This window comes from Leptosomus discolor, chromosome 2 (genome assembly GCF_034619465.1).
Source record: "Leptosomus discolor isolate bLepDis1 chromosome 2, bLepDis1.hap2, whole genome shotgun sequence".
Taxonomy (NCBI): Eukaryota; Metazoa; Chordata; class Aves; order Leptosomiformes; family Leptosomidae; genus Leptosomus; species Leptosomus discolor.
Window position 1 is genome coordinate 97,916,434 of NC_141392.1, and position 123,055 is coordinate 98,039,488.

The 123,055-nt window shown below is 37.8% G+C and overlaps 1 protein-coding gene across 1 annotated transcript; it reads left to right on the plus strand.

Moving 5' to 3' along the window:
* Window positions 1-476: 476 nt before the first annotated feature.
* Window positions 477-120,550, plus strand: EYS (EGF-like photoreceptor maintenance factor). Its single transcript, XM_086460467.1, has 9 exons — window positions 477-539; window positions 4,026-4,246; window positions 73,042-73,073; window positions 75,467-75,649; window positions 79,557-79,723; window positions 79,910-80,054; window positions 86,489-86,590; window positions 107,053-107,214; window positions 119,352-120,550. Exons 1-9 carry the CDS (start codon window positions 477-479, stop codon window positions 120,548-120,550), a joined length of 2,274 nt encoding a protein of 757 aa, XP_086316593.1.
* Window positions 120,551-123,055: the final 2,505 nt, after the last annotated feature.

Below are 123,055 nucleotides of genomic sequence, written 5' to 3' on the forward strand. Positions count from 1 at the left end.
CATTTCTGTTTCTCCTGTAGGGCAGGAAAAGAAAATTTCCACCTAGGGAGTTCAGCATCATTCAACATTGATGTTACTTGGCCAACAATCGTCTATACTAGGGAGACCGTATGTCAGCTACAGTTAGCACTTTCAATTTATCAATACCCACTTATGCATGTAAAGATCTCTTTTTTCTTTGTCTCTGTATACATTTCAAACACTAGAGTCAAGAACAGTAGGAAAGCAATTAAAGAGGGACATTAGTAGAAGAAACTTACGTCTTTTGTCTCCTGGGTAGTCCAAGTAGCCATGAAACTGGAATTATTAGTATCCGAAGACTGTCATTCTTTACAGAGGCAGAAACATCTTTTTCACCTTTCCTTTGCGAGGTTTGAATACTCTGCTGTCAACAGTGCAAAGAGTAATGAGATCTTCTGTTTCCTTCCAGCTATCTCTTGCCTGTGAGCAGTCCTGAAGGTTACTGTATGATTGAAATGGCTGCAGATGGAAATCCTCCTGTACAACACAGACTTTCTCTCTCATCTCAAGCATCTCAGGTGAGTTTGCAGAACATCAAAAAATATCTAGTTGCTTTCAACATTTCATCAGCATATGCACTTTAGTTATTCCCAAAGAAGAATAGGCATTCTAACTTTTTCTAAACAAGGAAATGTAATTCCTCCTCAGATTTCATTATATGTACTTAATTTCTCTTTAATACGTCTTTTCACATCAAGCATCCATAGTATTTCCATTAATTTCTTCAGTTTACCTAACTCTGAAACTTCTATTCCAACTGCCTAAAGTCCATGAAAAGGACACTGATACTGCAATAGGAAAAATAATATATTAGCAATGTCATTTAACTAGGCCATGGTGTTATTAGAAAAAATTCAGATATTGTTAAGTGGTAATTCTTGTTACTTTTTATTTCCAAGCCACACAGTTTAGTGGAGGGCAGTTATGAATCATAAGTGACTTAACCTGGTGTCAGTATTGTTGCTAGGACTTCATTTCTAAATAGTGTTGTAAAAATTACTGTCTCCATTTTGAAACTGGTATCAGAAGACTCATTCTACAAAGGCAACAGGCCAGCTTTCCCAAATCTTTTCTATTATTCTTTGTCTCCATATTTTCGCGTTTCTTTGTTATTCATTCTCTCATCACAAGATTATTTCTGCATGATACATTTTAAATGTTTTTAGACTTGGGAATTTGAACTGTGATTGACAGCTCACTTTTGTTTACTAGAAGGCAGGACAGTTAGCTGAACAGATGCTAAGCATGATGTGCATCTCACAGTATGCACTGACAGTTAGTAATAGAATTTCTACCCTATTTCTTCCCTGAGTCAGTATGTAGGTGTCTGTTCAGTCTGATATAAAGAATAAACTTGTATTAGAGATTGCTATTAGCCCAGTCAGTTGTCTGTTCATAGCTCCCAGACGATCAACCTGATGTTCCGCTGCAGAAGGTTCCTTTGTTTCTCCCTTTATGTTTCAGGTTCATAACTCTGGCAGAATGTAAAACTGACACTATTGGTAGCTTCTGCATAGAGAATTCTGGGGAAAGAACTTACCCATGAGTACCTAATTACATAGAGAAGCCAGCAATATCTTACTCATAGAAAAACTTACAGGTAGCCACCTTTGATGTCTTGCACGAAGATCATACATCAGAATATTCCTGCCCCTAATCAGAAAAATCCTTTGGTTCCTAAGAAAGTCCACAACTCTTCTCTGTTTGTTTTTTTTTTGTGGGGGCCCAGAGTTAAGTTTCAGTTCATATCACAAATGCATTTTTGAAGTGAATGTTCTGGTCATCCCCACTTACCACACTTTTGTTCACGTTGTAAAGCAATCCTGGAGTGTGCCAGCTAAATTGTTTTAGAATAAAACATGCTCTCTATGAGTGAACTTCATGTGCTGTAACCACTAATGGGTATTTCATGGCACCAAATTAATCCAGAATAACCCTTTGCATGCTAGGTAATATGAATGCTGTATCTTCATCACTATTATAATTTACTGATCTGTTCCTAATCTCCCAGAGCCCCTATCTTCTTTACAAAGTACACAAGCAAAGAAAGAAAGGAAAAAAGAAATTTCTTATCTCTAGGAGGACTAATTAATTTCTTCCCACTACCACTCAGGCTCTAAGTGAAGAAGGACATTTTCAAATTAGTATTTGAAAAGTTAAGCATGAATATTACAGAATTTAACATAATGTTAATATAATGTTATAGTACGCCTGTTATGTTATTAACAAGACTTACAAGAATTCTTCCCGTATGCATCCTTAAAATATATTCTGGTTAAGCCAGTTAAATTCAGAGCAGCACCTTTACAGAAAGAAATGTGTATTATGGTGTACTAGCATGAGTTTGAACATCTAACATATTACGATAAAATCCAACGATGAGAGAAACTGAACAGAGCCTACCAAAGTTGTTCTGTGGTACCTTGGTTCTACCCCCAAGGTCAGTACTTCTGTAAAATAAGCCAAACAATAAAAAGATTGTGTTGCAAGAGGAGCGTTGAAACCACTTTTCTTAATCATAGCCACTTTACATTCCGGTCTAATACTTTGCTTAATTCTTGTAACAGGTTCACAAGCAGTGAGAAAATGTCTGTCTGCAAACAGTACTTTCAAATCTTGCCTGTGACTATGCTGGTTTATAGCTTTGTTTGAAAGGGGATAAAGTCAAGTAATATGAAATTAATTTAACAAGTGCTGAGCTGATGTCTTTGAATTCCTTCCACAATGAAAAATCTGATTTAATTTTATCCGTGTTCTAAAATAAGTAGGGTTTTTTTTCTTTCCCTTCTAAAAGAAAGACATTGTAAGTAGAGGAATGTCTGGTGGTATTCATGCTCATTGTATCTCCAAATTTCGCTTTAAATTGTCAGCAACATAGCTTCAGAACTGATAAAAACAATACAGGAAACAAACAGCAAAGCAAAATCATACAGATATGTGAATTCCAGATAAATCAATCTGATGTTTTCCTTCTGTTTCTAGTTCTTTACAGTTGATGTCTGAATATGATAGTGAAGGGCCCCTTCACCATAAATTATCTCCTCACGTTTTACATGTGCTGTGATATATTTTTCATTCCATTGTTTAATTGCTACTTGACGAATTGGATAGGTCTCACTCTCTTTCTCGATTGATGGTATTGTAAAAATAGACACATCATAATGTGATATACTTACGGAAAAATTATGATTTTTTCAATTCTTCATAACAGGCACTTAGCAAAGGAACTTAGGAATGGTGGAATCCCATGTCGCAGTACCAGAAAGTCAGGCATCATCTTTAGGAGTGGAACAGATGATGCTAAATAAGTCATAGATCATTTATATGTGATGGTCAAGGGTTTCACTCATAGGTCAGGTAGCACAGGAAATACTATACTGAGCACTAATATAATTTGTTCAGTCCCTGTATGAAATAGTTGTGGATGTTTCTTTGGCACCTTTATAAGGATGTTCTAGGCATTTGTGGCTCTAGAATTTACTACCTAAAACTTTCTCTTTTGCCCTAGGCTTCAGTATAACGATCTGTTTTCTGTCATTCATCCAAAAAAAGTAAAATCTTTTTTCTGTATTCCATTTATTTTGGAGTCCTATAGGTCCCAGATCCTAAAGAAAAAAATCATCTTCAAGTCTACAACTTCTTCTGTGTTCCTGCACCAACTCTCAACCATGAATGTAAAACTCGTTGAATAGAATGAGGGAAGCAATCAAAAAACCTTAACATGTTCATTGCGGTGAAGGCTGGGAATCCAGTTGGTGTTTCATGGGATGTATGTTGTCTTACACATTTGAAGATGTGCAAACACCTTAAACCACTTTCATTGTATAGATTAATTTAAAAAAAAAAAAAAAAAAAAAGAAAATAATCCCTTCAGCAAGTGTCATAGTTTTTGGGCAGCTACAAGTAATGGTTATTTCCTTCATCTCTTATTATTATTCATTCATTGCTTACAGTAATATCACAAATCACATTCTGTTCTGATGATTCTCTTCTTGTTTCTGCAGATCACCTTTGGATCGATCTTCCTTGGAAATGTTCCTGTTCATGAAGCAGTTCATCGATGTGCTGGACAGATACATGGCTATAGAGGATGCATTAGGGATTTTCAAGTTAACAACAAAGAGTTGTTCATCATAGACGAGGCACTTGGAGGGAGGAATGTTGAGAACTGCAATGTTCCAATATGTGATTATCATCCATGTCGCAATGGTGGGACCTGCACTAGGTAAGAGTTACTTTTTAAATCATCCATTTATACTCTGTGGCTGGTAGGTTCTGTGTAATGAAGTAGTTACCCATCTTTTGTCCTGGTAATATTAAATAGAAAATGCGACACCTTCATGCCTAACCAGAAAGGATTTTATATGTTATTTGCTTACATGAAAAGTGATGTAAAATGTAATTACATTGCCCACAAGCATACATATTGGGCAGAATTCCTTTGCGATTAACTAGATCAGTTCCACTGCAAGGCTTGATGACTAAATCAGACTCTTTGTATGTACATACATTGTTTAGTCACATAGTTTGGACAGAAACACATAAGATCTCATTCTTCGCACTAACAACTCTGTATCTTACTGGGCCCTGTACCCTCCTCACACATCTTCATGGTGTCCTTCTGGGAACACAGCACAGGCCTTCATTTTCATGCTATGAAAATACTAGCAAGTAAGTGAGCATCTTCAGCATGCGTGAAGAAGTATTGTCAAAAAACTTTTGAAAGTTACAGTGCATCATGCTGAAAGAGAAAATGGGGTCCAGAAGAGACATAACCTAAAAGCACAGAGGATGATAGTTCAATTGAACGATGGTTCAATTGGAGCACAGCAACTTTTTAAGCCATAGTAACTTGACCATTGTCTAAGGCACTCAGCATTTAGGAACCACATTTCTGTTTAAAATTGATAGAATTTGTGAAGTAGCTGCTACATCTAGTTTAAAATTTGTACTTCATCTTCAAGGCAAATGCTGAACAGAACAGAGCTTAAAGTTCTTTTAAACCTCTGGACCACTGTGTGTTTCTTAGACTGAGAACTTGAATCAAAGTTTTGAGGTGCTGTTGACTTGTGTGTCTTGATTGATGTGAGCCTACAAAGAACACCAAACAGGTTTTTGATCTTCAAGTCTTGTTTGACTAGAGCACAAATGAAAGCAAGTCATCTTTATGAAAACATACACAATTTGCCTACCAAACTGGTGAAACTGAGTGTGTACTTGGGAGTAGCGAATCTATTTTTCCTCTGTTATTTTTCCTCTGGCTATGTCTCTGTCATTCTACTGATTGGCCTGTCATCTACTATTATGGAATATTGTTTCATTTAATGCTTGGGTCCTGAATAATTCATGACCATTGGATTTGTTCCCTGCCTTTCTGCTTTCCAACTTCTGTGGCCTCAGCCCTTTTCAGAAACACTTTTGTTCTGAAATGGGTCACTGCTCTTCTGTCCAGAGGAGTCATGGAAGGCTGTGCATGTGCAAACCAGGGATAAGCAGCTCTATAGAAGCATGATTTTAATGATTTTCTACAGCAGCCAACTGATTTTCAGGGATCACCTCCTCCAAACCCAAGAATGATTCATTCCAATTATCAGGAAATCAAGTGGCAGGAAACCTGCATGGATGAACAAGATGCTTCTGATAAAACTCAAACATCAAAAGGAAGCATACAAGAGGTAGAAGCATGGCCAGGTGACCTGGGATGAATACAGAGAAAATATTCAGTTATGAGGTTAGAAAACTCAAAGTCCATCTGGAGATCAATCTGTCAGGGGACATGCAGGGCAAAACCAAATGCTTCTGCAAGTATTCCAACAGCAAAAGGAAGACTTGGGAAAATGTGAGCTTGCTGCTGAATGGGGCAGGTTCTGGTGACAAAGGATCCAGAAAAGACTGAAATCCTCAGTGCCACCTTTGCCTTAGTCTTTATTGATGTGACTTGCCTTCAGGTATCCTATTCCTCTCAGACTGTAGAAGAAAAAGTCCGGAGCAAGGAAGACTTACACTTGATGGAGGAGAATCAGGTTAAAGAACATTTAAACCAACTGGGCATGTTTAAGTCCATGGGACCTGATGGGATTCACACACAAGTGCTGATGGAGATATCTGGTGTCATAGCAAGGTCAACCCTAGTAATCTCTGAAAGATCAAGGTGACTGGAAGAGGTTCCTGAGGAGTAGAAAACTACCTTCAGGAAGGGAAGAAGGAGGATCTGAGGAACTATAGGATGCTTCGCCTCACCTTGGTATGTGGGAAATTGACAGAGCAAATTGTCCTCGAAACTGTTTCCAAACACATGAACAACAAGAAAGTGGTTGGGAGTGGTCATCATGGATTTATGAAGGGGAAGTTGTGCTTAATCAATTTGATAACCTTCCACAATGAGATGGCTGGCTTGATTGGTGAGGGGAGAGCACTGGATTTTGATAAGTCAACTTAAGTAACACTTCTGCACTGCCTCCCATAAAATATTTAGTGACAAACTAATTAAGTACTGGCTAGGTAAGTGCACAGCAAGGTGAACTGAAAACTGGCTGAAGGGCAAGCTCAAAGAGCACAAAGGATTAGCGACCTAAATTCCAGCTGGAGACCAGTCACTAGCAGAGTACCCAAGTCTCAATATTGGATCCAATGCTGTTTGTCTTTGAGCTGTAAGATGGGACATAGTGAACCCCAGAAACAAGGGTTAAATACAAAGAAAGGAGGAGTGATTGGTGCACCAGATGGGTCCACTGCCTTTCAGAGGGACCTCAACAGGCTGGAGAAATGCGCCAACCGGCATCTTATATTGTTCAACAACGGGAAATGCAAAGTCTTGCACTTGTGGTGGAGTAACACCAGGCACCAGTATAGACTGGGGACTGACTGGCTGTAAAGCAGATTTGCAGACAAGCACTTGTCAGTTCCAGTGGACGACTAGTTGACCATGAGTCAGCAATGAACCTTAGTGACAAGGAAAGACAACAGCATCCTGTGCTGCATTAGAAAGAGAGAGTGGGTCACAGGAGGTCATTCTTTCCCTCTTTTCTCACCTGATTTGCTGATTTTCATACATATGTACATACATTCTTCACTCAGCTCACAAACTGTCCATACTCAGCAAGCTTCACCTTGATAGGAAAATCTAGATGCCATATTTCACATCCAAGTTTTGCAGCTCTGATTTAATACTGTTCAGTTGGCAGAATAGAATTCGCTTTCTCAGAGACTGATCATTCTTCTTATCTGTCAACACTGCCAACAAAAACTATCACAACAGATTATGTCTCAGGATTTGGAGATGTCACTTGGATAGGTAGTGGTCTTTAGAGGAGCAATTCCTGAATCCTAAATTCCTAAAGCTTCATTGTGTCCACAGTGTGTACAACATTCTCTTTCCTGGAGAGTTAAACATATATGTGAGAACAGATTGCTGCATCACTGTATAACATGTAATCAATCAAATCACTTCTGCTTTGCTGAGAAGTGTGACGGATCTAAAATATTCATTTCTTGAGAAGTTGTCTACCTATCTGCATCAATTTCTTTGTAGAAGATGCAAAGAGAATGGCAGGTTGGGATGTAAATTTGCCTGTGCTAATGGCAATTTTTCAGGACTACTGGCAGGCATTTTACCCAGACTCTGCCTGACAGAATGCCAGGGTCAGAAATCCCCTTGAGGAATGCTTCAGTTTGCTGTATACTGGTTCCGTTTTCCACATATTTGAGCAGATTGAGGAGATATGGGGAAACGGTGACTTGTATACCTCCTGATCAGCCTTGGCAGATCTCGCTCCACAACCTCTTTCATCTGGACCTGGACACTCTACCAAGTTTGTTCCTCTGCATCTGTTGTCTTAAGACCTGAGTCCAGTGCTTCAGTGGGTGAAGCATTTTCTGAAAGGAATGATAAGAGATTCTGAGCTATAGACTTTTCCTGTACTTCTTTCCAGGCAGTGTCTGCTAATATTAGGGATCTATTTAGCAAATACCCATACTGGTTCAAACTCTATTCAGGAAATGGACCAGTTTTAAGTGTGTTGGGCTTCTCATAAACTTGTTCCTTCAGTGCTTTGGTTACAAACCTCTGTTAGTACCTCTTGTAGCTGGAATATATGAGTTTCTCCGCTTGCTCCACTTTAATTTACTGGTAGCTTTATCCTAGCAACTATTTGATTAATTGCTTGGTCATCAATCTGTCATACCAACTTGGTTCACACCATATCATGTGTAGAGAAGGAGAATTGAAAAGCCAGAGGTGAACATTTTGTGTATAGTTTATTGGGAAAATTTTCCAAGCTTCAGTTTCAGTGTTCAAGTGCTGCATGTGGACTATGCAACTGTGTTATCTTCAGATAATGAGTTTATATTCATAGGACTGCAGCCAATAAGAGCCATAAGTAATCTATAGTGTTAAAAATATTCCCATCTACACCATTAATTGTCCATTTGCATATTTATTACTGTAAACAACTTAGCTGCATTTAAAAAAAAAATCAGATGAATCAAGCAACAATTTGATCATTCATATAAAACTATTATTGACTTCTTTAAAATTTTTGCCGGTTGTTTCAATTACACTGTTCAGCAGAAAAAAAAAAAAAAAATCATCGCATGTTATTCTTCAGGTGCTTGGCAACTAATTAGAGTTTTTGCTTCTGAAAGACCGTGAAGTATTAAATAACAAATATCTCAGCCATATTTTATAATGAGTACTGGAGCTTGTCAACACATACTGCTGGGCATAGACAGGTGTGTTTCATAAAACACATTTTATACAGTCATTCTCAAAACAAAGTTGCTTGCCTTTTCTCATCATCAGAGTACAAAAATACTATTGTAGTGTTCATCCTATTAATTACAATAATTATGCAGACGAAATTTGTTTGACAGAGAAAAAATGGGGATTTTTCTATTTTTGGTAGCAAGAGACAGGGATTAGTATGAGCCTAGTTTCCAGATACAAAATTTCAGGATTCAGCAGGGGCCAGCAGGTTCCTGTGGTCCAGTTATTGGTTGCATCAGATGTTCCCAAGGGCACATCCCTGGAGACAGTGATAGGCTGAGGCTGGGCTGAGATAGTGGTCCACTGGTGGGGGAACAGGATCAAGCCCAGTGAGGCGAACCAGGGACAGACATAGCCCTGAGACGGCCAGGCAGGACCATGTTGATGGGGACGGGCTGCACCATGACCCTGCACAACCACCATTTTGTTATCAAACTACTGAATGTACCATACTGTGGAATTGGAAATCTCTAGTTATCTTCATTCTTTTTAAGTTAAGGTCTGCTCCACTTTCATTTAAAAAAAAAAGTGTTATCTAGGTTCCATTTATATTTTGACTACAACATCTGCCTGTGTATAGGTGTCATGGTTTAACTCCAGCCAGCAACTAGGCACCACACAGCTACTCGCTCATTCCAGGCCAGTTAGGATCACGGAGAAAATTGGAAGGGCAAAAGTGCAAAAACTCATGAGTTGAGACAAAGACAGTTTAATAGGTAAAGCAAAGGCCACATGCACAAGCAAAGCAAAACAAGGAACTCGTTAAGCACTTCCCATCAGCAGACAGGTGTTCAGCCATCTCCAGTAAAACAGGGCTCCATCACACGTAATGGTGACTTGGGAAGACAAATGCCATAACTCCAAATGTGTCCCCCCCTTCCTTCTTCTTCCCCCAGCTGTATATGCTGAGCATGATGTCATATGACATGGGAGAGCCCTTCCGTCAGTTGGGGTCAGCTATCCTGACTGTGTCCCCTCCCAACTTCCTGCGCACCCCCAGCCTCCTCACTGTGGGGTGGTGTGAGAAAAAGCCTTGACTCTGTGTAAGCACTGCTCAGCAGTAACTAAAGTATCCCTGTGTTATATCAACACTGTTTTCAGCACAAATCCAAAATACAGCCCCATATCAGATACTGTGAAGAAAATTAACTCTATCCCAGCCAAACCCAGCACAAGAGGAGAACAGGCATTATGTTTCCAGAGTATTTAAACATATGTTGTACCAGAGGAGCGGTTCAGTACAAATCCAAATTTCTAATTCTTTAAATAGCCATTATTTTATTAGTTTTTAAAAACAAATTACTGTCTGTCCTATGTAAATGCTCGATTGTTTTTAGAAGTAATTTGCAAGTTCATTAGCTCTTTTACTGCATTTTAAAACCATGCTGATGTAGAATTTCAGAGACTGGTTAATTTCAGAGGAAAAAAGATGACAACTATTCAGTAAATTTAGGGTTTGAGTGTCATATACTTGCATGAATAATTTTGTGAATTCAAAGCTCATTCAAAGTATGTGTTTGAAAAGGGCATTGAAAGATTAACCTGAGGAGCTCTTAATATTCTGTGTGCCCCCCTGATCATATGAGCCAGATGTTGTAAACCAAGTTTAGTGTTACTTAAGAAGACACATCTGTGTATGGGAAATCAACTCGTAAAATTACTCCACCAATGATTTGACAATTATGTCAGACACTACACTAGTAGTAGTTGATTAATACATTTGTTTTAAATTGTGTAAAGACTCAAGAAAATGTAAACATAGACAAGCTTAGCTTTTATAGTGCAGAGTACAATCTCAAAGTTAATTGCTCCCACAAACAATCATGTTTGCAGTGTCTCAAACTATTCTCACAGTGATTATTCTTACCGTTGTTGTTCCCCGTGTAATGGTGCAGCAGATGTGTTTGTTAATGTTAATCAATTAACCAAGACTGTAAAATCAAACTCAATTAGCAATAAATTTCAATAGAGAGACACTTACCTTCAGATTTCAACCACCATGAATGCTGTAATCACCAAAATACACAAGGAATGTAATATTTCAATTTTCATCCCTTGATAATGTAAGAAGTATCTTCCTAGATATGTACATCTCATTTGGACAGTACCTTTTTAATCATAAACAGGAAAAATCGTATTTTTAAATCATATTTCAGGAGCTAACAATTTTCTGCATGCTGGGGCATCATGCAATTTTTTCTTAAGTCTTAAAGAACTCATCACCAAACAAAAAATTCCATCCAAACTGTTTCCTAAAGTCCACCTGGTAGGGTTTTGAATGCCTTTTTTTTAGTTATGAGTTCTAAGTTAGCTTTCTTGCGAGTTAAAGAACATTTTAAAGGAGCTTGGTTAAGTGATAGAATTGCATGTGTTGCAGATACTGAGGAGACCAGGTGAAATGACAAGAAATTTTGTAGTCCCTTTTCAGTATATATCTTCAATGTTAATTAAAATTAAAATATGAACATGGTTGTTTTTAGGGAAAAAAAAAAAAAAAAAAAGAGCTCAAATTGTAGACTTTGGAGACATTAAAATGCTCTTTTCAGCTTTTTTCTACATCTCATTTTCCATTTCAAAGGGTAGTCATGGTTAAACTTTCCCAGATCACATGTAAGAAATACTTTTTGTGCTTCCTTGTGCCCATAAGCCAAAAATGCATGTCATGTCAGGTTTTGGCTGAATGTATCTATCTAAGGATAGGCTTTCATGCCCTTATTGATGCTTTTCTCACATTTCTAGAGCGGAGCTGCGGTTTGCTTCCAGCTCACAAAAATCTGATCTGTGTGTTTCTTGAACTAACGATAAACTTGTTACATGAGAATGAGTAAATGCCCATTTTCAAACCAAGGAGTACTAAAGCACCTCCCAAAACTAGTAACATCATTGCAGGCCAAATTTTTAGGATTGTTCATGGATTTCCTACCATTCAGATGTAGGTGTTTCTGGGTAAGCAAAAGCTAGTCAGAAGTAGCAGAATTGATCATACATCAAGGAGCTTCTATTAGATTTGTTTTATAGACTGAGACTCACGCCAACATATTATCTATAATATCAGTTTGTTGGGTTTATTACAAATCTAAATCCTAGTTAACTTCATCAAGATCCCTATTAAGTCCAGAACTAATTCTTCAAGTTCCACTGTATTCAAGTCTTGCAGAAATACGAACCAAACTAAATGGATTAAGTTTCATTTTAGTTTATTTACAAAGGAAAAAGATTTCCAGATCGTATTTGTGTATTCTCACACCTTTTGAGAATTTGCTCCATATGCATTTAGGTGATATCAATTTGTATGAAGAAGATAACCTGTTTCCTTTTAAATGGCTGGGGTTTGGTCAGATCTGTCAATATTAAAGATGGTTACATGTTTTACAACTCCAGAAACTGATGGTATTATTATTATGATTCATGCTTACACACATTATTATTTAAGAAGACTAGTGTGTAGGCTTGGATTTTTTGGATCCTGTACTTTTAATGAGATTAGGTAGCTAGTATGGCTGGAGTTTGGTACTTATGAAAGAGACTCACATTTGGAAATCCATTGTTTTTTCCAATGCTTCAAAGTCAGCTTTGGTGAAGAAAATAATTCATTTAAATTTATTTCCAAACTTTTCTTTTTCTGGCAGAGAGATTATTCATTGTTTCATGATCTTAAGAAAAAATAATGCCATTCTTACTAAAAAAAATCTTTCACATCTTTGAGGAGTATGAAATATGGTACCATTGAGCTTCATGGAATGACCAAAATCCTGTTGTACATGCATTTGTTACATCATGATTTCACAGAAAATTCAAGTAAGCAAAAGAGAAAATTTAATCTCAAATTTTCCTAACACTAGCTATTAACAGATAGAGAATTCATTTACCCAGTTTGATCTTTCTGATAAAAGGAATTGGATTCGGCTTCAGCCCCATATGAAAACTCTGCATACTTCTTTTCTGAATTAAATCTGCATTTCTCCTACCTTAGTTTTCCTTAAAGCAGAAACAGAAAACAAAAATTTTAACCCCAGCTTCTTGCCCTTGAAGTTTAGATAGTAAACTGCTCTATTCCATAGTTGTATTAGGATATCTATTTCAAGACTGAATCACTTAAACTAGATGTGTCTCACTCAGCATCAGAAATAGATTCCCATTTTATCATACTTTATTACTTGAGCATTATAATCCTCAGATTATAGTAGTATGGAGAAGAGATTTGACAAAGAAATCAAAGCTGTGTTCCATGAAGCTGGCAGTGTTAAGAGTTGATATTTTAGATTTTTGACAAAACATCTGTAAATCCCCAGGAAATTGTGCAACGGCAACTTATGAGGAGATCGCAAAATACAAACGCATTAATAGCGTTGGATATACTGTACTAGACAGCTGTTCTTTTTAGTTAAGCATTTAAAATATGCAACTTCTTTACTAATGAATAAATTGTGGTACACTCCAGAATTTGTTTCCTTCAGAACACCATTTTATCACAGAACTATTGTTGAAATAAGAAATTCTGGCAATTGAAAAATAATCCAAGCAAACAGGTTAGAAGAAGTGATGTTCAAACAGTAAACCTTTGTCTGTTTTTAATTTAGGCAGTATAGTGGTGGTTGTATTAAAAATATCTATGGAAAAATCGATTTTTTACGTTCTTAGAGCCTCAGATGTAATATTTGATTAGTGTGAAAAGTAACATGCTGAAAACAGAGCATGCTGGAAAATCAAGGATCCAAATGTAAATAGGACTTCAGATTCCTGACTGTTTAAATAACATGCAAGCTGTGCACAAAATTTGTTAAACGTTATGTTTATACATCATCTCAATTCAATTCTACTTAAATCAGAGAAGCTGCCATGGCTAAATTTTGCTGTGGGTATTGAACCACTAATAAGCGCTATTCTAACTCCAGTCATCTTAGAATGTTTTGACTCAATTCCCAGAAATGCTATGTAACATTATTTTTGAGAATTACAGCACAACCAAATCAGCATTTGTGATAGCTTTGATTCCAGAATGGGTATCTTATTTGGAGTAGCTTTAAAAAAAAATCTCAGCAAAATGAAGAGAATACTATCTTTATTCAAGGTCAGTGAGATATTTAAGTGTCTATAGAAACACTCAAAATACTGTTCATAAATATATGTCCAACTGGAGAAGTAGTGCACAGATTCTTAATGAGAATTTCATTCCTCTATAAATCCAGACAAACAGTATAATTACTACTATTTGTTATAAGTTGTACCATATGTAGCAGGTGTACGAAAAATTATAAATTTGTCATATTCTTTGTACTAATGTTTTTCCAAAATTCCACAAAGGTAATCATTTCAGTGAAACGTGCAATTTTTCTGTAAGGATCCATTATATGCCCTAGCTGTTTACTGTAAGTTATCACAATAAAATTACAAGACAGGTGCTGCAGAAGATAAATAATGCACTATCTATAATATATAGAATCATAGAATCATAGAATCATAGAATCATAGAATCATAGAATCATAAAATCATAGAATCATAGAACAGTTTCAGTTGGAAGAGACTTTCAAGATCATAGAGTCCAACCTCTGCCCTACCTCTACCAACACCACTAAACCATGTCCCTAAGTACGACATCTACTGTCTCTTAAACACCTCCAGGGATGGTGACTCCACCACCTCCCTGGGCAGGCTGTTCCTATGCTTGAAAACACTTTCAGTAAAGAAATCCTCCCTAATATCCAGCCTGAACCTCCCCTGGTGCAGCTGAAGGCCATTTCCCCTTGTTCTATCCCTTGTTACTAGGGAGAACAGACCGACCCCCACCTCGCTACAACTTCCTTTCAGGTAGTTGTAGAGAGTGATAAGGTCTCCCCTCAGCCTTCTCTTCTCCAGGCTGAACAGCCCCAGATCCCTCAGCCGTTCCTCATACGAGACATGCTCCAAATCCTTCACTAGCTTGGCAGCCCGCCTCTATACCCTCTCCAGCACCTCAATGTCCTTCTTGTAGAGAGGGGCCCAAAACTGCACACAGTACTCAAGGTGTGGCCTCACCAAAGCTGAGTACAGGGGAATGATCACCTCCCTGCTCCTGCTGACAACACTATTCCTGATACAGGCCATATGTTAGAACATTTATTCCTTTTAGTTAACCTAATATGTGCACCTACCTCCTAGTGATGCGTTCCTACACTTCAAGCAATGAAAATTACATAAGGGAGAAAAAAATATGAAACTTCAATCCTGACTAGCATGGTTGACTGGAGATTGAGTGGATGAGAACATAATTGTTCTGAATTCCTGTTTTGAGGATCTTATCATTGAAAAGAAGAGTGAAGTTTGTCTGAGGTCACATAACAGAACAGATTTGATTATGGTTTGGGGAAACCTTCACCTTTAGTATCTTGTTGAATTTGAGAACATGCTTAATATTCAAACAGAATTTGGGAAGTCTGGAGATGAGATATCATCTTGATACAGAAGGTTAACCTGTCACTAAAATTTGCTTTTGTTACTCTGTCTGTTTCCCAGTAACAGCATTTATTTACGTTTGCTTTTTAGAAAGATAGGAAAAGGGAATTTTTTTACCAGTAACCCTTGTTTTTTGATTTAGTAAAACCAGCCAATTTTGTGATCATGTGTGCAAATAAATGCAGAGTGGTACCTACATAGTTGTGGGAATTTCATGCTGTGTGTGCATGCATATAATGGATTTAGATCGGGCTTCTTTTAGCTAGTCAAAAGGTAGTTTTAGGGAGGAGAAAGACAGAATGTCACACCTGTACCCAGATTATCCTTAGGTGTCTAGCTGACTATTCAAGGGCAAAGGCAACCTCATTAGTCCTTCGCTTTTTTCTCACTGCCCGTTGTCATGGATCAATACTTGCAGTGCTTGTACCGTCTTACCCACAACGGGCTCCGGTTATCTCACATTAAATATCAGTCTCATATGTTGTAAAGGATGGAATATTTTTTTTACTAGGGAAGACTTATTGAAGTTGTGTATTACTCTTAAGGGGAGTATAGGAGATCAATATGTTATTCATAAAGAATCCAGAGATTTAAGAATTATCTGGTGTCCTGGTAGAGAATTAGTGCATCCTTCTTCAAAAAAACACTGTCTTGGACAAAAATATGTATGAAGAAACAGCTCTTGAAGACTGGTTCTCTGTAACCTGTAATAACTTAGGAGATATGAAGATAAAAGGACCCTGGAACCACAGAAATCCATTTGTCCTTCGCCAGGACCCTCTTCAGGTTACCTCAAATCATAGTAGAAGAGGTCAGCATTGGCATCTTCCATAATCTGTGGAGGCATCTAGCATTGCTGTAGACTAGTTGTGGAACCATAAAAATCATTTCACAGCAGCACCTTGAAAGCTGATGTCATCATTTTCAGTAATAGTTAACTATTGTCTATCTTATTTATCTATTATTCAGTATCAATACTGTTCAGTTACCTACCTAGAATATCGTTATTCTAAATAAAAAGTCCTGCATAGCTTTAGAAGGCTTAATGTTTTCTTTAGAGACATACTACTTTTTTTAGTAATTGCATTTCTATTATTACAAGATTTATTAGTCACACCCAGTTAACGTGCACTCTTTATGTGCTTGTAAGAGTACAGCTAGTATTCCTTCTTCTCTGCTTTAAAATCTGATAGTGCTTAGGAGTTGTAAGTTAGAGGATCAAGGGAGTCACATCATGATTTGGGTAACTCCAGAAGACATGAAAATTCAGTTAAGGGGTGCTGTGCTCTCTTGTACTAAGTCACCTTCACAATGCACCCATCAATTTAGCCTTATTACATGCTTTGGAAAATTCATCTGATTTGGAGGTCAGCATGTGCACTAGATTTCTTCTGACGTTGCCCCAGTAAAGAGTTTTACAAATGGCTATAAATACATTTCATTGCTCTGAAGAGAAGCTACCTAGAAGACTGACCATGCTGGTTCATCTTATCTTCTGATGTGGTTGTAACATTTGAAGTGGGCCATATGAAATAGCCATATGAGTTTTTGGACATCCTACTCATTTCTGTACCTGGACCATTTCAAAATATATATAAACATATAAAGTACTTCAACAGGTATTTTACTTTGGTGTGTACACAAAAGAATACAGAAGTGTTAGCAGTTTTTCACATTCATGTCTGAGTCCAGTGGGAGAGAGCACCTCAGGAGTCCCCCAGGGTGAAATGTCCCAGACAGAAAACAGTTACTCAGCATCAGGAGTGTTGTTTTAAACAGTTATTGAAACTGCCTGTTATAAGGGCTCCTCTGTATAGCACTGTTATTTACAGCAGAGATCTCTCTCTACATTCCCCCTGTAAATTTTCTCAAGATCACAGAGGGTTATGTAAACCTTCAATTCCAGAAGCTTTCTGTCTGTCTCTAAACAGCCTTTGAAGCTGCTAATAGGCTGTGAAGTTTCATAACTAGTTACCATGTCATCGTCTTTGCTGCAACCATCAAGAATTAGTGAAGTGTGAGTTAAATATCTGTGTGGGAACACAAATACAAACATAAGTGTAAGTGTATGCACTCAAACAATTTAATTATATGGTGACTGTAGTTGTGCTGTTTGTATTGTTCCTTCATAATTGTCTTCTTTTCATTATACTATGGAGTTTTATAATATATTATTGGTAAGGCTGCTAAGGGAAATTGGATTTATCTTGTATCTTACTGCAGTTGTAAAGATGAGGACACTGAAAAAATAGGTAAAATCCCCAACAGACATGCAAACTGGAGTACATTGGGAGTGAATACTATTAATGAAATGTAAATGAACAGCATTTGCTCAAGATGCATGACTGCTGTCCTGTAAATAATTTTTTTTTTTCTATTTTTCTTGATGACAGTCTTAGCCATGCAACTATTTACAGCTTTAATTTAATTTATTTTGTTCAGAATTATTTGGATCAGAGGTCTGGAAAAGCCAAAGAAAAGTCACTGTAAAATAAACAGAAATACGCTAGAAAATGGTATGACATCAGTAACAGAGAAGTTCAACTTAAAAATTTTTCTTAGCAACAAGGGGTTTGCCTTGTTAACAGCATATTGAACACAACTCTCCAAGTGAAACATGAAGACTGCTACTATTTGTAGACTGAAGAATATTCAGAAATTATTCTTTTTTGTAGTGGGATACAATATGATAGGATAACATCACTATATTTCAGTTGTCAGACTCACCCAATTATTCATCCACTTTTCCGTTCTGTAAACCATTTTCAGAAACAGTGTAGTGTATTTCTAGGCTGGAAACCAAGCATGCTGGTTCATTAACCCAGATTTAAACTCTTTCCTGGAAACCTTCAGAGATTAATTATGGACTTCACATCTTACCAAAATATTCAAAGATTGATTTAAATCCCAAAATTCCAGCTAAGCTTGTTTTCATCACATTATCATTTTATATAACCCAGATTTTTTTCTTGGCATTCATTAGTATTCATGATATTGTTACATGGATCAGAGTCACTACCTAGATAAATGTACCAATGTAATGGAGAGAATAAACTGCTTAGAAAAATCTAGGGTAAATTGGACCGAAAACCATTTGGAGTTAAGAACCATTAACAAATACATTGTGTATTGTAAAGGTAGCTAGCTTTTTCGACCTTTTTTTAGCTTTCCCCCAAGCAGATTTCATGGAGAAGTTAAGGTGAAAGTTTGCCAAAGGTTTGGAATCTTCCCCTTCTGATCTCCCAGACACAGAGTCCATAAGGTGCTTTTACTCCAAATTATATGATAGCTTTATAGCTGATAACTTGATGAAATTTCTCTTCCCTTAGCTCATGTCTGACACAAACCTATTCTCCTTTTATCCAAAAGACAGATTGCTACAAAAATCTTCCTGGTCACTGGCACCAAACCTATCACTAGCAGAAGGTCTAAATGCCACTCCCCAGACTGGAGACTACATAGAAACAGAGTTACGAACTATTTCCTCTTCCTGGTGTTTTCTCTTGGTTTCTGATTCTGGCAGCATGATTCTTATACCCTCACCTTCTCCAGGGTGAAATTTACCTACTTAAGATTCACTTAAACAGTGGAAACAGAGTTGAAGTTGGACACAGGCTTTGCACTGCTGCTTGGAAAACAGCTCCTTGATTTGTCACTGTTGCAGCGACGGTGGAGCAAGAACGCAATGTATGAATGTGCATCTGGTTTCACATGAAGTTAAATGTAGCCATTAACATTTTAACAACTGATGCAGTTTTTGAGTATCCTTACTATTTTTCCTGCTTTGAAAAACAGTGAGGTAGACAAACTGTATTTCACTCTTGGCAGGTACCTACCAAAATTCTTTGAGTGGACAAACATGTTTTTAACATTGAAAACTAGCTTTAGTTTTTATGCTTAAACTGCAATGAAAAACACAAAGCAATCAGGAGTTTATTTTGTTTGCTTTACAAGTGCTGAAAGTCAGCATCCAGATTTATAATGTGATGTTATGCCAGCTCAAGATTCAAGGCTAAATTATAAAGTCGGTTTTCAGCTTCAGCAAATGCTCTTTGGGTCCTGCTGTGTTTCGCTTAATAGCAAGGACAAGTGGATTCCATCTGTAGGAGAGCATGTTTTGCATATGAACTACTGCAAGGAAAGAGCCAATATTGAGATGGAGCAGGATTCAATATCAGGATACTGCCTTTATTTATGGACAGTTGCTTGTTTGTTTTCAAGCAGGTCTTTAAAGCTAAGTTGATGATTTAGGAGCAGATGTGGGGTTATAATACTTAGTTTTAAAATGAGATCATGTTTGTCCTGTACTTTGCTGGTAAAATGCTCTGATTTAATATGAACAAGACGGGATTTGTGGGTATGAACTAATCTCGCTGGGTGCAGAACGTGTACAAAATGGTGATTGAAATGAACAACTCTCTTTCTGCCTAGAACTAATGTAGGTAAAACCTCAGATTTGATCCATTTTTTAATGGATAAATATTTGTCTGGTAGCAAGATGAGTTGTGCATTATTATATAAGTGTATGCATAGATAAATTGGTATGTATGAATACGTAGTGATTTTATCAATATGTTTTTGTTGGTATTTTGGGGTGGGATTTTTTCAGCATGAATTGGGCACTTCCTAACTTCTAGATGTTTAAATTTGCAACCATTTTCTGCAGGCTAGTCTTGATAATAACGCTTTTTTAGTAACTTTTTCAATATATTCAATATTTCTCAAGTCCTTGACAGAGATAGCTTATGTATTCTATAATCTTCACTAAGCTAGGGACATGTACAATTAATTTCCTTAGATAAGAACACTGCAACCTTAGCCACAAACCCAAAAGAATACCCAGAGCATCCTGAGTTCACCTATCACAGATTACTCCAATTTACAAAAATAAAATAGGAGACAGAATGAGGAAGTTTGTTTTTATACCAATTTTTATCTTTTTACTTTATAGACTTTTAGTTATACCCTGTCCAAAAGCCGGTGTATGCAAAACAGCCCTTTTCTCAAAAAAAAAAAAAAAGAAAAAAAAAAAGAAAATAAAAAAACCCCAAACATAACTGAGGTAAAGAAGAATGCTTGATTTGTACAATTTATTAAAAAAATAGAGATCATAATTTAAGTAAATGAGTGTTTAAAAAACACCTTTTCTTTATCAGGAAAACCCTGGGATCCTTAGTTGGGAAAACCCCTTGTGATCCATATTTTGTTCTACTGTATCTGAAAGAAACACTGTTCTGTGTGTCTGGGCTGGTTTTAGTCTTCTGCTAGGTTCTGAAATGGAAGAGCTGTGGGTTACTCCCACCTACAGTTGGAATGTCACCCACTCCCAGCTAGGGATGAACCTTGCACTAAAGCCCCTCTGGACAAAATACAGTAGATCTTAGAGGTGAGCTGAAGAAGGACTTTGCAGAGTTGGTAGTAATTGGGTTTTGCCAGCTTTTTGTGACATTTAAATAAAACTGGGGCTACAGAGAAAGTAAATCCCCCAGTAGCATATTCAAGCAATTTTCTTCTTATAAAAGCTTCCTTTCTGCCTTCCAATAGCTTGGCAGAAATGTTGCAGAGTTTAAATTTCATAGAGGAGAAAAAAACCTCAGCTTCTGACAATCCTTATGTCAGCTGACATTTGAAACACTGAGATTTACCAGAAAGAAAAAAAAAAAAAAGATGATTGTACTGTGTTGGGGCCTATTAGTCATTGTGGTTTTGTGTATTGCAACTATTTTAAGATGCTTAAAATGTTCCTGGTCCCGTATAACCTCAATCCTTCCTCCCCACTGCATTTTTATCTCTGCAGGTTGCTTTTCTTTAAAGCAAAATTAAAAAAAAAAAAAAAAAAAAAAGCAAACTCTAAATTAAGACACTAATAATACTAATTAGGAGAACACTAATAATAATGTCCAGTAGTGGTGTAGTATTTTCTATGACTTCTCCCACCTTTTTTGCCCTGTGTTTTATTGTGGTATCTTTTTTCAATAAGGAAAATTCAGGGTTGCTTACTTTTAATAATTGTTCTGTGGTGCTTAACCTAGTAAACATTGGCATGAAAAATTCTAGGTTTTCGCTACTACTTCATTATGTGAGGGGTTTTTTTCTATGGTCTTCCTGATTTCATTTCCCTTTCTATGCTACATCGAAAAAGAGTGCTCTATGTGGGCCGATCAAGCTACTTCACTCTCAAAAGGATTTCTTATATAAGTAGCTCCAGTGAGATTCAGCAAACGATATATTTTAGTAGATATGTTGTGTTCATGAAGGTATCCTTGTGCAGTGAAGTGTGTAAGCACATAGGCAAGAGCCTGCATGGCACTGCTACCTTATTTTAATTCACAGTACAGAAAACATGGGGTTTTATCCTGCATTTATAATATAGGAATTAAGCTTGAGTCTTTGGGTTTTTTCATTTTTGAAAGCGGAATGAGCATAAGAAAAAACACAGGAACATATTATGCTATTAAAGAAATAAAATCAACATATTCCATCCACCCATTAGAAATGCCTTTTGTTTGAGCTAACTTACGCCTGTAACCAGATTTTCTTCAAAACACTTACCTTTCTTCAAACAGGAATTACGCACTGACATCTGAGTCACAGAGGCAGACATGCATATTCTTTCAGGCAGCATCTCCAATTATCTTTCTTGCCAGCAGATGTTAGGAGCATATTCCTCTCTGCCCAAATATTGTAATCATTAATAATTAGTAATTGTACAATTCAATGTTTACATGTAAATAAGTTTCATCCTCTGATGCAGGAGTTGGAGCTAGCACTGCCAGCAGAAAAAGAAAGAAAATGGAGCTTGGTTCTCATTTTACATCTGAGATTACACCATTTTAGAGTGCTGAGATTCCCTTGCCTTATGTGGAGTTACTCTGATTTATACCAGTGAAGTGAAAATCTAATCAAGCCCACAGCTGGATACATTCAACAACTTTTTGTTCACCCAGGATAACTCTGGATTGTATTGATCTGCATTATAGAACTGAACAGAAAACAACAGGAGGGAAATCTGAGAAACAGTGTCTCATTTAGAACCTAATAAAAGTTCTTTAAGGTGCTTGTTTCAGTGCTGTACTCAGCTGGATCATCCTTGGAAATCAATGAAGGGTCTGCAGTCAGAAGCATGCATAAAAATGTCTTTAACTTATTAAGCGGTTTCTATGGATAGAAGGTAACCACCTACCACCAAAAACACTGCAGTCTTGTTGATTAAAAATTTTTCCAACTTTGTCTTTATTATTCTTTTAAGAGAAGTGTAGCCAGAGAGAAGGGGAGAGACAGGGTGGTATAACGAGAGATGGAGCAATAAACAGAGCAATAAAGTGCTATTTGAGTCATTTCAGACTACTAGATGAATGGCTCTGTAGGAGAGAAATTGCTGTGGTGTCACTAGCTTGCTGCTACCAGCATGTGTCACTATGGATGTCAGTGTAAAGTGAAACTGTGGAAAAGAGAAATCCACCTGCCTCTCACTTCTGGGACAAAGAAAAGGGCAAAATCTGTTCTACCTCTAGCAATAGCAGTCGTAGATAAGTGTATGTGTTGCTGAGAAGTCTGCGAATTTGTCCTTTGAAAAAAAAAGTCTTTTCATCTCGAAATGACATTGCAACCCTTACCACAGAGTGACTAACTGATCCACATAGGCCTGATGAATAGTAGCAGCCATAGACTGTAAGCTCCAAACTAACATAAAGTCAATTCTGCTACATTTGTCTTTCAATATTTTAGGCATTAATTTGTATTTAATGTTGCTGAAATACAATGACTTGATGTGTACCTTAGAGCCTGTTAGCTGAATGCATACTAGCTTATGATTAAGCAGTACAGCATTTTTGTACTCCATCTTAAAAATGACATCTGAATAAGTGCAGAGCATACAGAGAGGGCAATTGCAAATAAACACTTTCAGATTTCCCTATTTCAGAATGAATCTGTCAAGAAGTATAAACCTGGCCTGTTTTGTCAACACTGATTTAGTAGAAAAGGATGACTAAATCAATAATGTGTCCCAGAGCCACATCAATAGGAACAAGAATCTAACATCTCAAGGATATGTTACAGCCAGGAAACTTACTCGATTCAATTATTTATAATGATAGTGTGCCAATAATCCTTACTGTTGCGTGAACTATTAACATTTTCCCTCACCACTATCATCCTGCTTTCTGGAAGGAGTTAATTATTACAAAACTGTCAGCCATTACAGAGATCTTGAGCACAGAAAGATGATATAATGATATCGCATAACATTGCTGAAGTGTTATGACACTCTTCCAAGAACAATTTTCCAATTAATGTTTTGAACTCTAGGAAGTTCCCTTCCAGCTGTCCTTGCTTGGGTATAGAAACACATATTAACAAACGAACTTGTTTGGTTTCACTTAGTTTTACTCTAAGGAGGAGGCAGTGAGGGCTTTTTCTTTCCTCTATGAACATATTAGCCTTTCCTACAAGCAGTCACCATAGTTACTGGTAAATAACATTGTGTTTGCCTTATTCTCTCTGTTATGACGATAATTCTTTCCCAAGAAAAAAGGAAAGTGGGCTGGGTTTTTTTCAGAGAACAGAAATCTTATGTAATAACCAATTAGTTCTGTCTGAAAAGTGGGAGTCTAATTCAGGCCTCTCCTTTATTCTACAGAGAATATGACTATGAACCTTTGCATCTGGTTTTAGCCAAATGAATGCTTCAAAGATTTTGTCCCATTAAGTGCTTTCATCTGTGTTTGATACAGCTGGAAACAAATCTGTCACAGTGCAATATGGATAATTATTTCGATGTCCACATTTGCAATTTTTTTTGTCTACACATATTTTCTCAATTTAGACAAACTTTAGGTTGTCTCAGTAATTCAGATTATTTGCTTTTAAGCACTTCCTAGCTCCAAAAGGTGTGTAAAATTAGCTGGTACTTTCATTTTGGCATTTGAGTTTCTTAAATACGTAAGCACAACAGTCTGTGCGTATTCAGAATTATGTAGTATAAAAAGCTAGAAGCAGCTTCTACTGACAGTTCTTTTCCTATCTTAAAATTTTTACAGGTATTTGTCACAGGGAAAAACTGATTAATTCATGTGATTTAAATCTGGATCAAAGTCATTTATAGATTTATTAATGATGTGACGATACGGAAACTAATCATTCGGGATCAGTATCAGCAGTGCCACAGATATAATACAGTATTAGACACTGCAGAATGTTAATAAACATCTACAAATTTCTAAGCGCTTTCTGTAACTAATCTACACGTACACACAGGGTGTGCACACCCAGCCCCTCACAGGCAGTGTGGATTTTGAAAAACACACAGACCCTCCTGTGGAGATGTGGGTGTTCCAGCTGAGCATCCATGCCTGCCGCTGCTGACACCTACTGAGGCACCAGCACAGGCAGGCACCCCACTCAGCCCCATGTGCACCCTGAGTATGGGTCCTCCCGTGCCACCCCCACACTGTGGGTCCTCGGCTGAGGGCAGGCTGCTTCCGCGCCCCACAGAAAGCTGCTAGGCCTCATTCAGGCAGAGCTAGGGGTACCACCAGGTGATGTCTGGTGGTGCCCAAGCAGGGTCACTGCTCATGACCCCAACCCTCCCAGCATCTTTCACAAACTTCTGTGCTGACTCTTTGTCCTGGTTTGGGCTAAATCAGAACTAATTCTGTTTTAGTGCTTTTAAATTTTCAGTTAAGTCTCCTCTAACTAACGGCATTTTCTGAAAGAGCAGCCTGTTTTTCCAGACAGTGACTGCTCCTAGCAGTGATAAGGCCTGATGTTTATAGTTCGTACCAAGGAATGGTGAGCAGAGAGGCCCTTGCTTATACTTGTTCTTATGGCGACCAAGGTCACTGCTAAATCTTGTACTGCGTGTTGGGGTGCCAGGAGTGAAAAGGGTCGCACCTACAGGGAGGAGCAAACTGGACAGGTGACCCAAACCTGACCAACAGAGTATTCCATCCCATAGACGTCATATTCAGTATAAAGCTGAGAGATCACGAGGGTCTCACTCTCTTCTTCGTCTCCTCTTCATCTCTTCCTTTCTTCTTCAATGGCTGACATCTGAGGAGGACTGATCCGTGCATCCCTGAATCCAGTGCCTGAGTCCAGCTCCTGTATCCCATCCCTGTCTGCTGCCAAGTCCAGCCTGGGACTGCCCCAGTGCCAGCCCTGCAGTGTGGTGGTGACGTATTGTCATCAGGGTGGGAGGAGTTGGGTTCGGTATTGGTTTTGTATCTATTTGTACATATTGTATATATTTCTTCTTTTTTCCTTATTCTTATTATTATCTTTTCTTTTATTGTTATTGTTCCATTAAAGCTGTTTTAGTTTTCTTTTCCAAACCGTAAAGTCTCTCTCTCTTGTTCTCTCTCCTTTTCCCTTTTGGGAGGGGAGAGGGGTTAGTAGAGAGCGTCTGTCATTCGTTAGTGGCTGGCCCAGCCTCAAACCATGACACTCTTTTGCATCAGAAGTCTCTTTGTAATTCCCTGGTTGCTGCTTCATTTGGCTGATGGTGTTGTGGAGTTCATCCTTAGCATTATGAGTTTGTGACAAACGCTTGGGTGGTTTTGAGTGTCCCATCACACATACTGTTACACATTCATGTCCCCATGTTATCAGCTGTTGTTTTCAATGATGTTTTGTTGAATGTGGGACGGGTAGGCACACTCCCACTCAATAAGACTAGAGTTTAGCAATTTTGAACATACTATCAAGTAAATTATCTGCTGAGGTCCAGGTATTTTATTTTTATTTTACATTATGGGAGCATCATCCTTTTTTTCTTCCTGAGAAAGAATTAGAATAGAACAGACATTTCAGTTGGAAGGGACCTACATCGAACATCTAGATTAACTGCTTGACCAATTCGGGGATGACCAAATGTTAAAGCGTGTTATTAAGGGCATTGTCCAAACGCCTCTCAAACGCTGAAAGGCTTGAGACATCAATTACCTTTCTAGGAAGCCTGTTCCAGTGTCTGACCACCCTCTTAGTAAAGTAACACTTCCTAATGTCCAGTTTAAACCTCCCCTGGTGCAGCTTTGAACCATTCCTATATGTCCTATCACCAGATACCAGGGAGAAGAGATCTGCACCTCCCTTTCCATTTCTTCTCCTTAGGAAGCTGTAGAGAGCAAGAAGATCACCTCTCAGCCTCCTTTTCTCCAAACTAGACAAGCCCAAAGCCCTTAGCCACTCCTCATAGGACATTCCCTCCAGCCCTGTCACCAACTTTGTTGCCCTCCTCCGGACATATTCAAGGACCTTCACATCCTTCTTAAATTGTGGGGCCCAGAACTGCACACAATACTCAAGGTGAGGCCACGCCAACGCTGAATACAACTGGATAATCACCCCTTCTGACTGGCTGGTCATACTGTGTTTGATGCACCCCGGGATGCGGTTTGCCCTGTTGGTTGCCAGGGCACACTGCTGACTCGCATTGTTGTGACCAGCTGTCGACCAACACCTGCAGATCCCTTTCTGCAGGGCTGTTCTCCAGCCACTCCTCTCCTGATTTATACTTATGCCCAGCGTTGCTCCATCCCAGGTGCAGAATCCGGCATTTTGACTTGTTAAATTTCATCCTATTAACCATAGCTCAATGCTCCAGTATATCTAGATCCCTCTGTAAGGCCTCCTGTCCTTCAAGAACATCACCTCCCATTTTAGTATCATCAGCAAAATTGCTAATGGTGCATTTAACTCCTGCATCCAGATCATTGATACATATATTGAACAGAGCTGGCTCTAAAATTGAATCCTGAGGAACACCACTGGTGACTGGTTACCAGCCAGGATGCTGTAAGGGACAGCATCAAAAGCCTCACTAAAATCCAGGAAACTGCATCCACTGCCTTCCCTATTTGACCGTCAAGGATATGGGGATAATTAGCTTGGTTTATCTGTCTAACTTTCAGAACACTCAAGTTAAAAGAGAGAATTCCCACCCTTTTGGATGATGTAGTGAATAGTAGTGTAGTCTTAGCAGCTAATATGCACCACACAAAACGTTGGAAGCAAGGCATTTTGATAACATTCGATTCAATTTTGAAGCATCTTGATGATTGGAGAATTATTGAAAAACAAAACCAAAAAAGAATTGCACTTTAAAATCAATAGAGGAACTGCAAGAATTGTTTATAGTGCATAAAAACGAGTATGTACAGTGCAGAGTTTGATACACAAGTCTGATCATCAGAGTCCATTGTTTAAAAATAACTTTGAAGGAGATTTTCAAAAGAGAATTCTGTAGCATCACATATAGCATAACAATCCAAGAAGTTATAACAAGAAGGACCATCTGTAACCCAAACTCTAGGCAAATACACTTGCATCAACTTTATTTGGCTATTTGAGGTAGCCTGTCATCTTTGTTTTCCAAATTAGACACACCCACGGAGACCAAAAAAGAAAGGTGTCACATAAACTTGCCCTTGTCCAGTATAAATTTCCAGTTCCAGATGAACTCATTCAGAGCTCTGACAGATAAAGCCGGCAGTGCCTGTTCAAGCTGTCTGCTCCACTTTTGTGTTGAATGAAGGCGTGTATGCCTGCATCTTATCACTGAGTTTGGCATTTTAGTGTAGGCCAGGTGAATTTATATTAAGGTACTGAGCTGTGAATTGGAACAACTGAACTGCGGTTACACACTCAGTCCTACTGATTGTCCTGTGATGGTGCTGCCTCCAACAGGGGATGACACGGACAACTGAGGGGTTGGGGCTCTTAGCCAGTTTGATTGCTTATGAAGTACATGAAAGACAGAGATTAGAGAATCCTATATGTAGAACAGTAATTTACCTCCCCCTCTTTTGTTCCTAGGTTTGCTGGGGCTTTGTACCAGTTTGTTTGGGTTTTTTAAAGATCATTAGTTGGGGTAACCCAGACTTTATTCCTTTTATAACCTGAATAACTGAAGTACTTTACCATATTTGTAAGTCCATGGAAACCATGGATTTAATGGCAAGTGGATCATTGTGAGTGTCTAGCTTGAGATACTCCATATTATTGACAACAGTTTCATCACAATCCATTGATATCCCTGTTACTTTTGCTTTAGCTGTAACATATCCCTTAAAATACATTCAGTCCTTCTTACGGTTCCAACGTAATTTGTGCTTTCTGCTACTTTAGCAGCAAAAATTATTTACTGGTACTATTTGCAGTCAATGGGACTCATTAATGTACGTCTATCTTTCCTGACATAAAGCAGTGCTGTTCTTCACTCAAGGCAGATGGTGTAGTCAAGGGTTTAGCCTTATGATGATACATCACATCTAATTCTTCTTTCAAAATTTCTACAGCAAATACAATTCAGCATTGTATTTGAAAGCTGAGGTTTTGTTCTCTACTAAAAAAGATAGATTCTGCCTTGTATTTCCTCCTTTCTGACAACCATTTTTAATCATTTTCCGTGTAGAATGTGAAGAAGGGTGTTGTGTGGGCATAGTCAGGTATTGTTGCATATAATGTGGAATATGGAGAGTAGCTGATTTGAAATTAAATACTGTTTTAATCTACGTCATGACTTTGATGTCACATTCAGACTTTCAGTACAGTGAAAATTCTTATCTGAAGGCCAAAAGAGTATTCAATTTCAGATTTAATTTATTTGCTTACATATAAAAACTGTATACAAATATTTTTGTTCTTCTGTATATTAATAAAAATATCTGGGCATATAATTCTAATTAAGTACCAGTTCATATATGCATGTCTACTAAAAGCTTAGGAAGATTTGGTGAAGAGATGTCAAATCAGGCAAGATGTTTACTTAGTGAGTTTAGTGATTTTATTATCAGGAATATTTTAAGAGTTTGAAAATATTGGCTGGTTTTTTTAGAATTTAGATTTACATACCAGTAAAGATTAACTTGGATTCAGTTAATGTTTGGTTACTTAAAGCTGTAACACTTAATCTCTCCATTAATTGTATTTTATTATTTGTTGGTGATATTTTATAAAGAGACTTACTAAGTACATTAGTAAGAAGTTAGTGTATCACAGATTAAACATTTGGACAAGATTATAGAGCTACCTTTTCTCTTGGAAGTTCAAAAAAAACCATGTAGGACAATTCTATAAACAATAGGAAACATGTCTTTTCTACATATTTGACTGAAGAAAATTTCTCTTTTTGTCCTGAAGAATCAGTGTCAGAACCACATTGACAGTGTTGTGTTTGATAGTTACAGACTCTTAATTTTCTGGCTCATAAACTGAAATTAATGAGTGTTCTATCTCATAAGTATAGGAGACCACTGGATTTCAGAGGTCAGTGTGTAACTGGAGAGGATAATTGTTTTCTTAATTACGTTGAAGTCCTTTCTTCTACTGTCTTTGTATGTTATAAAACATTCTGAAGAATTTCTGTTCTTTTCCTTGAAAGTGTTAAATTGTCATGCTGAACTGCCAGTGCTAAAAGTTTGGCAAATTGGTGGCCCAACAAAGTGCTCACAATTACATTTTCTTAACATGTTGTAGTCATTCCTCTGTCTTCAATGATAAGCCTTACTGTTTCGTTAAGGCAGACCTGAATTTACCTTCATGGATTTCACATTTTGCACTTGTTTTTCGGCTTGATAATGGTTACATTTCTCCATAACTGGACACTTCTATGTAACCTCTCATAAGCTGGAAGAATTTAGTGCTGCATTCCTGACCATCACTTAATATTTATACCTTAATGGAATATATTTAGTTATGAAATCAATGAAAGTTTGGGTAATTAATTTTTTTTTCATTAGTACATGCTGGCATTCCGTTAGAGGTTTCTTCCCTTTCATCAAAATCCAAGCTAATTATCACACAGGTTTTCTGACTTATTTTCAGATGGTTTTGATCCAAGTACACATGTACAGTGCCTCTGTATATCTGGCATATTTCAGAAAATCATTTTCTGAATGTGGACTCTTAACTGTTAAAAGTCTGCATGCAAATGGAAAAGTAGAGCCTGGAAATACTATTCTTAATTCGCACTCAGTATTCTTGGAAGCTATGGATACAACAGATATAAAGCTAAATAATTGCTGCCATTGTTGTGAATCATAAGAATTTTAATTTTTTTTACATAGTCAAAAAGGATTCATGGCACTGCATCTGATATGCATCTATAAATATGTAGAACAAGGTCAAACTTCAGCTTCTGTCCCAAAAAGAAAATTAATAAAATAAAAATTAAGTTGGGCGGTCAAGTTTTAACTGGCATGTCTGAGTTTATAAGAAGAAGTGCCATACCCTGTCTGTAGAAGCAGCAATATGGTAAGAATAGTAATTTCTTGGCAGTTGCAGCTATGCAGCAAATGACTTCCTGAGCTCCTTGTGGAGAATATTTTTCCTTAAAGAAGCCCAGAGGGAAAGACATATCATATAGCAGAAACGCGTCAAGGAGGAATTATCTGGAAACTATTAGAAAGACTGCGCTGCAGTGTTGGAAGAAGAGCAAAGTTAGAGAATTAATATTTTTTCAAGCATGATGCACAGCTAAAAGGGCTGAAAATGCCTTTAAAAACTTAGAATCTAATTAGTGAGAGGTAAGATAGACATGGGTTGTTGTCATATCCATTTGCATAAAAATAATTGGAACCGAGTGTTACAAGCTGCAACATTTAAAAGAGTGCAGTGCTACCATATCGGGTATGAATCAGAGTCTCTGAGGCTGACGGGAGAAGGTGCTGAAATATGACAAGCCAGCATAATAGATAAGAAGCAAAGGTTAGAGTCAAATTCTGGTTAATTAGTGCAAAATATAGAGTGAAACCCTTGAGAAACTGAGAGGAGATTTTGTTTCTCTCACAATTTAGAAACAGTTTGTATATAGTTCTTAAGGCTAGACAAGGCATTAAGACTGGGAAACATCCATACCATTTGCTCTTATCTTGTGTTTACCAACTTTGGTAAGAACGGTTTCAAAATTTAGAATTGACAAATGAAATGTTGCAAGGAAAGAAGCCACTAATATACATATCTCACCAGTCAAGGTCAGTGGTCAGTTCAAGCAAAATCTTTCAGTTGGTCAGTCTGTGAAGTGACTAGGCCAAGTAAAATCAAAATGTTCCTTTATCTTGGCTGAAATTAACCAAAGATTAACCTGAGGCTGCAAATGTAACTGTTTTATTATGTAAGTACCAGTTTATCAGTCTTTTCGTGCTGTAACTGCCTTCTGGAGACTATTTTTTCTTCATAGCAGCTTGCTTGAAATGACTGTTGGAAGTACTAACAAACCATAGGAAAAAGAGAATTTTTAGTAGAAATTAGTGTTACTAATTCACAGCCTTCCAAAGTCCCAGATTAGTGTGTTGTAGGAGAGAAGCAGGAATAGAGTCTGAGATCGTCTGGAGAGAATTGTATAGTATAGCCTTATTATTCTCCTTGAAAGACCTGGAGCCTGTGGAAAAAATTCCACATCATTATTTGCACAACTGAGATTTGTGCCACTTTACCTTGCATTCTGTTTGCTAATTACAGATGAGAAGTGCCAGTTTTGAAGGAGTATTTGATGGTGAGAAGAAGAAACTAGTAATCTGTATTCCACTTGAGAAACCCGAACTGGGGGTTGTAATTTTTGACGGTCCTTGGTGAAGAAAAGTAGCACTTTTTGTAAATGGCTAATTCCTCTTGAAGGTATAAGTCTTTTGGCAAGTTGGGAATCAACTAATAACAGAAAGTTAGTGCTTGACTCTCAGCCCTGCAGACTGAAGTTTTTTACACTCTACTGATCGTTGCTTATTTATTTTTCCTTAGATTTCACGGGCTTTATTATCATAGAGTAGGGCTTAGCCAGATACAGTGAAAATCAGATTAGAAACAGTTCACTTCATCTGATTCAGTTTTCATTAAAATCCTTTAAATAATACATTAGTACACATTACTTCTGACATACCCAAAGGTATGACACTGATCCCGTTCTGACCTGCTCAACTTATCTGCACACTTAGTAATTCCAAGTCATGCGTTCACTTTAGCTCAATGTAAATTGGACTTCTCTTGCAACAATTGTAAATGTTCTTAATGCTTTCTTGAGTTTGTATGAAGCCTGCATGCTACTAACGTTGCTCTAAATGGTTTCTGCCTCAAGGATGATTATAAAATCATTCCTAACATCTTCCTTTCAATTTATATTGTATATCAGAAAAACTTATTTTCTTCAATGCAGATTTATATACTTATCTTCTGAGGAAGCTTCTGAAATATAGGCAAAAATTTGACATAGCATTTTAAAGCTGCACATATAAATGTGTTTACCTGAGCAGACCTCATGGTTTGCAATACTATATCAGTAAAGGATCTCCACAAGGTCCATCTGATCTAAAAGCGGGAGCAGAGGAACAAATAAATAATTGCCTTTCAGAAAGAAAGGTCATAGACTAGCAAGAGGTGCAAATACTCTGTAGGCCTACTGTAATTTGCAGTGAAACTGTCAGAACTGTTAAGCTGTGTGATGCTGGTTCGGTGCTCAGATAGGAAACCTCTGCAGAAAACCCAGGTGGCAAAGAAGCATCATTGTTGGTTTAGCAAGGGACATTCATCCTTTTAAATCGGTTCTGGTTAAATGTCTTAGTCTGATATTAAGGAAGACAGCGATTCTCTCTCAGACGAGACCTTAGGCTTACTTGCTTTCAACTGTTAAAGGTTTTCTTATACTTCAAAGTTATGTATGGCAGATTTACACAGGAGTAACCTACTGACTGGAAAATAAGATGGATTCTTGCAGTTCTGCCTGCACACCCAAATAAATGAACATTTCCTGCCCAGATGTTCAGTTCTCATTAAGCCACTATTGTTTTCCTCCCTAAAGAAGGTTGCACTTAAGTGATACAGAACGGGATCCTTTAAGTATATTTTTCAAATGGATTTATTAACTTCAGAAACTGTGGTTTGGTGTGCTGTAGCTTAAGCCACAATGAGCTTCACACATTAGTAAGGCATTCAGTCACTTTCTTATACAGAATACAATCAGAATACAATTTATCACCAAAGTTATAACCCTACCTTGATTAAAAAGTGAACAGTTTTTTAGTAAATTAAACATATTAATTAAAATAATTTAATGGGTCGTTTGAGAGGTGTCATTGGTTGTATTGGAACATTTTTTCCAATTACAGTTAAACCTCTTAAAAAAAAAAAAAACAAACCCAAACTCAATCTTCTCTATTGACTGTGTTTGAACAGTTATTTCTCTTTAGAGGTGATAGTAAAACCTTTTTATTTAAAATTCTTTGTAACTAGGATTCTATTCCTTTTAACAGCAGCAGAAGAAAATATTCTTTTACAAAAGTGCACAAAGAATTTCTTTACCGTCATCTGCCATGTTTAGTGATGCTGAAGTCATGGCAGCCTTTGACAGAAACGGTAATCTTCATCTCTCCAGAAGACAGCATAACCTCGTCCAAATGGGCATAACCATTCCAAAACAGGAAAACTTCCCATGGAACTCTCTGTAAAAAAATTTTTAGTTTTCAGCCCTCACTGAAAAAACAGATTTCCAGAATGAAAATTTAAACAATGCTGGTTTGTATTGCACAAAATTAAGGAAAATTAATCTTAATTAAATGCCAGTTAAAAATAATCTGGGTGTGTGATTGTGTGTATACTTATTTCGACAGAAATATCCTTTCAACTAGTTGAATTCAGTGAAAATTGCATCAGTAAGAAACTCTTATTGAAATGGAGAAGAGCAAGCTCTGTACGTAGCGAAAGGTATAGAAAGTTCAAGGAAGGAATAGAAAGCATAGGTGTATATCCACATGCACGGGAACAGCGACAGCAGAAACTATTTGATTCTGTTCAGATTAGGACAGTTATCGTACTGTAGGAAAGTTTTATCAGCCTTTCTGAGAACAAAAATGGATAACTACAGTATCAAGGGTGCAAATATTTTGATTAAAAATGCTTTTGACTACAAAAAAAATAATAAACATTACAGGTCAAATTCCTCTCTGGATGTGAAACGATACCCTCAGTACTATGGGAGTTTCAAATTGTTCTTTAATATTAAAGATGATTTTTAAGACCAGTTATCAATTTACTCACACACTTGTACTGAAATTTCTTTATTACAGTGTTGTTGCTTTCTGCTGCAATACTCCTCAGGCTCTGTCATTTAAATTTTCAGTCTATAGGTTATTTGGGATTTCAACTGATGGCCAAAAAAGCACATTTTGACACAGTTGTTGGGTTCTTACGCATGATGAATTTGCCAAATAATACAAGTTTGCAACAAAGTTCTATCATATCTGATCCTGAATTATTCAATAGATTATTTAATGTCTGTTACAGTATATACCAAAGCAACCGAAATTCAAGAAGTCAGTCCTGTGATCTTTAAACAAAATCTTCTGATCTGTTTTCCTTTTCTCTATTCCTCCTCTCCTAACAAAGCTGTCCCTGGGGGAGTTGGATATGCAGGAAAGCATGTTGGGATGTAACGTGTGAGCTATTGAAAATGGTTCATTGTCTGTATTATTGTGATAGAAGGGAAGCTAGGAAGAGATAAAAATATTAGAAGTATTCTAAATAGCAAGTTCTCTGCTTCACGCATGTTTGCATTTGTATTACTTCCCTCCTATCTTTTGATCTATTTGTACATTCCCTGCTTCTTTTAATAGAGCAACATTTATAAAAGATTCCTTCTTACGAGGTGATAAGGATTATATTAATCTTTTCTTAGTTAGTTGTAACTTCTTGTGTCTCTTGTATAGGCAAGCAAACAGTTCAATGTATGTAATTAACTTTAATGGGAGCCATGGTAAGGAAGCTTCTAGTCATTTTTCAGAGTATAATGTGGTTACAGCTGTATTACACCTAATATTCTGGCAGCCAGTTTAAATAAGATTTAAGTGCTACAACTTTACATAGTTTTGTTTTGTTTGGGTTTTTTTTTAAGGAAAGAGATCCTTTTTAATCAGACTGTATGTCAATCCACGTCCATTCTTGGAATCTTCTGCATGACTGCAGTTTGAAATCCTAATTATAGAAACCAAAATATATTGGACACAGCAGTACAAATAATTTGGGAAACAGAGCCTTATTTTGGCATATATTCTCAGCATTGTCTTATATTTAAGTATGGTGTATCATTTAACTAAAATATTTGACACAAAGTATTGAGAGCATGGCATAGTCATTTGTGCACCTATTAGCACCGTTGGGTTTGCTATTGACTTTCTTTGCACTGAGCCACGCATTTCATTCTCCTTGAAAGACCATTGTCAACATCTCAGCTTTGTGATAGAATAATAGTGCAATGGACAACTTGTTTAGACATTGCACTACTTAATGGAAAATATCTATAGCAAAAGAATTTCTTTCCTTTCACCTTTGTTTCCTGTTGAAATGATGCAGATTTTCTGCACCTCAACGTTACAGATTGTTAGCTTGCTTTTTGCTGCCACCTACTGTATTTTATAGTATATAGCCGAGCTAAATTTGCAATTTTTGTGAAAGCGGTGATGTCATTAAGTGATTAGTTTTGTCTTTATCGTATACAAGGGAGAAGAAAATTGGCTATATTTTTCTAAGAGTAAAGACTGTGTAACATAGCTCCCTCTTTGTGCTGTACATTCTCCTGGGCATTGTTCAACTCTTTTGATCCTACGTCTTTATTTAGCATCATTTGTCTCATCTAAAGAAATTCTTTTCAGTCTTTACCAGCATTCGGTTCATCTCTGATCTATGCACACTTTTAAGTGTTAGATATACATTTATTAATACTCTTTTAATTTTCCCATTTCCTGTAGAATATGAAATAATATAATTTGAGCTGTTTGATAAATATAAAATGCTGGAAAAATGGAACATTCTGAAATCACAAGCATTCAGTTCAATAGCTGGGTGATACAGTTTCTGAAAAATATACCTTACTCGACATTTGTTTGCAAGGAACATTGAGTCTGAAAATTTGATTATAAATGCAAGCTAGCCAACTGACAAGTAAGCATTTTCAGCATTGAAAATGTTCAAAATCCGGTGAATGGTATTCACTATTTGGACTGCTCTGATGTTGTTTCACCTGTGTAAGCAATTTCCATTTGACTGACTGCTGTAGTTATTAATAACTAAAATCTATCTTGAAATTAAAGTGATTGTTTGTCAGATTGCCAGTGTCTGTATTTCTTGGGTTTTCCTTGTAACTATTTTGATAAAGAGTGAAATGAGCAATAAACTATATTGTGAAGTTGTTATAATTTGTTTTGTATTACATTATTAGCTAAACATATGCTGATACATGTTGCCCAGGGAGGTTGTGGAGTCTCTATCCTTGGAGATATTCAAAAGCTGTCTGGGCACGGTCCTGGGTAACTGGCTGTAGGTCACCCTGCCTGAGCACGGTGGTTGGACCAGGCGACCTCCAGAGGTCCCTCCCAACCTCAACCATTCTCTTATTCTGTGATCTTTGAACAAGAAATTCTGCTTCTGACACAGTATTATTTCCTCTATTTTTTAAGAAATCTGATTCTGACAGCTGTTTTTGTTTGCCAAAATATCATTAAGTGTATTGTTCCTGTTTAATAGTAGTCTAATAATTTTAAACATTCGGTAAGGGCTGGTACTTCTGTTAAAGTATTTCATAAAAGTGCCTTTTTCATATTTTAAAAAGTATAGGCTATCATACTGGATAGAAGCTTAGTATGGCTTAGTCACAAATGCCTGTGGATATTTCAGAAAAGTAGCAAGTGCAGGGCAGAGGAAAATAAGATGAAGAGAATTGTTTTTAATCTTGTTTGCTTGATATTGCTAAGCAACAGGATTGTACTGCTTCAGGGTCTCCTTCTGACAGAAATGTGTACACTTAAGACAACGCCTGCCTACTTCAGGAGTTGAGGAGGCAATAGTATTCCTTTCTGGTAAACTATGTGAGCATTGACTGCTGTGTTATCTTTTTGTTGACTGAAAAACAGACTCCTAGCCTGGCAGATAAAGTCTTTAGTTTCTGTGAGCATAGCTTTTTACACCTAAGTGTGTCCAAAGGACAATAAAATTCTGTATAAGAATCTCTCCCTTGATTTTATAAGGTCTGAAATAACATTCAGCAAGATAAACACAGTGGTTCCTTCAGCTTTTTATGAATGTGTGCAAATGAAGCAGAAAAAAATGGGGAAGCAGGGTCAAAAAGAACTCCTTTATTCTTTAACTGCTTCTTATAATGCATTATAGATCGGCAAGAAAAATACAACAGTAGTGTGCTGTAAAATTATACTTCTTTACACTGAGATGAGTGAAGGAGGGTGAAGTAACACAGTGTTGAAGAGAGCACCTGAGACACTAAGAAGTAGAAAAAAAGAACAATTTACAATACGAAAGTGGCATAATTTTAACATCTCATGCATTATTAAATAGCCTATAATTTTTGGGTTACATTACGTTTCTGCTATTTTAAGAAATGCATAGAAATACTGTGCAGTATTATTTCAATAAAGCTTTTATGTAACCGTATAAAATTGCAGTATATTACTGCAAATGTACAGAGCCTTATTGCAGTGGAGTACATTAAGATAATGCTAAACCAAGGACATCATAATATATGTAGTAAATTCTATATAGTAGTTTTGATTTATCATATTAGTATAAGAGTATTATTTTATCCAGATGACCACAGACTTTACATTACAGACAGTTGCCTGAAGCATAAACATTGCAAATTGTCATAAAGCAATTCTGAAACCTGACTGATGAAGGTTCTTGATTGTTCTGTTTAGTACTTAAGCCTACTGCTGCGGATACCAAAGCCAGAAGCAGCCAGTTACACTCTGATAACAAATTGCAAATACACAAAACATTTGTAACATGCTGGGCAGGCTTCAGTTCTTAAAATGGCTCATGCCCCAATTGTACCTACAATGAAATTACCAGACTGTTGTTTAACTTTTCCAGCATTTAAACATAATGAAATAATCTCACAAATCATGGTCTAGTGGTACAAATCTTGTTCTCAGGCTTTTGGGACACGGAGAACCCCTAGCATATACCAAAAAATGCTTGGCAGTATAAACTGTATTAAGGAACATGTGGGTGAGGTTGTCAATCCTGCTTACAGATAGATTTAAGGAGTAGGGCAGCAGTGAGACGTGAGTCCCTCGTCTTTCCAGCCTACAGAGAAAGGAGCACAGGCACTGTAAAAGCTACCGAGCTATTGACATCTTCAGGCTTTCTGTTTATATCATTGTCGTCTCCGTAGTATTTGAGCAATTGCATGAGCAGATCCGTTACCATGGTGTTCAAATATTATATTGCCAGATCTGACTCTTTCTGTGTGTTAAATACCTGTTATAAGACCCACTCCTCAATGGTTTCACAAGGCACTGCACGAGTGATGGTTAATGTATAATGTTAATCCACTTTCATCGATACATCACCTCAGATTGGGAGAAAGGGGTGTGTTTTGTTTTAAATATGGAAAAGCAGAAAGAAAACTAGTGCATAAAAGAATAATATTTAACAATGTTAAGAGGCTATTACACAGGGGATTTGCTATTGGGACACGTACTATCTCACATTTTTCTCAAAAGGAATTAAATGCATATGATACCAATAGCCTTCATGTAGACTCAACAGAGAACGTGGGGTAAAGTAAATAGAAGTCCAACATTTCCATAAGCCATTGCAATGATTTCAGTTGGCTTTACATTGTTTCAGATATATTTTAATTTCAGTTCTGAGAGTCTGAAAACAGACTTATTAAGCCAATTGCTTCCAGTGGCATTACTTCGGCTTTCCCCAACTATAACTTCTGAAAGATGAAATCCAGTATTCTTTCACAGGGTGAGCTTTTTTCTTCCACTTACTGGGTGTCAACCTTTATTCACAAGTTAGTTTTATAAAGGTTTTGATATCATTTACATTCAGCATTTACGGCGTTTTTTCAAACAGCTACTCTTCTTTTTTTTTTTTTCTTTTTAATGACTGACAGCTGTTCAAAAAAAAGCAGTGGAAGAGAAACTTTTCCTGGATGTTACATCCAGTGTACCATCATGTATGGTCTTAGGTTTATCTGCTTTGGTTTTTGATGTTTGCTTGTCTGCTTGTGATAGTGGTACTTGTCTATTAGTTATTGTCATATTTGTCCCTTCTGATCCATATTAGATACCAGCAGAGGCTCGGAGTTAAATGTCCCAGACTATTGAGGTGTTCTTTTGATTCTTTGTAAGCAGAAATATGTTGTTCTTTATAAGCTTATTTTTTACAAAATATGCTCATAATAATTCAAGCTCCTGTTCTTTTAGGAAAAAAAATATGTTCCTTCTAAAGCAACAGTTAAAGGTGGTGGAACATAACGTGACACATCAAAGCTAGACAGCTTGCATATGAACTTCAGTGAACAGAATACAGTTTTACAGAAAAGTTGTTCTGGGAACATACTAAGGGCTCAGGCAGGCTTGTAGACAACGTCCTGAAGCCCTTATTACACCAGTGATATTTGACTACTTTGGCTAGTTTGGCTAGCACTAAAGCCATTTTCAGCATGTTAACGAAAAAGAAGTTACACACCCATTTGCATGTAAATATCTTTAGTAAAATTTACCTTCCAAGACTTTAGGAATGCTATAATATTATTGGTTTTGCTTCTGAAACCTTGCATTTATGAGCCTGACTTCAAATACAAATACAAAAAAAAAAAATCATAGTGATTTCCTTAATTCAGAATAAAATGAATAATTTTTCATTCAGCAATTTTCAGCTTTCCTTTCAAAACAAAAATCTTTCAGTGTTGAAAGACAATAACTGTTTCTTGTCAGCCAGTGCACTAGCACACTGAAATTAACATCAAGGAGTTAATATTGCTAAACAGGAATAGGAATATTAGTTTATTCCATTGAATCACTAGTGTTGGATGAGTCTATGAGCAGACAGCATAAGTCGTTGTGACAGAATTTGTTTTAAAAATGCATTAATGACTTACCTGGATCATATTTCCACAGTGCTTCATGCTAATATTTTTAACCCGCCCAGAAAAACAGAATTATACTAATTTTACAGATGAAGAAACTCAGCATAGAAAAAATCTTGTCTTCCCTTAGGTGAAAAATTGTTCAGATTCAAAGTTGAGTCTTGCCTCTAATTTGAGTTCCTTTACTGCCAAAAATTCATATATGGTGGTCTTTTTAACTCAAGTTGATTGTACCAGCAGGGGTATCTCGTCAGGCTGCTTTGTAGGTGGTATGTCATATTGAAGCTATTGCTGTCTTAATTATGCTCTTCAGTTAAAACATCAAAGAGATTTACCCAAGGTCTGTGGAAAAGCAAGAATTTTTCCCATACCACAGTTCTTAGTACATTCTAATCCTACCGTATCTCCTGCATAAATACAGAAGGACTCATCAGAAACTGAACAGTAATAAGCATTGGACCATCAGAAGCATTTCTTCAGAATGCAGAAGACTGTTTGGCAGTCTTCTGTTTTTTGATGGTTTTGATTCTTTGCTTTCTAGAGATTTACCAGTTTTAAAATGTAATTTTCAATGGTAACTGCTCTTCCTGAGAAATGAGACATATCACAGTCGTTAGAGCAGGAGACACTTGTGCCTTCAGGGCACACGTAACACTAAATGTGTTGCTGCTGACACTTGGAGACTAGACAGCAGAAAGTCTGCTTTAGATTTTATCAATTTTGTCTGTCTTAGCAGCTCTATTAGCTAATTTCTAGAAAAACTGATGATAGATGAAAATGTAAATTCACAAAATTCCAGGTAAATGCCATGTTTTCTTATCACCATTTTCAACCTTAACTAGGTTAAGGGGTTTTTTATACTCCAGAAATGGCCAATGGCCCTTTGCAATTAGGATGTTTTTGTAACCTTATCATCTCTGCACAACATCCCTTTGAGATAACTTGCCTTAATCTGCCTTGAAGGGAAACACATTTAGAAACAGACTTAACATTATGTTACTTCAGAGCATCTTAGAATTAATTAACAACTTTGTAAAACTGGTATTTTAATGGTTTAAAGCCAGCAGCATGCGACATAATAAGCAAGACATCATTTTCATTGCTTTCGTTATACAGTATATGGCCTTTTTCTAACTTTCTTTAATTCACTATTTTTAGCTGGATATGCATTTTAATGGTGGAATCACTTTTAAACATTAACTGAAATACAGACATGAAAGGTGACCTGAAATTAAAAGGGAAAGTTGCAACCGCATTAAAACAGACACATCTCTTAACCAGGCTTAAGCATGTGTCTGGTGCATTGATATCGTTTACCTGTTCTCCCTCATATTCTAGAATTTAAAATATTAAAAAAAGCTTTATTCCACTTAGGGAAAAGATTTAGGGCATGCAGTTCACTAGATACAGAGGTTTTGCTGTCTTTAAAAGCTCATGGTGAGTAAGACAGCCTTACAATATTCTCTGCTGCAAGTTGGTTCTCGGCCTTGCTTAAGGTCCGCTATAACATTTTGCTCGTATTACCTTACCCTTTACCTCTAAAGGCTGATCCATAGCCATCCAAGAGAACTGTGAAGAATTGTATGAGATTTCTCACAATACTGAGTGACTGAGTGATAAATAAATGTGAATGGAGATTCAATATAAAGAAAGTTTATGCATACAGAGAAGCAAAGGAGTGGAAGACCTTAACTTTAAAAATTGAAAGGTTGGCTCTGAATCAGCTGTTACCTCTTAGGAAAGGTTTTGGACTTTGACAAGTTCTAATATTCTCTGAAACAGTTTTTGAATAATCTATGAAATACACCAGCTCTGTTCTCAGTAATAATTAAGAAAGCAAAGAGTAAATCCTTAGGGAGAAAGGGGGGAAAAAAAATAAAAGAACAAAAAACCCATCATGATGTAGAAATACGAATTGATAGGGCTCCATTATCCCACATTATTTTTGTCATTTTATTCTCTCCTCAAAAAGGACAGTGATGAAGTTAAAGGAAAAAAGGTGAGAAGGATGACCAAAGAAATAGAATGCCTCCATTCAACAGATTAGCTTGAGATTTTGTAGTGTGGAAAAGAGATGTTCAAAGAGTGTTATGAAAGAAGTCTACAATACCAGGAGAGACATGAGAAAAGCAAATACACAATAATTGTTCATCTTCTAATAGAAGAACTTGTGTGCGTCACATGAAATAAAGGAGATAGAAATTCAAACAGAGCAGAGGTAGATACTTAATACTTTATGCATAAGCAGTGGAACTGTGCCACACAATATAGATGTTCAAAGCTGACATGGGTTTAGAAACGGATCAGACAAGTTCATGGAGTAAAAATATCTATTAAGGACTGTGAAACAGTGATTCAAGACGTCCTCTGCCGCAGGTCACCAGAAGATGAATATCACTTTGTCACTTAACTTTGCATTATAACTATCCTTTTTTTTGAGACGACAGTTTTGTCCGTTGTCAGAGATAGGATAATGGTACACATGCCCATTGTTCTGACCTGGTGTAACTATTCTTCCATTCTGACCTTCTTACATAATTACACCAGGTATATCATTCCTGTATGTTTCTCCCTGCAAGTCACTGTAATTTGCTGTTTGGACTGCTTAAAAATCTTGAGACAATACTGAATTACCTTTGGATGCTATAGGACCTAGACACTAGACACACCAGGTATCCAGTGTAGATCAGCAAGTCCAGAACTCTACCTGACCATCTTTTGCCAATAGTGAAAGCAATTTTCTAATTCTGAATGCAATACTCTTACAAGCAGCTTATGAAGCAACACTGCCTCCTTCCCAAAGCTAGTATCTATAAGTATCACAAAATGCCCCACAAAATTAAGTCCTTTGTGTGCTTTGGTCCATCCTCTTGGGTCTCATCCTCCTTTGTACAAGAACACTTACAACTATTCCGAGAAGGTCACCGATGTTAAGCAAAGGTAAGAGCTGCTAAACAGCTTGATAATGATATATGTTTCCAATCTTGGGTGATTCCCTTGACAGCATACAGCCTGCCCCCCCTGCAGTCCTTTCTGTTCCTGGATTTCAAGGACTACACTAGGCCAGACCAAGAAGTCTTTGCATATTTTGGTGTGCTGCTCAGGCCCCCTTGGTGTCATAGAAATATTCATAGCTCTGTGGGCATGTAACTGGGATTTGTACTGACTCCAGGGGAGCAAGTTTTCTGTATTTGCTGTCACAGAACCTGGGCAAGGAGTCTGCTGTGGTCTGTGGGCCAGCAGGAACGGAGTCAAAAATGAAGTACCAAAACCTTTAAGGATATGCAGGATTTCTGCTATTTCTTGATTAAATGTGTTGCGGCCTGGTTGTCGCACAAATCTCGACCTGCTAGTGAGCTCACTCTGACAAATGTTTGTTGTTATCAAAATGTGGAAGAATTGAAGAAAGTTAATGTCCCTTGCAAAGTCCAGATTTTCCAGTCTTTGGGCCACATCATTCATCCTTGAACAGCACACCAAATGCAAACTCTAGAGTGACTTTATTGCAGTTTCTGCTACTGTAGCTACCAGGCCCATTTAGAGTTGTGGTGGGTTGACCCCAGCCGGCAAGTAAGCACCCCCAAATTCACTCACTCAGTTGCCTCCAGCAGGAGTGGGGGAAATTGAAAGGGCAAAAGTAAGAAAACTGGTGATAAAGACAGTTTAGTAAGTGAAGGAAAACAAAGAAAAAAACCCAAATGATACAAAAGCAATCATTTACCCCCAGCAGACCAATGCCCAGCCAGTCTCCAAGCAACAGCTAGTTTGGAAAGACAACCTCCCAGTTTTCATTGCCAAGCACAATCTCACATGATATGGGATATCCCTTTGGCCAATTCAGGTCAGCTGTCCTGACTGTGTCTCCTCCTATCTGCCTGCCCACTCACAGCCTACTCAGAGTGAGAAACAGAGAAAACCTTGATACTGTGCAAGCACTGTTCAGCAATTGCTAAGATATTAGTGTCTTAACACTTCTTCAGTCACAAATCCATACAGCACCATACAGGTTGTTATGAAGAAAATTAACTCTTTTCCAGCCAGACCCAGCACAGCTAGCTAGAATAAATGTTGAGAGCCTGATCTGTTGCAGCAGTAGTGAACTATGAAATATCCAGTAGATTACACATCAGTATAAAATCATAAATAATGTCCACATTCACCTGCCTTATGTCTTGTTTAGGTTCTAGAGGGAAAATGTCCTCATTGTTTGTCCCTTCAACAGCAATTGGCTTATTTGGTGGGAGTGAGAGACTATGAATAAATGAAATGCAAGCTTTGACTTAAATCCAGTGCATGAGTGACCGAGCTAGTCTCTGGCAAATGCTAGTTCCCAACAAAAACCTCTTTTGTTTCAAATCCTGCATAAAATCTCAGAAGAGAATCAAAATGTTTTTTTTCTAATCTGTCACAAGGTAGACCATTTCATCAGTGCAAAATATTTGCAGTATTAGAAGTACCATGGAGATAATAATAAGATAATAACAGTAAAAGTTAGTTTTAAAAATATCAGCATTTTTAACTGAAAGCATTTTCTGAGAAAAAAAAAATCTTTTATTTTGCTGCCGAATGTGATTGAGTGTAATAACTAGGTTTTTCACTTTTTGCCCCTTTTCTCTTTGCCACTCATAATATTTCAAAGTTCTTGATTTTGGAAACATTACCAGAGTAGTAAAAGAAAAAAATGGCATGTGTGTCTGCTACCCTGTACTGTTTCAGGTGAGGAGTCATAGCCTGTTGTCAGTGTGTATTGGACACAGGACAGGTCTTAGAATCAAAAAGATTCCTTTTCAAGAATGCATGTCACGTAAGCTAAAAGGGAGTATGGCTTTGCCTGCTTGGAGGAAGAAAGAGTTCTGAGTTTGTCCCATGATTTAATAAGACATATCAAAAATAAGTCAGATAAATCACCTGTTCTTTTTCTTATCTCAGAAAAGAAGGTGTATGATATTGCCTCATCAGCCACAACTCTTTCTCTGAGAGATCGCTAGTTTTCATTCATAGGTCAGAGCACAGATGTGAATCCTACAAGCCACTGTGAACATTGAGCTAATTCCTTCTGGGTCAGTGGGAAGAATTTTTTTTTCTTGTCATCATACTGGCTGCAATAAAATGTGTTTTGGGGCTTTCTCGTTTGGAAAAACTCTGCTGTTACAATATGACAGGTGGTAGGAATGTGATGCAGGTTGTGCTCTTCAGAGGGTTGCATTCCCTGGCAGGCAGGAGTGCACAGTGACTACAGAGCAATGTATTCATTGAAATGATGATGAATGGGGGATAAGGCTTTTAAATAGTTTGGGTAGTAAGAGGACAAAGCCTTTTCTCCAGGATACTTAACCTTCATGAAATAGGACATAACACTACTTCAGACACCGCCTGCAACTGTTTAGGAATGAGAGAGGGCACATTACCGGCCATCCCCTGGCAAGTGGTGACGTATGAGGAAGGAGTGATTAATGTATTGTTTGCGATTCTGTATGATTTATGCTGGTGATTCTTAGATGAATTCATAATTCTAGTGCTCCTTGCATCTTATTGTATCACATCAGCAGCACAGCCTAGCTATGTATACAAAAAGATACATGATAAATAACAAATAGAGTGCTAAAGGGGCTCCACAAAAACTATGTTTTTCTTGTCTTCCCTGACATTTGAGATTTATGGAGTCCTGTGTAAAATAGATTAGCTCACATATTTGGGGCATAACTGCACCACTTTGGAGATAAAGGTGACCCTTAGATAAAATGGACAAATATAACAAAATCTTAGGAACAGTTTCGTATATCATAGACTTTTTTAAAGCTGTGTCAACCACTTTTTATATGTCTTCTACTTATAACTTTTACTTGTACAGCTTCAAGTATTCTTTGTTTACTAAGTCCCTCTATAATGCCTATTTTTTTCTATATTTACCATTTATTACAGATACTCTGCATGAGTTACTCTTCAACAGTAACAGTGTAATTAATGCCATATGTAAGCATTGTGCTCCAGAGCAGTGCTTTAAGCAATAAAAAATTTAACCTTCCTTAAAACATCAGAAGCTGCATGGTATTCTCTCTGCACAAGTGATGCTGCCATAGCTACCACCTGTGGAGTTGAACAATTACAGCAGTGGAAAATCTTACCATAGAAACACCCTAGCAATGAATCACTCCATTCTTCCAGCACTACAATTTCTAGTCTAACATAAATCCAATTGCCAGAACACAGGAAACACATAAACAATACCTTGGCATAAACATTGTTTTAGATTATACTAGAAGACATAAAATTATATTACACACAGAAAATAGGTTTAAGGTAGCTATCTGAGTTACAGAAATTTCTGCCAGAAAACATTTTGTGCACTGCGAAATCTTGGAGGACTCCAGCCAGCTGCTTACAACTGCAACAAAAGCCACACTTACTCTCCTTTCCTTACAATCACAATGCAGATTGAATCCCAGTGAAGATATTCTATATTCTGTTGCATTAGCAGAAACTTCTGCTAGAAGTCCCCTTCCCACAAATACCACTGTGACACAAAATCTATTGCTGTTTGACAAATTAAAAGATTATCAATATGAACATATTTTGAGATAGCTCAGTCACTCATGTCTTTGACACCTTTAAAAATAAATTGTAGTGTAGGTACAAAAGGAAAGAGAGATGTTAAAGGAATTTGCTCATCAAATAATAGAAGATACTAATTAAGTTTAATTTTTTATTTTACATTTTAAATAGTTCAGTAGAAAAATGTTTAATAAATGTTTATAATCAACGTTTTATATCAGTTGTTATATCAGTTGCAGTTAAAGATCTGTTAAAGCCCTTATCTCACAGATGATACAATGACAAACTGACCCAACAATTTATGTTATTATGATATTCCATGTTAACATAGATGACTCATAAAATGTTCTACATGAATGAACAAAGTCAGGATTTCACAAATCAAATTAAAAAACTTAAAATGAAAGCAAATGGAAAGTGATATCAGTTTTTGAGAACAACATATTGTTTACTACTTTTCTACCTCTGAATGTATGTCAATTTAGTACAGAGGCTTTACATCACAGAGAATACAATTCGATCATAGCTGTGCCTCAGTAGGACTTCCCACGTCTTGCACTCTTTTCTTCAACATTCAACATACAAAAAACGTTTGATTACTGACTCTGCATAGAAATTCAATATTTTTTATTTTGGTTTTGCAGGTATTGATTTGTATCACATCCTAATTTGTCACACAGCAACATATTTTTGAGCATTAACTTTTCAGGATTACATGACATTGAGTAAAGCAATAATTCTTTTTCTTTGGTTTTTTTTCTGTTTTGCAATGAGGAGAAGCACATGCATCAAAGAATTCAGCTATTTTACCAGCCTCTGTAGTTGCTGAGTGGTTTCATGGAGACTTTTGTCTGCATTAAAGCATATGCCACTGTGCTGAAAATTATGATCTTCATGAAACCATTCATCTGGTTCAGACACAAGCTGAACATTCACACCATGGTCTGACTCTTCAACATATTAAGAGCTATTGTGTTGGAAATTCAGTCATAGGTAGGAGTTTCAAGAGAAAAATATTCTTTGCTGTGAAAGCTATTAGGTTGTTGGGGGGACCTCAACCCCAGGGAACTGCGTTCCAATCCTGAATGTCTCAAAAAGGCTTTACATAGCACATCAGAAAATGGAATCAGTTAACAAAGACATTGTTCTTCTTTGACTAATAGTCATATCATTCATTTGGCTAGCACAGATAACATTTGTATTTTTAATTTTTACACGTGTAAAATAAAAATGCCATATAACCTTAGATACGATTAACTTATCATGATTCTAGGGTATAATTTATGGTACAGTTCTCAAATAACTTTTGGACTCCAGGCCCTGTTCTAGATTAATCTTGAAGTATCCAAGTCTCTCAGAAGCTTTCTGGGAGCATCTTTCATCTGCTCTTCAGAAGTGAAGAACATTGCAGCCAGTAATGCAGGAGTGAGTCTGTTGCTCTGGACCAGGAACAATCAGTAGGGAACCTGCCCCTACCTTTGATCAGGCGTATAATAGAAATTGAGAGAACCAAAATTCTAGTCAGTATGCCAGGGTGGCTTTTTCTTTTTGTCATTCAATTTCTAATATTAAAGCATAAGTAGTCCAGAAGTAGAGAATGGGATTCCAGTTTGCTTTCTTCCATCTGAGCACCCCAAAATTACATTTCTGATTCTAGTTATGCCTATCCGTGTTACAGTGTATGAAAAGCTGAGAGTTTTCAAGAGCACCATAGATTTCAGTAGAGCTGTCCTGATTTGGCCAGCTGAACCTGGAAGCCTGGGAAAAATCCAAGCATCTACTGTCATTACCAAATCACTGTGTATCCACAAGCAGGGTATTTAACTTTCTTCCCCAACCTATTAACTGAGCTGTTGGAGTAGTCAATTGTGCTTACTAACTCTAACATGCATTCCACTCATAAGAATATTCATATCAAAGGAAGAAATTTCTGCATTACTATTGTAGCAAATATGGACTTGGTAACTGTGCTGGTTACAATTTGGCCAAAGGAAGTAAACAGGAAGGTTTAAAACATATTCTTTCCTCTGCCTGCATTAGCCCTCTGTCTTATTTTTTCCATGCTTTTTGTTTTTTTAAGGCATTCTCACTTCCATTATGTGATAACTTCAAAATAAAAGTGTGATTACGAGGCATCACAGTTCATTCTGTGCTTGTTTCTATGGATACACAGAGGACATGCCTATAAAGGAAAATAAAGAGACAATGGTTGTAGAAAAGGCATAACTAAGGTAGCTTTCATGAAGACAGAATGAATAGTAATATAAGTATATCCTAGTAAACTGAATAAAAGCCCTGATTTCCTTGAAGGACTAGCAGTCAGGATGGAACATCCCACCATGTTTTCACTGCGGGTGGTAACAGGGCTAATTAAATTAAAGTTAAGTCAAATATGTCTAGTTCTGCTTCAATGATCTCCTCATTCTGCTGTGTAGACATAGACTTGAAACTTTATGGCAAAAATACTGATAGACCTTTCAAATCACCATCCTTGCTACTGAATGTCAGAACAGTACAGCGTATATTAGAGGCTGAAGCACCACCCATTACACCTAGCAGTGAACAGACATATCTGTAAAATATTCAGGCATTAGAATGAGACAGTGTAATACCAGGTTGTTATTAGCAACTCTTCCAGGACTTTCATTTTACATGGATAGACATCATACTGATGCACACTGGAAAATAAAAAATGTTCAGAAGGCATAAAGAAGCTCATTTACGTTCAAAGGTTAGTATTGTCACAGACACCATCTTGCTAAACCTTAGTAATAGACACCCTATATCCAGAAAACAATGCAAAATCCTATATCCACTTTTTCCACAAAACTAGTCTAAACACAGCTATGATTAAATGTAGATTATTACATGTGTATTTCCAGTCTGAATTTGGATTACTTTAGTCATTTATTTGTAAGTGTGTCTTACTTAAAAGAACAGCTTATTTCCATTTCCCTGACATTTGCAAGATAAGGTAGCCTGTAGAGCCAGATTGACAGAATAACTTCCTGTTACTCTTCTGCATAATTGTAAAGAAATGGATCGGCATCATGATAACAAGGAATAGGGACTCATTTCTCTGAAGGAAGTCTGGAAGCAAATAACAGTACTGCTAATGATGTTGTGACTCAATGGTTTTCCTCTAACATAAATTCTCATGTAATTTACTTTTTCAAGGTAGTCATTTACATTTTGCAGCAAATCAGACTACCTGGCTTATCTGACCTCTTGAGTGCAAGCTAGAGAGATACTAATCTCATAACATTTTAAGTTAGGTCTGTTTGAGAAAATGGTACACAAATGACCTTTTGTACCAGTTATAGAGGTCAGCCACAAAACACACATTTTCTGTTGCATTTTGCATTAGTTTAGCCTGGTGTGTCAAACAACTGTGCTAATTCTCAACAATGGAACAAGTTACAGTTCTTGCATTTGAAAAATGCCAACACTCAGTTTTATAGCATTTGATTTCACAGCTTTTAGGGCACCTTATATCCTTCATAAGTCATAGCCATCATCCAGGAATGCGTGAAATTCAGAGCTGAGGCAGCAATCACAGTAAAATGTCAACCTACAAGACAGAACAACTCAAGCTATTGATAAAGACTATATTGTAAAAAAATTGAAAACACATGGTGATTGTTAACTTTTTACTTCAGTCAGTGCTGTCAGTAGTTCTAGTGCTCAGCACTTCTCTTGTCCTTCTCATGTTCAAATAATTGTGCAAGCTTAAGCAATTAGTCTTTATAAAAGTTTTGTGCAGTCTCCTATACATTATCGTCAATTTGCAGTAAAAGAAAACTGGTAGACAAGTCAAGATTTGGTCCTTCAAATACACTTGTGTCCCTGCTTTTTGTGTTCAGTTCTTGTCACTTACCTTTGATGTCATTTAAAGAAATAGCTTTTTAATTGTGCATGTTCAGATAGAGCCATAGGTAAAGAGAATGCGTGAAATTTTCCTACAGTGCTTAGACTATTTTTTCTTCTGGATTTCAGCATTACACATTCCACGCTCACAGTGTAATTAGATATATCTCCAGTGATGAAACATCACTGTTGGACTGAGATAAGAATTAGCTCTAGACTTTATCTCCCAGTAGATGTGAGGTGATTCCTGAAAATCAGTGATCAGTGTTTTTCAAACATGACCTACCAATTCAGTTTCATCATGTGACTGATGATGTGCTAGTCTGAGGGCTGCACAAAGCTCTCTGAGAACTTCCCAGAGTCTTATTTCAATTCTCTAGGAGTTATCTATATTAGAGATAAAGCTCTTGACAGTCAAAGAATCACAGGTTGAAAAGGCACAAAGGTGTGAATTACCTTCTGAGGCAGAGAAATTACCTTGGTAATTGGTAAGGAAACTTACATTATCTAGTTTTTACCAACCAGAGAATTTCAGCTAATCTACCACCTTTGTAAGCACTAAATTTGTAGAAAATAATGTAAGCATAATTGCTTGTGTTATTCACATATCCTCTCAAGCTTCATAATAGGTTTAATTCAGGTGTTAATAGAAGTGTACTCACCACACAATATTCCTAGGATTTGGTGTTTGAGAGGCTGCAGCCTGCTATCTATGATGCTCTATATATAGTCATTAACTTCATTTGACCAGGAGCTTGAAAAAATATTTTCTGTAGGCAAATGACTTTTAGTTATATCTCAAGTTATACTCTTTCAAAGACTGTGTAAAAGTCCAGGCAGTGTCCTGCACTGCCGTCTTTACTGATTAGGTCAGTGCTGCATTTTTAATATAATAATTGCACCATGACATGGCACAAGAAAAGTACTTTTTTAATATATATTAGTCTATGTTATTATTTAATCATACTCTCTGTAATGCATAGGCAGAAGGAACAAGGGGCTACATTTCATTAGCCACTGTGCAAACACAGAGACTATCTGTCCACGAACGCTTACTGCTTTGAGGCATGATTTGTAGGGAGGAATATTACCTTCTCCTGTGTCAGCATAAAGAATCAGAAAAAAACAGCAAGCTCCCAAGGCCCATGGATAGACAACAAATACAATTAAAAAAAAAAAAAGAAACTATGTGCAAGCTTTGAATAGGCGAAGTGGAGAGATATGACTTTCTCATTAATGTAAAAATGTTGTTGTAAAAATATGGCTCATAGTTATCCCCTTCCATGGAAAAGCATTATCATAATACCTGCTCTGTCCCAGTTAAAACTTCTTGTGGCTCTGTTAGCTGTCCAGAGAAAGAGCAGAGTTCATGCCTGTGCACCGAGTTTTGTGTTTTCATTAAGAAATGTTCAATCAAGGTACGAATTTTCTTTCAGCAATCACTGAGAAAAATAGGGTGTGGATATAGTGTGGAAAGGTTTAATTCAGATTCTCTTCCATGAAGTTTTTTCATTCAGAATTTGTCTCTTGTGTTTGTAGCCTTGTTAGAAAAGGGAGTATCCAAAGTGAATGGTAAAGATGATGTCGGTTCAAAGCAGCTATGGTTACCTTTTCTTGTTACAATGTTGTCAGGTTTTCATAGAGCATTTTGTAATTGCTGTTTTTGTTCATAGCTTAGGGTGTATTTCATTTTACATATTTTATGAACATGAATGCTTATATGTAAATATTACACCGTGTTAGATGCGTATTGTAAGATGTTCTCCATTTTGTTGAGCTAGAAACAGAAAGTTCAGAGACTGAGCTGAAACTAGAAGGACCTGAGATGGTGCCTAGGATTGAAAAGAAGGCTGTGCATTTGAATTAACAGGAGGTATTGGGAAGTAAGTATATGAAAGGGGCAATTCACCATGGGAAGGTGATGAAGCCCTGCATGTTCAAAGCCTTACTTACACTTTTCTATAAGATCTTAAGAGATTCCTGGCTTCCAGCCTTGTACATAGACCAGGCTTACAAGAAAGTACTGATGATCAACTCGTTATGATTAAGAATGTTTTTGAAATAGAAAGGGTAATGGGTGCTAAACAGATATGACGGAAATGCTGAAACACTGATTATTAGAGTTGCAAATTGGTAGAACTAGTGACAATGCAATGAAGAAGTGGTTATGAAAACTTCTTTCTGTAAATTGAATTGAGAATGGAATAGAAACAGTTTACGTCTATAAAAGTTTTAAATAATAAATATATAAATAAAAAATCTGTTTCAGAAACAGAAAAACACTATTAGGAAGAAACTGAGAAAGAGAGGAGGGTGTAATGAAATCCTAGATTTACAACAACTTTGTTTTTCTTTCCACAGTGGACAGTTCTGGATTTAGATTTTTATTGTTCAAAGTTTTTATGTTGTGAATCTAAAGTGAATGCCGTTATTTTACAAACTGTTCAAGAATTTGTTCTTCCATTTTGTTGTTATCCATCTCCTCATGATCAATGTAGCAAACTGCAGTTGCTTTGTGAGGGGACTTTGAAATCTGGGAAATGACAAAGCTACATAGTTCTGCAACCTGTAAATTAATATAACATTGACGGAATGAATGTTTTTGAGGTAAAAGATTGTTTTAAAACTTTAACAGGAATAAGTAATAGTATACAATACATGTTTAATGAAAATGGTGCAACGAGCTATATGCTGCACACCAATGTTCAGTGTTACTGCTTTGGATATTGTGCTCACGAGTCCTGCTGCAAATAGTAGATATATAGAAGCAAAGGGTGTTTGGGGCTTTAGGGACTGCTGGGAGCGGTCAGAAACTTTCTGTCATAAGGAATTATGAGAGAATTTTGAAGGAAAAACAGAATTTAGGCAGCACATGATTTCAGTGCAAGGTGGAGAGCTGGCTTCCACCTTACACTGTTGAAAATGCTTATGTGCTTCCTTGGCCGAAATGCTTATGTACTTCCTTGGCCATGTTTCATATAATGCTAATTTTTTATTATCAAAACCATACACTTTCAACTTTTATTAAAAATTTTAATTTAATTTTTATAAATACATTTTAGCAGATGATAACATCTATTTACTGTTTTTCCCATGTAACACAAGGAGAAAGAAAATGTAACTGAAAAGACTGAGGAGACTGGGGAAAGGAGAAGTGTCAGAGCTAATTACAGCCCCTGCGATGGACCCAGCCTGACAGACCATTATTTCTCTCCCTAGGTGTGACCGGGGAATGGATTGCTGCCCACATAAATTGTTCTCACCAGCCATTGCTTACTGTACTTTTCCTAAGGGATGCTTAACCATCTACTGTTAAGTGTTATGTGTCCAGAGATGCTTGATACCACAGTTGTGTTTCCTCCTGTGTGACAGGAATGCTCCTAATTGTCACTTTACAGGACAGGACTTTTTATAGATCATACTTTTTAATGGATGTGTATCCATCATGTAATGGGGAATCACCTGTATGTTCACCATCTGAGTGGAAAACTGAGGTTAAAGAGGGTTTATAAAAGACTCTAGAAGAAGCTTCATGATCCTGACAAGTTAGATAGTACTATGTTAGACATTTGAATGAGTACATTTTAAAATAGATTTTAACAATTTTAAGTTCCTGAAAAAAATAACATCTGTGAAGGTCTGAAATAGATATTCTGCCAACAAAGAAGAACTTTTCCTCCTTCATCATTTCCATAAGCCAAATTCTGTCCTTCCCAAGTCATAACTAACTCAAACACAACTCCAGTGAACTTTCTAAGGTTTAGGTATTTTTTTCAGGAGTGTGTTCTTGTTCAAGGAAACTCATATACATGATGACAAGATTGCGCAGATGCTCATTGTTTTCTGAATGGGATGGATTAAGCATCTATTTAATCAAATTTCTTAATTGGGTCCTAAAAATTAATTTTCTGTTTGAGCTGAACCATTTTGTACACAATGGTCTCTTTATTGGATCTTGGCAGCAGGCAAGCGAGGTGCTTGAACCTTTTTGTCACTCCTGTTCTCCTTTTTGAAGTGGAATTGGAACCTTCCCATTCCAATATGTTTAACCTGAATCAAAGAATTTGGGAGTGAGTGGATTTAAATGTGAGCTGTTATTGCGTCCATGCTAGAACCAGTATAACTCCGAGTATAAGCCTGCCTTAAAGAAAATTTAAGGCAAAAGCTTTTTGCCATGAGTGCACTGAACCAATCTGGAAATATTTTCCCTAGGAGTTTTCAAAAGTTCACAAGTGATTCAGACTTGGTTTAAAGAGAGTCTGTGGATGCTTGATTATATAAAGAGAAGCTGTTTAAAAACTTGTGGCAGGTTGACCCTGGCTGGATGCCAGGTGCCCATCAAAGCCGCTCTATCACTCCCCCTCCTCAGCTGCACAGGGGGACAGAAAGTATAACGAAAGTTTTGTGGGTCATGATAAGGACAGGGACATAACTCACCAGTTACGATCACAGGCAAAACAGACTTGACTTGGGGAAATTAGTTCAATTTCCAATTTATTTCCAAATTATTATTTATTACCAATCAAATCAGAGTAGGATAATGAGAAATAAAAACTAAATCTTAAAGCACTTTCCCCCCACACCTCCCTTCTCCCCAGGCTCAACTTCACTCCCGAATTTTCTACCTCCTCCCCCTCAGTGTGTTGCAGATGAAATATTTTCACAATGTTATGATTTAGCAACAATTTGAAGTTTATTAATGGTGTGAAGCAGATCAAAAAGTTGAATTTTAACAGCTTTTAATCATTAACCGACTTAAAGTTTAACAAGGTAATTTAGTAGAATATGTTATGATTAAAAGAGCAACCTAGTTACAGATTTGAGACTGACAAGAAACACACTAACTTACTACAAGGTGTCCGAAATTAAAGCATGTATGTATATAACACAGATACACACAGACAGGCAGATAAACACATAGATAGGTAGAGAGGTGGAGATAAGAGGCTAGCACATAGTTACAATTTCTCTTTTTGAGTTTTGGAGTAAATACTCATAATGCATCTTTATTCCTCAATGTGTGGTGATTGAATTTCAAGAAGGGTGATTTTTTCAACCCTGACCAGTCTTCAGCAATGCCTGAGAGGCATCCCAACTCAGGAGAGGTACCGGTCACAGTGCACTATAATCCAGAAGAACTCAGAGGGTCTCACTTGTGTTCGCTATTTATAGGGTCTGAGGTAACTTACTTTCATCAGGTACTTTTCCATCTCATCTAAACTCGGATGATGTAATGTTCTGGTATTTTCCACCAGTTGAGCAGGCCCAGAACTCACTAGATGTTGGAGTTCTGATATCTCTCCCTTTGGGCCACAACCTAGGTACAGATTTACTAGGCCTGTTTTTACTATTGTTCTTCAAACAATAGGGGAAGCAGGAGCCAGGTACATGAAGTGGGTGTCTTAACGCTCTGGTGCGCTGCACACAACCTAGGTACAGATGTATGAGGCTGTCAGTCATCACTGCTTCCCAGAAAACAGGAGAAGCAGGCGCCAGCTACGTTAAGGGGGAGCCTTAACACTGTGATACACTGCCTTTTGCAGTCCATACCTGACTTGCCCTAGGTTGGTAGGTGGCGCAGGGAGGGCCATATCTTGTCCATAAAGTGACAGTATGGTTGCCTCTTCCCTCTATGCATATAAACAGATAGTGCTGTAATACAAATATAATTTGAGGAAAATTCAAACCATTTGGTGGCCTCTATTAATTTATTAAAGTTTCATTAAATTTCGTTAAGTGATATTATACATGCGGGGAAATGTAGTAGTGTAAAATGTTTAGCCATTTTGCAAATTTTAATGTATAAAACACTGATTAACAACAAGCACAGTAGAGCAGCAGTTAGTATAATCACAATGGGGGGCAACATCACGTTCAGGGTACAGGTTGCTGTTGGAGACCATCCAAACAGGACTTCCCACCATCAGTTTTCTCCATCATTTTTGACTCTTTTCAGCACTTGATGTATTTCTTCAACATCATGATGGACTGTGATGAGACTCTTTTGTCTGGTTTCTCGTGCTGGTTGCAGAGGAGAAGTTGTTTGATTAAACTCATTCCAATGGGTGTAGATTGTAGCTTATGATATAGCATGTAATAAAAAGATAAATCATCGTGAGTAGTTATTGGTACAGAGAAATTAAAACCACAACCAATAATCATAGAGAAAGTGCATACACATAGATTGAACTGGTTGGTTATGTTGTAAACAAGGTCATCTATGAATAAGGATTTACACAATGTTTGAATGCAGATATAGCCTTTTCCAACATATATAACTATGGTTTCAGGAACCTTGTTTGAGTGGGTTTTAAAGTGGCAAGTATTTTGCTCTGTGTCTAAACAGATGTCTTGAACTTCAAGAATATTGCTTTCATAAATGAAACCTTGTTGTTCTCAGATAATGCATGCATTTACATCAATTGTTTTCCACTTTCATTGCCTTTGATGGCCCCACACTCTACGGTCTAAGGCATAGAGTATGGTTCCATTGCAATTCAGTCCTGATGCAATAGCTGGGTATATATCGTATATTGAAGCATTGCGTCTAGGCGACAATCTTCTCACTTTCTGCGTGATATGTGAAGTTGGCTAATTGCCATCATGATCGAAATTCCTTCTCAAATTCTGACACGTTGTCCCAAATCAATTTACGAATCTCAATGGTTAGGGCTCCTTCTTCTTCTTCTCTAATAATGGCTGCCTCTATGGACTGTATCCACAATTGTTCTTGGATATAACCCAAGGCAAGAGAGGTATTGCCTTGGGTTGGTCTGAGGGCTTTTACAATTGACTGATGATCGTTTTCCTCCATTCATTCCCAATGAGGTAAAATGCCTGATAGGAGCAATTGACTTAATCCTGAAGCTGATAAAGATGACCTTAGTGGGTGTGCCACTTTGGTTAGGTTGTTGGTAGTAGCAGTTAGTTTGTTCAGTAGAACAACAGCGTCTATGCTATTTAGTATTTGTAGTCCTGTTCCAAATAATCCAGTAGTATCCTGTCATATACACCAGGATTGTTTGAAAGATTGTCCGTGTATCAATGCTAGCCAGCCAGTATGAGCTACTCCCAGAAAGGCAGAACAGTCTGATTTAATTGCTGACACATTAATGTGCACCGCTAGCTCCACTGTTTTTAGAGATCCTCTAGGGTTAAAAAGAACTCACTGTTGTCCTGTATTTTAAATTATGTAAGGGCCTATATTGTAGATGTGAGGACACAGTTTAAGAGGAGGCCGGGTTCATACAAATGGCTGTTGTATTTCAATTTTTAACTCAACAGCCAAGCTGGAATGGAATTTGACATCAGCTCGAAAACACGTTACGAGTGTTGAGTGGAATATCAAAAAGGTATGCCACGAATTTGTGGCGTAAGGACACATGTTCATAAGGATGAACATATGTGTAGTCAAAGTTGTGTTTGGGTTCATTTCCGGTATATTCTCTAGCAATGTGTAAAGCTGTTGCACACTCAGTATGGTTTTCAATTCAACATCCTATTGAACTGGTGTCTCTACCCATCCCTATTAGAGACGGAATTTGCCAATCTTTACCTTCATCTTTTGTAATCCATTTTTGTTTCTGGAAGGCGAAGTTATTGTGTAACAGCACTACAGATAAATTTAGAGATTTGGCAGGGTAGGTATTGGGTGCATATCCATTATAGTCTGTATGAGCATGGATCCATGGCCATCCCATTGTGCACAAGTTCCATCTATTGCATATGTCAATTGTAAAATCAAATAGTAGGTCTGTGGTTTTGTAGCCCCAAATACAAAATGCAACTATAGGTTTGGTAAAGGAGAAATTATGCCAACAATCTAAATTTCGTTATGTTATTGCACAACAATCATTATCGCTGAGATTTGATTTGGAAAAATCAGTATAAAAAATTTTAATTTCATTACGATAAGGGGGTGCCTTAATGCTCTGATATGCTGCTCACAATCTAGGTACAGATACCTAGGCCAGGCATCACTGCTTCCCAGACAATAGGAGAAACAGGGTCCAGGTACATTAAGGGGTAGCCTTAACGCTCTGGTACTCTGCCATTTGCAGTCCATACCTGACTTGCCCTAGGTTGATATGTGGCACAAGGAGGAGGAATCACATCAAGTACTAAGCAACCCAGGAGTGGGGGCAAATCGTACCACCACATAGCGGCACAGGGAGACAAGGAATGGGGGTTGCGGTCAGTTCGTCACACATTGTCTCCGCCACTGCTTCCTCCTCAGAGGAAGGACTGCTTACACTCTTTTCCTGCTCCAGCATAGATTCCATCCCACGGGAGGCAGTCCTCCACAAACTTCTCCAATTTGAGTCCTTCCCACAGGAGATAGCTCTTCATGAGCGGCTCCAGTGTGGGTCCTTTCCACAGGGTGCAGTCCTTCAGGAACAGACTGCTGCAGTGTGGGTCCCTCAGAGGGTCCTCAAGCCCTGCCAGGAGCCTGACTCAGCACCAGATTCCCACAGGGTCACAGCCACCTTTGGGCATCCTCCTGCCTCTGTGCAGCGTCCTCCACAGGACTGCAGGTGGCTATCTGCTCCACCATAAATCTCCATGGGCTGCAGGGGGACAGCCTGCCTCACCGTGGTCTTCACCATGGGCTGCAGGGGCATCTTTGGCATCTGGAGCACCTCCTCCCCCTCCTTCTTCACTGATCTGGTGTCTGCAGAGTTGTTTCTCTCACATTCTCACTCCTCTTCTGGCTGCTGCTGTCATTGTGCAGGGCTTTTTTCTCCCTTCTTAATCTGTTATCACAGAGGTGCTACCACTGCTGCTGATGGGCTCAGCCTTGGCCGGTAGCACGTCCATCTTGGAGCCAGCTGGCATTTGCTCTGTTCGACATAAGGGAAGGTTCTAGCACCTTCTCACAGAAGCCATGCCTGTAGCCCCCCTGCTACCAAACCTTGCCATGCAAACTGAATACAAAAGTGCTTTCAGTGAAAGAAAAGAAAATTTAAAGTGAATCACCAGAGCTTGCAGAATAATAATCCCAGATAGGGAAAAAAAGGATTCAAAACAGTAAAGCTAACAAAAGCACTCAGATCTGGAGAAGATACCGTAATTGAGGAAAGCTGAGTGAAAGTACTAAAGCAGCAGGAAAGTTGAATTGATTTTTGGGACCTGTATAACACAAGGAAAGATTGGCAGATATGTTATATACTACAAAAACACCTGCTGTGCACAAGGAAGAAATGACTCCTTTATATATCATCTTTTGATATTTTTAAGATTATTGATGAGATAATGAATTTCTGTGGATTCAGCTATTACACAAAACTTTCAAAGGAAGATCCTAATCACCTTTACATTATCCTGGTATTTTCTAGAAAGAGTTTTAGTGAATCTTTGCATTAAGTGTAATTCAATTTAAAGTTTAAACTGATAAAGTATGGTGGTCCTTTCAGTTTCCAGTAATTTAAAACAAAATTACACTAGAAATAAATAATAGCAATAACTTTAAAATAAACTGAATTACATCTACTATTTATCAACTGAAAAAGCTTGGGAAGCTGTTCCCTCCAACTTCCATAACTTTGTCCCAGATGATACAGCGAGACCACTGAAAGAACTTATGTTGTTAAATACTGAACCCATTGCAACAGGTAGTTTTTGACATTCTCAACTTAACACCATCATGATTAAAGGGTGTTGAGTGCAATTCCTTTCAGGGCAGCCTTCACATATAAGACTACACAAATGGCACATACAGTGCTTTCAGTGGGAATCACAGACCGTAGCGCTCCCACTTTAAAGATGGAAAAAGCACAGGCATGTAGAAAATTATACCCTGCTTTGGAGAACCACAGCACTGGAGATTCACTCTCCTCCATACTGTGTAATATTAAAAAAAAAAAAAAAAAAAAAAAAAAAAAAGTTGTCAAAACCTGAGCTGGCCTCCCAAAGATGTCAATGTTATACAAAACTTTGATTTCATTAAATCAGGTCACTGTTGTAGTACTGATTCAAGAAGAAGAATTTGTATTAAATTACCAATATCATGTCATACCATGCAAATGCTTCCTAATGATTTTCTTTCCAATCTAATGTCTAGACCAAAGATCAAAGGAATAGTTTAACATGGGAAATGGTAATTAAAGGTGTGCCTCTTACCATTTCAGAGGAGGATTATAAGAATGTCAGAGAACAGTTCATCTTCCTTGCACTTTTTTCTTCATATATCATAAGGCTGGTGATGTGAGGTGATGGTGCTCTAGGAGTATTGTTCTCGTCTCTTCCACTCCTTTTCTACACTATTTCTGTCTCTTCTCCCATTTTCTCGCACTGATTGTGGCATTCTTCCTATTCTTCTTATATGATTCTAGATGGTTAGGACTTTTTCTCTATCTGTTTCTGGAGTTCATCAGTACTCCAGTTTAAGATCTGCAGCCTTTTTTGACGTATAATATACACCACGGCTGCCTGATTTTCTTTCAATATAAATCTGCATACATATTAGCAGATAACGTAGTTCAGTAGAGCAGATTTACAGGGCAAATCAACTAGTGCTGAAGACCCATCCGCCATTATTCATGTTTCAGGGAGCTTTAAGTCACACTAGACCTGGTCTGGCCCCATGGACCGAATGCCCATTAGCAGCTGGAGTTCCGGAGGTGTGAGACAATCTTCTGGTGCAGGCTCATCTGAAAGAAATTGAGTTCATGCACTCTTGAGACCACTGCACAATGTGAACCTAAGCATTTCAATCAGGGACAGCAAGGTGGTTTGCTTCAAAAACATGCTCTGGATCTGAATTCAAACGCTAATATAGATATATAACACATATCAGCAAAACACTCCAAATTTGTCTCTAATTGTGCGGCCTCAAAATTCTGATATTTTCTTTGTTTCTTTCAGGCATTATTCGCTTTCTTCAGCTCATGTATGTAACTATCCAATAACTTTTTCTTGGAGCCATTCACTGATGTACAGCGCAGGCAAAACTTACTAGTGTTCTCATTTGCTGTCCCCTTTCATTTGCTTTTGCAGTTATAAAGGATAGCAGGATATCATGAAATTGTGAAATCCACTTGCGAGGAGAGAAGTTCCTGGCCATTCAAGCATTTATGTGTTTCTTGCAGCTGAGATTAATTCAGCAGAATATGGGACATCTTGTCCTCTTCTTAATGAAGTACAGTGACAGACTGCTTTGAGAGAGAATAAGTCATTAAGGACTTCTTATTTCAGTATATTAATACTTGTGAATTGGCTGTGATATTTTTTTCTGTGTGATTAGCTGTTATATTTTCAAGGTTTGTACTATTTTGTAGAACTTTTTAAAAACTGAGCGTCATTGGGAATCACTTTTTATTTTATTAGGATATTATAGCATCAACAGTGAAATATTAGAATATTGCTCACTTTGATAAGAAGAAACTCCTCACAATTTGTTATGAGATCTGTTATTTTTAGTCTTCTCCACAATAGCAAAAGTAAGACTACAAAAATAAATAACTGATGTTGACATGCACAGCTCAATAGAAGAATGTATGAAAATTGGTTTTCTAAAGGTGAAGACTAAAGTCTCTGTATTTTGGCAGTCAGCAGTAATGATCTGTCTTCTTTTCTATAAACAAACAGAAACACATTTGATAACTAGTTTTAGAGATTATCACCATCAGCTGTAGATTTCCAGGAAGAATATAGTTTATAAGTGCTCTTTTAATTAGGTGAACTATGTAATGCTGATGTTAAAACTGTTGAAATCAGGCTTCTCAATGCTGCACAAATGAAAGCAATCCAGTATCTCATTCAAATTCCTCTCCTGGTGTCTGCAGCAGATCTATAAATAGAATAGGCTACACACAGAAATTTATTATTGCAGCTGATAGCAATTTTCTTTTGCAAAGGTGTCTGGAGGCATTATTCATGAGATTCATTCTGGCAGACTCTCCAGCTGAGATCCTCACTCCCCAGAACTGCAGGTGGTCAGTTTAGAAACACAGTAATCGACTGCTATGCACAAAGACTCACATAAGACTTATAACTTCCCTCTTTTAAAAAATACAGAAGATCTCTGAGTTTCAGATTATTTTCTCTAACCTGATTGCATGGATATTATAAGCAGTAAACAGGTTTTTAGAAATCACATGTATTTGACATTTTACCTCTGAACATCCTAATGATTATGCTATTATCTGGAAAAACATAATGACTGTGGTTTGATACAGCTTACATCATGTCTTCTGCATTCATACCCACGGGCTCATGTGACCTTTTCAAGTGTAAGACAGACATGTTTCTGTTGTATACCGCGGATGTGTAGTAGTCATATGAACTGACCTATCTAGCTGTCATCTAATTTCAGTCATAAAACAAGGCAAAAATCAAATAAGACCTTTAAAGAAATTATATTTATAATGTGATAGATGGGAATGTCTTACGTTCAGGCTTTTCCCATCTGATTTTGGTTTTCCTCACATATCTGCCATTGTGCTATCTTTGTACACTAAAAAAAAAGATAATTCATACAAACAAAATATGCACATTTCTAAATGTTTGGTTTTTATCACACCTCAAGACTGATTACAACTTTTTTTTTTCCCTTGCCTATTCTAATATTCATTCTATGACTGAGGACATAAGATATATAAAAGCAGAGATACTACCTGTTTATTCTGGTACAATTTCAATATAATCTCTACTGTAAGTATTCATATTTCAGTTTTTCTTTACATCCTACTGTTCTGTCACAAGCTATATGTAATGCCTGAATGTACAAATGATGTTTCCATTTGCAAAGTAAACTAGTAACTTCATATTTTTTGTTTTCACTTTCTTTCTTTTTTTCAGACATAATAGAAGAGCTATCTTTCTGTAGCAGGTATTTCAACTATGGTATAAAAGCAGCAGCACAAGTAACTAGTAAGACTTTAGATAAAGTCACATATCTTACCATGAAAGGAAAGATAAATTAAAATATAAAATTAATTCCAAAAGAACTTGTCAACTCAAGTCACCCATAAAGCATTCTGTTGTCTCTAATGCCAGGTTCACAAGAGAAAAAAAAAATTAAGAGAGTAAAAACAAAGAAATATATTACAACTGTAAGTCAAATGTCACTGATTTTCTGTTAGTGTAAAACTCATCCTGTTTTTTTAAGTGCATTTTTGTACTTACACATATCTTTTTGGTTTTAAATTAAATTTTTCAGCGGTGCAGAAAATTGGTTTTGTGAATGCCCTAAACTCTACTCTGGAAAACTCTGCCAGTTCACGTCTTGTGATGAAAATCCATGTGGAAATGGTGCTACATGTTTTCCAAAGTCCAGGAGAGATGCTGTTTGCATTTGTCCATACGGAAGATCTGGCATCCTCTGCAGTGATGGTAAGAATCATATTCTTCGTGCATTGGTCATAGTTTCTATCATCCATAGAAGCTGCGGCAAGAAACAAGTCCCCACCTACAAACACAGCCCAAAATCCAGTCACAAACAGAGAATGTCTGAGCTTTTGTTCACGTCCTGCCCGTGCGTTGTTTCATAAGTGTCAGTCAGAGAAAGGGAGATAGAAGGATCAAAGCAGCTGAGAGTAGACAAACTGGGAAACACCAGGTAGTGTCTGATGTTTTAGAAATTTACCTGGAGAAAAGCTGAGAGAGAAATTTGACTGAGAGCTCCTTTGGAGAAATTAATTTCTCCTGTAGTTTGATTTTTCCTCTACTTAGGGAAACATTACTTTGTACATTTTGCACATAAAACGAGTATATAAACAATACTTTCTGTATTGTAAAAATACTGCCAGGTGCTAAAATTTGATTCATTTCTCAGGTCAAAAAGAGGGACAAATTAAAATTTACCAAGTGCTTTCCAGGAGATAGGATGAAGGGAAATTAATAAAGCTGAGTAAATATGTCTATTTTGACTAATATTATCAAATGAAGTGCTTTTATTCCTCAAGCATTGATTATAATGATAGTTCTAGGTCAGAAATTCCTGTGTGTGAACATCCAAGGTATTCTTTTCCCCTAACACTCAATGTAGAAAGAAGTAATGACTGAAAAATCTGCAAATATTAAATAATCACTGGTTCTGAGCTAATTCAGCAGTGCATATGAAGTGCCTTTTAAAATAAATACTAAGCAATGCTCAAGTTGGGTCAAAGTCTACATTGTCTTTTTTCTTCGTATCATTTACATCTTTATCTCTTATTTAAAATTCTAATTTCCAAAATTTTCAGTAGATGAATGTTTATGTTTTATCCATGCTTTTGTCTAACCCTGATAATAGAGAGCCAACAGCAAATATGTAGGTAAATGTATGAAACATGTATGACACTTCTTTGGTAATCTTTCTTAACTTGCAGTAGCACAAGAATTTGGGGCTACATATACTGGGATTGGTATCTGGGCAAGCCCCTGACAGATTTGTTTTCTTCCATGCACTTCTCTAATAGGTCTTTGAGACCATGTAAACTTGATATACAACGTCCTGTGGCAAAGAGCTCCAGAACTTAAGTAACTATCTTGCACAGGAGTACTTCCATTTGTTTGCTTAACTGCACCAATTGTTAATGACATTAACACCTCAAGCTTCTGTGTTAGAAGGGACGTTTCAGAGTTGTTCCCTGTTTCTCTGTTCACCTTCTCCATGCCTCTCCTGATTTTATCTATATCCTTATCATAACCCTCCCAAAATTATTTCTCAATACTTTGATTCATACATTTTTGGGACACCAGCCATGCTGTATCTTTAGTCATCCAGGCTGCCTTTCTTTGTTCCTTCTCAGTTCCAGTGTATCCTCTTTAAAATGAGGGTCCAGAAATGATTGCAGTATTCAAGGTGTGATAATGCCACTGCTTTATACAGTGGTGTTTGATATTTTACTCTGTCCTTTTCTTAACTGTTTATTCCATTCTATTTCCTTTTATGAGTACACTGACATTTTCATGGAACTGCTTATTAAAACTCCTTAGACCTCTTTCTTTGAATGCTGATAGCAAGTTCAAGCCCACCATTCTGTATCCAAGGCTAGGACTGTTTCTGTAATCTACGTCAATTTACATCTGTCAACATCAAGTATCATCTAACGCTTTTTCCCTGTAGGCGTTCAATGAGGCTTTTCTGCAACTCTTTGTTGTTAGCTGTCTCTAAATTGAGAGTCTGAGTAAAAATTGAAAGAAAGTACATAAAGTCATTAGTTCAATAAGAATACAGAGTTGAAGGCTTTGAAAGCACAGGAAGAATGAAACTCCATTGAGTGGAAATGGAAAACTCTGGATCATCTCTGTAAGAGAGCAAAATGGTGAAGGACACCCTGCTTTGTAGGACAGAGTATAAATCTAGGGTCAACGACCCACATCATGAAAAATTATTGAAATATGAAAAATGATTTTATTGAACTGTGTCTTAAGAGTTTAGAAGGAATAGAAATAAACTAAGCACAGTCTTGTTAAGCTAGACTTTGCATTGAAACTTAAAATAAGCTGCAAAAGGTGTTTTTATCACATATGCTAAAACTGAACAAAGAGGGAAGAAATATTGCCATGATGCAGTGAAGGCCAGGTGCAGACTTAGGGGTAGCGCTAGCAGCATCAAAGCCATACATTTGATGAGGTATTTGAAGATAATGATAGATTGCCTAATTACAATGGTAGGATGGTATAAATTATATTAGAAACAGAAGACAAATGTAATTGTTTAATATAATAAAATGAGTGGCCCAGATAATACATTTATTAGAAAGAAATGGTCCATAAAATTTAAAGTTTAGGTGCACACATTTTTAGCAAATCATCTCTCGTTTCAGACATACAATAACATTGTCTCTAACACTAAGATTAGTAACCAAGTCCATGCTGCTTTGTGTCTGAAACACTGAAGAAAATCTCCTGGGACTAACAAGCACTTTTCTTCCATTTCTGAAGCAAATGGAGCATATTGCAGTCTAAGCTGGCTGGGAACATTTGCTCTGAGTTTATCTTAGTTATGTTATGCTTGTTTCAGACATCAAGAAAAGCTTCCTAAAAGCATATCTATTTTTCCAAATACGTGTAGGAAAATTTGCTATCTCTCCCTACACATCTTTCCTTGCTTTTATCACTAGACGACCATGTTATTATGACTGCAAGTTGACCATTATATATTCAAATCTCTCTCAAGAAGCTACATAGCTAAGGCATAATGCGACAAGGGGGATGGGGGTTGATAACATAAGTTATAAGGGAGGACTGATCAGGCAAAGGACACAGCCAGACAAGTGTACTGACCAGCCAACTATTTACATGTGATTGGCTCTTTTTGTCCCTGTATCTCTCTATTTTTCTACACTTGTTCCTCCCCAAATCACCTAATTCCCTCCTTCTCCCCACCTTTCGCTCCTCCCTTAAACATCCATAAGTCCTGCACTATTCCAAAACCTTCTTCACCTGCGTCCCATAATGTGTCCCATACTCCATGGCAGTTACCCAAAAGATGCTCCAGTGTTGACCTGTCATGGTGCGTGTCACACCTGTACACTAGGTCTGAGGGTCCTTCAAGACAGCCTTGGGAGGGGCCCAAACACGGTGTCCCTTCCTCTGAATCCTTAATTTTGTTTCCCACCCGCCTTTGGGCTCTCTGCTCCTCTGGCATTGTGGAGATGGACCTGTGGTGGGCTGATAACTCCTGGGATAGAGCTGGGAGTAGCTGGGGCAGGGTGTTAATTGGCTTCCCCCACCTGCCATTGCCTCTCTGTGCTGCTTTGGGGGTGTGCACACAAGCATTTATCACATAACCAAACACTGTTGATTTGAGAAGTTAAATGCTCCCATCCGTGACTTTCAAATCAGGGTGGTGGGGTTGCCTGAAAAAATAATTTAGTCACTTACTAAAATAGAAAACAGGAACTATTTAGCGATGCATATCATCCACATGCAACAATTTGGAAAACAGTCTATGTCTACAAGGGCATCTTGACTCAATCTCCCAAGTGACTTTGGTTTTCTAAGCTGTATGTAAAGGAATCTATATAATTTAAACTGAGTCCAGTTGTTGAGTTCAGCTTTTCAGTATTTTTGCATGAAAGCAGCCAACATTCAAACCCTAGTCTGATAAATTTCCTCTCACGTTCAATTTAGTAAAATGTTGCTTGCATTGTGGTTCTTCCAGATTTTGATGTTTCCTCCAGCATTTAGGATCATACCAGTGAATGACAGTGTTTACAAATACATTTCAGACCAAATGAAACACATTCTCCGACAGTGCTATGAACATTTTTTCTGTAAAATGCTTTTTAAAATACTTCCTATATATTCGATTTTTCTAGTTTTAAAAGCTGTTTGGGAAGATGTATCAACAACTTGTTATGGAAGCAAGTAAGGATTAGGTTAACACTAGAACCGTTTGTCATCTAGGGAAATATGTCATTTCATAGGATTTAACACTTAAATGAAAATCTGTGGTGCTTGCCCAATCCAAAGAAAAAGCTTGAGTTCAGACAGTTAGAGAGTTGTCTATATCACCATACTTCAACTCTTTTAAAATGAAGAACTCTGTTTATAAAGATTGTAACATAAATGTGGCCAAATCACTGTTGTTAACATGAAACAAAAGTTAAATAGTTTTAATGAGCCTAAACTATTAAATACACTGTTATTGTATCTCACAAAAATCAGCAGAATTCAGGACACAGCTCTTGTACCCCAAAAAAAAAAACCAACCAAAAAAACCCACGGCTCATTCAATTGCTATCATCTCTGTAACAGCTTTTATTTCTTTTTTTAATTTGTTTGAACACTTTCATCTAAGTACGGAGTGAGGCACATTCCCTGGTTGGTAGAGAAAACTGATACGGTCTGTAAAATATATGGCCAGTGTGTTTGAAATATCTGAGTGTAAAGAATTTTGACACATAAGATGCAGAAATTTTAAAGAGGAAATATCAAGATATTATTGTACTGTGGAGTTGTGATGGTCTCCTAAATGTGAGTGAAGCAGAAATGGTTCATTCACCAGGAATGAAAACACCTGGACTTCTAAACTCTTGATGTTGTTGGTAACTATAAGTTACACAAGAAACTGGGCCCTTCTTGGAAGCAGTTGATGGTAATACGAAATATTTTCTTAAGGCAGGAATCAAGAGCAAGTGCTTTGTAAACAGAAAGGTAAATTTAAAAGAAGGATTACAAAGGGATGTGCATTGCTAAGATAAGTAATTGTATCAACTGCAGTGTTTTAGAGCAAACTTCAATGTTTTAGTTTCACTGTATGTAGATATGTGACAACATAAAACGGAGTCCTAACTGTGACATGGTATTTAATAAACACACATTGAAAAGGGCCATCCACAGCACACATTCACAGCAATCTGTGTGTTCCTTGAAACATTTCTGAGCAACATTTATGGTAATGCTTCACAGCCCAAAGGATTCCAGCAGGTTTTCTGTAGGATGTATTCCCACCATGTATAAAATTAATTTCAAAGCGCTGAAGTGGGAATAGTCACTTGCACCAGTCTCTGTGAAAATCCACCTGCAAGCGGATTTCTTCTGTGCAGCTGTGTTTGGCACACAATGTCACCTTCAGAGTTGTTTGGATCTGCAGAATAAATCATGTCATTTGGTGACAGCAGATGCCCAAAGGGAATTTCCTCAGATTAAAAAAACCATGTATCGCAAGGTTTCTGGTCAGTAGTAAGAGACTTTGGGGAATGCTGATCAGGGTTGCTCTTCTTCCTGTTCAAGAGAATTTATTTTCTGGGTCATTTGCTTTTAGCTGGGCCTTAATTTCCCCCTCGCCAATGTGTCATAAAAACAGTACAAAACACACATAGGCACACTCACACACTTTTAATGTCACTGCTGTATTACATTTTTCAGATTCATGTTTTCATCCTTGACCAGCAAAATCACTTTTATTATTTTGTGTTGTTTGCATGCAAGGCTTTTGCTTTACTTATTAAACTGTCTTTAACTCAACCCACGAGTTTTCTCACTTTTACACTTCTGATTCTCTCCCCAAACCTGCCATGGGCAGAGAGAGCAAGCAGCTGTGCGTTGTTTAGTTGCCAGCTGGGGTTAAACCATGACAGTCTTTTGTGGAGCCCAATGTGAAATTGTTCACTGCTTTCCATCAGCAGGCAGATGTTCAGCCATCTCCAGGAAAACGAGGCTCCATCAAGTGTAATGATTACTTGGGAAGACAAACACCGTAATTCCGAATGCCACACACACCCCCCACACCCCCTTCCTTATTCTTCTTGCAACTTTATATGATGAGTATGATGTCATAGAGTACGGAATATCCCTTTGGTCAGCTGGGGTCAGCTGTCCCAGCTGTGTCCCCTCCCAATTTCTTATGCACCCCCAACATCCTCACAGTTGGGGTGGTGTGAGGAGCAGAAAAGGTCTTGAGGCTGTGTAAGCACTGCTCAGCAATAAAGAAAACACCCCTGTGTTATCAGCACTGTTTTCAGCACAAATCCAAAATATAGCCCCATACTAGCTACTATGAAGAAAACAAAACTGTTATTCTCGTTCTTTTTTGTAACTTTAGTCTCTCTTCTTTGTTTTTTTTCAAACCAGAGTCAGGTTTTTTTACCTCCCACTTTTATGCTCACCTCTAATAAGATGTACAAGATTAGAGAAGTAGGTAATCAACCATATTAATATATTTATACAAGGGGATAATTTGTTACTATTTGTTTGTGAGGCAATGGGACATACCATACCTCATTACATCTTCAGTACTGGGAACACAGAAGAGGACAATGATGAATGGTGTAGGACTGACAGCGAGACACAGGACAAGACTGAGGACAAAAAGTTCATAAGAGGCTTCAGTACTCTGTCAGAGCAGTGTGTGTTTTAGGTGCAGCGTTAACTTGGAGTGAGATTTTGCATGCCTCGTAATCAGAACCATAGGGACACACCTCTGTTCTTACCACTTCAGACTGTACACTGCAAGAGCAAGAGTGGAAATCAGCTTGCATGGTGTCTAGGCAGGAGAAGGGAAATAACCCAGTGTGGTTAGCAGTGCTCTCTGCTATTTCAACCAGCCCCAAACTTTTTATAAACAATATTTTGAAGAACTGTGTTTCAAGGAAAAGAGGAATATAAGATTATACGATTTTCTGCACAGTCTTGCCACCATAGCTTTATAATGAAAAGAAAAAGAAAACTAAAATGTGGAGTTATCTTGCTTGACACAATTTTACCAATCACTGTATTTTTCATACAGGATTATAATTTTTTTTTTAATTTTTAAGTTAAAAATATGTAAAATTATGGCAAACTAGTCTGTATTAAAATCAAATTAATGAAGGTCATTGCATGAAATACATCTCAAAGACTGAATGTTTTACACTGATGCACATTTACTGATAACCTTTAACTTTTTTATGTGGTTGGATAAAGATCTCATTATAACAATACTTAGTGTAGAGAAGAAACATGATTAAAAGTGTGGTATAAAATCTATAAGCGGCAGTCCAGACACGGATAAAATACAGAAAGCTGTCAAACTAGATATATTGAATTAGCCAGAAATATAAGCTTTTGTCTCAGGATTAATTAAGATCTCTAAATTGATTTTACTCTCCAGAGACCAGCATGGGGAGGACTATTTACAAACACTTACTGCACACACCTACCTGCTAAGGATAGGGTGGTTTATTAGATACTGCATCTGCCTTTTACTAGGTGTGAGAAACTGCTTCAGCACTGTGGAGAAAACTGTGAAGTAAACCAAAATATTGTATAATAGTTTTCATAAAACATGCCTGTGGGGTTCCTATTGCGTTATATATTATTTCTCCACTTGGTGACCACATGCTTCATATAGCTACAGCTTCATATGGTGGTCACGCACCATTTCAGGTAACATCCAAGCACTGTGCACACACAGGGGAGGACCAGCATGGAGGGGAGCAGGGATGGGGTATGATGGCTGGTTAGCAAGTGCAGGTAGTGCTTCACATACAAGTCAAAAATAGAAAAGGACAGTCCGATCAGGAAATCTGAAATTCCCTAAACCTGTCTGTGCATCTGAGTTTCTCATCTGAAGAAGAAAACATGCCCTGCTTCCTGCCAGCTTCCTGATAACCACTGTTACATAAAACTTGTGTGCCCAGATATTTTGCTAGGGCCCTAGCAAAATGCACAGTTGAAATTGGGTGAAAAGACCATAAAGAGCTGAGAGGAGACGCTCAAGTAGTCAAAGATGGGCATTACTTATGAAAACTGCTTCTTGTCAGATATTTTGAAAGGGGCTGTGCTCAGACACTCACTAGTAAGAAATTAAAAGGTCAATTTGCAAAGAAAGTCTAGTAAATGTGCTCTAACTCGGAGTTCAGAGATTTATACTCAATTCTTCAATACACACCAATGCAAAATAAAATGGTTTTGTACTACAATGTAGCAAAAAATTATTACATACCAGATTTTTTGGTGAGAGTGCAGAAGGTATGACTGTAAGCAAGCTTCCACCACGTGGAGATCTTGAAAAAAAAGTCCAATTCTTGTACCCAGTTCCCCTAAACTCTAGGTAAAATTGCAGTTTAGGTAAAGGTCCAAACCAGAATGTGCATCATGTTTTAGGTTGAAGACAGAACTCCCATCTTCTTGCCTTCATATAGGTGTTCATACAGGGTGCATCCATGTTAAAGATTATGAATGTAGGCCATTCATCCAGCATACTCTCAGAAATACCTAACTTGCCTTCAGGAACGCTTAAGTAACATCATGTTGACATTCTCTGATATACCTTCTTCAGGACTTTGCACAATATTCTTCAAAGCATGTCACTTCTGGACTTGGACTATCACTGAAGTGTCTGTAAGAATCATTTTAAGCCTGGCTGACAGTGTCAAGATTTTGACATCTGACAGTTGACCAAATACAGCATACACAACCTGTCTGCACACACTGAATATATACTGGTATTAACATTGTCAATAAAATTGCTCATCTTTCTGTAGAATTTTCTGTTAATTTATTGCTATAAAACTTCATAATCAATGTGGCCTGCTAATTTTTTCTCAAGCCTGTTTTCTTAGCCTTTATCCTAAAAGCAGGAAGAAACAATGGGCAAAACCACAATTTAAGACAGAATGGCCAACCTCTTCCAGCCCAGGCCATATGTAGTGTCACAGGCCACACAGAAATGGTGATATTTGTCTCTGGAGTCAAATGATACTAACTTCCTGTGACAGATGACAATGAACTTACCAAACTAAATTTTGGATAACCTATTTAATTTAGTACGGCCTGCTTCTGCCAGTTCCCACTTCCGCCTTCTTAAAAGACTAGCCACATGCCCCTCATTTTAGGTAAAGTAATTTAAAGATAAATAATTTTTTTAAATAACTTTGAATAGGAACAGTTCTGTTATCAACAGTTTTGTTATGACTCCAACAAAACCTCCAAATAGTGAATCTGTCTATCACTTTGTTACATAAGGAAACACACAGAGAAAAGCTGAGTCTTGTCTCAGTAGCCCTGAATTTGCTGGCTCCCAGCTCATACGCCAAAACTTTTCTTGCTTAAATGAGATTTGGTTTTAGTTGTAAGTGTGAATTGAGATCTTTGAGCCTTTTGTTCTAGGACGTGTCAAATCTTCAGTGAAATTGAAACTGGTATGTAGTAATAATCTAAGAATATGGATATATACAACAATTTCCTGTATATTGTGAAGCACCTGATCAGTGGGAGTAGCATCCTTCTACTGTCCAGGTCCTACTGTAGGTCACTTTGCAGGACATTACCTTGTCAATGTCCAATCCATCTTTATAGGGAATGCTGAAAGAAGCAAGTACAAAGGCAAGAAAATAACTCCCCAGTTAGAAAGTTCCACGACACTTTATTCCCAGAGTGCAGTGTTTTACCCTGCTGGGAATAACTTGTCAGGAATAGACTCTTCAGTGATCTCTGTCAGCAAACTAAATTATCTGTCTCTGTGGAGGTACACGATAGAATTTACCTTTCCCATTATAAAGGGAAGCAGGAAAAGACAATAAACACAAAGGCCCCCTTTATTTTAAAATCTTCTTGTCTCTTAAATATTTTGTGTGTCATTAAATAAATAGAAAGAAAGAAAGAAAGAAAGAAAGAAAGAAAGAAAGAAAGAAAGAAAGAAAGAAAGAAAGAAAGAAAGAAAGAAAGAAAGAAAGAAAGAGGAAAAAAAAAAAAAGAAAGGAAGACTACTTCACATTAAAGGAGCTGCCTGTCTGTCATAGCTTTCTGAGAAGCAAAAATGCAGAGCTTGAGACTCCCTCAGGCATGTTCAGGTAATCTGAGGGAATACTAGTGGACTGCAGCCAACACCAAATTTAAATATGGGAGAGTGATGTTTTTCCTCCAGTGCAGCAGACCACTCACAAAGGTCTGAAACTTGAGTTACATTCAGGCAGACTAGGTTGAGAACTCATTGCCTCTTTTCATCTAATTAGGATAAAATCACTGTTTCATACAGAAATTTCCTGGCTCCCATTTAAGATCACAGAACAAGGCATAATGTGCCACATTGGGGAAGTAGTGCTTAATAAATGGGATGGTACACTCTGTATTGCTGCAGACTCCAAGTCTGTGCTAGAAAAGATTTGTCAGAGCTTACATCTGCATCTTTTGTGAGATGCAGATACTAAGGCAACATCTGCCACAGCAGTGCAAATATGACAGGTTTCCCACTTCACAAATTTAGAAACAGATTCCGCAAACTAGGCACGGTGATATCATTTTCAAAATTACGTGTGATTGTTTCTCCCACATTGTAATTATTTAGAACTAGATGCTTAAAGGTACTTAAGCTAAAATAGATTTACTTGGGGAAGATTATAGTTCTTTCCTAGCACTTCCGAATCTGATTTCTATATGGTGCAGCTACGTATTCCTTCCTCCCTCAATCCCTCCTACTGCCTTCATTAGCAAAGCTGGATCCAGTCACATTTGATGCTCTGGTTGGTTGGAGATAACTGCTCTAATCTTTTAAATCTAGCCCCATATCCAGTCTTTCAGAATTAAGTTTTACTCAGCCGTTCTTCCTCTCTCCTGTTTTTCACTAAACCATCTTTTCAATGCAAGCATTACATTACCTCTGCTCTGAGCATTGACTGTAAGAATTGACTACAGCAGCCTGGCTACTCGGCCCCAACAAGCAGTCCTCAGGGCCATGTGGGTGCTTAGTACCGGTGCTCTATTGACTGCTTACCAGTACAGATATGTATATAGACGATTTTATTTACTTTTTATTTGCTCTTTTAATCCCACAGTTTTTCTCAGCAGAAGTTATAAACTTCTGAGTCATAAAACCAGTAGGTGTTTGAATGAACTTGTAGCCTTCACAGCTTTGGAGGAAGCAGGAGTATACAGTTGGCAAGGTATTTTAACAAAAGCTACATGCTTTGCTTGTTCAATGCTCAACATAAAGCAAATTTTCATTAACCTGAATGTAAATCACTGTTAAAAAAGGTTAAATAATTTGTCAGTACTGTAACTTATAAATTTTCAGGTACTCAATTCCTGAGTATTCAGGCAGTTCAAATGATGGAGCAACTAATGTGAACAATATAATTCATGTAGGTCCTGTTCACTGTGCTGCATCATTTTATGATGTTCCATTTTATTATTTCTCTACCTGTGAAGAATTATTACTCCTTAACCTCTTCAACACATCCTTATACTCACTTTCACTCAGATGCATGTCAGAGATGGCATTTCTTTTAACAGGAGAATTCATTTGTGTGTTTTCTTTTGCCTGTCTGAGTTTTGAGTAAATATTGCAGTGTACTATTTGTAACAATGTTATCTAGAATCCAGGAGATGGCAGTAGTTGACAATAATTCATTTGTAAAATAAGCCTATTTACAAAAGCTGAAAAATAGGTTACACTCGGAGGAGAGCCAAATTATATCTGTGTGTGTGTTAAATATTGCAACATATAAAATTATTAGTATTATTTATTAGTTTCAAGTTCTAAAACAGGCTATTAAAAAGAATTTACCCTAACAATTATTATTTTTTTTTAATCCAGCTATTAATATTAGTCAACCGAGTTTCAGTGGCACAGACATCTTTGGCTATACGTCATTCCTAGCTTATTCTACAATTCCAAATATCGCCTTCTACTATGAGTTCCGCTTGAAATTTCAATTGGCAAATCACCACTCAGCTTTACAAGATAACCTGATTTTTTTCACTGGACAGAAGGGCCAAGGTAAGTTTTATTTTATTATCTCTCCTTCTAGGCTTTCAAATATTCATTAAACAAGTAGGATAGAAATAGACACACCTTTTTCTTAATTCTTTTTAGGATATAATTTCATTAGGAAGGAAACAATCTCTTCATCACTTTATTGTTTTGTAAACACACAGTAAAAAAATCGGATTGTTTATTTTCTTCAAGGAGAAGTATAGCTGCTTCCAGTAAAGTCAACAGATAATCTGATGCTTGAGATAACATATTTCTGAACAAAATATATAGAAACCAGAAGACTAAGGTTCTCTTTTCAGTCATAAACATAAATTTCATTATTGATTACATTTATTTTGTGCATAGTTTTGAGAGATGCTGTTTCAAATCTTCTTCCACTTACACTTACTTTATTGGAAAATCAATCCATCCATCCAACCTGCCACAGCCACCATGCCATTTCTTCTCCCTGTGTCCTCAAATGACCTGCCACAGGAGCAGCCATGCATTGCTGCTGGTATCACAGTGGCTGCACTTCCATGGCCCACAGGACTGTCAACACTGAAATCCAACCCTGTGGCATCCAGGATTGGACTCTGTGTTATTTACATAAAATAAGAGACACTAACCCTTGAGATCACTTAATACAAGTTAACCCAAGCTAGCTATGAATGAGTTGCGCTACAATCTGTACAGCAAAGTATTCAACTTGGTCTGACTAACACAGCTGAGAAGCAGGTTATAGAAATCTGCTTACAACATTTGTACTAAGATTTTAGCAATACTTTAGGTATCTCTTCACAGCACCCCACTGTGTCAGTCTGGCATGATCTCAGCATTAAACAGATTAAAATAGTGATAGGATGTGTTTCCTGTCCATCTGAGCATTATTGTCCACACAGGACCCATAATATTGGTGAAAGTTGAGAAAAATTTAATGAAATGTTAATGCAGACTTAAAGCAGGCAGGGTAGAAACTACTTTGTACTTAACAGGTCATAGGAAACAAACTACTCATTTTTACCTTAATTGTTTTGGCAATTAGAGCATGAGCTAACTTCCAGGTTTGGAGCTGTCCTATGGGATTGTTGAAATCTAGGAGGGAGCTTTGCTGCTGTGTCTTTAGGTCTAAACCCATCACAGTAGGAGAGTGATTTAGGTACATAAACGTAAGTCTTTACTGCCACAGTAGATGCTTTACCATATCCAAAATATCACATGAGTTTAGCAGATACGGTCCACGACTTACAGGAACCGTACATTTATGCTGAACAGTATAAAAAAATTAATACTTCAGGAAGATGAAAGAGGGGAGAAATTATTTTTAGCAGTTTTAAGACACTGAGGTCCCAGACTACATTATTAAAAATCAATTTTGGGAAGGCATTATGCACTTACATATATATCACATAAAACAATTGCAGTACATCACATCAATAGAATATATGGTATCCTCCATTTGCTGTGTTAATATATTTGATATTTTCTTAGATACTGTTTTCTATTAAATTTCTTTGCTTAAGTTCCTATACCCTCTGTGGCTTCTTCCCCTTTCTCCCTGTGTTAGACTTGAGAGTCAGACTGTTAGTCTATTGCAATGCAAACTAAAACATATTAGCTGAGAACGGCTTGGCAGTTTACATATCTGTGATATAATTAAGCCTGTTACTTTTCATTTGCAATGATCCTGGCAAATTTAGCTAGTGCAGCTCGGTTGATCAACTGTACTTCAGTGTGCCATAAGACCCTGGTACAGCATATGTACAAACACCCACAAATTGATTTACTTAATTTATTGAGTTGATTATCCAAATTAGCCTAACACAAATAAGTATTAAACCACTGTGAGTGTATTTAAACTCAAAACTTTGTTCTGCCTCTGTGTGTGAATCAGATTTCTGCTAAGGTTTTTTCCAAACTTCAGCAAAATATGGTCAGGCCTGGGTGATCCTGCTAACTGAACTACATTCAACAATATTTTAACAGCTCTAACAAGCCTCATGACACATTTTACTCCCATGACAGTCACCATTCACTCCCAGGCAGTTTTTCCTTTCACTTACTAATTATTGTTGTGAATGGAGGAAATGTATGTCTTTTTTGGGTAGCCAAGTAGATATGGTGCATGGAGTTGACATTACCCAAAATATTTCCATCTAGTCATTCAGAAAGCAGCTGTCAAAAGCCAGTGTCTCCATTATTAAATTTTTATAACAATAATACATACCTCTTCTTTAATACAAACACAAATCAATAGTTATAACATTCTTTTCAATGACAAGAATGAACCACCTCATTCAGACACATTTCTGCAATCCTGGGAACTGAATTTCAAACTGTTAGTACAAAAATTGTAGGAACTATAACCAAACAAAAATTATACCAATTTGTCCACTGTCTTTACTCAGGATAGAAAAAGTGAAATATGAAATGTAGAGCACCAACAGTGCAAAATAATTTGATTTTTTTTTCAGTTACAATAATCAAAAGAGAATACCAAAACAAATTGCTTAAAACTAAAAGATACATTGCACTGAAGTTTGTCTCAAAAACATCTGCCTGCAGGGTGTACTCTGTAATGCTAAAGTCATTGTGAAGTCTAGGTCTTGCAACCATATTTAGCTGAACTGAGTAAAAAAAAAATCTTATTGGTGTCATTTTTATTAACCAGAATACTAGCATCCTGGACTTATTATGTAGTTGTCAGGTAGTAACCCGGCTTTTTGTTATTTTGCATATCATTTTTTTCATGAACACTGCTGTATGGTAGTGATACGTTTCTGCAGCCCCATGTCAAATGACGGGTGAGCAGCAGGGCACCAGCAGTTGGCAAGGCTGAGGAACAATAAGGCACCTGGTAAATTGCTATGTAGCAGTTTTATTCATTTTCTCCTTAGTTTAAATTCTTGGGGAGACTGAGTAACCCCCAGGTTAATTACCAGAAAGCAGTATTTCTTACCAAGTGAACTTTGCTTATTTCACCGAGAGGAGATGCTGTTGTTCTGCCAATTTACTTTTATTGGGTATCAAGCAATAATGTTCTCACCATGAGGAGCGTGAGGTTTTTCACAGCCTGTGATCTTACTGTAAGGAAGTATTTTTAATCGTCTGTTTACATTTTCCCCTTTCTCCACTTCATCCCATTTCTCATAGTTAACATTCTCTTGTAGCACTCTACCTGATTCCCTTCCACCGTCATCTCTGCCTAAACCACAGACACTGATGTCATGGCTGACCTCTTGTGAGGTACTATCAAAAGTTGTCTAACACAGAGATGTATAACATCTTCTCCCTCTTACCCCCCACAAAGCTTGTAAGTCAAGTCAGCCTTGTTCTAATATCTCACTTAAAAGCAAACCTCTTGCAGGAGTCAGACTAACAGTACTCTCGATTTCCCCTGGTCACAGAGGACACATCCTCTTCTTTAAGTCTCGGGGCTATGGTTGACCCATGCCTTGGGTTGTAATACGTGAAAAACATCTCCTGTTCCCACAGGCCAGGACAAAATTTGCCAGTCTCTGTATGTGTACGGGGTGCCAGTGCCCAGAGTCTGGCAGGGGGCTGCAGGGCAGTCTCTGTGAGGGGCAGCCGGGCTGCTCCATGCCTGACACAGACGGTTCCAGCCAGAGGAGGAGGAGGAGGAGGAAGAGGATCTCCATGTCACCTCCACAGAGTAGCAGGTTACCAACACTGCAGCCCATGGAGAGCCCACACCAGAGCAGAGGAAAGGTGTGAGGATATCCACAAGGATACTTGAAATAGTAAAAAAAGTAAACAAGTTAGAGAATATTAAAAATACATACAAAACTTAAACCTTTCCTGATTAAATTTTTCCTAAACTGTTATATTTTCAGTGGATTTAGAGAATATTTCATGCATCAGTATTCACTAAATCCTGGAATAAGTAGTTATTCTATCTTTGTCTTTTCAGGTCTGAATGGAGATGATTTCTTGGAGTTAGGCCTTCGTAATGGCAGAGTAGTATATAGCTACAATCTAGGTTCTGGCACAGCAACACTCATTAGTAAACCACTTGATCTGACACTCGATATTCATTTCATCCATCTTGGCAGATATCTCCAAAAAGGATGGCTGAAGGTAAGAAATTATATCATTTAGAAGTACAGCTTTTAGGTGAAAGTGTTCTTTTTTTCCATATTTTATACAGAAAGTTTAAAAATTACTTTTGTGTTTCCCTGTTAAGTTTAGAGGACTGTCTTCATTAGGAGTTCATAAATAAGGCAAATGCCTTTGTTGTAACAAATGTAAATATTTCATTGAAAGGTGGATGATCAGAAGAATAAAACCGTCACTTCTCCTGGGAGACTGGTTGGACTCAATGTCTTCAGTCAGTTTTATTTAGGAGGCTATCAAGAGTATATTCCAGAACTCCTACCAAAGGGATCCAGATTTAAGAATGGCTTTCAAGGTAAAGATTATACTGTTTTTAATTCCTTTTAAAACATGCATTAGAATCTTTCAGTTGCCTCTGAAATAAAGATCTAAAATCTCTGTCTTATAAGGAAACAAACTAGGACCTCCTTGGCTGAGATTCCTGTGGCTTTTTCATTATTTCACTACAATAACCAAGAAACATTATGCAAAGAGAGGCTTTCTAAATACTTTCTGTTTCTGATAAGAATAGAAGTTTGCCATGGTATCGTTTCTTCTTATCTGTCCCTATTCTACAGCATCGCTCCAAAATTTCTTCCTTTCTCTGTGGTAAAGGTCAGCACTGGTAGTGCTGGTTTGGGTAATAGTTTTCATAATGAAAGCTTTTTTCTGACAGGACATCATTAAATCTGATTTTTTTTTTCCCGACATCATGATCTAGTTTTCCAGACAAGACCTAAGCAATTCCTGTTAGGCATATTTCAGCTATTTATCTAACAGAAAATAATTCCTATCTCAAAACTGATATTCGAAGCTCTGTAGAAATCTTAATTCAACTCCTACCATATCAGCAATGAAGCAAAGGATTTGTTCACAACATTTCTTTATTTGCATTCCTTACTTCAATAGAAATAATGTGCTCAATATTTGTGAAGTAAATGTCTGTTTATTTTAAGCTCTATAAAGCCTTTCAAACAAAAAGAAAACATCTTGCCATAGCAGAGCAAAGTTCGAGTTCTCAATTATAAAATTGGGGGCACATTATGAAAGGCAAGTGTAGCAATAAAATTCGCTTTCATACACTACTATACTCCATTTCCGCTAAGACCACATAACTGCCTCTTTTCCAGCCATCACCTTACTTTTTCTTCTTATACAGAAACTTCCTCAAAATCAATTTCTTACCCTATAATCAGCTTTTCACTCAGAAAGTCAGATGAATTAACATTTCATCTGTCTCTGTCTTTTTAAGAAGTATGGATTGAATAGTTACACTTTTCATAGCTTCTCAACAGCTTGCAAATTGGCATATCATAAAACATAATTCTGTGCAAGTATTTTAATAGAGTCAATATTTGTGAACTACTTCTGGGGTTTTTTGTAGACGTGTTAATGTTAGGGGTAACCAACAAGAATCTCTGGTTCTTCACTTTAACCTCAAACCTTTTTCCAGTTTTACAGGTTCCTCATGTTGCAACTGTATTGCGATGGCCAAATTTTTACAAATGTAGGATGAATATTCTTTCAAAAAATAAAAAATACATCAAAGTTTATGTACTATTAGTTACCATACTATTTACAGATTTTTTTTCTTACTATTTAAAAAGAAGTCTCTACCTCAAAATTTTGTCAAACTTGTAGCACATGAACAGTTTTCTCTTTGTTCCTATCATTCACAGTATTAAGTCCACTATATTTGCTAATTCATTCCATGCTCCAGTTCCCAGCAACAGCTTGTCTCTGTTCTCCAGAGCATATTGACTTACAGGGAACCTACACTTCCCTATGACCAATTTCCTGTGACGTTTTCTATGCAATCAGCTTCTCATTTGTCCTTCTAGCTCAGAAATCTCTCATTTCAGCTTGCAAGATCCTCAGGATTGGAAATAAACCTCCGTAGCCCTTCTCCAGAGTGGGAACTGCAATACCACTAACATAAAAGAAAAATTTGAACCATTTTACTTCAGCCAGTCTGCAGCTATAGGGAGCTACAGGGAGCCTGCAGAAAAACTCTGGAAGTGACAGTCAAGATAAATTTATCTAGCACACAGTTGATTAAACCACTTACACTTTTGGAAAGCTGCTGTTGGCTGCTTTTAAAGACATGATTTATTAAAACCATTTTGCTTCTAATACCAGAGTGTACCTCTCCTTTTGTAAGCAATCACTATTAGACCAAGAAAAGTTAAGGTCAGCCTTGTCCCCAGTGTCAGTGTACAATCATTTAGGATTTTTACTCTCTACAGCTACCATTTCAGACCATTTCTTCCCTTACCTACGTGCCTTTAGCAGTTGTTCAAGTAACTTCTGTGAGGGAAGAAGAAACTGAAAATAAATGTCTTTAATAAACTGTAATTTAATAATAAAAAGATTGGGAACTTTAAGTTTAGGAAATGTGGGTATCAGTACCTACAGATTCTTTTGATAGGCTGAAGAATGTTTGATGGCACCATGAGTAATTTAGAAAACTTCCTTCAGCCCCTGTGCGAAGCTGAAGAAACTAGTAAATGTAGAGCTCAGATGAAGCAGACAAGTTCATGTGGAGTTTGAGGTGCTCTAAACTTTAAGCTTCACCTGAATTTGTAACTCTTTGTGGGATTACAGGAGCCTTTTGTAAATGGGAATAAGGTAGGATGGTTTAGTTAAGTGTCCAGCTTTTCTTCATTGTCCTGTAACGATATAATTAAGGGATCTTTGAGAGTTTTCTGAGGTGTGTAGCAGAGCATATTACAGCTGCTCTAAAAAGTCAGTGTGGGTTTTAGGTAGCTGCAATTCTTATAGCCAAAGAGATTCAGCCTGCTCCTTATGGACAATCTGAAATGGAGTATAAAACCAACTGCTTCATGTTCAGGTCTGCACAACTCAAGACTATGACTCACCTTCACAAAACAAGATAGAGAATTATTTGGAAAAAGACAGAAGTAACAGTTGAATTTCCAGACCTCACACCTCTGAGACCGGTAGAGAGAAATCTGGTGTCAGGGAGGAAAAAAAAGAGGGAAAGTTCTAATGTTTCGTGCTCCGTGCTACCATGACAGCAGGATGCAGTCTCTAGCCATAGAAGCAATTGATGGAGAGACAGGGCTTGCATCTAGAAATAAGTGAAAAGCAGAGAGAAATAAGTGAAAAGCAGAAAGCAGTGACTGTACCTATGGTCCTGTTTGTTTTGTACACTTGGATGAAGCATGGCTATAGAAGCAATCTGTTGTTTGACAGAAAATAGCATTAAATGGAGGAATAAAAAGGCAAAAGAAGCTCTTACCATACAGCTGAAGTGTTGAGGAACCTCTTTGGCACTGAAAGAGCCACCTCTTCATGTAAATGATTTTGAAAAGAAGTAAATAAAATTCCAGCTACTGCAGTCACTTTTTAAAATAAAGTAAACCCAGAACTCAGTTTTCCAAATAGATAAAAATATAGCCTTGTAATCAAAGTTTGTGTTCATAATAAGCTAGAATACACTGCAAGACTGTCAGGGTGAAGACCACTTTTCTTTATCTTCCTGCATCACAGACAGCACAGCAAGAAAGTAACTTCTGAAGTAGTTTTTAATCAGTGTTGCCTCTTGCATCACCCTTTGCTATGATTCATACAGGCCCTTCTGGGTGTTTGGGTCACGGCTCAGAGCAGCACTGGGTAGTTATTGTGGGGGTCATCATCTCTTTTAGACAAGCACCTCACTACTCACAAGCAGTCAAGAAAACAGGGAAAAAGGAAAGCACTTTAAGAGACATAGAATTTTAGAAACATGTAAATTCAGTACTGCATTCAGACAGACCACAGTTTATCTATGTATCTATTTCTGTCAGTTCTCTTGCTGTGTTTTTAGTCCGTCTGATGTCTGCTTTGTGTATTTTTAGTCAAGTTAGTATCAAGTGCTTACAAGCAGGTAAGGGAAACTAGTGAGAAATTTTTGAAAAAAATCTTTATATGATAAGGATATGTAAAAAAGTAATTAAAACTCAGTAATGAAATAATATTTTTAATTATACTCTCTGAAGTTTCCTTAATCCGTTGTTGGTGGCTCTTTGGCGGTTTGTCAGCTCTGCTTAACTGGGCTGAAAGCTATAGACTGAATTGAGGGTAGAAAAAGTCATTGACAGAAAGCTCTAAGTGTGGTCTAAGGAGTCGCTAGACAAAAGACTACAAACAAAAAGGTAGCATATGCTTTGTGAGTGCAATGTCTTGTGTCTGATTTCAGCTTACTTGTATAAATTCTGATCTTCAGTATCAAACCAAGTTTAACTCACAAATTCAAACTTCTTTTGAGTTCCTCTTGCAAACTTGGCCGTGTCAGAAAACCTCTCCACTATTCAGAATAGTTGGCAGTCTCTCATTAAAAGAGGCCCAGAACTGGCAGAGCAAAGGGAATTCAGGTCAGAAAGAAGGCACATTCATCAGCTGATCCCTCTGCAGAAGGTTGTATAGTGCTTGCTACGACAGGCTCAAATTGCTGCTCTGAGTCCTTCTTCCACATCTCAGTGGCTGAGAATAAGAAGAAATAAGAAAATTAAATGAAAAATTCAGTGGAACTCATAAAGCTGTGCCAAAATGCTCTCGTACCAACTATGTGTTTTGTTTACAAGTGCTCAAGAACTGTTTCTAACCTAGGTGTTCTGCTGGTACAGTCAAACTAGTCATCAACACAAATGCCAGTTTATTTTCCATGATGACCTTACCAGTTCTTGGATACTCACTGTGCTTTCCATTGTTTACACAGAGCTCTGGGCTGCTTTTTCTTAGCACTCCAGCAAGACTCAGGAGAACAGAACATGCTTTATCTGCTACTGATAAACAGATGAAACGTTAGTTAGGATTTGCTGAGCATACGGTGGCCTAAAACCAACACTGTTAAAAGCAAAGAAGTAATAATATGAAGACTGCAAATAATCATCAAACTAGGTTATTTTTAAATTGCTTAATATGAGGTTTTGGATCACCAGTTATGTGTCAATATAAACAGAACTACAATATGGAAAAGGCTTAAGAAAACTACTTTTACTAACATTGTTCTGTCTGTAGTTAAAAGAGTTATCTTGCTATAAATATTACCTACGTTTTGTTCAAAACAAATTATGTGATTATAAAAAAAATTCACAATCAGGCATTCATTGTGTCTTTCAGGTGCAAGTATTTTTCTTATATGACTTCAGTGAATAATGCAAAAACTCATATTAAGTGATTTTTTTAAAATGCAGTGTGATGATTACTTGCAATCTCCATATTATATCCTTTCTCTGCATTTAATATTAAGCAGAGAGCCTCTGGCATGCACTGATGAATACCTACCATTCTCATGATTTCAAGCACTGTGGGAATTCACCTTATGTCAGCTAAATTGTATAAATCAGGTTAGAAAGGTATGAGCATTTCCAAATACATTACTGCACTGGTTTAAATAAAGTGGTTTAAAACCTGATTTTTAGTTTAGAATTGTATATATTTATGTATCGATCTGGATGACATTTCAAAAGCTCTTAAGGCTGCCTTTAAATCAGTTGGATGTTCAGGTATATTTTGAAAAGTTACTTAGGTTTTTGTCCAAAAAGATATAATATATGGCATAATCTTCAGCTTTGCAGTACGTATATAAGCATGTGGATCTGGAAATGTGATTCAGAAATACTGATGAATTAAGTTAGACCCGTAAGGCTAACCATCCTGTGCAGTCACTGGGAAGAGCAAAGACTCTCTAAAGTAGCAATCCCTAGAAAGCCCACAGGCTAAACAGGAGCTGCCTGGAGGTAGCAAGTAGGGAACATCTCTGCTTCACTCTGAAGCTTTGGCTCCTCTTTTCACTTGGGATACTGATGTATTGGCAAATTAAAAGAATGTCAGGGCATAGATCCAGGCACTCAATCATCTCTACAAATAAATTCTTACAATGGTCCCTGAAAAATTTTTGATCTGTGACAACTATCGTTTTCCCAAACAATTCTTTGGTGTATTTATGGACTTAACATAATCTAGGGACCATTTCCCATCAGTAGTCCAGATGAAGCTATACTGTTCTGGAAAGTAATAAAAGTCTGCTGCTATAATCGTGACTACACATGCCCACAGGACCAAGTAACAGGACCTGCAAGTGTTTACTTTACTAATATAAATTAAATGTTTGAAATTTTCTCTGAGACTATGCCTAAAGGAGCAGCATACACCTGCTTTAAAATGTGGTCATGTACAACATCATCTGTATGTACCAGGGACTGAAGCATTCACTTAAGAAGGGAAGAATCTGGGTCTTTCCCTGAAGGGATCCTTTTCAGACTAAGAAAATCCACATTCCCTGCCTGCATTATATTAGTCAGTGTTCTCTGGATTCTTAGATATTTTACATTAAGCAGACTTCTTAATGTTCTTCTGTTCTCCTTTTGTTGTGGGTTGGTTCTGGGTTTTTTGAGATGTTTCATTTGGTATAGATGCATTCCTATAAGAGTACCTATGTGTAAACATAAAATTGCATCTAGTCACTCCTTAGTCACTGACTTTGTATTCTGGCTATTCCTTAGGAAATTTCTTCTGTTGTTTTACCTGTCATTAAATGAAGGAACTTATAATCATCCACTCATTTGCCTGAACAGAAAGTAGCCAGCATAGTTTTAGCTCATGTAGATGGCATGGTTGCCCATCTGCTGAAGGCATTCCAGTGGAATCCATTCATTGAGGGTTGATACTGTCCTGTTGTTTTGTTTGTTTCGACTTCCTGTGTCTGTTTTAAACTGAATTTATTTTTTTCTTTCTACTTTCCAGGTTGCATTTTTGATGTTCAAGTTCGCACCAGCATGAACCAAGAGTTTAAATCACCAGGAACACCAGAAGGTCACCCCAATTCTGGTCGCAGTGTTGGACAATGTAAAGATTCCCCTTGCAGCTTAATAAAATGCAGAAATGGTGGGAAGTGCATAGAAAGCGGCTCTACTGTTTAGTAAGTATTTTTTTTTTAGACTATGGCGTAGACTGACCTCTAGACTAACAACTATGGCAATTTAGTGGCTTGATAACAGAAGTTTCCAGAAGCCTATCATCTTATTAGAAAGAAGGAAAATGCTCACAGCTTCATTCAGTTACACAGAGAATTTTAATCTTACATTAATAAATTCAAAATTAAAATATTAAAATTATGTTAGAACATTTTCTGAAGAAATTTTTAAAGAAATTCCATGGACTGGTTCTGCTCCACTGGAGTCACTGGCATCCAGACTTATTACAAAATGCACGGGAAGAACTAGAAGTGTAAGAAAGACATTCTACTAAAACTAAAAAAAACCTAGCAGAGAAATAACAAAGAGAGCTTGACTGTCTTAATGTCTGAACATGGCTGAAGGGGTGAAAATAGGTGATTTCTGTTTCCTGGAAATTAGTGTTTCTAGCCAAGAACCCCTTTCTGGAGTAAACCACTGACTGCCTAATGTCATAAAGTTCTGAGCCAGCTGAACTCCTTAGGAGCTCCCTTACCTAGCACCTATGCATCCTTCTGTCCTGCTCAGTCTCTTCCTAATACATACAGTCCTCTGTGCCTCCAGTCATGATTTCTGTGGGTACTTTCCTGACAGTCAAATGCACCTTCCCTGGTCACTCTTCATGCCATTCTCAAGTATTCATTCATCATCGTCTTTCCAGATCTGCTGGCTAGCCTGCTTTATGTAAGACCTTCTTAACCCATTTCAAACAGAACAAACTGCTTTAGTAAGAATAGCATGTTAAAATTCTTTGAGCTAGATCAGTTCATCATATAAGCTCTTCACCTGGCTGATCTATGGTGTGATAAGCGGTGATGAGGACAGCTGACCAAGAAGATGAGTCTGTGGTCTTCCATGCTTTATCACTAAGTGTAGATGGATCTTAGTGTCTAGACTGTAAGACATACAAGAAGGAATTACATTTGCAGTTCCAAATTGCTGTTGTGTGTCAACACTTCCATTGTGATAAATCTTGTTTTCAAACACTTTGTAACTCAACTGTAAAACCTTTGCTGAGGAACACTTGATATTAAAACTATCTGCCAAGATTAATTATACTTGCTTCTCCTCATGTGCTTCCACATGTGTTCATTTATCTACACATATTTGCATAATTTTTTTAAAAAGAGAGAAGTGCTGACTTAAAACATCTGAAGACTGACTGAAAACACTACAGATAAGAGAAAAACAGGCTTTGCACTGTGAAGCCTCTGTGTATGGTTCTTCTTCAAAACGACAAAGACCTGTCCTTCTTGTATTACAAAGAAGAGTTTGCATACCCGGCAAGCTAAAAACAATCTACTAACTATGTGTTGGAGAGACAATTATATGGTAATTCGTTTTGGTACCCCTGAGGCAAATCTTCATCTGTAAGAAAACCTGTACAAAACTAGTGCTTCTAAAGCTAGTAAGGCTGTACAAAAATTTGGAAAATTCACCGCTGAGATGCAGCATGCAGCTCCCTCCCCATTCCCCTTACAAAAGTATTTATATTCTCTTAAATATAGTAATAAAGGAAATGCTTTGAAAGATACAATTTGGGATTGCTTTCCAATCACTGTGCTACAGTATGTCTCAACTATTACACTTTGCAGGATCCTTCCAGAACTGTTAAACCCTTGACATGCAGAGTGTTTGATCTTTCTGAGGAACAGGAAAGAGAATGGCACTCTTTTCACTTATGAGCATATTAAGGGAGATACAAAACCAAAACTGTAAGAAAAAAAAAAAAAAATCAGAAGTGTGGGCTGAAGTATGCCACTCCCATCTGCTCACCTACACCACCCTAAATACTTGATTCAGCAACTTGTCCAGCTATACTAAGTCATCTTCATGTCTATAAGGTACATAGACCCACCGCCAGCGAGATCTAGAGAACATTTGGAAAGCAGGTGGCAGGCTAGAGTGGCAGCTGGTGACATAGCTACATCAGAAGCTCAATATTATATGCAAAGTTATTTTCATCATTATAATTTCATAATTTGTATTCCAGATTTGTTTAGAGATTGTTCTAAAATTGGGAGCAGGGGTGGGTAATTTGTTTTTTCTGGGTTTTGTTTGTGTTTTTTATTTCATTTGTAGTGACCTACTGCTGAATTATATTCCTCTCGTCATACTTCAGGACAGCTGGGTCTTCACAGACTATGTGTATACGCATGATGCATGCATGTATCAGTAATGGCCACTTTTTCTTTTCACAAAAATAATGAAACATTGCCAAAAAGGTGTGGATGTACCATGAATATAACTTCTGTCAATGTATAGTAGCTTCCAATATCATCTCACATTTTCTCAGAGGGAACTTCTTTCTGTTTTCAAACCATCTGTGTTCCCTTGAAGCACACAGTCCTTGAGGAACCTGGATTTGTGTTCAAATATTTTTTCTCCTGAAATGAGATCTCTCCAGAGGTTTTTGTTGCTGTTTTGAGCTATTTTTATGTCTTGCTTTCACCACTCTGCTAGAAAGTGTGCAATGCTGTTAAGCTGTAGATTCAGTTGCTATAGGGATAATGCTTTGCTTTAAATAGAAGCTGAAATACATAGCATTAAACCTTACATTCTGGGCAGCAACAGAGCACAACTACCATGTTTTAACAAAATAAAGAGGAAATGTTTGAATAAAAAAATGAAGAATTTTATGTTCAAGGGACAATAATATCCTCCATTATATTATTTATGGCACAGAATCATATAAAATAGAAAACTACATGTAATAAGTGTGTCTATAATGTGTTATGGCTATTGCTTGTTGCTGAAGTAAGAGAAAAAGTATGTCTTGTGTCCACTTTGAACTGAACTTAAGACGTAATGGGAGAGATTCAGTTGGCTAAAAGTAAGCATGTAGTGTAACTTTACATAGCCCTGGGTAGATCATTCGGCCTTCAGCTGCTGCTTCAGAAGAGCTTAGGACTTGCATAAGTCTTCTGTCACATCTTCAAGCCTCATGTGGATTTCTCAGTACTCCATAGCTTTCAAATAGCACTAATCACATAGGTTTAGAAAATTAAATCATACCCATATATGGTAGAAGGATGCCCCATAAAATGAGCTGCTGCAGTTTCTTTATTAGTTAGATTTTATTAGAACAAATTTTCAGTGCAAGGACATACTTTAATAGTTCGTAAGGGAAAAGGCATTTCTCTATTTAATTGTTGTGCTTTAGATGAACAAAAGTTTCTACTTTTGGGGGTGGATTTGCTATCTAAAAATTGTCATCGAATTTGGGTTATTTGATAGGACACTTCTGCAGCATTCCATTGATCTCTTTGTTTAAATATAGTTAATTTCCTCCTAATATTAATTTCTTCAGACTCCACTTTTGCCTTCTAGCCTGAAGATAGACTTGTTTTTGTTAATGCTCTAGTCTTCCACTGCCTGAATTTAAAGCCACTTTTATTTAGAGATCTCCTCCATTGCTGAGCATCTTTCAGTTCCAATACAATACAAATTTAAGAACTATATACAGAAATCTCCAGTAATTTGGGTAGCCTAGTGTGGCCAATACAGGCCAATATGAAACTGAGATGTCCTGCTGTATCTGAGATATTTATATGATGTTGACAAACGGGACAGTTCCTCCTGGAATAGTAGTTGGAGGCCAGATGAGATACCCTAGGGAGTTTCAGACGGCATTAAACATCTGCCTGGTCTCAGTTGTCCTAATCAGGTCAATGAGTCTCTGATCTCAACTGAGTATATGCCTATCTTATATGTAGATATCTAAATTCAGGTGTCTGAATTTGCAGAGCTGAATCCATCCTATACTGCTATAAGATTATTTGGTTGATTTGACACCACATTTGCATAACTATAGGAAGTTGCAGTTTTGTTAGTGTTGAGCACGACCTTTTAAACATGATCTTTTCTATGGTTAATGTAAGAATTCTCTTTAGTTTAGGAAACCACATTGGATACAAGCAAAGTTTCCAATTCCTTCACAAAAATCCTTTAGGACCTTTAGTTATTTCCCTATAAGGTTCAAGAAATGCTTCTGGTTTGATTAGGAATTTGTGTAGTAACATACAGACTTATTGCTTACATAACATACAAAATTAAATTACTTTTCATGATTTTTTGAAAATGTTGCCTGAATTTTTATATAATAAATTTCAGGGTCAGGTCAGCAACCAACAGTGACATAAACTTGTTGTCCTTACTTATGTAGAAACTGTGTTACTTATTTGAGAGTTCAGTTTGGCTTTCATAAGGGACTTTGAGCCTGGAAAGCCATTCTATGAACACTACAGGATAGTGTTAAGCATTTGACAAGAAACAAACAAGAAAAAGACATTAAATCAAGCTGTACTTGAACTTCCTAAATACAAAGATTACAGAACTTTAAGTATTACCTGAACTTTCCAGAATTAAAAGTGATCTTTTGTTATATTTCTCTGGGAGCTGTGAATTTGAGGGTTCTTTCTTCCTGAACTGGCTGACTTTGCCATGTATGAACTGTGAAGTGTACCCTATTAAGAGTCCTTTGCAAAACTAGGGGATTCAAGATTACCCAGTTTCCTTTCAGACACACTATCAAAGTTGTATATGAAAGTCTTAACATCCTTTCTCTACCTAAAAATATGCAATAGAAAAAATAAGAGACATTTTTGCAGTTGCTCTTGAGAAACACAAAAACTGGAATGTACAAGAATCAATTTAATCCATGTTCTTCAAAACCCCTGAAAATAGGAAAGACATTGAGGTGCTGGAGCACGTCCAAGAAAAGCAATGAAACTGATGAAGGGCCTAGAAAGCAAGTCTTACGAGGAGCAGCTGAGGGAACTGGGGTTGTTTAGCCTGAAGAAAAGGAGGCTGAGGGGAGACCCTATCGCTTTCTACAACTACCTCAAAGGAGTTTGTAGCAAGGTGGGTGGGTCTCGATCTCTCAAGTAACAAGCAACAGGACAAGAGAAAATGGCCTCAAGTTGCACCAGGGGAAGTTTAGATTGGATATCAGGAAAAATTTCTTCACCAAAAGGGTTGTCAAGCACTGGAACAGGCTGGCCAGGGAAGTGGCTGAGTCACCATCCCTGAAGGTATTTAAAAGATATGTAGATGTGTTGCTTAGTGACGTGGTTTAGTTGGCAATGCTAGTTAACAGTTGGATTCGATGATCTTAAAGGTCTTTTCCACCCTAAACAATTCTATGATGCTCAAGTGAGACTTAGCTCCTAAGACACATAAACTTAGAGTGTCTCCAGGTGAGTTAAATGTGTAATACCCTATCACAGTCGATGGAGGTCCAGGTGTTTCGAGTTCTCTAAACATTGCCATTCTAACGACGCAGAACCTGGGATGGCTTTTCTGGTCTTCATAGAGTGTGCAGAAGAGCACAAGTCTTCTGCAGTTCTTCTGATTTATCTGCTAGTTTCACACAGATCTCTCAGATACACTGTGGGATGTCAGATAGCACTAAATACCTGTGTTGAGGCAACTGAATGCAGCGCCTCACTGTTAGAGTCATGCATGTGTTAGTTTGTGGGACGAATAGTGCTTCAGTTCCCCTGGCTGTTCCAGCTGGATCACCATTGATTAGCATATGAGCTCAGGCATCTACTCAAGGATCCCATTGCCTAAACTTTAAGCATTCAGTGGTCTCTGTCAGAGTTTTATCTCCCTGGTCTCAAGCTGCCTGTCTTGCATACCTCTAGGAAGGCAGCTGGAGGCCAACTGAGCACCTAATGTAACATAAAATCAGGTGTCATGATCTCAGAATGAATCTCACCTCTTGTATGGATGATGCTCTTAGTCATACGATTTAGTTTCAGGTAGTCCTGTGAGAAGCTGGGAGTTGGAGTTGATGATCCTTATGGGTCCCTTCCAACTCAAGATATTCTATGATTCTAAATGAGTCTTTAAATCCCTGAGAGTCAAGGCACTAGTGATGTTACAAGCTATTGGGTTCTCCCAGTCTAGAAAAACAAGCAACCACAACCAAGAAAATACAGAGAAAACTAGACCAACATGGCCACATGACAGAAAGGATTTGAAATGCTGTCTCTTTCCTTATCTCTCTAAAGATAGGAACTTTTGGATCTAAACTTCCCAAACCCAGTCCAGCTTCTTCGGAGTGTTAAGTAGGTCATTCGTAGACCTTTGCCACTGTAGGCCACAGCTAACATGTTCAGCTCTGTGCAAGTAATTTTCAACTCATTTAAAAACCTAACTTTTATTAGGTCCTGAAAGACAAGAATGAAGAGAAACTTAAATAGACATAATGCAGACACAAGCAAGGAAAGGGGAAGAAGCTTTGTGTATGCTGCCCAACAGCAGTAGCTTCAGCTCCAAAACCCCTGCTTCACAGCCAAAGAAATGGACATTTCTGTTTGCACTCAGGGAGTTAAATTACTTCCCTTTCTCAGTAGCTTTCACGCATCAAAGCGTAACATTTATAGCTGAGACAGAATGCATGCTGACTTTGATGAATTCAGGTGCTTTTGCTTTTGCAAGGTCCTGTCCTCTTTTCCCCTTCATTCCAAATAGCTGTTTATCACTCTGAAGGGCTTTTTCACTGTGCTTTGTTTTATATGTTCTTGTCTGATGTGAAGGTTTACCGAAACAACAGAGTTTCACAGACGCCTCGTTATGTTTTGCCCAGAAACAGTGGGCTGATTAACGGAGACAGTGTAGCTCAGTGAGTCTGAAGAAAAAATCAAGACTTTGCACGTATACAAAAAGACATGGGCTAAGAATCAACCAAAATATATGAGGTTTCATTCTTAGCCTTGACAGAGAAATCTTTCAGGGAAAAATCAAGGAGTGCTTGTATTCAGGGGAACAATTTTTTCATTATAAAGTGTCACTAAATTCTAAAACACAAATAGATCTAATATATTTCATTTCAACTATTTTGAAACTTTTTCTTTTTAGTAAGCAGGGCATTTTTAACACCAATGTCAAGTGTATTCTGTATTTAACGATTTTTGTAGAATTCACATTAATTTTAAATTTACAGGTTAGTGTGATTTTTTTTGTTATATTCTCCTGGCCTAAATGAAAGAAAGGCAAGAAGAGTAGTGAACACTAACAAGTCCGATGATTCAGTCAGTTTAGAAAATCTGCTTATGGCATAGATCTACAGTCATTAATAGATAAGACTCAATTTGCCACCTTTTTCATGGTCAAGTCCGCTATCCTCTTTTCCATCAAGTGTTTCACCAAATGATGTGCCAATTATAAGACTTTAGCAAATGAATAATAGCTAAGTGAACAATAGCTAAGGGCAGTTACTGACAGACTCGTGTTACTGGCTAAAATTTGGAATTGTTAGCAGTTCCCTTATACTGATATCTGGTTTTATTTTTATGGATGCTCTTCACTTCTTTCCTTTCCCTCTTAATGTCCACTTTGACTCCTCCTAGTTTATGAAGCCAAGGCCTTTTTGAGTCATTTGTAGAGCAAAACACAAAAGAGCCACAAGCTTCTTTTTTTTTTTTTTTTTTTTTTTTTTAATGGATGCTAATATTGTATAAATAAAATAAAATGTTTCCTGTTAGGTACTATTTTCTTTTACAATAAAATAAACATATCGAAAAGTTAAATGAGAAACTTTGTTACTATACTCTTCTGTTAACAATTTTGGATCAGATGACTAAATATAGGCATTCAAACTTGAAAATCTTGATTACATTGCTACAGACATGTTGATATCTTTTGGTAATTGTGTTGCATTCTTTCCTTTCACTTACTTACCCACCACAGCTGTGACTGCCTCGCTGGATGGAAAGGTTCATTTTGCACAGAAACAGTGTCAGTATGTGAACCTGAGCACGATCCTCCCCATCTGTGTAAGCAAGGTGGTACCTGTGTGCCACTGCCTAATGGCTACACATGTCACTGTCCTCTTGGAACAACTGGCAGCTATTGTGAACAAGGTATGGCAAATGGATAGTACACTGTACATACAGTGATGTGATAATGTCTAGGTGGAAGAACACAGTATTTTGTAATACATTAACTAAATATGACATAGAGACACAAAGTACAAAACAGATTTTATTTAAGAAAGTGGTGCTCCTTTCTGTTAGGAAAAAAAAAAAAAAAAAAAGGAATTTAAAGCTATGAATTGTTGGACAGTGTTTTCTGACTCTGTTTATTTTTAACACCATTTGTTCCTTCAATTTTTTCAAATTACTCAGCCAAATTCGTGGGCAGTGTGGCATTGTCAGATACTGAGGGGACAGGAAGCATTTCAGAGCAGCGTTATAGTGCTTATTTCTATTTCCAAGCTCACCATAATGAAGTATGTTGAGAAACACACTTCAGAACTCAGTAGTACACTTCTGAGTACACTTCAGAAGTAGGAAGCATCTGGGACCTTATCCAACTTCTGCTGATGCTAATGGAGAGGTTCCTGTTGACTTCACTGGCTATTGGGTAGGGATGCACTGAGAATGATGAGAAAAGATGCAAATATCACTGTAATAATCTTCAAGTGTCAGTTCTCCCTGGCTTTCTTCTAACATGTCACCCTCAAAATATGTCCTCAGTTTGCTGGTTTTGCACTTCTTACCCTCACATATAGGAATCTTTTAACTATCTGTTTTCTTCTCTGAGAGATTGCACAAATGAATATTCAACAATGTGATACACAGGTGCTACAAGCTCAGGGACTTTTCCTCCAAGTGTCTGAAGTGCTTCTGCATTCAAGGAGATGTAGTACAGTCCACACGCTGTTCTGCAGCTCTTAGATTGAAGTTAATACTGTACAAGCTTATGCTTTTCCTTCAGGAAGCTCTCTGTATATCTTTTGGGGAACTCCAGTTACTGTTAAATATCTTCCTTTTCAAACTGCCTGCCAAGGTCCAGCCTCCCTTGTCGTGCCCACGGAGCAAGTTTCAAGCACAAAACTAACAAGCTGAACAGCATTTGACCTGATTTGCAGTCCTCACCCTATAAATGGATATAGTTTCAAAATCCCATTACAGAAAGCACTTGCAACTGGTAGGCTCAAATCAAAGAGAATATAGCTTCTGGAAAGTCATTGTCAAGTTCTTTATTTCATGTAAGAATGTGCTTCCTCTATTGCCTCTGCTGCAACAGCTTTTCAGGGCTCTTTACATGAACTTTTGAGCTTCGAATTCTCCTTTCAAGTGAGGCTTTCAAAAGCAATGCCATCTGGATTCAGGACACTGATCACCAGGACATGTGCTATACATAAAGCAGGTAATTAATCATGTAAACACTCCTGTGTTCTGGTTTCAGGATAGATTTGGATCTTCTTGTGATAGCCACTATTACAAGTATAAATAGCTTATACCTGAGCAACAGAAAATTGTATTTCTTGTAGATTGCCATCCTTTTAGTAATTCCTCCTCCTGGTAAACACATTAGAGAGTTCCGCTCTGTTTTATTTAAAAGCTTTCTTTTTAAGGATAGGGACTATAGGTCCTGACCAAACTCTTTGCTCTGTATTTCACCTTACTTTGGCAGAATAATGAATTATCATGAGATTTTTCGAAGCGCAGTTTGCACTTTCAGTGGATGGCAAATTCACTGAATGGCAAAAAACCAGCTGCTTATCAAGACTGAATATCTCATCTCTGGATTGATGGTGGTTATCGGAGCCAAAAGAAAAAGAGACAGAGAGCAATGAACAGCCCAAGGGACCAGGAGGGAACAAAGGCAAATTAAATGATGGAGACTAATGAATGTGCAAGAAAGAAGGAAAAAAATGTGAGAAAAAGACAGAAGAGATTTATGAGGGAAAAAAGCAGAGGAGAATAACAAAGAGTAAGAAGAAATAGGGTTTTACCAAATAATAGCAACTGGTAAATACAGTTCAACAGCAGGGATTGCATGAGAACAACTCAGGTGAAGTGAGTAAATGGGGCAGTAGGGGTAGAACCACAATAAGGGCGACCACAAATGTTAAGGATACTTAAACATAAACTGACAATAATCAAGCACTAACTTGCCTAGCAAACACTAAAAATGTTTGTAGTTCTTTGTGAACTATGTACATGAGAGATGAAAACACATGTGCGGATGAGGATGTAACTATTCTTGAAGAGCAACGTGATGTGTCCTTCTTAGTGCAGCAACTCAAACCACCAAGGATGCAACGACTGTCAGCATAGAGATATGGTACATTATGGTTAAACTTTAGAGGTCAAAGCTGCACTAACAAGTGTTCAGCAGTTGGAAAACTAAGTTAGAACAAGTGTAAACCCAGGGAGAGAAAGATCAGTTAAATAACATAGTGTTAATGGCTTATATGGCCTGAAATTCACAGTGCTTACTTGGTCCACTCTCACAATGCTCATTGCCAAAGTATAAATACTGAACAACATTCTCAGGATGTTGCAGTAAGATGTGTATTAAATGTGTACTTTAGAGGATATTAGAAGTCAAGCCACTTGATGAAGAGAGGGTAGCAGTTTCAGTTACCCTGCATTTCCTACAGGCTGTACACGATCAGTTTAGTATGCAGCAAGTAGTCCACAGGTATTTTTTGGTCTGACACTCTGAGAGCAAATATTTCATTGTATATTTCAACCTGCCAAAGCAAGTGCCAGGACTTGCTGTTCTGGGAGGAAGACCAAGAGGTTTAGCAGGTAGGCAGCACGCTGGTAACTGAAGTGCAGTAGGAAGATGCCTGTGAAATTTAGGACCTATTTTGCAAAGGCAAGCACCCATAAGGAGCACTAGGAAGAGAGGAAAGAGTTGTTAATTATATCTGAATGGGTCCAAGGAACAAAGCCTTGTCTGTTAGGCAAGGCAGAGTAACACATTAATTCTAGAATAATTTAAATCTCCACTTTGTGGGTGTACTGTGCTGTCCAAGCTCGTTAACACTCATAAGACAGGATGGTTCTTCAACTGTTTCAGGTTTCTAAACACTGATGTAAACAAACAAACAAAAAAATTCATTTATACTGCCAGAAATAAAAGTAGATGTAATGAAATAGGAAGGAAATGGAAAATTTATGCAGGAGTCTTTTTTACATAGTGTTAACATTGCCATCCGGGCTCAAACCAGTTCTAAGACTCTTTGTGACACATGAAGCAACAGATAATTCTGTTCCACTGGTTTGAAAAGGTCACAACTGTAACAGTAAGACAGCAAAACCAGCCCAAAACCTGAAGTGTATAAATGGCAACCAAACATTGCCAAGATCTGGCGCAGTGCTAATTCTCAGTTAGCACTCCCTTAACCACAAGTATTAGGAATACCAGGGAAGTAGCTTATTTAGGTTTTTTTTTTAAGTAGTTATGTTTTCCAGGACACCAAAACACGATGTCAATAAAATCTTTTGTTCAGGTCACTTAAAGCTTGCAACCAAATTACCAGACAACTCTAAAATTGCCTTCTGATTAAGAAGTGAAGCCTCAGCCCAGAGCAGCATATAATTTAGTCTAGCTAATTCATTAACACACAATGTTCAAAACAAACAAGAGTTTCCAGATCTCAGCACTTTGTCTGGGTAGTCTACTACATGGCTTTGAATACTGACTAGTTCATTGTGAGATTTCACAAAGCTGGTAATAGTCTCATTTAAGGGGACAGCGATGTAATAATTGAAAGATTCTATAGATGGCGGTATTGACGAAGAATTACCAGTGGCAAAAGTAGGTACGGTTTTCATCACACTATTTCTGTAAGTTTTAAATTATTCTACAATTTTCTTTAGCAGGATTAGCTTTCACCACACTTTCATAAAATCTATTAAAATACTTTTTCTTGACTTCAAGGTATCATAATGGAATGCTACTGCCCTTTTCACAAAGAAATAAGTTAATAAATAGATTTCTTCAGCTATATATTAGTCTCTGAATTCGATAGCTCCAAATACCATCAACGTACAGCCCTTGAAGAAATTAAAGCAAATTTAAAGAGCTTTTCATTGTTTTATCCTCAATTTAATGAGATGCTTGTCAAGAAATAAAGCCATTTCCTTGATGAATAAATGAAAAACATCTTCCTTTGGCCATGTTTATCAGCTCAAGTCAACTTTCTAGACATTATTCTGATGTCAAATTCCATTATTCTGATACAAAAATACATCGAATTCTTGAAAATACCTGATAAAGTGACAGAAAATAAAAATAAGTAATGACAATTATGTAACTATTTAATCCATCTTCATAGTCATGATGAATGAATGAAAAATGGAAGAAACTGACTTTTGGAGTAATTTTTACCATAAAAATATTTTTCTTTCTACATAGTCTACTTACCTGACATATTTTGACTGCTATTATTAGACAAATCAATTCACAGTATGCTTTATCTCAAGACTTTTACATGACAAGACACCTTATGTACAAACACTCAAGCACACCTACATGCAGGCACGCATATGTTGGATTTATCTGACAATGCAGTTAGACTTGCTTGGTTAATGCACAAAGTATTTCATAGTCCTTATTTGGAAACTTGTCACTGCAGGCACTTACTAGCTTGTTTTGAGTCACAGTGACTAATTGTGATCTCTTAGTCATTTAAGCAACACTGATCCCATCAAGCTTTCTGTTTCCACTATCATTTATTGAAACTTTCTGACAACATGTGAAAATCTTTAAACAGTAGCTATACCAGTCATGTCCTATAAGGATAAGAAGTGCTCTTAAAGTTTTACCTAAAAAGCAATCTAAGCTTTCAGATTTATAAAGTAACAATCCAATAAACTTAATATTCATGGTAAGCACAAGAAAACATGCATTTGTAATATTTATCTGTATAAAACATCAAGAAGAATAGAGTTGCCTACTTAAATACATGTCATGGACTAATCATATATAAACTCAAGTAGAAGTCATGCATGACAAAATGAAGGAATTGATATGTAGTACAACAGTAATGCCCTCCACACCAGGTCAGCCATGAATGATGTGCTGTGATGTCCCAATAAAAATTCAATCATGCACTTAGCATTCCCTCCAGTTACCTAATTGAATAAGAACGAGATACAGCCAGCTAACTTGGCAGGATGGCTCTGGGATTATTTTCAGACTTCCTCTATCAGCATGAATGATTTGCTGAAAACATGTTAGACACCTTACTTTGCAAAGAACAGAAACTTTGTCAAGGGTAGGAACTGGTTTTAAAGGCAAGGCACGGCACCTAGATTTAAGTGACCTCATGTGAGTTCAACACAGTCAATAGAGTCAGTGAAGCTACTTAGCTAAAAATTTTTTAATAAATGTACATGCTTAGTGCTCTTTGAGATGCCCTGGCATTCAAACTTGTATCCAAAAGCATTCAGACAGGACTCATAGATTCCTCTGTCCTCTTGGACACGTGGCTTTCCAGAATGGTACATGAAGGTAAGACAATAGAGGTTGTGAAAAAATAACAGTAGGTACTTACGTTTAGGAAACTGGCACCTTGGAGGAGGCTACTTCAGGATAAGGTGAATCTCTTTCCAGATGTTGACTGTGTTTCATAGTGGTTCTATTCAGCTGCTTGAAAATAGGACCTGGTACATGCTGCCACATCCCCCTCACAACTTCTGGCTGCCAGCTGCAGCAGATCCCATGTTTGCTGTTATACCAGCCAGGCCCATGTGGATGGCTTGGATACACTAAAGCATCTCAGTGGTGACAAACATGTTTAAACAACTGAATCCTGTCTTATGTGACAGTTGACCATAAAGGGTATTTTCATGCTGCTGAATAATATGTGTAGACAGCTAAAAGTAAGTGTCTTAATGACAAAATTAATCCCTCCAGTTTTATAATCTATTTCCTTGACTTAATTATGTTCACAAATGCTATGCAGAATAACAGCTTGTTTGGTACTCCAGTCCTTCTCAAAGCACACTTGCACTGTTCTCAGACTAAATCCAGTCCAAGTTATCACTAAGTGAAGATCTCAATTTCAGACTAGGTTAATAAAGTTTTAGATACTTAATTCTTTACCAATTGCTTAATCAGGCTCCACTGAGACACTCACAGTCCCGCTCAACACCCTTGTCTTTAGACAATTGAAGGCTTCCAGTGCAGAAATGGTCCTAGTGAGGGAATCTTAGACTGGGTGTTCATTCTTGCACATTTCACCTTGAAAGCATCTTCAGAGCATTTCAGTACCTCAAATAAGCTTTCTACTAAAGCCAGGCATGAGTTAAACTTTTGTAGATTTTTTTTGTATAACATTTTCCTAATTGCCTAGTGATTAAGCATTCATTTTCGCTATCATGATGCAAATACTTGAACCCGTATCTGTCATATCCTTAAAGAATACAATAACCATTGAGCAACTGGGTAGGTAAGGTTTTCTTTTTTCCTGTATCATCTAATCTCTTTTAGGAAATCTTTGTTTACTGAAATATTCATTGGCAGAAGAAACAGAAATTATCCATACCCTGGCTATAATACCCATATCGTTAGATGCAGGACAATCAGGTTCAGATTTCTGGTCCATCTAATTTCCTAGTACTGAGGTTTCATAGCTGCTCCCACTACAATTTGCTAGCTCCTATGACATTCTTAGGCACTGATCTCTTAACATATGTCGTACTGAAAAACTGAGGTCTACTGTTTTGACTTCGGCTAGTAATAGTTATTTTAGGCTTTGGAAACCAGAGATCCTTTAGGGATTTAGCCATATGCTCCTAGATGTTACTTCTTAGCTAATTAGGTCTCTAATTAGCTAACAGTAGAGATAACAACTCTACTGCAACCACTGCAACAAAACCAAACAACAGAACTGTAAACTTCACTTACAAAACTGCAATCTTTTGTTCCAGTATTGCTCGGAACAATGATTGCCTCAGTTTCTCCTCTTCAGAGGCAGCAAGGATTATTAATAGCTGCAGGTCTGGCAAAATTCCTTTTTTCATGAATACATTTCTCTAATGGTTATATTTGAGTTGTGTTAATAATCAATACTTTTGTTAACATGCTCTACTTGTCACCGCACTAAAAACTGAAGTTGAACTATTCTTTTAATTTTGCTGTACATGACTTAGTTTATAAGTTATGAAAAGTTAGCTCTTCAAATATTAAAGAAAAAGTATTAATTCAACAGAAAAATACATTTCCATTTAGATAAGGTGAAATTATTTTTTTCCATTTTTCCAACTATTTACACAGAAAAAAGAAAAAATGCCCATGCAATATCAGTAATCTCTGAGCTACGATTTGATGCAAATTGCATCTTAAGATGAAGATTTCCATACAGCCATATTTCTCATTGTTTTCCAAAATGAAAAAAGCAACTAGTGGAGCTGCTCACTCTCTGTCTGTGATGGAACAAAATCACTGAAAAATTCTTACTGTGGAGTCTAAAGCTTTCAGACAGGTGTTTATTGCTATTGAATTGTGCGCCAGGGCCCTGAGCGCATCATCCTACGACTTCCAGAGGATCTGTCTGCTTGGTCTCTGAGCCAGCCACCTAGCTGGTGTCTGGTCTCAAAGACAGCTTTGCTGAGAAGCCCCAGCAAGAGCTTCCTCCTGCATTGCTTCAGGAGCAGCTTTTAAACAGAGGCTCCTGCCCTTGATCCCTCACTGCACTACACTGCAGGAACATCACATCCATGCCTTGCCTGGCCATGCCGATCTGGGCCTGGATTCTGACCACAGACTGACTTGCAAGCTTGACCTTAGCACCTGCCTTATCTCTGTGGAACTGCCTGATGATGCAGCCTCTGGAGCTGACCCGGCTGCTCCCCCAGGGCCTGTCCTGCTCACTTCACTCTGGGAAGGTCCCTGGCTGGAGAGGCCTCTGCCTGCCAGACATGTCAAATCATTCCTGGCCCCTGCCTCCCACCTCCCAGCCCTCACTGCTCCCTGACAATAAGACTGGCTTCTACCACCACCAAAACAAAACAAATACTGAGTCAAAATTATGGCTTGTGGTCAAGACAGTAGACAAGTGACAGAGTTCTATGAAAAAGTTTGTTTGATATATTTAGTTGCAAAAATGATTCAAGAGAAGAAAAGCAAATTGACACAGCTGGTTAGTATCACAGACTGACCCATCCATCCAAACCAATTTTTGCCAATTTGACCATATGGTTACTATGAAAGACTGTCAGAGCTCTTGTCAAACTCAAGGCAAACAAAATTTGCTGCTCTCAGCTTGGCACTAAGCCACCCATCTCCTCACATAAAGCTATCAGGATGGTCACATACAATTTGACCTTGTCATCATCTTGTCCTTTATATGCTTGGATATTGCGTCAAGGAGGTTTTGCTCCATGATAGTTCCCAAGCGAGGTGAGGTTGACTGTGGTCCCTACATCATCCTTCTTGCCTTTGTTGGAGGAGCACATGATGTTCTGCCTTCCTGCAGTTGTCAGGAACTTTCTGTGATCACCATGACCTTTCAGAACTTACTGATTGCGAGCAGCCTCACAGCGATATTGGCTAACTCCCTCAACACCCAGGGATGCATCCTGGCTGGTGCCCTGCCCTTGTATCTGATTAGTTGATGTATTCCCAAATTCTTCCTCTGCCATAGGTAATGTTTCACTTCCCCAAGCTCATCTACCAGGCTCAGGGACCTGGGAAGCTTGATTGGGCTTTACCAAGTAAAAAAACGAACCAAACAAGGCTTTGAGTAGGTCTCCACTCCATTGAGAAGAGGTCTCATATTTTTCTTATCCTTCTTGTTGGAAGACCTTCTTGTTTCCCTTCACATCGCTTGCCAGTTTCAACCCCTGCTGAGTTTTGACTCCTAATTCCATCCCTGTTCAACTCAGGCACTGGCTCTGTATTCCTGCTGGGTAGCCCATCTCTGCTTCCACAGCCTCTGTGCTCCCATCTTGGAGTCTCAGTTTTTTCTTGCTGACTGTTTAACTCTTCCACTGCAAGTTTCCTTGACATGCTGAATAGCAAAATGGGCTTGCTGAAAGTTTTGAGGTAACTATCAAAAAGAAGATAGCTTGAAGAAACTATCAAAATGTAATGTCAAATGTAGACTGGGATCTGTACAAGCACTTCTGCTTCAGTGGTGGGAATTCAGCTACAAGAATAACCTAGAAAGCTTTGCTCATAACAACAGCTGAATAGGATGTGTGAGCATTACAGGGCTCATCATATCAGGACAGCAGGAGGAACCTGAAAGGTATTAATGCATAGTAGAGGAAAGGAAAATCACAATTCAGCAATGGTACTTGCAGGAACTTTGTGTTCCCATAGCTCTAACTGGTCTAAAGGGATTTAGTGTTTCTCTTGGTATCATTTAGAAATGTATAGCTTCATCAGATACTAGTACTCAGCTTAGAAAAGTGAGTTAATAATCAGATACAGAACAGAAACGTTTTCTTAAATGCCTGTTGTGCTTACAAAGCACCACATAGTGCTGAGCGCCCTAGTGAGTAATGCAGTTACACAGCACAAGTCCTACAAATTTAGCTTACAGGATTGGCAAAGGCATCCATTCACCTCATTTGTTTTAGCAAAGAGTTTCTCTGGAGTAAGCATATGTAACACAGGAACTGTCTTGTACAAGTTTAGCCAAGCTTCATATTTTCTTATCTTAGATGGGGAAAAAATATTGTTGCCAAGAAAACAACAGTAAAGTACCTCAGTATTTGACATGACATCTTAGGTTGGCATATGCCTGCCATAAAAGCAAATTGAAAATCTTAAATTGTCTTATTCTTCACCTTAAAAGTTTGTCATTCTACAGATGAAATTTTGCAAAAATTAAATTTTATACTGATCATCTCTGTGCACTGCAGTAGAGTTAAAGTATTTTGTTATGAGATATGGGTGCACATCTCCATGTACCTGTCAAGTCAGGTTTTTTCCATGCATATAATCAGTACTTACAGGTTCTACAGATAATTTACAAGCAAATTAGAAGTCACTCTAGTACTTCTGTAGTTATTCCTGCTGCATTATGGCAAAATATGTTGCTTTCTAAATTTTTTAAGATATATTTATTGGCAATAAACCCACTTCTTTAGCAAAATAGGAATAAAATCTTTGCGTCTTCGAAGTTTCAGAATGAAGTACATTAAATGAAGTATTTTATTTGATATCTATAAATGAGGATAATACCTCCTTTCTAAAGCATTCTGATATCTGCTGCTGAAGATGTGGGTGCCATTTTCTAATATTCTGTTCATAATGTAAAGCCATGAATTTAATTCATTATCTGAGTGATATTATAAAATCACCTTTTTGTGCCCTTGTTCTCCCTCTCTGCTCCAAGGCTTTTTATCATAGCAATCTTCCTTTCATATGCCTTCCAATGATAAGCAACGTAGCATTTCAACACTGCTGCAGCTGAACATTTTGCTTTCACACTAGTCATTGTCCATGCTTCCTTCATAAGCAGTCAAGAATTAACTACACTGGCAAAGTGAAACTGGATCTGACATGAAGACTTTCAGATGCCTCATTGTACCTTTCACCTGGTATGACCTTTTAAGCAGCAGCATACTTTAATATAAGACTGACTGCTGTGGCACAGTTCCTCCGTATGTAAGTCTCACTGTGCAAAAATTCGCTAAAAGAAGAATGACTTCCAAATGATGCATAAATTCTGACTGATTTTTAAATATGAAGACATCAGTACAGGGATTCCATCTTTAACTACTAATGGAGAACATTTTCTCTTACCTACTGAAAAAAATACAAGCACCTAAAAATATATATGAAAATTATAAAGTATTATTTTGTCTTTTGTATCTGATAGTGTTTTTAAGTTTTAGGGATATAAATTACATCACCTAATCTGTTTAGCAAGTTTTATTACTATTTATCTTCCAAGATAATTGCTGCTCTTAAAACTATTTTTATTTCTGTCAGCTTTTAAATACAGATGCCAGGAACTTCACATTTCTGACATTATGTAATATATTACTACAGACACTGCCTAGCCTTGGTATCATAACAGCTATTACGATGCTTAAGATGGGAGTGATTTGTTAATGTAATGTGTTTGCATGAGAATATATTCATAGGTTGAATAACAGCTCATCAAAAGCCTGATTCTGATCATTCAAGCATTTCATAAATCCATTATAACTGATATTCCAGATATTAAAACTTACTTTTAGACTTACTAAGAATTTGTGAGGTTAAATCATGCACCTTCCTTAGAAGTATTAACTGTAATCTAGTGGGGGAAATGAACAAAAAGGCCAGCTGTATGGTTACAACCCATTCAAGAGGCGTCCTCAAGTCATTATGCTGATAACAGGTAACAAGGTGCTGATAACACCTTGAATCCTATTCTGAGAGAGGTGGTGTGACAAATAGACAAATTACAAAATCTTGCAGCATGCTGACTGTATACTGATCTAACAACTAAGGCCTATCTGCGACAGGCAATGCAAGGTACAACTGGATGGCAAGTGGATTCATGAGCAGACGCTATGCAGAAAAGTTGAGTGTGGAAAGACAGCATAAGGCTGCCTAGGAATGCACAAGGACATCTTGAAGGTATATTTGACTGAAGGCAAGTTACTATAAAACCATGACATTGGTTCATGAAAATGAATAAAGATGTTGGCCTCTTAGGAGAGAAACAACATAGCTTCAGCAGGAAAACTGAAAAGTGAGGGCGGGAAGCACTTACAGTTCAGGTATTTAGTATAGACTCCTATAATAGCTTGCCTTATTCCAGTGAACCCACAAATACACCAAACTAACAACCAAATGATAATGAATTTCTTAATACCTAACAATCATATCTCAAATATGTAATATCATTATAGTGGGAAAAATTTGAAACCTTTTCAAGTGTCATAAACAGCATAGAAAAGTATAATCATTTATCAGTTGGCTGAAAGGCGTTCAGTCAACCCAATTTCTTAGACCCCTAAGAACAATCAACACTGAGAGAAGTGGTAAGACAGAATGACGAAGTTGCGTATAGCTCAAAAGTGTACATTGTATTTTCACTGTAAGCCTGTGAAAGTGCTCAATTGCAGTATAAGATGGGACAATTTGAGTTACCATCCACCTCAGTATGATTATTCCGAATGCAAATTTAAGCAGCAATTAATGAACACATTCCACTTAAAATGCACATTCTTATGACATACAAAGCAGTTCGTTAAAAATCCTCCACTACGGTTTTCATCTGTATGGTTAAGAAATAAATGTTTATTCTGACTTCTGCAAAAGTATTTTGCATTTGAATTTTTAAACAATGTAAAATTCACACTTAAATTTCTTTGAAAATGAACACTAACAAGATCATATTTATTTTGCACTACAACTACAGGCTTGATTGTTAATGAAAATAAGGCACACAGAAGACAAAATAGCATTGATTTGCTATTATCTAAGTTTTACTCTGTATCCAGGTTATTTTTTGGCTTTTGAAAGGGAAGAACTGGAATTATTATGTACAGCATTTATGAACTATACAAAATAACTGCAGACAACTGGTGTCATAATAATGCAGTACTCTCAAAATATCTTTCAGAAGACATTTCCTCTCATATTTTTCAGATATTTCCATCAGTGATCCGTCTTTCAGAAGTAATGAATCATCATGGATGTCATTTGCACCCTTTTATATCCGGCATAAGACCCATATCAAACTACAGTTTCAGCCTCTATCTCCAGATGGTATCCTGTTTTACACTGCACAGCATTTGGGTACTCAGTCAGGTAAGGATATTCCAGCTTGCTGGCATCATACACCCAGGTACTTTTTTGAAAAAGAAAGGCAGTACCTTGAAGTGATTCAGGCATTCAGTCTCTGTAACTTACTGTCCGTGGCACCTGGGTTTTGAACTGTGAATAATCAAGTTCATAAGAAAAAAACAGGCATAACAAAATTTTGGATTAGTCCAAAGCCAGCAAGTATTTAATGAAGTGGTTCAGGAAACCATTTTCCCCTGTAAAGTAACTGTAGCCAGTTTTTCAACTGACATTTACTGATACTGATCCAACAGTTTCAGTGCAGCTACCCTAGGATTCACTGTCTGGGGGTTTGGCCCAGTGTTTTAAAATGACCAAAAATAAAACAATAGAAAAACTGATCAAACAATTTAAGCGAAAGTGAACAGACTATGAGAGAGCCAATGAGGTTCATCAGAAGTTTAACTTTTTAATATATAATGCTGAAAAGCTTGCTGATACAGTATGCAAAACATACAAGCTCTGCACTTGCGAGATATTCCGAGTGAAAAATGAGTCTAAATAAAGAATTTATACTATTTATAAAAGTATTTTAAGCTTTACTGAGTTACCATTCCTAAAACCTCATGGCAAGAAAACAAAATGTGCCAAACAGTGTAAATAAATTTTAAAATTTAGTCTTTAAGTTGTAAAAGGGTAGATAAGTAAAGTGCAACTGATATCATCTACCTGGACTTGTGCAAAGCATTTGACACTGTCCCTCACAACAGCCTTGTCTCTAAATTGGAGACATGGATTTAACGGATGGACCACTCGGTGGATAAGGAATTGGGTGGATGGTCGCACTCAAAGAATTGCAGTCAACTGCTCGATGTCTGAGTGGAGACCAGTGATGAGTGGTGTTCCTCAAGGGTCGGTACTGGGACCAGTGCTATTTAACATCTTTGTTGGTGACATGGACAGTGGGATTGAGTGCACCCTCAGCAAGTTTGCTGACAACACCAAGCTGTGTGGTGTAGTTGACACTCTGGAGGGAAGGGATGCCATCCAGAAGGACGCTGACAGGCTGGAGAGGTGGGCCCATGTGAACCTCATGAAGTTCAACAAGGCCAAGTGCAAGGTCCTGCACCTGGGTCAGGGCAATCCCAAGCACATACACAGGCTGGGTGATGAGTGGGTAAGAGAGCAGCCCTGTGGAGAAGGACGTGGCAGTGCTGGTGGATGAAAAACTGGACATGAGCCAGCAGTGTGCGCTCACAGCCCAGAAAGCCAATTGCATCCTGGGCTGCATCAAAAGCAGTGCGGCCAGTATGCCAAGCGACATGATTCTGCCCCTCTACTCTGCTCTCCTGAGACCCCACCTGGAGTACTGCGTTCAGCTCTGGGGCCTCCAGCATAAGAAAGACACAGACCTGCTCAAGTAGGTCCAGAGGAGGGCCACAAAGATCATCTGGGGGCTGGAGCACCTCCCCTGTGAGGACAGGTTGAGAGAGCTGGGGTTGTTCAGCCTGGAGAAGAGAAGGCTCCGGGGAGACCCTATAGCGGCCTTCCAGTGCTTAAAGGGGGCCTACAAGAAAGATGGGGAGGGACTCTTTATCAGCAAGTGTAGTGATACAACAAGGGGTAACAGTTTCAAACTGAAAGAGAGTAGATTTGGATCAGGTATAAGGAAGAAATAGAAGCCCAGAGAAGCTGTGGCTGCCCCCTCCCTGGCAGTGTTCAGGGCCAGGCTGGATGGGGCTTTGAGCAACCTGGTCTAGTGGAAGGTGTCCCTGCCCATGGCAGAGGGGTTGGAACTAGATGATCTCTAAGGTTCCTTCCAACCCAAACCATTCTATGATTCTATAAAATTTTTATATTTACTTTATTAACATACTTCATCTTTATATTGCATTTATGTGGTGTCTTGCACATTTTTAAACAGAAGCATTATATATGATTCATAACACGATCTTAAAGCAAATTTTCCACTTGTGTTAAGTAGTGCGTTATGCAAAAATGAGACTTCGTATGACAAAAAAACCCCACTTAACTATTTACCATGTATTTTCACATTCCTTTGTTCAAAGCCCACAGCTTTGAGATATTTCAATAAACATAATCAGCCACACATGCATGTAAACACACATATACCAAATTTACCACTTTCTTATTCTGTACACAGACGTTTTAACAGGCTGCTATTTGGGAAGACTGATAATACATCATACATTGCGGCACCCCCTGTTTGACATCTTCTAATTACAACCACATACAGAGAAGCAGCTTCACAGAAAAATATATGGAACATCTGTAACGCAAATACATTTATTTGCAAAGAACTCTGTCTTCTACAATGAACCTTTTATAGTTCTATCACTTTCAGGCCAAATTCTGAGATTCTCAGTAAAGAGTTCTCTCCAGTACAAACTAAAGCATTACATGGGCCATGAAAAATAGAAAGAGAAGAAAGGATCTCTCTCAAAAGAATAGTCAGAGGTCATGGAAGCAGCTAGCATATAAAGAAATTAAATATCTCTTTGGAAAGGAGCATCAAAGAGACTGCTATGTCTGTTTAACTGGGGCCAGGAGTGGTTTAGCATGAGCATGCCCTCGTTCTGTTGCCATTCATGAATGTTTAGATTGCACAGGACGGAATATTTTCTTTAAACCACTTTATAGAATCATATCAATTTCATTTCAAAATAAAAAAAGTCTTCTATAAAGTAATTTAATTCATTTACAAATTTCCTACTTCCATTTTCACTGTCCTGAAGTTTTGAAAGATTTAGGAAAAGCTAATCATCTGGCTCTTTATATTCGTCTTCATATAATCCTGTCAAATCCACACAGAATTAGACTGATGAAAGACTCAAAAGTATTCTTAGCAGCCAGCAGATGTGAAAGAGCTTTCTGTTGGGGATTAGTTTAGAAAGCACTTTATATAAAGCCTTTTCTTCTACACAGTTATGTAAGATTTAATAAATTGATTGCCAAAATCACAGGATTTTTTTGCTAAAATTCCTTTTTAATAGGAAATAATTAGAACATTTTTTTCCTCACTAGGCAATGCTGTTTTATTAAAAGAAAAGAGCTCTGACTCTGCAGCTAATTTAGCAACGATACTGAGTGGCATAGTTACACGTTGGCTTGGCTTGTCACCCATGTAAACACTACACCAGGACTTTCCCTTCAGGGGCATGCCCCTGCCAATAATCCTCCCATCATTTAAAAAAAAAAAACTGTTGTGGGTGAAGAAATAAACATGAGACTTCCATTGAAATGTTTCCTCCTTGCTTTGTTCTTTTCAAAGATTACATGCATTTCTAGAAAGGGTGGGTAGGTGGCTACTCTTCTTACTCAAAAGCTGATACACTGGTTCCAGCCTCCACTCCTCTAAAAATGGGATTACTTCAGTACACACATTTAAACACCTGGCAAATTGGCATAAAATGGAAAACATCCTGTGAACCTTTACCTGTTGGCAGAATTTCCTATAATTCTGTCAGTCATCAGTTTTCTTGCTTTGTCAGCTGTTACTGATTGTGTATCATGACTTTAAGCCTGATTTCTGCAGGCCCTAAGAAAATAATTTCCAAAATTTGGCAAAAATTTATGTGGCTAGCTATGTTAATAATAAGATGGGAGAAAACCCAACAAGTGAGCTATGTATGCATATTTTAGCTTGCAAACTTGCAGACAGAATGACAAGGGGACTTCCCCGCCCCCTCACCTGCCCCCCACCCCAGCTTTGATTACTTGTTTTATGCCAAAGAGGTAGAAATGTAGGAGATGCAGACAGTTGTATGCATTGCTTCTGAGCACAGTCTCTGCAAACCATACAGCATTCTTGTGGAGTTAGTTCAGCAGTGTTGGTAGAAGGCCAGCCTACTTCACATTTTCTCAAGTGCAGTGTATCCTTTTCCTACCAATGAAAGTGTGAGAGCCCCATTAAATAAGTAGCTTTTCATTCAGACAGGCTTGCTGGATGTGCATCAACTGCATGAACAATGTATAATTCAGTCAATTTACATAGCAACCACTCTACATACTCAAAGGCCTTGGCACTCTGGGTAAAAGGCAGTAAGGAGCATTACTTTTTCATTGAGTCACAGCGTTACTGAAGTTTTACATTTGTTCACAAAGGTGGAATATGTGGCAGACTGTCTGTGCCACTCCAGAGTTCAGGCCAGAGGGAAGGAAAGGTTTGCTCCCTGATGAGATGAGAAAGAACAGTTGTGCTGGGTGACTAAGAAGAAAGTCAGGTTAATAAACAGAAATGGGATGACTCATGCTAAATTTAATACTCAACATCTGCAACACCAGTGCTCCGTCTCTCTTTAACTGGATTATGTTACCTACCTGGTCTGAAAAACCTCAGAGCATTAACTCCTGATATTTAAGGCATTTCCGTTTAAACATCTAAAGCATGAAAACTAAGAGATAGTCAGTGCGGGGGTGTGATGTCTGCGTGGTTTTCTAAGACATTGTTTATGATGAAAACTGAATAATGGAATTGGACTAAAATCTTTTGGAAATTCTCAGAATGTCTAGAATACCCACAAGGGAGGAATGTTGTTTTCGTAATCAGAAACAAATTGAGTATCCACCCACTTTTAGAACAGAAACTTAGAGTGGTTAAGTCTTCTTTCTTGGCAGACATGCTTCCTTAGCTGACAGGGACATAATTTCCACTTTGTTACTAGTTTCGGAATCATTTGTATGGACTAAACCAGCAGCACAGGAAGCAGAACTATCAGCTACCTGTGTGACAGTAGGGACACCCCCATTGTCCTGGAATCTGTTGCATATGAAGTGTTATTGCTACTCATTTGTCATTGGCAAACAAGCCAAAACCAACGCTGGCAAATTAAGGTTGCTCAAGGAAGGTAGCTCCTTTCAGCTGCCAAAATATGCCAGGGTGACAGTGGTGACTAAACAAAGCAGAAAAAGTTTCTTCACAAAGAAGAGCAGCATTTTTGAAAGCCGAGGCTGAGTGGTCCAACCTACAAGTAACATAATCACCCACTTTGTCTAGATGTATGAGCATCACTGTCTGCAGGGCTGCTCTGGATCCTAGCTATGCCCTTCTGCTCTGGGATGGGTGCTTTAAGTGGAAGCTGGATTCTACCTATTGCCACAGTGGTTTTTAAACGGTTCGAGAGATTCACAGGCTTGGCTTGATACCTGTTCTCAGTCTTGCATTAGCTGTGAGATGCAGCTCCATACATGGAGCAGAATCAATGTGTGGTAATCCAAGAAAGTATATCCAGCAGTAGCTCCTCTAAGTGTGCACTAGAGGCACTGGCTACAGTCATCACTATATAAAAGATCAAGTTGCAACAGCTGTGACGAGCTGCTATAAACTGTCAGCGGACTGATACCTAACTGTGTGCATGCATTCAGACCATGGCAAAGACAGTCAAGGTTAACAAACCCCTAAAGACAAGGAAGGCAACAAAAGATAGAAATTAAGCTGAGAACAACAAACTTCAATCATGCTGATATATAATTGGCTAGCAACTAGCAGGAGAGCCTGCAGAAAGGTGAGAATAAGGCTCATCTCTTCTCTCTGTCCTTCATTCCTTTGTTCTACCTGTTTATAGCCCTCCCAATTCTGTTTTGCTTTCTCTCCTTGGCCCTGGGCCTTATTCTGGCTCCTGGAAATGCTCAGGAGACCAGCTGTGAAGGACAGCTACTGCTCAGTTAGGTTCCCTCTCATGTGGAGACCACAGTGCATCACCTTCCCTGGCCACAGAGTGCAGCCATTCAGCTGGAGGCTAACATGGCTATTTCAGCCCCTGCTAGAAAAGAAAAGTTCTGCTCCTGGAAGAATACAGAAAGGGTCACCGCATAAGAGGACATGATTTGGGTCCATGGAAAATCATACAGAACAGCAGGGTGAAAGGAAAACTGTGAAGAACAAGCTGATAAAAAAAGGAAGAATGAAAGCAATGTGAACTGAGTTCAGCAAGGCAGGAAAGAGCAGTGAGCAAAGATGCATCTGGAGCTATGATGGTTATAGGAAGCATACCAACAAGAGGCAATAAGTGTTGGAGACACGGGCACTTTATTATGGTGGCTTAAAGAGGTCACCTTAGAGTGAAGGTGAACACATACTGAAAACAACCTACAGTAAGAGGTTTCATTAACTGGGAATGATTCCTGTGCATGTTACTGCTTACGAGAATACAAGGTTCAAATGATCACTCTGCCACTGAGATGGTGCCAATGATCAATAAATGTTTCTGAAAAAGAACGGGGGGGGGGGGGTGTGCGCGGGGAATGCTACGTGACACCACAATGACAGAAACTGACATTCTGGCCTTGAGCTAGAGGACGGAAAAGTGAGGTAAAAACCAGAAGGCATAGGGTGAGGCTAGCAAACATGCATCCAGAGGTGTTGTGTCAAGGTTCCGAAATGGCTGAAGGAACCAAGACTACAGAAGTTCTGTAACCAGGAAACCACTGCCTAGAGCTCTTGAGAGACGTACTCTGCAGAAGCTGCTGAAGCACTCAGCTCATCAAAGCCTCTATCCCCAGCATAGCACAGAGGCTTCTGCTTAGCAACACAGGATGAGAAAAAGGATAAGCGTCAGATGTCTTACAAGTCTTTGTAAAGGAATCTAGACCTCCAGTAGTCCAGGAACTAATCAGTGAATTTCGAGCAATCAGGAGGCCTTTAGAGAGACCTGCATCTCACTATTGCTGGGGACGTGACAATGGCATCAAAAAGGTGAACGCCACTGGCTAAAGACTGAATCCACTGCTTCCAAAGTCATTTAAAAGGATCTTTTGGAAGCTCCTTTGGGCTTAAAAACTAGTGGGAAATCCTTTTTATTGTTAATTTGCAGTGAAGTGTAGGAATAAATTCAGGTACTCTAACAGGCAATCTGCCTTACACGCATACAGAGAGCAAAAGAAAAGACCCTGAAAGAGAAATGTAAAAAACACATCCAGGATACCCTCCCTGGCCATGGTCTGTCAGCCTAAGATCCTCTCACATTGTATTCAGTCCTCCTAGGAAATATATCAGCATTATGCAAACTTGATAGCAATGGCAGTAACTGCAGTGATCTTTGCCCAACACAGCTGTGTAAATTTAACACTATCACATTGGTTATGCATGGTAATACTTCTGGCATGAACAGGACTTCTCAAAATAGAGTGCAGCATTCCTAGCATGCGTTTCCAACTGTACAAAGCTTTGACACACTGCAACGTAGATGAGTTTCCTGTGGTAACACAAAAACAGGGTGACCTGATACTGCTTAAGCATGATCCTCTCTCAAGACGGGGATATACAGACACACCTGTATGTCTAGATAAAGGCTGAACATGCAAGGACATTGTCACCATCTGGGAGAATTTAAAACTTGGCTGTGTGACTGGAACCAACTTGCTTACAGGCTTACATACTCATTCAGAGTAGCAGCAAGCTGCAAATATTCGCGATGCATTCAGAATTCATCGTAAGAAGCCACATAAGCCAGTATCATCATGGGTAATCCAGATCTCACCATAGTAGTCAGATGCACTTATAGGAGACTTTTCATTAACTCCCAGTTTTAGGAACTGACTGCTCAGGACATAGAGTTGACTTGGCTTCTGGGAATGATGACATCTGATATGGCAGCAGGTGAGACTTGTGCACATAATGAAAACATGAAATTTAAAGTGATGAAGAAAAATTGACACCCATTTCAGAGTGCTGGCATCTACTATGGAACAGAGACAACCCACCCTGAGGTGGAGCAACTTTGACCTTCAGTCATTTGGTGAAAACCCTGAATTAGAGTTTGCAAGTAAAAGTGCTATTTTAATTCCAGAACAGTTCCTTCCTTAAGGCAACAACTGCTACAAAATCCCCTTCCCCTGAGAAGACAAGGAAATAACCTTTTAGCATTTGGGCTATAAAAAACCCTTCTTCTTATTTTACTGAAACAGGGAAGATCAAAGGGGCAGAAAGGTGCATCAGAATGGAACCGAATGCTGTAACCATTGAAGATTTTGTTCAGCACCCAAGGTCTCGATGTGTTGCAGTTTCAAGCCACAACTAAGCTACAACAGCCTATTTCTAAAGAAGATTCAACCTTATTGATACAGATTGCCTTACATTTCCTTGCACACTATCCAACAGGTTGGGCACAGACATGTGTGCACAAGAAAAGGATGACTGTGAGTGCCTACCTCAGGAGTCTCTCTGCCTTTTTTGTGACACTACTGATGAGGATAAATAGTCCATATTAGATGAGATGATAATCTGAAAAGGTGGAAACAAAGTTATGTGTCATCATAAAGTCTGAGAATCACAGAATGGTTTGGGTTGGAAGGGACTTCAAAGACCATCTAGTTTCAACCCCTCTGCATGGGCAGGGACACCTCCCACTAGACCAGGTTGCGCAAGGCTCCATCCAGCCTGGTCTTGAACACTGCCAGGAATGGAGCATCCACCTGTGTGTAGGTCATTTTTTCTAGAAAGTATGGACCAACTATGAAATCTAGCTCTAGAAAAACCGAGGATGTCACCTCCTTCACACTTAACAAAATCAAATTTCATCAGAAAGGTCTTCGGCCCCAGTTAGGGTTGTATGGGACACGTCTGAGTGATGCTCAAACTGAAACAGCGGAAACCGCCTTGCTTCACCGTGTCCCATACTGAGACTGCAGAGAGAAGAAATTCAGTGTAAGAATGCCATTTGTTTAAAGCAGTGCTGCAATTCCTATGACGGCATAGGCCTGCACAGGCTTCAGCTCAGGAACTCATCCCTCAGAGACAGGGCAGATCGAGGTTCCTTCTTGAAAATGTCACTGGTTGCTAAAGTAAAGAGCAACAAAGACAAGCCCATAATTTGCCTTCACTTTGAGAGGAAGGTTCATGGACACTAAGCACACAGCACTTTATAGTAGTCCTAAAATACTTTCAGACAATTGTCCCTGAGTAGTACCTATGGCATGATAAACTTAACGGAGAAATACTGAGCTGAACCGTGGGTTCAATGTTCACATCATAAATTTTATCTCAACACTCTGTTGTTCTTGCCAAGGACTAAAATGGCAACTCATCTATGTAAAGGCAGGGTCTAAAGAAGGGAATAAGAAAGTGCCTTGAGTGCCTGAGGGAGAGGTGAAATTGTGAAGTTTAATTTTTTTGTTCACAACTAGCACAAAAGGAAGGGACTCCAAATTGAAGAGAGACCTCAAATTTGTGCTAGAACATAATCCAGAGTACTCAGCCATAATCTCTTTACACTGTAGGCAGCAGTTGCAGTAGCAGATTTGCTCTTGTAATAAGACTAAATACGACTCCAAAAGTGACTGCAAATACATTAGCAAAGACATCATTAGCCTTGAGGCAGAAGCACTATGACTAACTGCTGAAACTGTCCACTTTTTCCTAGACATAGTTGAAGCGCTGTTCTCTAGTACCATCTCAGACAGATCATTGTCAAATGTGCAAAGCTACCAAAAGACTTCCCTGCAGGCCAGAAAGTCTTGGAGAACTTCCTGCTTCTCCAGCTCTTGATTACAAGACAGATGAGCAAGCAACCCTGGTCAGATGTTTTCCTTCTTCCTAGACAGCAAAGAATGAGTACTCATGTCCTTGTGCAAGCCTGCATGTCTGGGTAGGAGAGGAGATTGAAGGCTGCCAAAGAGATAGTTCAGAAGCTTTTTCTGATGCTCCTTTCTTACCCTAGGATTGAGGTCCTCATAAAAGAAAAAAGACAAGCAGGTTACATACATTGCTCAAACAAACAAGCAAGATTAAGTGCACTCAAACTATGCACTGAAAAATAAAGCAAGCTTAAAGCCACATCACTGAGCAAGAGAAATCAAGTGAAGAGAATTATACCCATTTTCTGAAAAAAAGCAGAAACAAATAAGGTACTCAAAAAGAGCATTAAACACAGGGAACTAAAACAGGTCATCACAACTGGAACTAACAAGCTAGAAGGAAGTGCTCTGCCATCTGGGCTGGAGTTGAAAGAAGAAAGAGCCTTCTCATTCTTCCCATGGGTGCCTGGGGCAGGGAAGGTGAGGCACAAAGCATGTGTTCCACAGCCACTAATAGAACTGAAACATCGCTACCCTGCTTGAATGGGAATTTGAACAATTGCTGAAAAGAGGTACAATTTTAGTAACGCTCACAAGCCTCCAGTAAATTAGCCATTAATTTTTAATTTCACTAAGGGCAATGCCATTAAATACTAAATATTAAACCCCCAAGAAAGCAAACCATTCTAGTAACAGGTCCACCCTTTAGAATGCTGAATCTTTAAGGAAATCATAGTTTCCAAATTTAGAAGTGGTGACTAACAGAAGCAGAAAAAGTTTCTTCACCAAGGACAGCAGCATTTCTTCATTACTGTTCTGGTTTGAGCTGGGGCAGAACCCAATCCGTTCAGTGATTTTACTTTTCAGCTAAGCCTAAGTAAATGCACTTCATGAAGTTAACAGCATATTTTTTTTCCATCCAGTGTCTGGTTCTAGCAGCGATAGTGCTTGATGTGTATAGTTACTACCAAGGAATGGTATGCAGAAAGGCTCTTGCTTATACTTGCTCCTATAGAAACCAGGGTCACTGTTAAATCTTGTGCCCCATGTTGGGGTCCCAGAAGTGAAAAGGTTGTACCTGTGGGGAGAAGTGGACAGGACAGGTGACCTAAAACTGACTAACAAAGTATTCCATCCCATATACGTCATATTCAGTATAAAGCTGAGGGATCCCAAGGGTTTAAGCTCTCTTCTTTGATGGCCAGTGCCCAAGGAGGACTCCATCCATTCTTCTGTCTTCGATCCTGATCTGTGCATTCCTGAATTCAGCTCCTGCACCCAGTTCCCATCTGGTGCTGAGTCCAGCCTGGGACTGCCCCAGTGCCATCCCTGAAGTGTCAGTGGTGACATATTGTCATCAGAGGGTTGGGTTCAATATTGGTTTTGTAAATATTTACATATATTTTCATTATTTTCTTACTAATATTATTATATTTTCTTTTTTTTTTTTTGGTTATTGTTTCATTGAAGCTTTTTTAGTTTTCTTTTCCAAACCCGTAAGTCTCTCTCCCTTCTTTTCTCTCTCCCTCTTCTGGGGAAGGAGAGTGGTTAACAGAGAGCATCTGTCATTCATTAGTGGCCAGCCCAGTGCTAACCCATGACAATTAGCTAATTACCACATGAAACTTAAGTTTTACTGGTAACTATTAAGAGAGAAAGCTCACATTCAAATTTAATAAACATATTTATTAAATTAATTGATAAACTTATTTAAAAAAAAAAAAAAAAAACAATCAAGAACCTTATGCCTACTATTCCCAAAAGCAGTATTAAAAAAAAAGTTAAATTGTGTAGGCAAACATCAAAAAGTTTGAAAATGTGACTTTCATTCACAGACTCTTCTGCCACCGTCACCTTCCCCTATTAGACTCAGTCTCTGCCCTTGCACACCTTCCTCCCCATTTCCTAACCTTTCCCAGCTTTTCTTCTTCATGTTTGTAAGTACAGTTCAAAGCGGTACTCTCTCTCCTTTGATATTGCCTTTAAGGCAAGAAACACCGATAGTAAGAGAAAAGGTAACTCCCTGCTAATACTTCCTGTCATGGAGGCCTCCAGAACAATTCAATGAAAAGCTTCTCTGTTCCTACAGCTGTCCAATCATTAAACTCAAAACATCCCCATTGCAAAAAGCAGCTTCAGGGAAAGCAGAGTATGTTTGGTACAGGCAAACCTTCAGTGCATTACACTGACAAATCCATCAAGCCTTTATTCAGCCTACGGAAATTGAGAGTATTCTGGTATTTGTAACTTGCCCGAAACTATCCTTTTTCACAGGAACACCAACTCACATTCCCTGGATGCCAAAGTGATCTTGTTTCCTTCTACCTCCCAGTTATCTAGTCTCTGCACCAAAGCAGAGCTTTCCAGAAGGTTGCGCTTTTTACTTTAAAGCAAACACAAGCTCAGTTTCCAATAATGGGTGAAAAAAAAAAAAAAAAAAAAAAAAAGGCCCTAAGAAGCTCATCAGGGACACTTCCCTTTGTGTGATTTAGATAGGATGATGGTGATGGTACAAGACTATTGAAAATAAGCTACTGAATTGGGGAAGCACAGGCATGAAAGCATCAGGATTATGAATATGCTGTTCTTCAGTGTGCTGCTTCTAAAATTATTTTATACTGTTTTTACAGGCGACTTCCTATGTATATCATTAGTAAATGGATTTATACAGTTACGCTACAATCTTGGAGACAAGACAGTCATCCTACAGACCTTTCAGAAGGTCCATGCAAATGGAAATACATGGCATTCACTCAAAGCAGGAAGAGTTGGTAATGAAGGCTACCTGGATCTGGATGGTGTCAACATTACTCAAAAAGCTAGTCCTGGAATGAACGCGCTAGACGCGCACACAGATTTTTTTGTTGGAGGGGTGTCCTCCTTAAACCTTGTTAATTCAATGGCAGTAGAAAATGAACCCACAGGTTTCACTGGTTGTATACGAGAAATTGTTATTAACAACAGGGAACTGAAGCTTACAGCGACCGACCCCAAAGGTGGAGCCAACGTTGGTGACTGTGATGGAACAGTTTGTGGGTACGCAGTGTGCAGAAACAATGGAACATGTAGAGTTGAAAACTCAGGCTTTTCTTGTTCTTGTCCACAAGAGTGGGTAGGGAGCACTTGTGAACAGTCTATTCACTGTTCACAAAACAGGTGTGGGTCTCAAGCTTTCTGTATTCCCCAACCTACTTCATTTTCATATGTCTGCATATGTGCACTAGGCTGGTCAGGCAAGTACTGTGAGAGCAAAATCCAATTTTTTATAGCAAAGTTCATTGGCAACTCCTATATCAAATACACAGATCCCTATTATGGAAAAAGAGACCTCCAACATAGCCGCATTTCTTTAAATTTTACTACCAATCAAACAGAAGGCTTAATAGTATGGATGGGAAAAGGTGAAGATGAAGATAATGATTTCCTTGCCATTGGTCTTGCCAATGGAACATTAAAAGTTGTGATTAATCTTGGAGAAGGAATCTCTGTTCCTCTAATTCATAGCAAATACTTCACCTGTTGTGATGAGAGATGGCATGTCGTCAGTGTAGTTCAAAACCAAACTTGTATTAAGGTATATCTTGATGAGGAGCTAATTCTTTTTGAAGATATTGATCCCCACAGAAAATACACTGCTTTAAATTACGGTGGCATTTGTTATTTTGGTGGGTTTGAAATCGGCAGGAAAGTCAATACAGTCACTACAGGGCTTTTTCAGAAGGAATTCATTGGTAGAATTAAAGATGTTGTGCTCTTCCAAGACTCTAAGAAGATCCCGCTAATGAAAGCAGAAGGCTATAATGTTTACAATGGAAATTATGGAAATTAATTGGAAAAACTGTTTAAGACTCTTTAGAAATAATCAATTTCCTCTTCCTCCTGTTTCTTGTGTTAGCTGATAGTGTAAGACTCCGGAACCAACATAAGAAAACATCTAATAAATTGTCCCTAATTCCTTCTATTTTTTAGTGTTGAATATTAATAGCGTATACTCTACATGATCAGATGTTTTACTCATAAAATAACTTATACATATTCTTTAGTATTCACTTTAAAAGAATGGGAAAGTCTGCAGTTTTTTCCTTTATTGTGACGGAGATAGTTTTGTAGACAAAGATGTAGCAATTAGCTCATAAAGCCAGCCATCACTCCAGTATTAACTGTTGCTTTATGAGGACAACTTACCTGTTTCTCCAAAACTCTTAAGTTTTATTGGAATATGAGTTTCTCTTACAATTTTGTAATATTAAGGTCAAGTGTAAAAACTGAAATTGGGGGAAGGTGTACTTGGGGCAAAAAGCACATGTTTATTGTAATGAGAAAATTTTAAATCGTAACATCTGTAATTACTTCTCAAGTCCACAAAGACTTGACTCTAGTTAATGAAGTTCTCCCTCCCTTCTAAGTCTCTATCCATTGCATATGCATTTATGTAGAAGAGTAGAACTTAAGCCTGTCTTCGTGCTAACATATTAAAGAACGATGACTTTAAGACCAGAAAAGGTATTTTACTGAATTACTGAACAGATATAAAACAGGCCTGCTGTTTTTCTCCAGCAGAGGTCTCCCCTATTTGACTACAAGAAAACTTTCTCGTTTAACCATTCACAACCGGAATGCTGGAACATCACAGCCTGCATACAAATAACTTCTATTCCTAACGGCTTAAAAACCTGAAAGTCGAAGAACTGCTTTGCTTTAGCTATACCTTTCTGGCTTATACACCCTTACGTGAGATTTTGAAATTTTACGAGACAAAGGTTTTGGCCACAGTAAATTCAATTTCCATTACTATATTTTTCATTAATTTACAATCTTAAAAGTAAATAGAGCTCTTCATCTATAAATGTAAAAATTCTGTTCCTCCTGAAAAAGCTGTTATATTCTACTTTAGTGAGCAATAAAAACAAAATAAATCAGTTCTGTTTTAAAGTGCTTACCTTCATAAATCATTAGTGTATCTACATTTCTCATTTGACTGCTGGCTTACTATGTAAATAAAATACTTAAATAAAAACAATTGTGATTGATTCCTATCTTGTCCTTTTTCACTTTACTATTACTTGAAAGCACATAATAAACCATCACCTCCTTGCATGGAAATTCTCCAAATACAAGTCTTCAGCAGGTACCTAACAGAAACGAGTAACTATTTCTGATTTCTTTTTGTCTTTCCATAAAGCAGATATGGAGCAGAGACAATAAGCACAGTAAAACTAGGGGATACACATTAGTTTTGCCACATAACCATTAATTAGTATGCAGCAATGAACACACTGCCAAGTCAGTTACAGATGACTTGAAGACAACTAAGGTGGGGGGCTGACGGAACTACACCAAGATATTTTAATAAGCATGCGTAAACAACTTTGTGAGGTCCTTTCTACCGTCGTCAGCTGCTCTGAGCCCTGAAGCGATCAGCCTGATGCAACAGAGCTTCTTCCCCTCTTCCCAACAGGCAGCTCATGATGCCCACTTGGCATCTGAGCTGGCCCCAGATTCTTCCCCTCTTCCAGTTTCTCTTAGGAGGGCCTTTTATGGCCATGTGATGCTGGGGAAGGGAGGGTACTTAGGGTTTACCCTGTTCTCTCTGGGCCTCCTGGTGTACTGCCAGTTCCTCATCAGCACACACTGCTTTTTGTGGTCTGAACAGTGATTCAGTCGAAAACAAGTAACAAGTCATCAGAGCTCTTCCAGCTAAAGGGAGTGCTACAAGGAGAGCGACTGAAGGCAATGGAGAAGACAAAATCCTTTATTCCTGTAGTAGCGGGATTTATTCCCATTACACTAACTCAGATTCTAGGACCAAATCCTGAAAACTGTCACTGCTTGTTACCTTAAACTCTTAACAAAGTTCTCCCTCAAGAGCTGTTTTACTGTGGTGCTTTCCGGGTTCTACATACACGAGGCAGAAAGTAAAGCACCCTGCAAACTTGCAAAATGTTCACATATTCTTTCCAAACAAAATTATTTCTGGTAATTCTGGCAGAAAGTATTCCCATCCCTTCTGTACAGACAGTTGCAACTTCCATTGCTCCCAGTTTATTTTAAGAGCACAAATTGATCTGAATGTGAGAGATGGATCACCAGTGGACTGGGAGTAGACTACTTTTGAACAGGTCAAAAGAAAACCTTCACAAGCAGAGCTGCCGACTTAAAACTTACTCCAAAAATGAGAACAATGCTTTGGTGCACTTCTGTGTCTACAGAACTGATGTAAATACTTAAACAACACAAGACATGTATAGTACTACCAGATACATTCAATGGCACTACTGTTAGACAGCCCATGGAATTAATTTAACAACTATTTTAATCATGTCATGTTATCACG

Bases quoted from the DNA above. Each gene is read 5' to 3' on its own strand.
- EYS (XM_086460467.1), top strand. From the start codon at position 477: ATGGCTGCAGATGGAAATCCTCCTGTACAACACAGACTTTCTCTCTCA. The intron at 540-4,025 runs GTGAGTTTGCAG...TTGTTTCTGCAG, and splicing joins TCTCATCTCAAGCATCTCAG to ATCACCTTTGGATCGATCTT. The intron at 107,215-119,351 runs GTAAGGATATTC...CTGTTTTTACAG, and splicing joins GCATTTGGGTACTCAGTCAG to GCGACTTCCTATGTATATCA.